General features: G+C 48.4%; 3 protein-coding genes across 6 annotated transcripts; 2 read left to right on the forward strand and 1 right to left on the reverse strand.

Annotated features, from left to right (window-relative positions):
• Window positions 1–23,725: 23,725 nt before the first annotated feature.
• LOC128799145 (protein Aster-B) lies at window positions 23,726–74,318 on the forward strand. 3 transcript variants are annotated; one of them, XM_053963278.1, is made up of 20 exons: window positions 23,726–23,829; window positions 32,385–32,595; window positions 40,137–40,157; window positions 49,181–49,265; window positions 51,322–51,425; window positions 51,794–51,889; window positions 52,235–52,315; window positions 55,127–55,242; window positions 56,564–56,720; window positions 57,298–57,487; window positions 58,360–58,503; window positions 59,097–59,215; window positions 60,521–60,663; window positions 61,244–61,347; window positions 62,144–62,347; window positions 62,851–62,941; window positions 65,484–65,591; window positions 67,240–67,357; window positions 68,240–68,371; window positions 70,077–74,318. In XM_053963278.1, the coding sequence occupies exons 1-19, from the start codon at window positions 23,819–23,821 to the stop codon at window positions 68,327–68,329; spliced, it is 2,193 nt and encodes a 730-aa protein (XP_053819253.1). In that variant the 5' UTR covers window positions 23,726–23,818; the 3' UTR covers window positions 68,330–68,371; window positions 70,077–74,318. The 3 variants fall into 3 exon arrangements, with proteins under 3 accessions (XP_053819253.1, XP_053819252.1, XP_053819254.1); XM_053963277.1 differs by having other exon boundaries at window positions 68,240–74,318; XM_053963279.1 differs by lacking the exons at window positions 23,726–23,829; window positions 32,385–32,595; window positions 40,137–40,157 and adding an exon at window positions 46,700–46,956 and having other exon boundaries at window positions 68,240–74,318.
• A 1-nt stretch (window position 74,319) lies between these two features.
• On the reverse strand, window positions 74,320–82,717 carry SCN3B (sodium voltage-gated channel beta subunit 3). Of its 2 annotated transcripts, XR_008434652.1 has the most exons (7): window positions 82,211–82,717; window positions 80,629–80,792; window positions 79,125–79,350; window positions 78,105–78,243; window positions 77,004–77,100; window positions 75,784–76,586; window positions 74,320–74,740 (listed from the first exon to the last, which is right to left on the reverse strand). XR_008434652.1 is itself a non-coding variant. In XM_053963281.1 (6 exons), the coding sequence occupies exons 1-5, from the start codon at window positions 82,263–82,265 to the stop codon at window positions 77,037–77,039; spliced, it is 648 nt and encodes a 215-aa protein (XP_053819256.1). In that variant the 5' UTR covers window positions 82,266–82,717; the 3' UTR covers window positions 74,320–76,586; window positions 77,004–77,036. The 2 variants fall into 2 exon arrangements, 1 of the variants encoding a protein (XP_053819256.1); XM_053963281.1 differs by having other exon boundaries at window positions 74,320–76,586.
• A 28,847-nt stretch (window positions 82,718–111,564) lies between these two features.
• Window positions 111,565–130,081, forward strand: ATP12A (ATPase H+/K+ transporting non-gastric alpha2 subunit; the record flags this gene model as incomplete). Its single annotated transcript, XM_053963238.1, has 22 exons — window positions 111,565–111,717; window positions 113,084–113,143; window positions 113,929–114,132; window positions 114,740–114,853; window positions 115,375–115,509; window positions 116,023–116,140; window positions 116,657–116,925; window positions 117,653–117,851; window positions 118,269–118,378; window positions 119,091–119,225; window positions 119,480–119,672; window positions 119,874–120,049; window positions 121,076–121,212; window positions 121,838–121,988; window positions 124,062–124,230; window positions 124,877–125,031; window positions 125,854–125,977; window positions 126,274–126,419; window positions 127,023–127,156; window positions 128,665–128,766; window positions 129,312–129,403; window positions 129,615–130,081. Coding segments are annotated over 22 exons (3,105 nt in total), but the record flags the coding sequence as incomplete, so codon positions are not given.
• Window positions 130,082–141,176: the final 11,095 nt, after the last annotated feature.

Raw genomic sequence — 141,176 nt, forward strand, 5'->3', positions numbered from 1 at the left:
AATGCTCCAGCAGTGGCCACGGGCTGTCAGGATGTTCTGTCACAGCTGCTCTCCCCTGTGCCACCCTGCTGCTTCCTTTTCTGCTGAGGCACCTTCCAGGCTGCCTCAAGAGCTGGCATTTCCTGCCATGCCAGAGAATGGTGTGTCCCTCCCTCAAAAAAAAAAAAAAAGGAGAAATGCAATTTTAATCCATTATTCATCCTCATCTCGGGGCTTTCCAGAGCTCTTGGTGGGCTTGGAGAGCTGCTCTGGGGCAGGGACACGGGGCCGTGTCACCTCCAGCTGTGCTTGGCCTGCTGCAAGTGGAACCCCTGCATTGTTCCATCCCTGCTCCTTGCTGAGTGCCAGGGAAAAGCAAATTAAACTCTTGGAGAAGGAGGGGGAAATCAATGTGGAGCTTCTTGAGAAAGCAGGGGCCACTTCCCAGGTGAAATGGAGATTGTAACATCAGTGAGCTCCTTTCCCCCCTGACACGTCTGAAAAGCCCCAAGATGAGGATGAATAATGAATCAAAACTGCATTTTGCCTTTTATTTATTTTTTTTTTTAGGGGGGTGGCATTCTCTGGCATGGCAGGAAATGCCAGCTCTTGAGGCAGCCCCGAAGGTGCCTCAGCAGCACAGGGAGCAGCAGGGTGGCACAGGGGAGAGCAGCTGTGACAGAACATCCTGACAGCCCAGAGAAGTTCTGCTTCACTCACATGGAAATCCTCTGGATTTCAGGATGTTGTGAGAGACATTTCAGCCCATTTACTTGTTCCATCCTGGGGGAAATGTGTCCTCTCCTGGGCTGTAAGGGGGTGCTGAGTGAAGGCAGCCGAGGTGCCTTTGTACAGCATCCCAGAGATTTTTGGAGACGATTTCCTTGGCTGGGATTGCTTGGAGAAGTATCTGCGAGGGGAGAAGGACAAAACAGCTGCGTGTGAATAAAACAGTGCTAAATATTAAACTTTTACTTTCTGTGCTTCCAGCCTCTGTGCTTCCAGCTTCCCCCAGGCCCTGCCTGGGGCGGTGGCAATATCCTGAGCAAAAATTACCCTTTTTTTTCTCCAGCACCAAGCCCCAATGCCTGCCTGTCCCTTTGTGCAGATGTTCCTGCCTCTGCAGAGGCCATGTCCAGCCCTGTTTGATCTGGACAGCACCATCAGTATTTCTTTCATCCAAGTAGGGGGCCAGGGAAAAAAAAAAAAACTCTGGTTTTGTGTATTGCAGACCTAACTTTTAAAATCCTTGGTAGTTTGTACTTACAGGTCAGGAAAACATCCGGTCTTTTTTTTCCAACCCCTTTTTTTTTTTTTTTTTTTTATTTCTGCTTCTCCTGATCTCCCAAGTTTTCCTTCAGTTTGGGAAAGTTCTGCCTGGTTTTGGCTTTGTTGCTGTTTTTAGTGTTTGTGTGTGTGCTGCTGCTGCTTGACTTCCTCCTCCTGACTGGTGCTGGAAGCAGCCAGGAGCCCCAAGGGAGGTTTTATTAGTGGAATTCTTCATCTGGACCAGGAATACTCAAAATGTTACTGGCATGAGGCCAGGATCCAAATTATCTTAATTCTTTTTGAAGTTTATGAGAATTTTTTCCTGGGAGAAAGGACAGGGATGAGGCAGGACAACACAACCACATGAACTTGTCTTATTATTATTTATTGTTTGTGCTGAGCAAATGATACATCTAATTAAAGAATGAGATCCCCACCCCAAAATAATCCAAATGGAATTCTGATAAAATCATTGGATTTACAGCCTTTATGGCTGGAGGGGAAAATGGACCTCTGGTCTAACATCCTGTGTGAAGGGTGAAAATGGTGAAAATACGTATTTATGGCTCTGTGAGGGCACCTGCACATCTTTCAGAGGTGCTGTTCAGCTCAGCTATTATGTTTATTTTCACAAAACATCAAAACAAACTCTAAGGAAACCCAGTGTTTACTCTTTTATGCCTATTTTTAATTTTACGTACGGAAAAATAGTTTTTGCCCAAATACCAATGCCTTGGGAAAGTTCTTTTGAATGCAAAACATGATCATGAAAGATATTTGCCACTTAAATTGACATTTATACAGATGAGGACAATATATCAGTAATGCTTTTTGCAACAATTTTCAGAATTCCAGCCTGCAGTTGCACAGAGCAGTGAGAAGCAGGGATTTATGGGGCTTCCCTTTCCAAAACAGGGGCCAGAAATGGTTTTGGACCATTCCAGCCACAGCTCTGACTGATTTTTTTTTCCATTTTCCCCTTTAGTGGGATGGAGTAGGTAGATAATTAATCTGGAATTCATCTTGCATGTGACTGATAGGTATTCTTAGCTCTGAGGAGGTGGCTGTGCATAGCCCATCCCTCCTGATACCTACAGCTGCTTTTGGCTTGCCTTAATTTGACTTTAATACCTTTTTATTTCCTTTTCCCACTGGAATAGTTAAGTGCAGAGAACTGGGGGGAAAGTGAAGGATTTATCCATGCAGCTGGCACAGCTGGATCAGCCAGAATTTGGGGTTGGGAATACCTGAGTGGGGGTGACCCACAGCCCCTCCAAGGCTCCTGCTGAGAGAGGATTTTTTGGCCAGCACGTTCCAGAGGTGGCCAGCCAGCCAATTAAACAAACACCTTCCCAGCCATCTCTTTCCTTGGGTAATTTCCCCACCCCTCACGTTATTCGGATAAAAAAAAATAAAAAGGAAAAGTGCATGACTGCTTATCTCTTAATACCTTTCTTGCCTGAGCTTTGATTTCCAAACATGTGACTCTGCAGCATTAGTCTGTCCTAGATTTGCCAAGCTTGCAGGTCTCCTGACCCATTTTACAGCATTTGTGATTTGCCTCCCTCCTTGACAACCTGCAGGCCACAGTTGCAAAGCTGCTGGTGGAGAAAAGCCCGGCCCAAAGCCCGGCCCAAGCTGCTGTAGGTGAGACCTAAGAAGGGCTGAGTCTGGGATTATGTGGGGTGAGATTTGAAGGTGTTTTTTCCATGCTGTTTGTCATGGGGAGAGGTCTGTGCCCGACTTTATGGTTAAACGAGTGCTTTTTGTCTAGAAATAAACAAAAAATGCACTGCAAAGTTGTTGTTGGAGCAAATTCCCCAAGCAGGCATTTGGGGTGTCCCCACCTGCCCTGGGGCTCCCTGCAGAGCTCCCCTTTTCAGTGCTACTCCCCCAATTTCTCAGACTTCACCCCAAGATGCTGTTTCATTTCACCTGTCCTGAAATGATCCAAGCCCTCCAAAAGTGACTTTCTGCTGAATTCAGAACTGGAGCTTTGCTGTTCTTCATCTCCTCAGGGTTTGGGAGAACCAGGAAAAAAAAAAAAAAAACTCTCTTTGTTGTTATTGGGCACAGTAGGAGAGCAAAGAGCCACATTTGTCACTTTCCAAAGGGGATGTGGGCAGCAGAATCCCAGTGTTCCCTCAGACAAATGTCACCGAAAGCTTTGCAAGGCAGGGCAGAGCTGTGGAACTGCCCCAAGCACCCCCTGGCCCCTGAGCAGTGAACAGGGCAAGGGTGGTGATTTTACAGACGGAGGTTTTCGTGTCAGTCCACTCATAATCACCTGCAGCCATGGGGATAGGGGTGTGAGTGCAAAAAAAATAACTGACAAAATACCAATTAAAGCCCTTCAAGAGAGCAGAATCTTTATTTGCACACAGCTGCCTGCTCTCTTTCCTCTACCACCCCTAAAACTGCTGAATTCCTGCAGGATTTATTGTCCAGACTGTTCCTATCCCAGGACCAAACCCCTCCAGAGCTGCGTGGAGTAAGAGTGTGGATGTCCATCCCTGGACACTCCCAGCCTTCACTTTTTGATTAACTTTATGGCTAAATAATGAAATTATAAATCATTTGAGATACACTGCCCCACTCCCCACCTCCTGCTGCCTGCAGTGTGCACGGATCCCATGAGATAAATAAGAATTCCAGGGAAAATCAACGTGCATTGCAGGAAATGGGGGTGGTAATGCAAGATTTGGCACTTTTCCCTTCAGGCCAGGCCTTGCCCTGTGGGTGTGGGGTGCAGGGGCTGCTCTGGGGGGCAGAGCTCTGCTTCTGCCCTGATAAGAGATGTGCAGCAACGGCTCTGCTGTTCTGGAGTGCCAGAGCTGCCAGGTAAGATCCCCCCCTTCACTCCACAGCCGGCACTTGGCCCCTGCCTCGCTGAAGATTTTGGTTTCCATTAGGAAATTCAGTTTTCCATTAGGAAGTTCGATTTTCCATTAGGAAGTTTGGTTTTCCACTAGGAAATTCGGTTTTCCAGTAGGAAATTCGGTTTTCCATTAGGAAATTAAGTTTTCCATTAAGAAATTTGGTTTTCCAGTAGGAAATTCAGTTTTCCATTAGTTTTCACGGCTCTCAGGTGAGCCTGGGGCCTGACTCTCTTCCCTTCAGGAAGCTGCAGAGGGGATTTTTGCCAGGAGCTGTGGTGATAGGACCAGGAGAAATGGGTGCCAATTGAAATTCAGGTGACACGTCCCAGCTTCGGGAGCATCACCAGGGATGGAGTTCTCTTTTTTGGCCTGAACAATCAGCTCATCTAGAAATAAACAAAAAATGCACTGCAAAGTTGTTGTTGGAGCAAATTCCCAAAGCAGGGATTTGGGATGTCCCCACCTGCCCTGGGGCTCTCTGCAGAGCTCTGGGACAGTCAGGGAATTGGGGTGGTGCTTTGGCAAATCCGCCCAGAAGCATCAACCACCAAACACTGCGGCGCTGGCAGAGGGAGGAGAGCCCCGGGGCTCGCTCTGCCTCTTCCTCCAGCTCCCCTGCATGGAGGGGACCTTGTGCTGGAAGAGAAATTCAAACAAACCTCTTGCTGCAGAAAAAGGCCGAGGGAACACAGCCCACGTGTGTGAGGGGCCTTCGAAACTCCCATCTGTTCCTGCTGGCCCCAGAAACTGATTTCACAAGTGGGGAAGCATGGCCAGGGCTGAGGGGAGTCCGCAAGGGAGATGGAGAGGGGCTTTTATGAGAGCATGGGGTGACAGGGCAGGGGGGATGGCTTCACAGTGACAGAGAGGAGGGTTAGATTGGATAATCAGAAATAATCTTTACTGTGAGGGGCATGGAGTGACAGGGCAGGGGAGATGGCTTCACAGGGACAGAGAGGAGGGTTAGATTGGATAATCAGAAATATTCTTTACTGTGAGAGGGGTAACAGAGAAGCTGAGGATGCCCCATTCCTGAAGTGTCCAAGGTTGGCCAAAACGCTCTGGCAGGCGCTGTCCCTGCCGTGGCGCGGGGCTGGCACCAGCCGACCCTCGCTGTCCATCCGCACACCCGCAGCAGCCCCAGAGCCGGGAGCAGCCCCAGAGCCGGGAGCAGCCCCAGAGCCGGGGGCAGCCCCAGAGCCGGGAGCAGCCCCAGAGCCGGGGGCAGCCCCAGAATTGGGGGCAGCCCCAGAATTGGGGGCAGCCCCAGAGCCGGGGGCAGCCCCAGAATTGGGGGCAGCCCCAGAGCCGGGGGCAGCCCCAGAGCCGGGAGCAGCCCCAGAGCCGGGGGCAGCCCCAGAGTTGGGGGCAGCCCCAGAGCCGGGGGCAGCCCCAGAATTGGGGGCAGCCCCAGAGCCGGGGGCAGCCCCAGAGCCGGGGGCAGCCCCCAGAATTGGGGGCAGCCCCAGAGCCGGGAGCAGCCCCACAGCCGGGAGCAGCCCCAGAGCCGGGAGCAGCCCCACAGCCGGGAGCAGCCCCGGAGCCAGGAGCAGCCCCAGAGCCGGGGGCAGCCCCACAGCCAGGAGCAGCCCCAGAGCCGGGGGCAGCCCCGCGGGGCCGGGAGGGGCTGCGGGCTCCCGGCGCGGGGCCGGGCGCTGCCGTGGCGAGCGGCGCGGGTGCCATGGCATGCTGCGGTCCCGCCGCTGCTGCACATGCTCAGCAGAGAGCGGGGCGGCTCAGCCCCAGCCCCCGGCGCTGCTGCTGCTGCTGCGGGGAGCCCTGCGCGCCTCGCCGCGGCTCCGGGGGCGCGGGGGGCGGCCGTGCCCCGGCTCGGCGCATGGGGCTCGGCGCTCCCCGCGGGACGCTCGCCGGCCGGGGCTGCTCCAATATGTGCTGGGACCTCTGGAGCTGTCAGTGGGCAGACAAGGACACGGGCAGCGGATTTTCGTGGCTGTACTAATGAAAGGGTTCAAGCTCGCCTGGTAAGCGCGCGGTGGGGAGAAGGGGTTTTGGGGGGGGGGGGGAGATGCTGCGGCTCCCCTCCCTCCCCGAAATGGGGAAAAAGGGATGCGCTCTGCCAAGTTGCCGGCGCGGCCGCTGCGGCATCGCCGGGGGGATCTGGGTGCGGAGAGGGAGGCACCGGGAGAGGCTCCGGCGGTGGATGCGGCGCTGGGCCGCTGCTGTCCGGGCAGCTCCGCATCCGCGCTGCGATGCCCTGAGCGCTCCGGCCGCATCCCCCTCCCCTGTTCCGCTGCCGGGCTCTGCATGAACCGCGGCACCCGCGCTCGGGGCTGCCTGGTCACACGGGAAAATAAGCACGGGCAGTTTTTGCCGAAGAAAGGTGGGGGGATAAAAAAGTGATTTGGATGCTGCGTGCGTGGAATGGCTCCTGCTCGGCTTGTCCTTTAAAGAGCGGCTTTTGGGGATGCTCCTCACTGGCGTGGTGCTGTAAGGACATAGACAGCAGAGTTCCAGGGAACCCAGAGCTGCCAGCAAGGTACCCGAGTGCTCGATAATTCTTTCATCGTTCCTGGGTGTTTTGGGGGGAAACTCACCAGGTTTGGCTAAGTGGGCAGTGAAAGAAAACATTGTGTGGGTGAAAGGCAATTGACAAATCTCTGTGTGTGTGTGTGCGCGCCTGAAATGTTCCCACGTAGATATTTTGTTGGTCAAGTTTGTATTTTACAGGGGTAGTAAATATATATATATGTAATAGAGGATACAATTATAAATCTATATAAAAAATATAATATAAACTTGACCATCCAGGGCTTACATAGAATCCCGAGTATATCAAAACTATTTTAAATTTCCAATATGTCAAAACCACTTAGTTGGAATAAATAGGCTTTGAATTATGATGATGAAATTGATTTAACCAGAACTTTATCAGATGGGAACGGTTCCACAGTTAACAGTGGAATGTGACTTCGTAATTTGGGTTGAATTGGATGACAAGGGCAATGGGAAGGCCTGTATCCTTTCCTTAATCCTTTTTTTTTCTGTAATGAAAAAGGAAGTAATCATAGAAATAACAGCCTTCTTCTCAAGTGCGCTGGTTTGCATCAGGATGAATGTGGTGCTTTGAGATCCTCGCCTGTAAAGTGTGAGAAAACAGCAAAGTTATTTTGCATTTGTTATTTTACTTATTGTCGCTATTTTAATTTTATCTTTTCTTTTTTTTTTTTTTCTGTGTAAAAAAATAAAAGCACTACAGTATAGCACTAGGAAGCATCTTGTACTGGGCCCCAGGGGACAGACCCGAGCCAGGCATGACTCAATAGGTCATCTCTTTTCCTAATTTCTCTAATTCTGTCTTTTATTTAATTACACTGAGAGCCTTTGAATTTTCCCTGTGTGTACATGGCTCTGTGTCACACAGGCTGTACAAATGATACAGATATTAACATTTGAAAATATTACACGATTTTTTTTTTTTTTTAATGAAAAAAAAAAAAAAAAAGCCCCTCTCTCGCAGTGATCCGCTGCCTTCTGTGCTGAGGAGTTGCATAATAGCTCAGTGGAGTACCAGGAGAGCAAAGCATGTGCTGGAAATGCTGGGAACGCTGGGATGGAGCGGCTCTGCAGTGACACGGCCCCCGCTGCATCCCGTCCCTGCCTCCCCGCAAACGCGGCCGGGAGGTCGCTCCGTGGCGGGGCTGGGCAGTTGCGGCGTTCCCCGCTCGTGCCAGCGTTTGTGCCGGCTCACGCTGGAGCATCGCGGTGCTTGCGCGGGCTGGGAGCGAGCGGGGAGGCTGCTGGGGGTGCGCGGGGACATAAGCAGATTACAGCGCTGGAGGAAGTGCTGGCCGGGCTGCAGCAGGTGACGCTCTTCCCTCTCCGTTCCTCGGGCTCCCGGAGGGCCCCGGCGGCTCTGGGCAGTCCTGGGCCCCTTTGTTCTCCATAAAGATCCCGGTCAGTCCCTCCGGCTCTCCTGGAATCATTTGACAGGTGCTGCCCAAGCCCTGCCTCTTCAGCATCCCCCTTCATCCCAGTCCCAAAATCAAATATTCTCATTGCTTCCCTTATTTAATTATACAGCATTCTGGATCTCTGCAGCTGGCACTCTGTTCCCCCTAGGATATTTTGTTTGCATGGTTGTGCTGCAGTATCCAGCACAGGAGGGTGAGTTAGGGATGTTATTTCAGGTCCTGCTTTGCCCAAACCCGTGTGTTTGTCCCTGCTGGATGGATTGGAGGAGCACAGATTTAAGGACAGAACAGATGCAGGGCTCTCTGAACCTGCTTGGGGTATTTAATGTGGGCTGGACAGCCTTGGTACAAAATGGGCTTATGGGGTTAGTGTTTGTATAAAGAAAAAGCATCCAGTGCATGGGCTGCAAACAAATCCTCTGGTCCTTGGTGCAGGACAGCACTGCTGGGGTTAACCCAGATTTCCTCCCAGAGCCATGCTCAGAGAGACACATGATTTCTGTCTGTACCAGGGAGGGACACAAAGCTGTCAGCAGCAGCAGCAGCCTGCTCTGACCCTTAGGAACAGGACTTGCCTTTCCCAGTTTTCAGGCCCCACGTCCATCCCGTGCTGTCTGATGACACCAAATCCCACTGTGTGTGACATCAGGGAACCTCTGGGCCTGTCCTGGCCCAGGCCAGCATGCTGCTCCCTCACACCATGCCCTGCATTTCTTGCAGCACGCCACCCCCGGGGCTCTGCAGCACGGCTGGGGACAGCCAGAGGGGCTGGGTGACATCGCGGTGTGGCAGTGGCACATGCAGGGACCTGCCACGCTGCTCCAGCACAGCGTCCTGGTGGCAGCAGTGATGCTGCAGCCCCCGAGGGTGCTGGTAGGACAGATGACAACAGCGATTTGCCTCATCAGAGCCTGGTGACTTGGCTTAATTGGTCATTTTTGTGTTTTAATGCTGTTTCCGTCTTTATATTGTGACCTGGTGTTGTGAGAGAGAGCCAGGCTGACATCGCTGTTATCTCACAGCTCCTGTAATCAGGGACTGTAATCAGCCAGGCCTCGAGCTTTAAATTTCAGAAAGCCAAAAACCACAGCAGCCTTTCCTTCCCCTTCCATCCAGGCTGTGCTGCTTGCCCTGCTCTTCCTTCTTAGGAGTTTGGGGAACTCATGATCCAGCAGAGATGGAAACTAATTTAGCTCTTTGATGAAAAATGGAAATCTAATGCCAGAAGAGCATTGCAGGGACAAAAACAAGCTGGTAGCTGAACTTGATGTCCCATAAATGGGATACTGAGTAATACTCTGCTCGTCTGATTTTCCTTCTTTTGTGGTTCCTTCTGCATTGCTTGTGCTGCTGTGTTGGTTGGAAGAGTTCTGAGCTGCAGAACCTGTGATCTGGAACCTACAGAGAAAAGAAGGGCCAAAGGCTCCACTAAAAATAAATCTGTAATTCATTTTTCTGCTAGTGCCTGTGGGTGAGGAAAAAAAAACCACAAAAAACTCTCAATGTTCCAACACCCTACTTATGTGAGGGAAGGATCTATTATGTAGTTGTGGGGGTGGGATGGGAACTAGGTAGGGTTACAGAACAGCAGAGCTAAAATTAGAAGTTGTTTGATGTCAGGGAGCAGTGAAGATTGACTTCAGGCAGTTTCAGTTCTGCATTCTGGAGGCTGCGGCTGCAGGGACCCTTTGTACCTCCACCAGGCTGGCCCTGCCCTTCCCCACCTCTGGAAATCGATGTCTCCGGGTGTGGAAGAGGGGAGGGAGGGGTTCCTGAGCTGTCACACCCATCCCACCCAGCTCTGCTCTCCCAGCCTTGCCGCTTCTTTGAGATGTGAGATAACAGGTTGGTGAGACAGGCACAGGAGGGATGGCTCTGCCCTCACTTCCAGGCATCGAGGCCTCGCTGTGACACACAGGGGTGACAAACGTGGGTGTTTGGGATTCGTGGCTCCTTGATTACCCAGGAAATGATGAAGCTGCTTAAATCACTTCTAATTTCATGTTGAAGCTGCAGAGCCTTAGAGAACGTCTGCGTGCAGCGACGATGAACTTCATCCTGTGGCACCGCAAATGATCCCAAATGAAATTGGATTTCCAAATCAATTCTTCCTCAATTTTTGGAGAAGCTTCATAAAATAGTTCTGTTAAAGTTACGTAATTGTGCTGCTGTGCCCACTGTGCTGTTCGACCTTCACATTACAGGTTCAAATGTTGCATTTTCAGTCTTTCCTGTCTTCATTGATTCTTCTGCGCCTACATCTTCCTTTGTGCCTTCTATTCAGGGGGAAGAAATAGGTGCTGATAATCCTCGGCTAAAAACCGCCAGGGCTGACCCACATACATATAAATATGGTATTTGGGAAAGGAGAGGCCTTAGCTCCTTATGAATTCTGCAAATGAAGCTGAGGAATCAGAATGTTCCTCTTGGCTGGCGCTGCGGCAGGAAGAGCAAACCTCATTAACAGGTCGCTCATCTTCGCCTGCATCCAGAACATTCTGACCTGGCCATACGTCCTGAACGTTCTGGCTGTCCATAAAGTAAGGTTTTTATCCTTTTCCAGCAAGAAGATGTCGTGCCAGGTGCCTGGAAGAGCAGCTTGGAGCAGCCTTGGCAGGTTTATTCTGTAGATGGTTCTGTGCACGCAGTCACTGAGGGGTAATGAGCAGGTTTTGCGCTCATTTCTCTGGCCTTGGTGTTGTTTTTTCTTTGCTTTTCCATAGTGGAAAGCCCTCGGAAGCAGTGAGGAGCCTAATCCCAGTGCACTAAAGCCAAGGAAAAGCTTTGCACACAATTCCCTTGGCCAGGCTGTGCTCATGGGCACCAAGAGGGGCAGAAATAGAAGCAGGATCAGCCCAGCACCGGTTTTTGTCCTGGCTGCACAGTGCCACGCTGGATTAATACCTGCACTGGCAACAGGCTGGGAAGTACAACTTTTATTCTAGTAAAAGTATGAAATTACAGCGGAAGGAGACCATTTGAAATAAAACCAAGGCATTTTCAAACCCATGATCTGAGACTGGGTTTGCTGTGTGATAATAGACTGGCAAAAGCATCCCTTTAGTATCTTTGTTTCTTATGTGGTTCATTCTTGGCATCAAGTTTTGATTTAAATTTGGATAAACATCCATAATTTTGCCCTCTAATATGTATGTGCAGATTGAGACCTCTCTGAGGACAGGCAGACAGAGCAGTTCTTTGACTTAGGCCATGAAGAAGCTGCACTTTGCAGAGTTTGCTGCAGCACCCAGAATCTCTCCCCCAGATCTCTCCTTGGGCTGCGGATTATTTTGGCTAATTGAATCCAAATCGTTTGTTTTGCTGGGAAATTGCCTTCCCCTCTTATCAGATAGCAAGATCACCTTGCTCTCAGTCTCCAGTCCTCAGAAATGTCAAGTGAAGGGCAAACTGGAACGGCTCAGGAGTTCTGCAGCCTTTGCTCACTCAGGGCCTGGAGTTGAGGCGAATGAGGCAGCAGTGGGGCTGTTCCAGAGATTCTTTTCCTCACTGAAAGGCCTGAAAACGTGGAAAATTCAGTCAGGAAGAGATAGAACGTGGAGCTGAGGCTGCTGGGTGCTGTTTGAGTGCTCAGTCCCTTCCAAAGGGAAGGAAGGTGCTGCCTGGGGGAGCTGGGGATCACGAGAGGCCCTGATTGTGCCTGGATCTGTCATTGACCATTTTCATCCTGATGTTGCCTCTGCCCCACTTTCCCTGCCTGCAAAATGAGGCAAAGCACTCTCCCCTTCCTTCTCCCCAGTCCTGGAGCAGAGATTTTCATGGGACAAGTGCTGTAAGGAGCTCCTGGACAGAAATCAGTCTCCCTTTCCTTCTCCCCATTCCCGGAGCAGAGATTTTCATTCCCACATCTTGGGAAGAAGCTGTTGGACAGAAATCAGTCTCCCTTTCCTTCTCCCCATCCCTGGGGCAGAGATTTTCATGGGACAAGTGCTGGAAGGAGCTGCTGGACAGTGTCCCATGTTTTGAAGTGTCTGATTCACCCCGTGTGTGTTGATAGTTGTGTTGGACTGAAGCACTCGCATAGCTGGAATTTCTGCTTCAGCAAGTGGGCAGGGGCAAGGCCTGGGAGAGGCAAAAATTGCCATCAAAACCCTTGTGGTGCTCCCTGACAAATCATTGTGTCCTGGTCAAGGCCTCTTCTGCTTTTTGGAGCTGAAATTTCCAGATTTCTCTCTGTTTTAACCAGTTCATGGTGTTCCTTTGGTTGATTGAGCAGCTGCTGTGTTTTTGCTTGAACCTTCCCCAGAACTCCTCTGAGTTCAGGGCCTGGTTAGAAAGTGTATCTTAATGCATTATTATTTTAATTGATGCTTATTATGACAGGTGAGTGCTAATTTCAGCATTTTGAGCCTGTTTGAAGTAAGTCGTAGAAGTTGCAATAATACATCCAATGATAGAATATCCAAGCTCAGGAAATGGAGACACCAAACCCAAAATGCTGCACAGAATTCATTTTCCTTCTGGGTGTCCTTGCAGAGCCACGTGCTGAATACAAGATGCTGGAATGTTCTCTGAGCTTCTCCTTTCCTAAAGCTTTTCTTTTGGCCAGATTTAGGCCTGTGCTGTTGATTATATTTTACATTTTCCAACGGTTTATTCCCCTGTAACCATTTTTCCAGGACAGAACGCTCTCTGTGGTCACAGCCAAGTGATCTGGAGGCAGATGCTCTGCTTTTTTCCCAACTAAAAAAAGATGCAAAATGCTGCCACTCTCCTTTGACAATGTCACAGCCACCCCATGCACGTGGCAGAGGAGCAGAGAAAAAGGAATTTGTGGATTTCTTTTTTGGAGATTCATATATTTGGGATATATATTTTGAATAATCTTCAAACCACTCAGAATACCAGGTTTGGTAGAATGTGGTTTGGACCACAGCTAATTTCAGGCCTTGGAATTGGAAGGAGAAAAATGGAGGAGAAAATGAGGGGAATGAAAAGGACTTTGGGGGAAAATTAGGTGTATTTTGAGGAGTAGCAAAGATTTGGTAACAGAAGAAATGTCCAGATATGCACATAAAATTAGAACAAATTAGCTGGAGGGGTGAACACACAACTTGTTTAGTTCAAGAGCAGCTCCCTCTAATTAGGGTCATTCCCTTAATGAGATGCTGAGCAAATCAGGCTGTGCTTAAGGGACAGAAGGAGGTGGCCAGGCCTGAGCATTGCAGAGCTCAATTTCAAGGTCTCAGCCCTGCTGCAGTGAGGACCACGAGATGCTGTGAGTTAAAAGGTCTGCATGGAGACACAGGAGATTTAGAGAGCTGCTGGAGAGGCAGAGCTGTAATTTTGGTGTATTTCTGACCCCGCAGGACCAGAAATAAAGCAGCTCTGGAGATGTGGAAGAAGTGCCCTTTGCTCATGAGGAGATTGGCTTGTGGCTGTGCAGCCCTCAGAGCTGGAATTTTGGTTTTTTTTTTCAGAGCTGCCAGCTGTTAGAGAAGTGTGATGCACAACCTGATGCACATTTTGGGAATGAGGTTTGGGAGGCAAACCTGTGCTTAGCTGTAGGCCATGAAAGAAGGATGTGTCTGGAGGCCAGGGCTCACAGACCCTGAGCAACATTCAGTGCCTGCCCCAGGGCACTCAAGCTGCAAATACCTGCTGTATTATTTTTCCAGCAGGAAGAACAAGTTCCCCATGGATTCTTTTCTGTTTTAAAAGCAGTTGATAGCACAACTGATCTGGGAAATAGAACTGTTTCTAAAATTGTGTTGTTTTACAGCAAAAGAGGCTCTTGAAAACAGAGATTTGCTGTGCTGGGAGATTTTCATGCTCCACCTCCAGTTTGGAGGAAGAAATTCCATCCCAAATAGTGTCAAGATGGACAAAGGGTAGAAGAAAGGAAGTGGAATTTGTCCTGGTTTGCAGATGAGGCTCACGGAGATTAAAGGTGTTTTTCCTTTTAATTGTTTATGAATAGCTGTGTGTTAATTCTCTACTGGAAGCTTGGCTTAAGAGAGCAAAAAATTGTTATAGCTAAAACAATTCTCTAAAGAGAACAAACTCTACTGAAGCAAGAGCCAGGATGAGAAATGCAAACATCCATCCCTATCCCTGCACTTCTCACAGGAGACTTGTCCAAAGCCTGTGGGGTGAATCCTTATAATTGTCCCAAAACAACCTGAATCCTTGTAACTGTCCCAAAACAGCCTGAATCCTTGTAATTGTCCCAAAACAACCTGAATCCTTGTAATTGTCCCAAAACAGCCTGAATCCTTATAATTGTCCCAAAACAACCTCTGCCTTGCTCGTATTTGGAGATACCACAGTTTTCCCGTGGACATCTGTTCTTCCAAGGATCACAGCCCAGATTAAGAATTTGGGATGATTTGGATGTCACTTTGCAAGATTTCCCACATGGAGCTCCAAATCCCATGGATGTCTGTGTCTGTGCCTTGGAAGTTTTGGGGACAAAAATGCAGCAAGTCAAAACAATCCTTGAAACTGTAACACTCAACCAGCCCTAATTTTGCAATCACAGGTTTGTAATCAATTAGGTTTGCAATCATCCCAAACCTTTGGAGTTCTGCATTGCTGCAAACTGGGCCGCTGCCTCTTTAAAAAAATGGAAATAATGGAAAGCAGAACTGGAGGCTGAAAGAAGTGTGATATTATTGAGGTGTTGTCCCATGCTCCTGCCAATGGAGTGTCCTGTACAGGGCCAGGAGCTGCACTTCAGTAATCCTTGTGGGTTCCTTCCAGCTCAGGATATTCTGTGGTTCTGTGGGTCTGGTTTCTCTTTATTAACAGTTACCTATTGCTGTTTATGAACATGACACGTCAACGAGTTTATCCCACTTCTCTCCTGCTCCTGGCTGTGAGGATTTGACTTCAGCCTTGTTTCTTTCCCACAATTTCATATAATCCCATTGCTCATTGTTCAAAAAGAAAACAGCCCCAAACCTTTTAGTACAGCTTCTCTTTCTCGTCAATATTTACATTCTTCAAATATTTGTTGACCACTCCACTTTGTTTACCCTTCAAGTTTGTTTTCACAAACGAGCCTCATGAGTGCCGTGATGTTTTTGTTGCTCTCCTTTGAAGTCATTGCTCTGTAAGAAAAATCTGTCTGGTTCTTTGCCACCCTTCTAAACGTGTTCCTGGTTGGGATTAACTGATCATACAGAGCAAATATTTCATCATTCCATGAGGGGTGATTGATCAGCTCCAAGTCACATCAGTCCTCCCCTGCTCCTACATCTTTTCACAGGGATGTTTTTCCTTTGCTTTCTGCTCTTCCCCTGTCCATCTGTGCTGCTTTCTTGCTTTCTAAATTCTTTAAATTGCTGGCTGTGGCTTTGTTTCCTCTGTTGCACCTGCCTGGAGTAGGTCCAAAGCCAAGGACAGCAGCAGGGCTGCGTTCCTGCTTTTCCCAGACGGGAATCAGGCACAGCCTCTGTTTATTTTTCCCCAGACAGGTTTTTAAAGTGTGTTTATATACACTTTCAAGATGAGTCACATTGTTACCTTCTGCATTGTAGAACCTCCGTGCAGAAGATGGCCTTTCCCAGAGCTTGTATTTGGAAATGCCCGAGTGTTGAAGGCAAATATTTCTATTTATTCTAAATATTTCCTGTTGCTGCCTGATTTCCCTAGCGGGGAAATCGATGGTTTGTGTTGCCTGAGAAGGTTTAAGAGGGTGTGCAGCCCCTCAGGGTGAAAAGCCCGAGCTTTGTGGGAGCGAGGAAGCGGAATTTCGAGGTAATTGGGATGTTTATGTCCACGCTGACTGCTCTGCTCCTTTGTCGTCACAGAAGTGCTCCCTGGTGGTTTGCACCGCGGGGAGGACGGGGATATTTAATAAAGCTCTGCTCGGGATGCCAGGGCCGTGCGGCAGCAGCGAATATTTAATGAGGCTCTGCTCGGGGTGCCAGGGCTGTGCCAGGGCGGCAGAACCGATGGGTAAGGGCACGAGAAGAGCAGAAATCCTGCAATTCCTCCGCGGTGAGGGCAGCGAGGAGCAGCCAGGGTTAACCGGGTGATGCGGGACATCCTTAAAGCGACAGCGGGAGCTTTTCTCCCCAGTGGGCAGCAGCCAGCTCGGATGCCAGAGCCGGGCAGCGCATTGCAAAGGCGGCTTTGTTCCAGCCATGCCAAGCCGTTATCAGAGCGGAGAATCTTTTTGTCAACTGCTTTGGCGGCCGTGAGATGCCTCGGAGCAGCAGCAGCGAGGTTCCCGGGCGGTTCCATGGTGTCCGCCCCGGCAGGATCGCTGCGGGCTGCGGGGAGCTCGCACAGGAGCGGGGAAGAGCCGCAGGCGCCTCCCGGGAAGGGCGGTGCGCTAACAGGTGGCCGTGGAATCTTTTAAATCCTCGTTTTTCATCTCCCAGGCAGGCGGGGGAATCCTTCTTTTGTGTGTGTGTGTGTGTGCTGGGAGGTCGGGCAGTTCCTCGGGAAAAAGGATGCGGGGCTGGGATGGAGATGCGGCTGGATGGGGGAATGTCAGTCGGGGTGGAAGCAATGTGGGGGGAAAGCTGGGGAAAACTTAAGGTGGAGAATATTCCCAGTGACATCCCAAGAGCTCGTTTGTTTATGTTGGGTTTGAGGTGAAATTTTGGTGCTGTTTGTCCCTTCTGGCTGCCCCTGCAGTGACGCTGGAAGTACGGTGGCAAAACATTTAACTCTGTGCTGAGGGAAGAAAAGAGGGACAAATAATGGAGGCACTGCTGTGATGATTTCACAGGGACCTGGAATTAGGGTGAGCTCCTGTTTCTGGTCTTTTTCTTTGTGGGTAGGGCTGCCTTATTCCCCACCTTATTCTGTGGTCAGGGGGCAGGGGCTGCACTGAACAGCTCTGTAGGGGTTTTGGTCAGTTTTGGGGTGAGCCCAGCAGATTTCAGGGATCTGGAAGAAAGGGCAAGGTGAAGTTAAGGTAGTCAGTGGGAGAGGGGATGAATCCAGTTGGACTGGGGCTGCAAATCAGAGGTGGCACAGGGCAGGTCTGAAGGTGGGGATTGGGGCAGTGCTGGGTAGGAGGCTGCAGGAGGCTGGTATCTGTTTGGATAACCAGATTGGAACAGCTGGGAGGAATGGAGAAGCTGGAATATCCATAACAGAATAACACAGCGCAGAAGCACTCACTGCACCAGCCAGTGCTGGAGAAAGACATTGGACCATGGAGCTTTTTAGGACAATTAGGACAATTTTCCTTCTCTTTACGAATGAGCTGTGAGCTACTCCAGCCCAGTGCAGCAGGGAAGAGAGAGCAGAGGGCTGCTGGGTGGGTGGTGGATGGGGCCTGTCTGTACCAGGAGGCCGCTGCAGCCCAGCCCCTGGCACAGCTCCGTTGATGCTCATTCTGCTCTGTCCAATGGCAGCTATTGAAGCTTTAGCAGATGTCAGGGAACTCTCCCTTTGTGCTGAGCCTGCGCAGGAGCAGCACCACTGGGGGTTGCTGCTCAGTTCCTGGGAGCAGAGAAGGGGTGGCTGTCTCATATTCCCAGTGGCATCCCAAGAACTCGTTTGTTTGTGTTGGGTTTGAGGTGAAATTTTGGTGCTGTTTGTCCCTTCTGGCTGCCCCTGCAGGGACAATGGAAGTACAGTGGCAAAACATTTAACTCTGTGCTGAGGGAAGAAAAGAGGGATAAATAGTGGAGGCACTGCTGTGATGATTTCACAGGGACCTGTAAATTAGGGTTAGCTCCTGTTTCTGGTCTTTTTCCTTGTGTGTAGGGCTGCCTTCTCTGAAAAGCTGTTTTGCTTTTCCCTTCATCCTCCCAAAAGGGGAGCTGATCCTGCTGAGATGCACTCAGGCCCGTGGCTGCCTGATCTCCCCAGCCCTCAGCATGGTGCTATAACCCAAATAAATGCAGGAGCTCCTTTTATCAGTGCTCCATCTCAGAGACATCTACTGGCATTATTGATGTGCCTGTTAATCTTCATTTTCAAGCGCACTGACTGCTGGATCCATTATCTGTCAGTCCAGAGCAAGGGCTTGTGGGGTAAAAGATGACATGAAATAACTCACACGTTCACGCTAGATGCAAAAGAGGGAAAAGAGGAAACTTTATTTCTGACCTTGCAATATATAGAATTCTAAAAGTGACCGCGGATTGGAGGATGGAATTGCCACCTCTCCAACCACACTGGTCAAACCAACAGTTCATCAATTTTCTCTTCCCACAAAGAAGAATGTAAAACAATCATTATTTACATGAACAGTGTGTGAGAAACTCCAGTAGAAATATGTCAACATCAGAAGGTATAGGAAACTTTTAAAAGAACTTCAAAACTTTTAAAAGAACAGGGCGACACCCCAGTGCAGGAGAACAGAACATGCAATGCACAGGAGAAAACAGATGGATTTAGTGCCAAGCAGAGGCTGACAGGGAACTCCAGGTGTGTCAGTGGTACATGGTTAGAAATTCCAGAGAGGGGATTTGTGGGTGGGCAGCTCAGCCAGCCTTTCCCACTGCATCATTCCAAACTGGCGGCTTCCAGGTGGGATCTGCTGCGTGTCCGTGGTGCTGTGTGCTCTCCATTTCTCCTGACATCTATTCTCCAGTGCCTCTCCATGTTGGGATGGGATTCTCTTGGCCTCAGCCGACAGGGAAAAACTGGTTTGCCTTGTGCTACTCTTCCTCCTCATTTTCAGAGATCACACTGATTTAAAGAAGGCCAGAACTGCACTAAACACCCTCATGGGCATCCCTGTTTGTGAACTGAGAGCTCTGCTTTCCTCAGGGATTTGGGGCAGACCATGGCAGTGGCTGATGAGGAAACTGCCTGGACAGATTCTGGCTGTGCTACAAATGCTTGTCCTGGCTGGTGGAGGCTCCAGCATTTGTTGGTGCTGAACCTCCCCACAGCCTTTGCCCTTCCATCCATCCCTGCACCTCTGCTGCTCCTGGCTCTGCACGTGCTGACTGTCTGAGCCTGGTGTTGGGGTCAGCAGGTAGGGCTATGTTTCCTGGGTGAGGTGGGACCTGCTGCTGGTGAATGTCTCTAATTCTGTGTGGTTCCTTTTGTGCAATTAAGGAGAGCTAATTAGCTCCTTTTAGTGCAGTCTCCTTGCAGAGGTAGCTGACCTCTTGTTAATCCTGGATTAAGTTCTTACTAAGAACTGGCTCTTTGTGTGTCCCAGTTAAGATGTTGACACTTTGTTCTCTCTCTCCCCTTGTTCTCCTCCTCCCCCTCTTCCTCCCCATGCCTGTGAGCACATGATTCCCTGCCTCCTCCAGCCCCCACTGCTGAAGGAATCCGTGGACTCCGTGAAAATGCCACTGCCAGCTCAGAAACAGTTTTGCTTGGTCTGGCACCTGTCTGGGAGCCCGTTTTCCCCAAGGGAAAAGGGAGAGTGCTTCTTGTTGCGTGACAGGGTGGGAATCCTGTGGGGTTTGAGGAGTAGCACCCGTGGGCTGAGCAGGAGTTATCAAACAGGACCAACACCCCAGCCAGAGAATCCCCCTGTCCCGTGCTGTGCAGTCAGGAGCCCACCCATTCATTCCTAAAGAGGGTGAATGGCAGAAAAGCAGCTGTGGAACAAGCAAAAAAACAAATTAAACATGTGCAAAATGCTAATTACCACCCAGTTACCCACTAGTGCTAATCCTGCTTGCACATCTTGAAATTGTTGCACTGAGTTTTCCCTCAGTTTCCTTCAATGTTTCTTGACATTTCTGATGTGTCTTTTTCAAAGGCAAGGCTGGAAATACAAAGCAAGTGTGTCCCCCTGGCTCTGTTCTGAACTCAGCTGACAGGCAGAGATGTTGGGGAATAGCTCTCCCAGTGGCTTTAAGTTTTCAAACCAGATCATGTTAAAGGTGGGCAAAGAATTATGGGGGGAAATGAGAAACCCTACATGCAGGTGCTCATTGCTGCCTGACGTTGTGCAGACAGGTTTTAAAGGCTTCTTTTTGTTCTGCACCGCTGGTGTGCCTTACAGGGAGGGTAGGATTGCTCTGGCTGCCTGGAGAGTTGATCCCAGCCCCACCTGATGCTCTGCAGGCCTGGACATCCTCTGTGTCCCACGGATCTGTCACCAGCCCCGGGCTTTAATTACTCGGCCAGTGCCTCATTTCCTCGGGGCTGGGAGATGCAATATGCATGAGAGTGCTTGTGTTACAGCAGCAGAGCAGCCCTGCAGGCACTGCAGTTTGGGCAAGGAGAAGGTGCTGCCTGCCGGGACACTGAAGAACCTGACACAGGTGTGCCTGAAATTGGAGCATCCTCCAAGGAAGGGATCTCCAGATGTGGCTCTGGTCCTCCTGTAGGGCTTGGTAGAGCTGTGGTGTCCAGGCTGAGGGCTGTGACCATGTCATGCTCAGCAGGCAGATGCTCACATTGTCCTTCACACATGAAATAAAGTCCTTGTCTTGGGCCTTGAACAGCAGACTCGTGCAAGCAAACCCAGCTGACATAAAATGCATTCTTGCAGCTCTTGAACAAGACAGGAACTTGCAGAAGAGCTTTATGTCCAGAAGAGCTTCCTTAAAGGCTCCTAAAGGTCCTCTCTCAGTGCAGCTTTATCTAACTTTTATCACCATGAAATGAGCTGTCTTCAGTGCCAGGGATGCTGCTGCAGAAATGTAGAAACTGTTTGTCCTTCCAAGAGTTTTGGGTGAAACTTTGCAGATATGACCAAGTTTGTAAAGCTTTTGAGGTGCTGTGTGGTTTTCCAAGTTCCCCAGAACTTTGCCCCTTGCACGCCATGCCAGAGAAGCCTAAGAAGCTTTTCTCTAAATAAATATTGTATTTTTACTACTGCTCTAACTATGCTTTTGGGAGCAGGACTTTTGTTTGGTTCATCTTATCTCCTGACAGTCTGAAGGGTGGGTTAGACCTAACCTCATGTCTGTCCTGCCACTCCAGGACCTGCTTTGAGCCTTTCTGTGTTCCAGATCTGAGGTAGCCATTATATTGAATTTATCACAGCATTTGGGTCAGTGTAACTCATGTGACTATTGAAAAATAGCATCTGTTCAAACCTTAAAATTCATCCAGACTAAACATATCAAAATTTGTGGAGGCTAAGAATTATGTTTTTAACTATTTTCTCACTTTCTGGAAGAGAAAAAAACACTGAAACATCTATAGGCTGCTAAACAAAATGGGACCATTCAGATATCTCATTCCAAGTGCTGTGGAATGCAAAGTGTGAGGCTTGAATTGATTCTGGTTGGAGGTACAGAACAGTGTTTGGGAGAACACAAACCCTTGCATAATAATGTCTGCCACAGATGGGTAATTGAGCCTTGAATTAGTTACAGTGGTTAGTTTTGTTTGCTTCCCAAAATAGGTTTCTCTTGTCTGGTCAGGATTCATCCAGCTTCAGCTTTCAGCACTTCCAGCTGATACCCAGTGGGAACAAACCTGGATTCCAGGTGAGCATTTAAATCTTGCCATTCCTTGGCCTCCAGGCTGTGCTGAAAGGATTCAGTGCCACTGCCTTTAGTGCTGGTTGCTCTTCTCTTGAGTGTATTCAGGTCTGGATAAACTCACTGAACCTGGCTACAGTCCTGGCCATGGTGTTTCAGTGGGGGTCACACCATCCTTGGCTCTGCCCTGGGCACAGGCAGTGGGAAAATTTGAATTTAAAATGCATTTCCTCGAAATAAATTTCCAATTCTCCAGCTGGCAAACTTTGAGAAGCATTTGGAACAACAAAACTGAGCTCAGGCTGATGGATACAACAAACTTATGAGAAGAGTGGCACATAAACAGTGAATTCACGTGCACCTAGGTGTAATCTCTGAGTAGCATGAAGGTGATGGCAGTGTTGTGGTATCCAGACCAAGGTGTGTATGGTGGTGGAGTTTTCAGTTTAAAATCCTGTGCAGCCTTTGAATCGCTCTGGTCTGAGCCTGCTGGAGCACCTCCTGCTCCCACTGATGTTGATTGCAGTGGAATGATGGAGAATCAGCCTTTTGGGAAGATGCTCTTCTGGGAATTAGCACTCAAAGCTGGGACTGATTGTCAAGAGAAGAGAAAATGCTCAACCCTGGGTGTGGAAGGGGCAAAATGCAACAAGAGCAGCAAAGGGCGGAGTGATCAGCATTTACAGCGTTCAAGGAACAGCTCCTCGTGCTGTCAGTGGGGGTCATTCACAGCACCCCGAGCCCAATAATTCAGTGTAATTCCACACGTGGACACTTGTGCTCCAGTCAGGGGTGTTAGTGCAGTTCCAGCTCAGTTCTACACTATTTCCTTGCACACCCAAGGCCAAATTTCATAGGCTGGGAGGCAAAATGCAAGCTGGGTGATTGTTTTTCTCTCTTATAATCCTTCAGCTTAATTTTTATTGTATAAGAGGGACTTACTGTCCCTTATTTATTGTATTGAGAGGGACTGAAGTTCATCTCCTTGTTCTGGAACAAAGATGTCCCCAAGGAGGTTTGGAGGGATACAGTGTCCTCAAAAGAAACACCACCTACTGATGCTGAAAAAGCTTTAAACTTTGCTTGATAATGTTTCTTTAAAAATCCCAGGCCTGTTTACACATGGATAAGCATGGCAAAAGAAAACAAAACAAAAAAGAAACCAAATTAGCTTCCTAGACAGAGCCGGCTAAATTGAGTTGAGGTCACCTTAACTCTGAATGAGCGTTGTTTAATTCAGCTCAGATAATCCACGCGGCCACTTAATTAGGGTTTAATTTTCCTGCCCGTTCCTGCTTACACGCTTTGAAACTTTCTCCCAGCAGCGCGTGTGCGGCGGGGAGGACAAAACACAATGTTTCCAACCTGTCGGATTTTAACTCCTAGGGTGTGTTGATTGCCTTGAAAAGCATTTAGGGTCGCTTTTTTGGGGGTTCCTCGGGGGAGATGTGAGCAGGGTGTACAGGAGGGAGACAGGGAGGACAAACACATTTCCAACCTGTTGGATTTTAACTCGTAGCGTTTAAATCCTCGAAAAAGTGCTTGGGGGTCTCTTTGGCGGGGGAGATGCAAGCGGGTTGGGCACATTATGTAAAACGGGGAGGTCAAACACAACACTTGCAACCTGTCGGATTTATAACTCAGTAGCCTTTGTCCAAGCCTTTGTAAAACGCTTGGGGGTCTCTTTGGCGGGGGAGATGCGAGCGGGGCGGGCGCATAATGTAAAACGGGAGGACAAACACAACGTTTCCAACCTGTCGGGTTTATAACTCAGTAGCGTTTGTCCAAGCCTTTGTAAAGCCTTTGGGGGTCTCTTTGGTGGGGGAGATGTGAGCGGGGCGGGCAGAGGTGGGCGCATTATGTAAAACCGGGAGGACAAACACAACGTTTCCAACCTGTCGGGTTTATAACTCAGTAGCGTTTGTTCGAGTCTTTGTAAAACGCTTGGGGGTCTCTTTGGCGGGGGAGATGGAGCGCGGTGGGCGCATAATGTAAAACAGGGAGGACAAACACAACGTTTCCAACCTGCCGGGTTTATAACTCGTAGCCTCTTTTCAAGCCTTTGTAAAGCCTTTGGGGGTCTCTTTGGCGGGGGAGACGCGAGCGGGGCGGGCAGGGGTGGGCGCATTATGTAAAGCGCTGCGCACGCGTGTGCGCGGAGCGTGTGCGGCCGCACCGGGCAGCATCAGCGAGGGGACGGGCATGGGCACGGCCGGGGCCGGGGCGGCGTGTCCGGCACTGCCCGCAGCGCCGCGGCGGCCCTGAGAGCCCCGGGGAAGGGCCGTGCCATGCTGCAGGAGGTGAGTACCCTCCCGGCTGGCCGCACAGTGCATGAATGAATGAACTCCCATGAATGCCGAGCGATCCCGAGTGAATTCCGCCTAGCTGCTGCTGCTGCCGCTGCCGCGCCGCTCCACGCTCCCGAATGGCTGCCAGGTTAGTGCTGTCGCTGTCACACATGTGTCACACGCAGGGCTCGGCTCTTGCGGCTCCTCCATCGCACACAGGCGCTCTCCGGGCAGATTAAAGCTGGAGTCCATGTTGGTTGCTGCTGCTGCTCTCCGTTCGGGGGACTGGAAAGCAGGCGGCGTGACATCATGGTGCAGAGATGCTTCGTTTCTCTTCCTTTCCGCGGGCTGATCCCTTTTTTTTTTTTCCATTTTATTTTATTTAATTTTTCCTCTCCTTGTTCTGTCCCCCACGCACGTGCCCTGCCTCTCCTGCAGGGCGGAATTGCTAAAACAGCCTTTTCGATTGTTCCAAACAATGGGCAAATCTGATTGTTTGGCTTCTTTTTTTTCTTTCTTTTTTTTTTTTTTCCTTTTTTTTTCCTCCAGCTTTCATTCCCCTCACCCCTCCTCATTTCCCCTTCACGCCCTGCTGTGTCCCCCATCCCCCATTCCCACTGTCCCCCATCCCCCCATTCCCTCGGGGACAGTTATTCCTGCCATAACATCTGGGTCCAGGGGAAGAGAGAGGCAGGAGGGGGTCGAAGCTGGATGCGTCACGGAGCTGCTGCAGGAATATGGTTGGATTTGTTTGCCCATGTGCTCTCCTGCCTCTACAAGGGCTCGTGGTTCCGCTCTGCCTTCCTCTCCCGGTGTTTGTGTATTTGCACTGATGGGGAGAGGCAGGATTTGGTTTGTGCCGCTTTTTCAGGCTCCGCTCCAGAGTCTATACAGGTGGCTTTTTGGTTTTTTTTAATATTTTTTGGCAAGGGAGAGCAGTAGGAAGTGAGGATTCATTGCACTGTGTGTGTTCACAGACAGGGAGAATCTGCTGAGTGCCCTAAAAAATAGCTTTTTCTTAGATTACTGGTGGCTGGCATTGTCCTGTGCATCATGGAAATGCTGGTTCAGAAAAGAGAATATATTCCTGTTCCCTTGCTCCATGAAATCACATGCATCTGCAGGAGAAGCTGGTAGATTTAGGATGCAGCTTGTGATTTTGACTCAGTAGGATGGAAACTTCAGGTCAAATCTTTGGGATGTATTTTACAGCAGTGCAATAACTTGGAACCACCAACATTCTTCTCCAACATTCTCTTGGAGAAGCCCTCATCTGATAAACAGCTGGATGGAACCCCCATCTGATAAACAGCTGGATGGAACCCCCATCTGATAAACAGCTGGATGAAACCCCCAACTGATAAACAGCTGGATGGAACCCCCAGCTGATAAACAGCTGGATGAAGCCCCCAGCTGATAAACAGCTGGATGAAGCCCCCAGCTGATAAACAGCTGGATGAAGCAGGAGAAACTCTGTTAAAGTGGGGGACAAGGTTGAGGCGGGTCCTCAGGACAAAGGGCATTTGTGGCTCTTGCACTCAGGGGTTCTGACCCTCTCTGGTTCTACCCCGGAGCTGCCCAGTGCTGCTGCAAGGCTGGAGCAGAGCAGGGGGGGGTGCACGGAGGGGATCGATCACAAATTGTTGCGTTGTTATTTTCGGAAAGGTGAAGGGAGGAAACATCAAGGGCTGAACAAAGGGAATTTGTTTGATCCCAGCTTTGAGGATCACAACATCTTCCATTAACTTGTGACGGCTGTGCTGACGAGCCGTGGGAGTGAGTGGGACGATGCAGAGCTCCAGCTTTGTCTCCTGCTCCTGCTGCACAATGTCCCTGTCCGCCCCCGCGGGCTGCGGGGCTGATCCCAGCCTTCCTCGGAGCCTTCCTCAGGCTCCCTTCCATCAGGGCTCTGTGAACCCCTGCCACAAGGCTGGGATGTGCTCAGGGGGACAGTGCTGTGCTGGGCATAAAGTCCGTGAAGCCTTGCTGGAGTTACAGCAGGGAAAAGTGCCTGAGCTCTTCTGGAGGGAAGCTGGGAGTCGTATCACAGCTACATCCCCACCCAAAAGTGGGCCTGGCTGTTTATCACCAGCTTTGTTGCTTTATCTCACTCTCCCTTGAAATGAAGCACATAGGACAGCAGCATTGCATCCCCAAAGCACTGAAAGATTCTGATGTTAGCTTGGAAATGACAAGGATTAAAATAAACGGCTTGGATTTATTTTAATTTTTATTTTTATCCTTTGAGCTGTCAGGTTTTCAGAACTTCCCTCACATCAAAGATGGTTGAACAGTGTCTGTTGTGGTTTTGTTTATTTTTTAAACAAGGCTTGCGAGCTGTGTCCTGCCCCAAGTTCCAGGCTTGGAGATGTTGATGGAAGCATCACACATTGCAGGTCTCGCTGTTAATTACAAGAGCTGTTGACTTTGTGGTGGGGAGGGGAGGAAAACAAAGCCTGGATCTGTTCCTCCTTGGGAAGTGCAGCTGTAGAGTGGGTGCCCTGCAGGTGGCTGTGGTGGGGCTGTGTCTGTCACCTTCAGAGGGATGTGAAATTCTGACTTGCTGCTGTTTCCCCTTCACTGCTTCCCAGATTTCTTTGTATTATCCACCATACTTCGTTTTATGTGGCTTGCCTTCCTTTGGAGCAAATGGAATGATAATAATTTGTGACTGAGGGAGGGGTTTAGGGTGTGATTTATAACCCATGGTGGTTCCCTGCACATTAATGACCCTTTCCAAGTTGTGACTGGTGCGTTGTTTGATTTATTATTAAGATCTCTCTTGTTGCATTTCAGAAACATTTTCCAACTTCTCCTCGGGATTTTTGCAGTCACTCCAAGCAGGAAGGGAGAGGTTGCTTCCAAGCTGGCTGAGGGGGAGTTTCAGTGAGAGATGAGGCCGTTTGTCCATGGGTCTGTCTCCAGTGGTAACCAGGATCGGGTGATCCACAGGGACAATGACATGGTTAATAATGCATCTGCCCATCCTCGCACTGCTGGCTGTGGGCAGAAGGCAAATTCCTTCCTAATGCTTGCAGTGATTTGCTAATCCTCTGAGGCATAATAATTGCATTAATTTTATTTCATGAATATGTAAACATGTGATTGGATGTCATGGGAGGACAGCGTTCTGCGAAATGTCAAAATAGAGTGAATCTTAAACAAAGCTGGACTTTGCTGCTAAAAAACATGCAGAAGGCAGACTATTTATGATTCTTTTCAAAGCACTTGTCATTAAGCACTCCTTGGTTTCTGCACAGCCCTGCAGGTGTCATTGCTTTTTTGACTTATTGCTTTCTCTTTTGTCTCTCTTGCTGGGAGATGTAATAGAAATAGAACATTTTGTTATTGCTTGTAGAGCAATGGCGGGCCCAGGGAATTGCTCCAGGATCTGTGCAGGTTTTCATTCTTGGATTATCAATTTGAAGGGAGTGTAGGTTGGTGATCAAAAGTTGTTACCATCTGCTTGCCGTTTGGGAGACTGCATAATGAGCTTCTGAATCTCCTCTTTTCCACTGATGTCAGACTGGATGGCAGCAAAGTATCTTTGTAGGCGTCTAATTAACCCCTCTAATAGCTGTTTCAGAGGAGAATTAACTCTTTTCAGTGCTAGAGCCAGGCCTGAGGTGCCTTCTTGACCTTTCTGCTCTTTTCCAGACTATCAGCACAAGTTCTGTGTTGTCCTCCAGGATCTCCTCTGGTCTTGTTCAGGAAAGTGTAGGCACAGGCTTGACTTTGCACAGCCCATGGATTTCAGACAGGGAGATTTCAATATGTGCTTCAATATGCACATCTCTGCTGCTCTGGGGACATATTGCTCAGCAGAATTCAGCTCAAACTGCAGAACAAACCCCAGTTCTGGCCTGGAAGAGCTCGTTACCAGCTCGGTGCTGCAGGGAGGAGTGAGTAATTGCAGGATGACTCTTGGAATTCTTTTGAGTGCTGAGAGGAGACTTGGAGGCCTTTAAGCTTTCCAGATCAGGACTTGAATGAGGAAATCCAAGGGGTTGAGAAATGCACTGCAGGGAATGGTGTGGGTGGTGTTTTTCTGCCCCTGAGAAGCTGGTGGTGGTCACAGCTGTGTACCTGAGGCTGCTCCTTGTTTAGCTGAGCTGCTCCAGTTGCAAAATTCTTTGGTCCTTTTCCTACTTCTGGCTGAATCCTTATTCACATCCTGCAAGTGGCAGACCCAAAGGGATTTGCTGTGCTAAGCTGTGTCACAGGTGCTGTGACAATGCCCTTCTGGAGCTGGCTGCTGGCTCTTGGGGCACCTGTGATTTGGGAAAGAGCTGCTTGTGTCAGTCCCAGGGATGGCTGTGGCTTCAGAGCTGGTGGGATGGACAGAATTTTGTGTCACTTCAGGATGCTTGGGTGTCATTCATGCAGAATTCATTTAACAGACTGCACAAAGTCAGGTTTCTTGTGGAGTTCTCCATGAAAACATTGTAAAGAGTTCCTTTATGGTTTTAAGGACACCAAGCTCAACTTGTGGAATATCTTTCCCAGAAGTGACTGCTTGGTGAAGTTCTGTCCATCACCTGGTTCAGACCCTTACAGGGAATATTGTGTTGGAGGAGAAATTTGGCTTTTCTTTGTCTGCCTGGTGTCTCAGGGGCTGGTCCATGCATTGCCAAACATTCCTTTTCATCAGCTGAAGGAAAGCTTGTAGAATCCCAGAATGGTTTGGGTTGGAAAGGCCATTAAATATCATCTGTCCCATGGGAGGGACACCTTCCACTATCCCAGGCTGTTCCAAGCCCCATCCTTGGAATTCCAGGGATGGAGCAGCCACAGCTTCTCTGGGCCCCATCTGCCAGGGCGTCCCCACCCTCATGGGGAAGAACTTCTTCCATTTATCCAACCTAAATTTCCCCTCTTTCAGTCTGAATCTATTACTCCTTGTCCTATCACTACAATTTCTGCTAAAAACCCCTCTCCAGCTCCAAGATACTGGCAGGCTACAGATTCTTTACTACACTGCTGCAGGTATTGATGCTTTTCCTCCACGTCTGAGCAGAGTTTGGCCCCTTCCCATCCACTCCACGCTTGCTGATGGTATTTTGATGAGGTTTTCCCTTTAGGGACAGCAAGGACATAAACCAAGGAGACAAACCCAGCCTTCTGTGCTTTCAAATGCTCCGTGCAGGGGTTTTCACCTCAGAGCAAAGGGGCTGCTGCTTAGGTGGGCTTGTTTGTGTTCTGTCCCTCACTTAGCCTGTCTCATGTGCTGAAGGCTGCTCTGCAGGGAGATGTGAGGCCCTGAATGCACTCTGGGCAATTAGGTCTCTAAGGCGTTATTTATTACAATTATATTTTTTTTTTTTTTTTTCAAAGTGGGTCAAGCCGTTTTGGCATTTCAGGCGTCGATTCCTGGTTCAATTGCGGGCCGTGGTCGCCATGGCAACTGCAGAAAGCGTTCGTCATGGCTGTGCCTTGGGCTGGATTCAAATCCAGGGAAGGAGCAGGAGCAGGGAGAGCTTGGAGGGGCTCGGGGCAGGGGCAGCCCTTTCTGTGCTTTCTGTGCCCATCCTCGCTGTCACGGAGCTCAGTTAACAGATTCCTCGTTTTCTCTGTCTGTGGAGTCCTTCACGCAGAAATATTCAGCTTTTCCCAGTCATCAGAGAGTAGGAGGGGAATTCAGCCCTCCTGGGTTTGAGATTTGTGCCACTGACTTCGGGGAGAGCCAAAGAAGGAGCCCTTGATGTTGTTTTTCCCCCCTTATTTCTGCAAAGGTGAGGATCCACCCATGCCTAACATGATAGATGCGGATGGATTTAATTTTTTAAACTAAAAAATGAGCTTGGAAGACAGAATCTGCCCAAGGTTGTGCTTGGCACAGCTGGCACCAAAAATTGTGGCTCTGGCAGTGTGAGCTGGGCAAAAATAAAATTGCCAGCTGTAAGCAATGATCTAAATGCATCTAAATGATCTAAAACATCTAAGGTGATGCTGCTCCTGTGCAGCTGCAGTGCTAGGGCATGCTGGGCTGTGGCTAAAAACCCACCTCGAGGAGCTCTGTAAGACCATAAAGAGACTAAAATAGCACCAAACTTTCCAGCATTTTTCATCTTGAGTTTCACCTAATGTGATGCCAGCTGTACCCTGGTTTTGAGCTGCTCATTCTGAGCTTTAATTGAGCAGCAGCGAAATCTCACAACTGCAAACAGAAAGCAAACAGAGCCTGGACTGAATTTGGGTTGGTCTTTACAGAGCTGCTCTAAACTCAAGCTCAAAGTGAAACTGTGAACTCACACAAACCGAAAATGAGACGGAGGCTGTGTGTGGTAAACTCAGGTTTTGTAGAGCTGTAGAGGAAAAATTAGTACATATGTTCACACATGTGCTAGTCAGGGACAATGGCTTCAAATTCTTGCCTTGTGGCTTTGGGCACCTCTCACATAAACCAGCTTATGTTGCCTCAAGCACGCTGGGGGCAAGCAGGACCTCAGAATTTAGAGGGTTTAACTAGAAGTCTCCTTTTTCTACAGTCTGTAAAAATGGCAATTCAGAACCATTTCCATCTCTGGGGCTGCTGCTGATGAACTTGGAGTCACCAAGATAGCTCTGCAGGGCTGCTAAAATTGAGTTTAGCAGGAGAAGGAGCTGCAGGAGCACAGACACCCATTTTGACTGGATCAGCTGAAAATCTGTGAAGGAACCTGATGCTTTTTAATACGTCAATAAACTAAGACATCCCTGATAATTTTACTTCATGTTACACCTAAACTGTGGCAGGCACTGCTTCTGGGAGAATGGTCCAGATAATTTTTTTGATTTTCCTTTTGCTTCAATTATTATTTGGGGGGATTCCATGTTGAATATTGCTGCAGTTATTGCTGCACTGGTTTAGCATTCAATATTCCTGTGCCTTGTCCAGGGAAAGGGAGGGCACAGGACAAGAGGATGTGACAATATTTCCCTTGGGGATGTGCCATTGCCCCTTGTGAAGAGCCCCAAGCCAAGGAGGAATCGCTCTGCACTGGAGCTGCCTTGGGGTTTGGGTGACATTTGAACAGGTTTTTATTGCTCTAAATCTTATATTTCTCATCCTACTGGGTAGAAATAGGTGACAGAGCAGAGTTTAACTTAATCCACCTTCCTGCCTAGAGAACATTTTGCACACCCATTTTCCCAAGCCTGTCCATGATCTGGATGAAATCCCACACTTTATAGGGGTGAAGGCATCTTCTCAGGGGCTCCTGGGAAGCTCCACGCTGCTGTTCCTGGTGCCAGCTCCTAGGAAATCTGATTCTGGCCCTGTTTGCATAAGCAGCTTGGCTGTGTGCTTCCTGCAGGCTCTTCAGGGAAAGTTTCATCACTTGTGCATTGACACAAGCAGTGAGCAAATAAAGGAGAATTTACAAGACCAGTTCATCCAAAACCAAACCGCTGCAAACCTGGGAACTGCTGGGGGAGCGTGTTACACTGGCTGCTCGTATCTAACTAATGCTTGCAAAATGGTTTTGGCATCTTCAGAGGTAAGAAGGGATGGATATGGTTTTTATCTGGGAATTAATGAAACCTCAGGCACGTGTTCAGCTCCTCTGGATTTTCAAGGAGGAAATGATCCATTTGGAGTACCTTGCTGTGCATCGTTGTGATTGCTGTGTGCAATTTGGCTGAAATCATAGCCCATAAGAGCCTGATTGTAACAATTTCTGTAATTCAGTCCCTTGCAGTTGTAATTCCTCCATCCTTTCCCTGCTGCCTGTGCTGTCAGATGTGGCCTGTTTGGTGTTGCTCATGAGATAACAGGCTCCTGAAGAAGTTAGCACAGATCCAGTCCTTGCATCAGGCCCCTCTGTGACCAGCTGGAAAAGCCTCGAGGATGTCTGGTCAGAAATAGATTTGACTCCTGAAGGAAATGAGTGACGGAGGGAAAAATGGGTGTAGTGTGTGGTATTTTGAAGAGTCTGGCAGGAAGGAGAGGCATCAAAAGAGAAGGAGCAGTGAGGAAATCTGAGTTTTCCTGTTCTGTATTAGTTTGTACATTACTGGCTTGCTGATCTGGGTGCTGGGGCATTTGCTGAGGAAAGAGAATGAGAAGTTCCATTCCCCTCATAATTTCTGTAAAACTCTGAAAGGCCTTGCTTTTCCCATTGTGAAAAAGGAACTCAATTTTTGATTTTTTTTTTTAATCACGAAGGCTTTTGTGTCACAGCAAACCATTTTCATGCCCAGCTCTAACTGGTGTGGGAAAGGATGGTTCTGTACAGGAAATGCTGCATAGAACGTCACCGTGACTCCCCTCCCAGAGCCCCAGCGTTTGTGATGCTCTTTGCTGGGGTGTTTTCTGAAAGGTGTGACCCCGTTTTCGTGCATCCTGCTGAGAAGAGCTGCATAATAAAGGAGGGGCAGAGCGAGGCTGTGTTGAACACGCTGACACCTCTGTCGTTCTTGAGCTTACATTGATTTTTCTAAGCTCAGATCATCGTTTGAAACTCGGAGAGCCCACGGGAGCCAACGAGTTCCCTCTCGTGGGCATTGCTCTGTGGTCTGAGGGGTTGAGGGGTGGTTGGAGCTGCCGCTGCCAGCAGTTCCTCTGCCTCTGGTAAAAGAGAACTGCCTCAGTGCACGGGGGGCACCGGGCGCGTTTGTTCAGGAAGCAGCTCTGTGCTGTGGGTGCTGCGCAGCTCGGGGTGCAGCTGTTTCACTTCGGAGATGCTCTGACCCCGCTCTCTTTCCCCTTCCTCTGCCCTGCAGTACTGCCAGTAACTCCAACCGCAGCACGCCCGCCTGCTCCCCGATCCTGCGCAAACGCTCGCGCTCGCCCACGCCGCAGGACGCCCCGGGGGACGCCATGGTGGAGAAGGGCTCCGACCACTCCTCGGACAAGTCCCCGTCCACGCCGGAGCAGGGCGTCCAGCGGAGCTGCTCCTCCCAGTCCGGCCGCAGCGGGGCCAAGAACTCCAAGGTGAGGGGCGAGCAGAGGGCTGTGGCCGCCGCCGTGCCGGCTCTGTCCTCTGCCTTCTTCTTCTCTGGCTGATTCCCCTCCCTCCTCCCCCGTCGGATTTCTGAAGGTTCTCCTAACTCGGGGTCCTTCGCCCGGCTCAGATGTCAGCACAGCTCTGAGGCTGCAACTTTCTCTAGTCAAGGTCCTGTTCCTTGGGAGGCTCCGTGGGAGAACCCCTCCACCAGGGGTTTTCAACAGACCTTGAAAATCAGCTGGTTGCAATTACTTTTTATCACCTGGATCATGAAATAAATAAGGTTTCCCCTGTGAAGGGCCCGTGCATTTCCCCAGTGCTATCCAAGCCCTCTGGGATCATTTCAAATTGCAAAGAGTCAGTTTTCCAACCCCCTGCCCATTCCTTCCATGGCTGCAGTGTTATGGCTGGCTTGCCCAGGGTAGCTGATATTTTCCCCAGGAAGGTTTTGTGTCTTTGGACCAGATTAGAAACAGCCTTGTCTTTGCTGTGCAGGGGAAGAGGGTTTCAGGTTTGGCTCTAGGTTTTTGTGTGAGCAGTGGGGCCTGGTAAAAGACACACAGGAGCCTGGGGTACCAAACAAACCTTTGATTATAACCCTGGTATCAGTGATGTGTCAGCTCTCAGGAGCACTTGTGTTTGCCCAGATTTTTGCAGTGGGATGTTTCAGCCTGAGTAATTTCACAGGCAGAACTCTGATGGCTTGTATAAAATGAATTGTTAGATCTTTGCCTGATTTATTGCTGGGTTGTGTCACAGACCAGAAATCTTCATCCCCTCCCCTCCGTGGCCAGCCAGCAGAGGGAACAGGACTCAGTGGCCCACATTCTGATCTCTCACCACTGTGGGGGGAGTCTGTGAGTTCAAAAGAGGGGCAAAAAGGGTTTTTCAAGCTGAATCACTGGCGTTCCAAGGTTGCCCTTGAGGTCAGCCTGGCTTCCTGTGCACACAGTGACCTACAAACCCCGTCCCAGCGCTGGGTGACACCTTCAGCACGGGGTTGCCAGCACCGTGTTCCCAAAAGGGAGCCGTGGCATGGGAGGAGGATCAGGGCACGCTGTGCTCGGAGCCACCCTGGGGGTGCTCACGGGGAAATGGGCTCCTTGGGAAGGGGAACACAGAGAGGAGTTGCATCGTCCTGGCCCTCAAAATTAAGGTCATGGGGGTGAGATTTTTACCAGCACAGTGACTGCTAAAGCTGAACTTTGATTCCTGGTGCTTTCCACAGGGAAGAGGGGGTACAGTGCTCTCTGTTGGGTGTGTGGGTTTTCCTTCTCTTGACCTGCGAGGTAATTTTTCTTCTTTCCCTAATTATTCTCTTTTCATTCCTGCATGCTTTCTCTCCGATTAAGTCACACAAGCGCCTCTCCAAAGTAAGCCTTCTTTTTTCTCTCCTGTCCCCCACTGTAGAGCTGTCTCACCACTCAGGAACCCTCCCTGTGGTGCTGAGTGCTGACCCCAGTCGGGCATTCTCCTGCTGTGGCTGTGAGAATGTCAGCAAGAGCTCAGCCCCGTGCCTGTAGCTGGAAGCTGGGTTCACTTACATCACTGGCATCTCGCTGGTATTTGCTCACACAGCCTGAGAACTGGCCTGTTCATCACAGCCCTGCAGCTGCTTCCAAATCATTTCAGCCTTCAAGTTCTGCTTTCCCCTCTCCCTTGAAGCGAGCTGCTGTCTTTGCCAGGGAGAAATCCTCTGGAGAACCACGATCCCTTTTCTTTCCTTCTTCCTCCACCATTTCAGAAACGAGAGTTGTTCTCCATGACTTCTTCCCTGCTTTTCATGATAAATAGCATTTTTGTGGCCAGTGATCTCAGCTTGCTGCCCTTGCAGGCTCTGCTGTGTGACGTAAATATCAAAGATCAGTGATTTCAAGTGAACCCAGCTTGAACCTGGTAGAACAGACCTGTCCCAAATGAATTGTGAGAATTCATGGGCTCGCTCTGAGAGCTGATAAGCAGAAGATCCCTCTGTGGGTGCTTGAATTGGAGATAAGATCGTTTGGGATTTGATCTCACACCTCTGTGCTGCCCTCAGAAGAGTGGAAAAAATCATAAGTGCAGGTGGGATGTTGTTGGAGAAAGTGCCAGGCTGTTGGCATTTCCACTTTATGAAAGCAGAATGGCTTGGATGGCTTCACAAAAATCCACAAAATCCTTGTCTTGGCCTTTCCCCAGTGGATGCCTCAGGTTTCCTTCTAGGCAAGTTCTCAGAGGGCAATGCTGGCTCACTGTCTTCCCTTGGTCGTGGTCCTTGTGACCAGCCTGACCTTGCATGATTTGCTGGTGTCTGCTGGGAGCTTCTTGACGTCTTTTTTTTTAGACAGCTTGTCTTGTGCTTGGTTTCTGTAGCTGGGATAAGCGAGGGGAGCACTGTGGGACTGAACTCTCAAGGTGAGGTGTGAGAGGAGTGCTGTGGAAGGTCTGGAGTAGCAGGGTCCTGACAGGATTGCTGGTGAGTAGAGGTGCGTGGGCCAGGACAGGCTGTGGAGAGCTGGAGGTGCAGAGGGTTTGAGGAGAGGGATTGGTGGGAAGAAGCCTGGGACAGAGGGATGGCTGTGTAAAATGTGTGTGCAGCGCTGCTCTGAGGTGCCTGCAGCCATCCCCTGCTTCTCTGAGAGGGAAAAACCCAACCACTGAGAGGCAGCTGGAGAAACTGGAGGGAAGTGGAGCCCAGATGAGTTCAGAGGGAAGGGGATCCCAGGCAGGACCCCCAGCAGCCTGTCAGAGCCTCCTGCCCTGCTCACACAGGATATTCTGAGTTGCATCCACGAGGATCATCGAGTGTGCAGCCTGGAGCTCTGTTCCTTGCTCCACAAGCTGCTTCCTCTGGCACAAACACAGAATTTTCAGGCATTAAACCCCCTGCTTCCCCCCACACAGACAATTCTGTTGTCTGCTCATACAGGGAGAGGTCAGGAACAAAAAAACTCGAGGGCAAAGATTCTAAACTCTCCTTTCTCAGCCTCTTCTCCTCTCCCCACCCATCTCCTGCGGGAAGATTGGTTTGCTTTCCCAACCTGTCTGGCTAATGAGGTGGAACAGCTTGAGCCCATGAGTTTGCTGCTGTGTTGGTACAATTGCTGACAGATCTGCTTCAGCTCCCTGCCCTCTTTTGTCCGTGCTGTTCTGTCGTGCTGCAGCGCTGCCGTCAGAGGGAGCGCTCCACCAGGAGTTAGTTTTAAACACTGGAGTGCTCCAGCAGGAGTTTTTAAACACTGGAGTGCTCCAGCAGGAGTTTGTAAACAGTGGAGTGCTCCAGCAGGAGTTTTAAGCACTGGAATTGTCAGAGGCAGTGCTCCACCAGTGGTTTTTAAGCACGGGAATTGTCACAAGGAGTGCTCCACCAGTGGTTTTTAAGCACTGGAGTGCTCAAACAGGGATTTTTAGGCACTTGAGTGCTCCAGCAGGGCTTTTAAGCACTGGAATTGTCACAGGGAGTGCTCCACCAGTGGTTTTTAAGCACTGGAATTGTCAGAGGCAGTGCTCCACCATGAGTTTTTAAGCACTGGAGTGCTCAAACAGGGATTTTTAGGCACTTGAGTGCTCCAGCAGTGGTTTTTAAGCACTGGAATTGTCACAAGGAGTGCTCCACCAGTGTTTTTTTTTGCACTGGAATTGTCAGAGGCAGTGCTCCACCATGAGTTTTTAAGCACTGGAGTGCTCAAACAGGGATTTTTAGGCACTGGAGTGCTCCACCAGGGGTTTTTAAGCACTGGAATTGTCAGAGGCAGTGCTCCACCAGGGGTTTTTAAGCACTGGAATTGTCAGAGGCAGTGCTCCACCAGGGGTTTTTAAGCACTGGAATTGTCAGAGGCAGTGCTCCACCAGGAGTTTTTAAGCACTGGAGTGCTCCAGCAGAGTTTTTTAAGCACTGGAGTTGCATCCCGAGGGATTCTTTCCCAGAGCTCTGTGCCACCTTGACCCCACCACTGTGCCACAGACCAAGGTCTGACTCAGCCTTAGGCTTTTCTGGGACAGCTTTCCAAACTCAGAAAAGCCAATCTTTCTGCTGGTAACCAGCAATGAAATATGTATTTTTTGACTACTTTGCTCTTGCCCAAGGATAAAAGTGGTTTCCTTCAGATCCTTCCCAATGCCTGTAGCTAATGGTGAATGCTGAGAATTAATATTAAGTTAGGGGGAAAATCTGAATTTTGGTGCAGTCCTGGGGGCTGTAGAACAGTTCAGGTCGGGAGGGATCTCGGGAGATCTCTCACCCAAGCCCTGCTCAAAGCAGGGTTAAACCAGCTTGGACCAAACCCTTGTCCAGCCACATTTTGCAGCCCTCCAAGGCTGGAGATCCCCCAGCCTGGCCAGGCCCCTGCTCCAGTGTTTAACCACTCTTGTGAACAGGCTTTTTCCTCCTCTCCAAATAGAATTTCCCCTACTGCAGCTTATGACTGTTGCACCTTGTCCTTCCAGTGTGCCACGATGAGAAGAGTTGGGCTGTGTCTTCTCATCCACCCCTCCCACTGGGTGGGACAAAGCCCCTTCAGGTAGTAGGGAATGAAATTGGGGCTGGGCTGGGGGTTTGGGGGATAAATTCCATCAATTTCCAGGAGTTACGGCCATTTGGAAGCCGGGGGGGCAGCGTAGCTTTTGCAAGTGCACAGATGAGGAGAGAGGGCTCCGGAATGTGTTCTGAGCTCTGGTTCTGTGCCTCTGCTTGCCCAGGTGTGAAAGGGATTTAGGGATGCTCCTCGAGCTCTGAGGTGTGCCATTCACTTGGCAGAAGGGTTCTGTTCCCCCGGGAGCAGCAGGGGTGAGCTGTGATGCTGCTGGCAGTGATGCTGAGAGGTAGAAGCTCTGTTTGGAGCTGTCAGGGTGAGGTTTGGTGTGTGACCTGTGTGCCCTGCAGAGCTGCAGCCTTTCCCAGCAGTGCATGGAGACATCAGGGCACTAAACCGTGACTATTTAGAGGCAACAATTCAAGGCTTAGGGAAAATATTCCATTTTTCACATTCCTCCAAAGCTCTTCCTGGTTACAGCCCCCTTGTAACCACGAACTCTGTGCTCCTGTAGCATCATCTCTGCAAACCTGTCCCATCTTCTCCCTGTCTGTGTGCAACCCCCTCCTTCTGTTACTTATTTATTTTCTCTTTTCAGTTCTAATGCTTACGGTTTCTTTTTCCAGTATGACAGACTTAACCTGCTCAAAGTAAGAATATGTTTTTCCTTTTTCTTTCTTTTTTCCTCCCCCTCTCCATTTTACTGTCTCTTGATTTTCACAGTTTGCATCTCCCTCTCAGTGAGCTTAAAAAAAAAAAAAAGATAAATTACAAGGAGATTTAAGGGCTGAGGTTGTTTGGATTTTGGACAAGTCTGTTGAACTTGGTGGAGGCAAAAGCTGAGGTTTGAGTGTTGGTATAATTAAGGATGTTGGTAAAATGATGGACCTCAATATAATTATGGATGTCAGTATAATTTTTTTGCGTGGAAGAGCTTAAAGAAGAACCTGCAGAGCTCTTTTATAGAGGGCCCTTGATTCAGGGAAATTCACATGTGAGGATGGGAAAAAAAAGTAGTTCCTGCAATGAATGCAGGAGGGGGGACTGAAATCCTGTTGGGCTGTGCTGACACCACGGCACAGGCACTTTGATTTAGAAGGCAGAGTGACAGCAGTGCCTCTGTTGTGTGTGTGCCAATTATGGTTTGATTATGAGCTTTTTTCCCCAGGAATTTCTGAGTTACGCCTTTTGCTCATTAAGGCAGACAGATGGCAAAACAAATCTGCAGGAAAATCACTCCATCTCAGGCCCTGTGCTCCTGAGGACAAGGTGCTGTGTGCATGGCTCAGATTAATTACCCTGGTTCTTTTTTTAGTCTAGTCTGGGTTGCATAAGGCTTTTTTCCACGTCCTACTTGCAGAGAGGGATTGACTTCCACCCAGTCTTTTATGAATGGATCAGGTATGGCCAAGTGTGGAAAAGAGTGGGAAGTAAGAGGAAATTCCTCTGGTTGGAGGAACGAGTATGGGATATGAGCCATGCTCTGTGTCAGTCCCCAGCTGATCTCCTTGCCCCAGGATTTGGGGAAGAAGGGGGTGTTCCTCTTTTTAAAGTCGAATTTTTGTATTTTAACCTGTGTACTGTATTACTGTGGGGCTTTTCACGAGAGACTGGGAGCTCTGCAATGGATCCTTCAGAAATGTTGGCTCCAAGAGTGGGATCCAGTGAGGTTTTGTGGCTGGAGTGGCTCTCAGGGAACTTGGAGCAGGAAGATCCAGGGGTGGGAGCCCCTGTGTCTTCACAGAAATCTGTTCCAATCTGACCTCATTAATTCTCCTTCCCTGTGGCAGCACACCCTTGGTGGGCAGGCAGTGTCTGTGTCCCTGTGAATATTCCAGGGAATTCCCAGTGAAATTCCTGCAGCCTCTGTGGCGAGGCACAGCACAGAATGTTTCCCTTCCTATTCTAAACTGCCTGCAAAGCCTGGAAAATTCTCCAAGGTCAGAAGCAAGATGGCTTCAGAGGAGGAAAGGCAGTGAAATTTTGCTTCTGTCCTTGTGTGTTATCCTCAGCTCCCACGGAAGTGTTTGGGAGAGGGGACAGCACAGCTGGAGCTGCCCACCCTCGGTGGGAAAGGCTCTGGCACCCCCAGGCTTCACTGCCATGAGGGAAATCCCCCCAAAAAAGGGGGATTCCTGTGTGTGCTGGCAGCTCTGGATAGAGGAGCTCAGTGTCCTGCCCTTGGAAAGCCAGCCTGGCTGCAGTGGGAAGCTCATTTCTTCCTCTCCCTGCAGATAAATCTCACCTCCAGCTGAAAATTGCCAAGCATGACTTTCCAAGCTGAGCCAGCTCTTTTGTGTGCTCCAATGTGACGTGTGGCCTGTCCTCTCCAGCCATCTGAAATGCCATGATAAGGATGGGAAAAAAAAAAATCACATGTGCAGATGATGCAAAACACTGTGCGCTGAAATGCTGAAAAAAAAAATCCCAGCCTTTTTTTTTTCCTTGCCTAGCTTCTCTAGCGATTTTCTACAGCACTGTTCCTGGCTCTCTGTGTGTGTCTGTGTCTCCCTTTTAAAATTCAAAATACCCTTGGAACATTTGCCTTTTGTGAGCAAAGCTGTGTCCCTGCTTCGAGGGCTGTTCAGGGCAATGGGGGTGTTACCACCTGGAAGAATGAAGCCCCTAAAGAGGTGGCTGGCAGTGATGATAATGATGATGTGATGATGATGGTGGTGGTGGTGGTGATGATGATGAGCTCCTGTGTTGCTGGCTGGCACTGCTGGTCTGCAGACAAGGTGGCAGCATGTCTGTGTGTGTGTGCATGTGGACATGCACACCTTGGCCTGACCTGTTTCCTGTTCCAGACTCCTGCTGCTGGATTTGCCCCTTGCTCCTGTACCCGGGGATAACTGTGCTAGACCACACTGTGAAACCCATTGAAATCTTCTGTTTAATCCCACTTTCACTTCACTAATGATCCAAACCAGATTGGACCTGCTTTCTCTGTCCCTCTTTCTTTTTGATCCTAAGATCTCTGTGCTAACTAATGCTTCTCTTTTATTTTGTCCTTACAGAAAAGCCAGAGTTGGTATAATGTAAGTACTCCCGTTTCTCTTGTCCCTGGGTGGCTGCGGGCTGGGTGGGGGGAAGGTGCAAAGGGGCTTTGCAGTGGCACTGGGGCACTCTGACCATTTCCAGAAGGAGGAGCTGGAAATGGCTCAGCACTGGCAAAGGAGGGCTGGCATCCTGAGGAAGGGGATGCCAGAGACAGAGAGCAGAAGCTTTGTCCTTTTGGTCACTCTCGTGATGCTCCCCACATCCTGCACCTCTGGTGTCTCAGCACAGGGGCCGGGATGTGGTGACACGTGGTGGGTGACACGTGGTGACAAACAGAGCTGCCACCCTGCAAACCCTTTGTATCTCTCAGGGTGGTGCGGGGACCACAGAGGAATTATTTTCTACCAACCCCAGAGAAACACCAAGCACCCTTTGCTTCTGCCTTGGTGTTTTTTTGTTCTGCCAGCACGAGGGGCCCTGCTCTGGGCACAAAGTCGGTGTCACCTTTGCACAGTCGGGCCCCCACCCTCGAGGCTCTGAAGTAGCCATAGGCAAATGCAGCAGCCATCCATGGTCAGCCACAATTCCTGCCCTCCTGCAGGATGGGGGCAGCAGAATGTGGGATTTTGGCTGAAACAGCGAGGTGAGGTTTGACAGAGGGGAGAGGCAGCGTTAGGAACCTGCTGGGTGTGAGCAGCACGGGCAGGAGGAGACCCCAGAGGCAGAGAGGGACAGAGGCAGTGAATAAAAGAATAAGAATGTTTTCTTTTAAGAATAAAACACAAACCAAGGTGGGCCAAACTGGTGGAGAAGTGGCAGATAAGGACTGTGAGCAGATGCCCCAGTCTGACCTGGCTGCTGCCAAACCCTGGCTGTCACCAGGCTAGAGGTGACTTTGGCTCTTACTGCTTCTGCCTGTAGCTGCTGAGCTCCATTCCCTGCTGCATGATGCTTTGCTGTGCTCTGCTTCTGTGGGTCTCTTGTGTTTTCATGTCCTCTCTATCTTATCTTTCTGTTCTCTTGTTTTTCCTCCATATATTTTCAGCATGAGAGACAGTACATCCGGAGAGTAAGCACTGGCTGCATTTTTTTGTGGTTTTCCCCACTCCACCCCATTATTTTCCTTTGTAAACAAAACAAACCAAACCCATTTTCTAGTTAGCAGAGACATTCTGGCCAGATAAAAGCAGCAGTGTGAAAATATGGATGAGCCACCGACTCCAGGAAGTCAGTCAGTCCTACTTGGCAGTGTTATTTCCAGTAAAAATTTGCTAATGCATCTCCTTGATAGAGTTTCCCTTCTCTGCCAGCTCCTTCCAGGCAGGATTTTTCTGCCATTTGGACCATTCTGGTTCCTCCATTCCTCTCCCCTCTGAGGGCAGCTCTAGAAATGGATCAGTGGAATCTGCCTCTTCATGCAACCTCACCATTTCCTCTGCTCACTTTCCCCTGCTCTCATTTTACACAAACCCCTCCGTGCCCAGAGCAAACACCCTCCACACTGTTCTGTGTGCCAGCTCAGCAGCCCTGGGTGCCAGGCACTGTGCAAACCCAACCCAAAAAATAATCCCTAAAAGAGCACTTGGGCCTCAAAGATCTGCAGGGCATCGCCAGTCTTCTTCATTTTTTTGCTGCTTTTAACTGGTCTTTTTGTCTCTGGAACACTGCATTCCTCTTTGCCAGTTGGAACCCTCCCTTTCCCCTCTCCTGGATTTCCTTTTTCTCTATTTTTTTCTTTTTTTTTTCCTTAAGATGCCACCAACTTCTCCTGCCTTGTGTGTCCTCCTGTCGATCCCACCAGTGCTTTTTTTGGGATTGCCATCCCTGCCCCGTGGAGAAGTGGGAGGAGAGGGGTGAAGTGAGGTCATGGGTTGGTTTGGCAGAGCTGCCCCTCTCTCTGGTTGTGCTTTCTCTGCTTGGCTTTGCAGAGGACAAATGCAAACTGGTGCAGGTGCACGGTGAGATTGAGGAGGGAACCCCAGTTTGGGAATAAAACCCAGAATTTTGGGGTTTGCTTTGACTTCTTGTCCTCGTGGTGGAAGAGCAGAAGGAAAGGAAAAGTCCCTGAGGTGCTTCTCATGCCTTTAGTGAGGAATTGTGTACATGGAGACTTTGGTTTGGAAATATTGTGGTTTGTAGGGGGATAAAATCTGTTGGTCGCTTGTGGTTTAACAATCAGTAGTGTCTGCTTTGGGTTTTGTGTCTGCATGGTGAATTATTGTTAATTCATTTATTATTTTAAAAAGAGTTCATAAAAATAGACCTCAGGCCTTAAAGCTAAGCTTCCTTTGTAGTTTTGTTTGCTGAAACAGAGATGTGCCTTACTCTGCACACCTGAGGTGCTCTGAGAGGTGGGAAATTGGTGTTTTGCTTCCCTGAGGACCCCGAGGAGGAGCTGCTCTGTCTGTGGGGGTGTCAGTAACTCCACACTTGGGAGAAGACACTTGTCACCCAGCAGATGCCATTAAAATGAGAGACAAACTGGAGATATTTTGCTGCCAGGGATAAAATCTCTCTCCTTCTCTCTTTTTTTTCTCTGGGTTTTGGGCAAAGGGCCCCATTCTGACCATGGAGAGCTCTCATTTCTGTGTCCCTGAGCCTGGCAAATCTGCCATGGTTTTCCTGCCCCATTCTGCCTCACTTGGGCTGTGAATCCTTCTACTTCCCTGTTCCCAAATTAGGGCGTGTGTCTCATTATTGTGCAGCATTTCTGCTTCTCTGCAGCAAGGCTTGCTTCTTAAATTCAGCACCAGGCATCAGGAGAATCCAGAGGATGCTCTGGAAAAGAGAATGAGTAAGATGAACTTGAAAAGTTAGAGAAAACACAGTTGGCACCAGGGAAGAGGTGAGATTTAAATCCATGATGTTTTCACTTCAGCATTTACATCCCAAGGTCCGCCTTGCTCTGTATTCCTTTATTTTTATCTATCACACGCCTGAATATTTTTCTTCTTCCTTTAACTGACCTGAGCAGTGAAAAGACACCAATTGTCTCTTTCAGCTGTTCCTAAATATTAGCAAATCAGAAATATTTGCTGTCCCAGTCAGTGTGGGCAGGTCAGTAGGAGCCCAGTCCTTCCCACCTGTGTTTGGGAGAGCAAAGTCTGCACTGAGGATTGCAGGGAGTGGCACAGGAGCCCTGCTCCTGCAGCTCTGCCAACAAATTTGTGCACACAGGGCAGCCCTCAGCCTGGCAGGAGCTCAGAGTCTCAAAAATAAACCCAAAATGCCAGTGGGGAGGCAGGTAAAGGGGAGAGGCCAGAGTTTTCCTCTGGGGAAATGCAGGGGAAGCGTGTGCAGGAGGAGCTGGCTGAGGATCTGTCGTGGATTGTGTTGCTGCAAAGGGCCTTTGTGGGGGACTCTGAGCAGCTCTCGAGCTTCTGAAGAATACCCAGACATCACAAGACTGATGAGAAATCAGCCCTGGCTGGTCTCAGAGTGCTGTGTCTGCTCTTGGATGCCACAGAGGAAAGGAAACTCAGCTGCTGAAAGAGTAAAACGTTCCCTATAAAGGCAGAGGGGAATTGTGCCTCATTTTGGGGAGAGCATCAGGAACACCTTTCCCAGGGGTGGCAGGTGAGCCTCCCTCAGCAGCAGCAATCATGGGAATGAGTTTGATGCAAAAACCCAGGCCTGATGAGTGAGCAAGGTGTTGAAGAGCCCTTTTCTCTGTAAATCAGCACAACCATCTTTTAACTCCCAGTAGCCATTTCATAATGGTTAACTCCTAGTAATAACTTCACCAAATTATTTCTGGAGCGATGTTTAGCTCCCTGCCTTTCAGGTGCTTCTCATCCTGTCACATTTTCCCCTTTTCTCTGTAAATCAGCACAATCGTCTTTTAACTCCCAGTAACCATTTCATCAGATTATTTCTGGAGCAGTGTTTAACTCCCTGCCTTTCAAGTACTTTTCACCCTGTCAGGTTTTCCATGACTTTCAGCGTGTGGATTACCAGTTGCTGGGTTGTAGAGGCACTAAATTAGCAGTAAACATTTAGTGCAAGCCTGTGTGATGATGAACTCAGACCCATTTTCCAGCCCAGATCCCAGTGATTACTTCGAAGCGCCTTCCTCTGCTTTTCATTCACTTTTAAAAGGAGAAAAAGGAAAAAGATGGAAAATCTGAGCAACCAGAGTGGGTTTAGAGGAGGTGCTGTTGGACAGGTGGCCACTTTCTTTGCTGGTTTTTCACACCAGCCCTGCTGTCAGTGGGGTCTAAACCCTCCCACACAAGCAGGAAACGTGCTCTGTTTATTCCAGTAGTTTCCCAGAGGCAGTGTAAATCACAGAAGCCCATCAGTCATGAAAACTGGACGAGCTTTTCCTTCCCCCTCTCCTCTGTGCCTCGTGCCATCTCTGCTCCTTGTTTTCTGTGCTCTCCAAGACTCAGCATTCCTCAGGTTTTGTGTTCTCTGTCCTGTCCCTTCCCCCAGCAGTATTTGCTGGAAGTTTCCCGTGGAGGATTTGTTCGTGTGGAACGGGGATGTCACCACAGGGAGATGTCACCACGGGGAGTGACCCCTGTGTCCCCATTTCCCCAGGGAGCTGCTCCCTCACCTCGGCAGTGCCATCCTGTCCCGTCCCCGTGTTTGCAGTGGAGTTAATGTTTGCTGCCTCCAGCTCCAGGTCAGCTCTTCCCATCACTGCTGGCACCACCTCGGCAAGCACAGGTGCCTGGGTGGTTTTTTTTTTTCAATCCCATTTGGAGTTTCCAGCCAAGAGGGCCATTCAGTAAAGCAGTGCAGGTGGCTGTAATGCCAATTCTTTGTCCATCACAGGCTACAGAATGTTTTTTTTTAGATCAATCCCTCATCTTGGGGTGCAGACTGCTGCAGTGCTGAATGGAGACACCTCTGTGCCCCAGTAATTTTGGGGTGCAGCTGAGCAGACAGAGCTTGTCAATGGGCAAACTGCTGCTCTGGCCTGGAGCAGAGCAGAGCCTCTGCAGGGGCTGGGTTGGCTGCTTGGTGCTTTTTGAGATCTGTGTGCTCAGTTCTGCAAGAGTGAGGGGTTTATTTCAGAGTTTGCTCGCAGCTGAGCAGATCTGGTGCTCTGCTGTGGGCACTTGCCCGGGCACTTCTGCACCTGGGCAGGGAGCAGAGAGGCTGGGACGCAGGGCAGAGGGGCACAGGGAGTGCCAGCACCCCAGGCAATCCCCCGGACCTGCAGGGAGTTCATTCAGCCCTTCATTTGCAAAGTGACCTGACTAATGAATGAATCCTAGAGAATCCTGTTTTTTGGGGGAGAAGAGTGGGCTCAGAGATGCACCCAGGAGTGGTGCAGCCCCTCAGATTTCTGCCTCTGTGGGCCTCCCATGGCTGGTTCCTCCCAGCCACAGCCTTTAATTTTATCTATCACATGCCTGAATATTTTTCTTCTTCCTTTAACTGACCTGAGCAGTGAAAAGACACAGAATCACAAAATGACCAGGTTGGAAGAGACCTCCAGGATCATCGAGTCCAACCCGCCCCAACAGCTCAACTCAACCCTGGCACCCAGTGCCACATCCAGGCTTTGTTAAACACACCCAGGGATGGTGACTGCACCACCTCCCCAGGCAGAACATTCCAGAACTTTATCACCCTTTCTGTAAAAAACCTTTTCCTGATATCCAACCTGTATTTCCCTTGGTGCAGCTTAAGGCTGTATCCTCTGGTTCTGTCAGTTCCTGGAGAAAGAGCCCAGCCCCAGCTGAGCACAGCCACCTTTCAGGGAGTTTAGAGAGTGCTGAGGTCAGCCCTGAGTCTCCTTTTCTCCAGGCTGAGCACCCCCAGCTCCCTCAGCCGTTCCTCACAGGGTTTGTGTTCCCAGCCCCTCACCAGCCAATTGTCTCTTTCAGATGTTCCTAAATACTAGAATATCAGAAATATTTGCTGTCCCAGTCAGCGTGGGCAGATCAATAGGAGCCCACCTGTGTTTGGGAGAGCAAAGTCGGCGCTGGGGATTGCAGGGAGTGGGACAGGAGCCCAAGTCCCAGGCTCCCCTCAGCCTCCCCAGCACACTCTGTGCAGCAACTTTCCATGACAGGAAACATCTGCTGGGAGGCAGGGCTGGGTTACTGCAGGGCATTGGCCGCCAGAGTTCCCCAGCTCCAGTGACTCCAAGCATGTGCGAGTCATTTTGGGATCTTCCCCGCCCGCCCCTTCCATGAGAAACACAGAGACTGAGGCTGCCTTTGAGAGCAGAGGGGGACTGCAGGGGAGAGCCTGAGCAGGCAGAATCGCTGATTTTGTGCTCCCAAAGAGGGGACAGCTGAGCTCGGAGCTGTTTGCCTCCTGCCGGCTCCTGGGAGCCGCGTGTGTCACAGCGGGGCCGGCGGCCGGAGCTGTCTGGGCTCAGATCTGGACATTTGGGAGCTTGTGTTGCCCTGCTCTCACCTGCCAGGGCTCCTGCAGGGGATGCCCACAGCAAGAAGCTGCTGAGGCTGCAGCAGGAGAGCACAGAGGGTGCCCAGCAGCACAGTCACCCCGATGAGCCTCTCTGGGAAAAGTGCTCTGGAGGGCAAATCCTCGCTGAGATCCTCGGGGCTGCCTCGGACGAGCTGGATGTGGGCAGGAAAGCAGGGGAAGGCACCTGAACTCACCCAAACTCCTGCCAAGCTGCACCCCTCTCGCCTTTGGACATAAACAGGGAGCAGTGGGAGCAGGAAGAGCAGTCAGGAGTGGAGCTGGGGAGCTGTGCAGGGCCGAGGGAAGGAGATGGATTCCCTGCTGGAGTGTGGCTCCCTCTGGGATCTTTTCCTGGATCAAGATCTGCCATGGCTGCAGTGGGACCCAGAGGGACTTGTGAACTTCTCTCGAGGAAATGCCAGCCCTGGACCTGATGAAATCCCAGCTGTGAGTGTCTCTAAACTGACCTGTTTGCACCCTGGCAGAGCTGCCGGGGCTGAGCAGAGCCTCTGGTAGGACAGGCTTTAGGGCTGAGCCCAAAGCTCAGCCCTGCAGGGATTGTAATCCCTTTTCCCCACTCCGTCCCCATCCTGTCTGCTTGTTCCTGGAAATCTTGGGCTTGGGCTCTTGCTGGAGCCCATCTCAGACCAAGATCTTTTCCAGATGTTCAGGCTGGGAGTTTGGTAAGTACAATTGATATTTCTGTCATCAGCTGGTTGGCAGGTTTTACTCAGAGTGAGATCCCTTCCTCTGGGCCCAGGGGGCTGGAGCAAGTGTTGGAATATTCTGTTTCTAGTCCACTAAGCTGCTGTGAGGAACAGGGAATGCTTTTGGGGGCGAGGGGTTGTCTGTGATTTGACAACCAACATCAAATCTGCTGTGATCTGACAGCTTTTGGCAGCGCTGTGAGGCTGATTCTAAATAAACTCTGTATTCCTCCCACCCCTGTGGCTCCACCACCATTCTTAAGCAGAAACTGCCTTTTCTAATCTCAGATTTTTGGGGGCCCTTGCTGGAACACTCCCACATTTCTGCCCTAGGAGATCAGTGCCTCTGGATTGTTGGATAAAGAGGGAAAATGTTGTACCCCAGGTGGCTTCTTCTCTGCATTTGTGGGAGAAAGAACATTGCAGATTCTCTGGCAGATGTGGATTTGCAGCTGCCTCTCTTCTGAAGCCTGCAGAAGGAGTTGTGGCTGTGGGGAGCAGCTGGCACAGGGTGTGGAGGTGTGGGGCTGTCACCACAAACCCCAGAGAGGAGCCTGATGTCCCTCCAGCCCCGAGTTCCCTGAGGCCAGGGCACAAAACAAGGGCAGGACACGGTTCAGGCCCTGGGAGAACCTTTCTGGAGGATTTTGAGAACTGAGAAGTCTTTTGAGAAGTGAAGTGGTCTCGCCGGGGAGAGGGGTGGGCACGGGGAATCCTGAGCTCTCGGTGACAGTGGTTGCTGAAGCTCCTCTGGCAGGGCCAAACAACCCATTTTGTGGGGCAAACCCCCCATTTTCTAGGGTGAATCCCCCATTTTCTGACTGAACCACCTGTTTCCTGGGGTAAATCCCCAATTTTCTGTGCTGAATCAGCCATTTTCTAGGGTGAATCCCCCATTTTCTGGGCTGAACCACCTGTTTCCTGGGGTAAATCTATTTTCTGTGCTGAATCCTGTTTTCTGGGGTAAATCCTCTGTTTTCTGGGGCAAACACCTCATTTTCTGTGCTGAATCAGCCATTTTCTGGGGTGAATCACCCATTATCTGGGGCAAATCCCCCATTTTCTGTGCTGAATCCCCCATTTTCTGTGCTGAGTCAGCCATTTTCTGGGGTAAATCACCCCTTTTCTGGGGTAAGTCCCCCATTTTCTGGGGTACATCACCCCTTTTCTGTGCTGAATCCCCCATTTTCTGCACTGAAACATCCGTTTTGTGGGATAAATCCCCCATTTTCTGTGCTGAATCCCCCATTTTCTGTGCTGAATCTCCCATTTCCTGGGGTAAATCCCCCATTTTCTGGGGTACATCACCCCTTTTCTGTGCTGAATCCCCCATTTTCTGTGCTGAATCACTTGTTTTCTGTGCTGAATCCCCCATTTTCTGGGATAAATCCCCCATTTTCTGTGCTGAATCACTTGTTTTCTGTGCTGAATCCCCCATTTTCTGTGCTGAATCCCCCATTTTCGGGGATAAATCCCCCATTTTCTGTGCTGAACCATTTGTTTTCTGTGCTGAATCCCCCATTTTCTGGGGTGAATCCCCCATTTTCTGGGATAAATCCCACATTTTCTGTGCTGAATCACATGTTTTCTGTGTTGAATCCCCCATTTCCTGGGGTGAATCCCCCATTTCCTGGGGTGAATCCCCCATTTCCTGGGGTAGCTGCACGGTGGCTGGCATTAGGCAGGTGCCTGAGCACACGTCCTACCTTGGACAGCGTGCAGGCAGACAGAATTCCTCTCTGCTGCAGCCTTTCCAGCCTGGACTTGCTCTCCCAAGCCAGGTTCTCCTCTTCCTCCCACTCCCTGCCCTAAAGCCCAAACCCTCCCATGGCTGGGCTGGGCTGGGAGCTCCTAAATGCTTTGCCCCCCCTTCTCCTGGTGTCCCCGAGGTGTCCCTGTTTTCCCCACTCGGTGTCCCAGCTGCCCTGGCTGCCCCTCTCCTCACCAGCCCTTTTTGTTTGCAGGTGCTGAGCCCCACGTACAAGCAGCGGAACGAGGATTTCAGGAAGCTCTTCAAGCAGCTCCCGGACACGGAGCGCCTCATCGTAGGTAAGGGCAGCCCTGGTTTTTAAAAGTGTTAAGTTTTCTTTTATAGTTCTTTTGAAAGTTTTAAAGTTCTCATAAAACGTTTTTTAACCTTCTGATAATGTTAACATATCTCAGAGTCAGAGTTCCCACACAATTTCATGTGAATAGTTTACAGATTCACATATTCACATATTTACATATTCTCATATTCATAGAATAGTTTACATATTTCTCTCTCTGTGGGTGGAGAGAAATGATTGATCTTTAGACAAGTGTAGTTAGAGAAGTGGTAATTCCATCCTCCAATCCATGGTCACCTTTAGAATTCTATAAATACCAAATGTTTGAATAAAACTGGGTCTTTTTCTCTTTTAAACTTACCAAACTTCTGTGTGCTCATTTTATGTCCAATAGTGACAGGTAAGGGCAGCCCCCGTGGAGCTTTGGGGAGGAGAGCAGCACATATCCAGCCAGATTTTAGTTCTTGGCAGAGAAATTCATCCCCTAACACCAAAAACGAGACAGAGGAGTCCTGTAACTTTATTCCAATAAAGGCAGAGGCCATGGGGCATTTCCCTTGGGGTCTCTCCAATTTTTAGGGGATGCAGCCTCCTTTTTATCCCAATTTCCCAGGCACATTTCCCTCTCTTTTCCCCACTGGCTGAGGTACTTGAGAGGTTCAGACTTCCCTACTACAAACACCCTTCTAATGTGTACCCCCCCTTTTTTTTTTGTCTTTTCCTTTTGTTAATCAGTGGAATTCCTATGGAATTTATGATTCTTCCCATTGTTTCTTTCATCTCTCAGTGTCCAATTTTATCAGCAGACTCACAGTTTGTTTGGAAAGACAAATCTCTCTCATTCTTTTCATCCATTCATCAATGGGATCCTTCCCTTTGTTTATTTTAGCTCTCAGTGCTGGGTTTATCTCCCAGCAGACCCACAGTTCCTGTGGAAAGAGAAATCCCTCACTCCTTTCATCTCCAGACATTGCCACTGACAAGCCTGGAGCACAGGCAGAGCCCCATTTCCAATGGGTTTTGCATTTTCTGATGGGTTTTCCTCATTTGGTGGGGGATTTTGTGATCTTTTCCTCCCTTTTTCCTCCCCTTTTTCCCAACATCCCTGCTCACACATGACCGCCCTTCCCAAACCTCACCTCGCAGCTCCTGTGCCTTACATGAGTGGTGATCCCCTCCTGTGCCCCACACTGCTGGACCTGGGGGGGAAATGCACAGTGACGCCGGGAGGCAGAAAGGAAGAGACAGATGAAATCTGGAAACAGCACGTGGGATGCTGCAGAGTGAGCAGCTGATAAGGCAGGATCATCAGTCAGGGACAGAGATTGCCTGTGACAAGCCCTGGGAGGAAACAGCCCAGTGGGCAGGCAGCAGCTGGGGCTCAGCTCCTGCTGGCCCTGCCTTTGCCTTGCTGGGTTGATTTCTCTTGATGCTCATCCTCACCTTTAGGCTCTCCTGATGCCTTATTTTGGGCTTGCCTAGAAACAGAGGCCAGACAAAGTTTAAAGCATATATTTATTAAGTGGTTCTATTTAATGAAGGGCCTTGAGGTACATTAAGGGTAGTCAAAGCCTCCCCAGGGGGCTGCACCCAAAATGGTCACGAGTTTTTCAGACAATTATAAGTTTGGTCCATTTGCATATCAGGGGTTAATTGTCCAATTACAGCTTCAGGTAATGAAGTCATATTCCCCCAGTTTTCTTCCCTTCCCAATTCTTTTTTCTTCTGCTGTGCCTCTATTTAATGTCTGCTGCTCCACTAAACCCCAGTTTATACTTTGTAAACTAAACTCACTCCACTTTATAAACTCCACTCCACTTTATAAACTAAACTCCACTTTATACATTTTGAGGCCTGAGGCTGTAGGGTGTCCTTGAGTTTCAGGCCCAGAGGAATTATTTTGTCTGACTAAAACGTGAAGAGCTAACTACACTTTATATGGAGCATAGAGTCATGCACTAATGCAGCACAGGATTTGAAAAACACAAAAATCTTAAGGCATCGGTGGCATCTGTGGCTTTTCTGCCCCTCACTGACCACGTGCTGTCCTCCCACAGATTACTCATGTGCTCTCCAGCGAGACATTCTCCTGCAGGGCCGCCTCTACCTCTCCGAGAACTGGATCTGCTTCTACAGCAACATCTTCCGCTGGGAGACACTGGTGAGGCTCTCCCTGTGCTGCTGGCCCTGGGGCTGTGCTCACAGTGCCTTTGGAAAGGCTCTTCTGCTGCCTTCCTCATCAATTTCTCCCTTTCCTGGTGTTTTTCCCTGCCTGGGAGACACTGGTGAGGCTCTCCCTGTGCTGCTGGCCCTGGGGCTGTGCTCACAGTGCCTTTGGAAAGGCTCTTCTGCTGCCTTCCTCATCAATTTCTCCCTTTCCTGGTGTTTTTCCCTGCCTGGGAGACACTGGTGAGGCTCTCCCTGTGCTGCTGGCCCTGGGGCTGTGCTCACAGTGCCTTAGGAAGGGCTCTTCTGCTGCCTTTCTCATCAATTTCTCCCTTTCCTGGTGTTTTTCCCTGCCTGGTGCAGCTGACAGTTCGCTTGAAGGACATCTGCTCCATGACCAAGGAGAAGACAGCACGGCTCATTCCCAATGCCATCCAAGTTTGCACTGACACTGAAAAGGTACATCCCACACGGCTGAGGCCACCCCTGTGTGGCTGGCAGGGCACTTGGGAGTGTGGGGGATTCTTCCAAAATGGGAAAAGGGCTTGTGCTGAGCTGGGCTGAGGCTGGAGCTCAGATGGGGGGTGTGGGGCCAGGTGAAATACCCAGGTTTTGCAGCAGCACGTCTCTAACAGAGCTGTTTCAGTGCTCACTCCCTGGTGAGAGCCTCTCCATGAGCTTCACTCTGTGCTGTATGCACGGCTCACTCCAGCTGGAGCGTCACCCCAAACAGCCTTGGTGTGTTCTTCTCCTGTTTTTTGGCATTTTCTGAGCTGACTTTTCTCTCCCTCTCTCCCCATCCAGCACTTTTTTACTTCCTTTGGGGCTCGAGACAGGACGTACATGATGATGTTCAGACTCTGGCAGAATGCTCTGCTTGACAAGGTACAGAGAGAAAGCTCAGAGCTGGGCTGGGATGGATGTGGGCAGGAGCATCACTTCTGACTGAACAAACACCTAGGGGCAGCAAACACAGGTGGTTTTGGGCAGCAGGGACATTAAACACAAGTGTTTAGGCAGAGCAAGCTCATGACTGCAGATGCAATTCCCTCTTTTTGCAGGGAATTTTTTTTTCTTCTGGTGTTAATCACCCCTTTTCTGGGATAAATCACCTGTTTTTTGGGGTTAATCACCAATTTTCTGGGGGAAATCACCGATTTCCTGGGGTAAATCACACACAGTAGGTGCCACTCTGCCTCTGCTGAGGAATCAGGGTCTCAGGAGGGAATTTTTTTTTTTTTTTTTGGAAGTCTGTAATTCCACAGTGGAAGAGCCCTCAAGCAAGCAGTTCAAAAAGCAGCAGGAATAACTCACTGTGCAGGCAGAGCTCTCAGTAGTGCTCCAGGAGTGTGGAGGTCCAGACAGGACAGAAAATGAGTGCTCAGGGCATCCCAAATCCAAGGGAGAGCAGCTGTGGGTGCAGGGTGCCCTGGGTGAGGGCTCAGTGGGCTGGATTTTAAAATAAATCTATAAAATTTAGATTTTAAAATAAATCTAATAAATCTGCTCCTGCTGTGCCAGAGGCCCTGTAAATCCTGGATTTGATCCGAGTGTCTGTTCCACAGTGGGGAGGGGATTTCTGGCCTCCTGCAGCACTAACCCTGATGTTACAGTGCTCCCAACATTTCGGGGTGTCCTGGCTGGAATTCAGACCCTGCTGGAGGAATGAGGCACTCGCAATACCCTGTCCCAAAAACTGGGCTAGGGTTTAGGAGGAGAAAGGATCACCTTGCCTTGGGCAGCCTGTGTTTGTAACCTGAGCAGCCAAGGAAATTCAGAGCCCTTGCTCTCAAGGTCAGGGCAAATGGGAGCTGAGACAGAGGGTGATAAACACAGGAAGCACTTCCAGAGCTCTTTTTTCCAAATGTGGGATCCGTGGCTGGCAGGAAAAGGGGAGAAAGAGCTGAGTGCAGTTTTCCTGATAAGACATGGATGTGAGTTGATGTGTGTGGGAAGGAGGTGGAACAGTCAAGATTTCTCTGGATCAAAGTTCCTCATCAGAGGCTTTTTTTCCTCCCATGCTTTTGTTGCTGCTGTGGGGAGCTAGATTAAAAAATTCCTGCCTTATCCCATGCAGTTACTATGGGAAGAAATTCAAGCCAGCAACTCAGAAAAAGTTCACTGGGTTTGTTTCCCCTCATTACCAAGAAATCTTTGTCGTTGGTCATAAGTTTCTTCGGGGTAAAAATCCCCTTTCATCCCTGTACCACATCTTTAAATCACAAGTTTTCCTGCCCCATTTTTCAGAGCCTCATGTCACAGTCATGTGCTGATCACTGACCTGCATCCCTAAAATCTGGGCTTTTTTCAATGCTCTGGATAATTAATTTTCTCTTTTTTACTTTTTTTTTTTTTTTACTTTTCACAGGGGTGTCTGATGACACAAACTCCTTTTGATTCCAAACTGCAGCAGGAAATGTTTTTATTCATTGCTGGTTTAGATCGTTTTCCCTGCAGCTGGGATCCTTCAGGCAGCTTTAATTTAAAAAATTGAAGGGGAGAGGGAAAAAAAAAACTCTTAAATAAATCTTGGGGTTTAGTGGAGCTGCAGACATTAAACAGAGGCACAGCAGAAGAGGTGGGAAGAGCAGCTGTGGAGGGAAATGCAGTTTAGTGCTTCCATATATATGCATATAATGGCATATATTATATATAATTATATTTTAACATATATATGATTATATATTATATATATAGTATATAATATACTTGTATATATTTTGTGTTACATATAATGTGTAAAATTATATACATAATCCATTACATTTAATTTATGTCTTATAACATTTATTATATTTGAGTATCTTTATAATAAAATGATCCATTTTTATAAAATGTATTGAGAATATATTATTTTGAAATGAATATTTAAAACATTAAAATATCACTATAAAACATATAAATTACATATTTATATTAATACAAATACCACTATAAATATATTTATATATAAAATATATAAATATGTATAACATATGACATATAACATATAATATATAACATATAACATATGACATATAATATACAATATACAATATACAATATATAATATATAATATATAATATATAATATATAATATATAATATATAATATATAATATATAATATATAATATATAATATATAATATATAATATATAATATATAATATATAATATATAGTATATAATATATATTATATAATATATAATATATGATATATGATATATAATATATAATATAAAATATATAACATATATATAATATATAATATATAATATATAATATATAATTAATATATCATAATATATAGTAATATATAATATTTATATTTTTATATATAAATATAACATATACATATATAAATATATATATGACATATTTATAATTTTATAAATATGATAGTTATTGTGTTTCTAATATTTTACATATTGCACATATCTACATATACATATATAAATGTAAATATAAAATTATAAAAAAATATAAATATAGAACTATTAAATAAATAAATAAGTGCTAAAATTAAATATTAGTAAAGTCCATAAAATGGAATTTCACAGAGCAGAGCCCAGAGCAGGGCTCTCACCTCAAGTATGAGAATCTCGGTTCTCCTTTCAGGGCAAGGCCTGTGCTCCTGGCAGTGCTAATTGCCGTTTTTCAGTGGGTTTTGGTATCCTTGGCTGCACAGATGTGACCTTCTGTCCCCCCGTTGCAGCCTCTGTGTCCGAAGGAGCTCTGGCACTTTGTCCACCAGTGTTACGGCAACGAGCTGGGGCTGACCAGCGATGATGAAGACTACGTGCCTCCTGACGATGACTTCAACACCATGGGGTGAGTGTGGGGGGCTGAGCCCTCTGCCAGGAGAGCAGGGTGTCACCACAGGCCCCCGGCTGGGTTATAATTAGCATTGACTCCATGATTAGAAGGAATCTAATCTGCTAATCTAATCTAATCTGCTCCAGAGCAGCCTGATAATTGCTTTATAATACCATTTTATATTATATTATTCTATATTTATTAAGAAACTCAGTAGCCCTTACGGCCAGTCCGATCCAGCTTGGACCTAATTGGTCAATCCATCCCAACACCATCCAGTGTCCAATTAAGAAATCACCCTTTGGTAAACAACTCCCCACGACACATTCCACACGTGCACCACAGCAGGTGCAGCAAGTGGAGAGAAGAATTGTTTCTCATTCTTTTCTCTGATCTTCTCACAGCCTTCCCCAGGAAAATGCCTGGGGAAGTCTATGCCTGCTCTCTGTGCCAGAGAGCTGCTGCCACAGCAGGGTGTGCTCATGCCCCAAATGCTGCCTGTCCTGACAGATCTGGGACCTGGCAAAGTCGGGGCTCTGGAGTGTGTGATGCCTAAAAAGCTGGGAGTGGAGCATTTCCTCATGGAAGCTGGTGGTGCCTTGTGCAGGCTGGCCTAGAGCAGAGCTGGGCAGAGCTACAGAATAAAGCAGGGATTTATTCAAAGGATCTCCTCCATGGATCCACCTTGGGCAGCACCAGAGCCCAGCCAGGGCTGCACCCAAATGAACCAAAATGGTCCCAAAATGCACGAGCGCTCCCGGGGGCTCTCACTGGGATCAGCTCTGCTCCATTTGCACCTTGCAGTTCATTGTCCCATTCCAGCTTTAGCCCAGGCACTCCCATCCTGCTTGTTTTTCTCTCTCCAGCCCACGCTGTTTGTGCTCCTGGGCCTGAGGTTTGGATCATTTGTCCTTGGTGCCCAGCTGGAGCAGGAATTGTTTTGTCTCCCTGCTCTGTGCACAGAGCTCACCATCCCATAATGTGAAGCCCAGACCCACACACTAAAACAGAATCTGAAAAATAGAAAAGCTAAAACTTAAGGCACCACTGGGAGGGACTGAAATGCCTGCTGAGCCAGCTGAGCAATTCTAGAAATGCCAAAGCACCCCACTGGCCACAAGGCCAGGCAGTGTTGCATGGCCAGAAAATGCTGATGCCTTACAGTCCCAGTATAAACACCCTAAAAACTGGGGCTCGCTCTCTTCTGCACTGAGCCATTCCTGCTTCTGGACAGCCTGGAAACCTCATAGAAACATTCTCACTTGCTCTGTGTGTGCAGCTGTAGCTGTTGTGAGAGGGGTAACCATAAAAACCTGTGTTCTCTGTGGCGTCCCAGCTACTGCGAAGAAATCCCCGTGGAGGAGAATGAAGTCAACGACAGCTCCTCCAAGAGCAGCATGGAGGCCAAGCCAGAAGCCAGCCCTCAGCTGCCAAAGAAATCTGTCACTGCCAGCACGCTGACCTCCACAGGCAGCAGTGAAGCCCCAGCCTCGGTGAGTTTTCTCCCTCTTCTGGCAGCAGGAATTTTTTTTTCCCCTGAAATCCAGCACCCTGTGGGTCGTATGAGGTTTGTTCATCCTCCAGCTCCTCTTCCACTGCTGCTGATTTCAGTCCTTGCTCAGGGATTTTGTCACTGGGACTCTCAGCAGCAAGAGCGTTTTCCTTTCTATACTTCTGGATGAAAAGTTTTGAATATAAAAGGGTTATAATTTCTTCCCTGCCTTCAGTTATTCCCTGGAAAACACTGTGTACCCTCCTGGTATTATGGCAGAGCAGACCTTGTTTAGATATTGCCTCAGGTTCTTTCAGCTTGTTCAGGAGGAAAACCAGTATTGGACAATATTGTGTTTGTCTAAATAAAAATCCTGGTGGTGTCCAGAGCTTGGACACTGATTTTTTGAAAGGAGGTTTTACAAACAATGCATGGCAAATGTCCTCCTCTCTCTATTTAATTTCCAGATATGTCAAGGCCAGATATTCAGAAATCAGCTCACAGATGTGAGGTATTTTGAAATAAAGGCCATTTGCAGGTGCTGATCTTGCCCTTGTTGTGCCCTGTCCTTGCTGCAGTTCGATGGAGTGCTCCCAGAAGAGGAGGAGGCAGTGGCAGAGAGTCCTGTGGAGAAAGACCTTGGCATTGCCAACATCATGGGAGAGAAGATCGACATCATTGGCCCTGTGAACTCTCCCTCCCTGGACTTCAATGACAATGAAGACATTCCCACAGAGCTCAGTGACTCCTCAGACACCCACGATGAAGGTACGTGGGGAAAGGCCACTCCATCAGGGCTACTTCCAGCCTTGTCCCTTCCTTCCCCATGAGGGAGTGGGGTGGTGACAACTGAAAGCCTTTTCTGGACCCTGCAGATGCAAAGAATTCCCGTTGTGGGCTGCAGAAAGTGAATGTGTTTACATTTCAGGATGTGCCTAAAAATTCTGTGTGTCCCTAAAATAAGCTGTGTAATTAATTATCCCTTCTGATGTCCCAACTTCTTGCCCTGGGGTCAGTGCAGGAAAAGGGTTGTGTTGCCTTGTGCAGGCTGGCCTAGAGCAGAGCTGGGCAGAGCTACAGAATAAAGCAGGGATTTATTCAAAGGATCTCCTCCATGGATCCACCTTGGGCAGCACCAGAGCCCAGCCAGGGCTGCACCCAAGAGGAACCAAAATGGTCCCAAAATGAACCCAAATGAACCAAAATGGTCCCAAAATGCACGAGTGCTCCCGGGGGCTCTCACTGGGATCAGCTCTGCTCCATTTGCACCTTGCAGTTCATTGTCCCATTCCAGCTTTAGCCCAGGCACTCCCATCCTGCTTGTTTTTCTCTCTCCAGCCCACGCTGTTTGTGCTCTTGGGCCTGAGGTTTGGATCATTTGTCCTTGGTGCCCAGCTGGAGCAGGAATTGTTTTGTCTCCCTGCTCTGTGCACAGAGCTCAGCATCCCCTCATGTGAAGCCCAGACCCACACACTGAAGCAGCACAGAATCTGAAAAATAGAAAAGTTCAAACCAGAGGCATCAGTTGAAGTCCTTCCTTTTGGTTCCTTCTGAAATATTGCAGTCCTGGTGCTGTGGAAGCACATTTTTGATCACCCTGGAGGGTCCTGGCTGGACCTTGAGGCTCTCTTTCCCCACAGGGGAAGTCCAAGCCTTTTACGAGGACCTGAACGGCCGCCAGTACGTGAACGAGGTGTTCAACTTCAGCGTGGACAAGCTCTACGACCTGCTCTTCACGGACTCCCAGTTCCAGAGGGACTTCATGGAGCAGCGCCGCTTCTCTGGTGAGCTGCTGCTGCTGCTGGAGCTGCCCAGGCCTGCAGGGGGAAGGGCTCTGCCTTGGAGGTACAATGTCGCCTGCTTGGGTGACATTCTGAGCAGATTTTGGGATAACGTGGCCTGTGCTGGCGGTAGCCAAAAGCAGCAGGACCTGTGTGCCCATTTGTTTTCATCTTCTAACAGCTGGAACAGCTTTTTTTATGGAAAAAGCTGTTTTTCTTATTTTTTATCATCACCTAAGGCCTCATCTTCTGTTCAAGGCTTAACAGAGTGAGGGAAAAGCTCCACACCTGACACGGACAGAGCTGCAGAGAGAATCCCTTGGCATGTCATAGTCCCTTCCCTGTAACTGTAGGCTTGCTAAAGGACGTAAATCCCCAGGCTCTCCCCCTTTCCCTGCACTTGAAAGAGGGGAAAATATTCACTTTTAGGACAGAAGCCCTTTGTTTCACACTCAGCTGAGCTCTAGAGCAGCCAGGCTCCCCAAGGGGAAGGAAATCCCATCCCCAGCTTGGTTATATGGCTATGCCTTTCCCCAGGGGACTGACCAGGGATCCCTCCCCAGTTACTTGACCGCAGTGTTGTTTTGTCCTCTCAGATATTATCTTTCACCCTTGGAAGAAGGAGGAAAATGGCAATCAGACCAGAGTGATCCTGTACACCATCACCCTCACCAACCCTCTGGCCCCCAAAACTGCCACAGTCACTGAGACCCAGGTAGGTGACAGTGGAGCAGGGCTGGGATGCTTGGTAGGAACTTCTCTGAGAGTTATCTTCTTGTCCTAAGCATGTTTTCATTATCCCTGTCCATTTTCCTGTTCACATTTCCTTGATTTAACTTGCTGCCCAGTATCACTGCAGCCGTGAATAGTTAATCTTACAGTGACATTTGGGTTGTAGTGAAAGCAGCACAAATTTCCTCCCAAAAGCAGCTGAGTTTGTGAACAAGGCAGTGTTTTTCTCACCCAAACTGGTGTTTTTTGAGCTGTGCTCAGCCCAGCAGATATTACTCAAGGAAGTCAGATACTGCCTGACCAGTCCTTCTCACAGCCCTGCAGGGTGTTGTGGATTTTTTATTGTGGTGAGGACAGTGAGACGATCTCTTTAAAAAGGTAAAAAAGGGAAAATCTGCAATGCACTGGGAAGAGGCAGGCTGGCTGTATCTAGCAGGGAGGAAAAGCATCTTTCCATGTCCAGAGATGTGTTCAAGTGGCCAAGGGTAAATACTGAGAGTGAGCTTCAGGGATTGCTAAGAGGGAGCCAGGAAAAGGGGTCTGAGCAGCACATTTCAGAGAGGAGGATGCCAGCAGCAAGGTGGGACTTGTGAGGAGAGGTGCTGGAGGGCAGGAAGGGTGAAGGGAACAGAAAGGAAAAGAAAGAGCAATGGGATGAACAAAGGGAACAGCCCACTCTCAGATAAACAAATTTAATTCTGAGTTTGGCTCAAGAACCAAGGCACCCCCTGTGTGTCCCCCACTGCAGAGCTGAGTGGGAATAGTCTGCAGGAAAGCCGTGCTTTGTCCAGGGATCTGTGCTGAACTGTCTGTCTGTCCTCTGGGCGAGCTTTGCTCTGGAGCAAAGGGAAAAGCACATTAGAAGCACTTAAAAGAAGAAAGCAATGTGCTTTTATGGTGTTTAGAATCACAGAATCATGTATGCCAGAAAATGTATTAGCTAGAACTTATGCTAAAACCTCAGGTGGGTCCCTGACAAGGCAGACACCAGAAGAGAGGCTCTACTTGGAGAGGTCCCCACGTGGCACTGTGTGTAACACCTCTGTTACAAAATCCTGGAGGCAGGAGCTGAATGCCCTCTCTAAAATGTGCCCATGAGAAGCACCTGGGTGAAACCCTTGTTTTCCTCTGCCTTCCCCTCGGGGTGAGCTGCTCACAGCAGAGCTGCAGAGGCGGGGCTGGGGCGTGGGGGTGTCTCCTGTTTGCAAAGTGCTGCTGGAGGTGCCAGTCTCTCCCAGCAGCATCCTGACCACACTCAGAGCTGCCTTGCACGCTGTTTTTCCTGCAGACAATGTACAAAGCCAGCCAGGAGAGCGAGTGCTATGTCATAGATGCAGAGGTGCTAACTCACGACGTCCCCTACCACGATTATTTCTACACCATTAACCGCTACACGCTGACTCGTGTCGCCAGAAACAAAAGCCGACTCAGGTACCTCTCCTGGGGAGTGAATGATGGGCAAAAGGCACCTTTGGGAAGGTTTTTTTTTGCTGTTTGGGATGTGTCAGGAGGGGTTGAGGGGGTTATTTCTTTGTCCTGTTGCTGGGACATTCCTGTCACCAAGAGTCGGGGCAGGATTTTCACCTGCTGGGTTGACATCAGTGCAGAGGAGTTACAGCTGCATCAGGGAGAGGATTTACAGGTTTTTCTTGCCTCTCTCTTGGATGCAGGGGTTTGCAGAGCCTGTTATCACTGCAGACTGTGATAAGCACAGGATGAACTTCCTGGGACTAAACAGAGGAATTGGGCACTGGGCAAAGCTATATCTGTGTGACTTCAATAATCCAAATGTCTGCCAAGTGGCCCTGCAGTACTCTTGGGAGAGGCTCTTCCTGCCTTTGGAATGACTTTTCCAGCAGTGCTTCTCCTCTGGAAACGTGAAGGGCTGAGAGCATTCCAGAAATAGCAGTGTACATGATTATTTCCTGGATTTACACTGACAAAGATGGTGAATTGACATCACCCCCAGGAAGCAAAACCAGGGGAATGACTGACCTTTTCCTCCTCACAGGGTTTCCACAGAATTACGCTACAGGAAACAGCCCTGGGGGCTGGTGAAATCCTTCATTGAGAAGAATTTCTGGAGCGGCCTGGAAGATTATTTCCGTCACTTGGGTAAGAGTGGCAATGAGAGTGGGCAATGACAGTGGCACTCGTGTTTCCCTGCGAGTGGGCAGAGTGATCCAGCCTTGGGGTGGCTTACAAAAGGGGCTACCACAGCTGGAATAAATTACCTGCTGGAATTAATCAGGGCATCAAATCCTGCTCCCTGTCCAGCAGTTTGGGGTCAAATTTTGGTAAAAGGGGCAAGGAATGTGGAGCACAAATCTCTCAGACTCTGCCAGCTGATGCCCTTTTTGGGGCTGCCTAAAAACAGAGGCCAGACAAAATCAAGAGAATAAAAAGCAGTTCTATTTATTGAAGGGTCTTCAGGTACATTTAGGGCAGATGAAGCCCCCCAGGGGCTACACCCAAAAATGGACAACTGGTCACAGGTTTCACACTTTTATAAGTTTGGTCCATTTGCATTTTGGGGGTGAATCTGCCAATTACAGCTTCAGCTAATGAAGTCATTTACCCCAAGTTTGCTCCCCCAACTCACTTTTGTTTCCATCTTTCAGGCCTGAGGCAGTGAGGGGTCCTTGATTGCCAGGCCTGGAGAGGAATTGTTGTGTCTGCCCCAAATGGGGAAGCAGCAGCTCACACTGGGTGTGGAGTTTGGAGTTCTACACTAAAGAACTGCAGGGTTACAAATAGATGGAAAATAGAAAATAAATAATAACTAAAACATTAACTAACATAAATAATACCTAAAATATGAAATAAAATAAATTAAGGCATCACAGCAGAGGGCTTAAACCTTTCTCTCTCTGCAAAGCCACACTTCTAATGCTCCCCCTTGGTGCTGCAGAGAGCGAGCTGACCAAAACAGAGAGCACGTACCTGGCTGAGGTGCACAGACAATCCCCCAAAGAGAAGGTGAGCAAGCAATCCACGGTGCGGCGGCGGAAACGCGCCCACGCCCACCTGAGGGTGCCACACCTGGAGGAGGTGCTCAGCCCCGTGACCACCCCCACGGACGAGGAGGTTGCCCATCGAATCAAGCACGTGGCAGGTGAGCAGCTGCAGGGCCTTGGGCATGGGGACAAACAGGGGTGTTGTCACAGAGGGGCAGTGTTGGGGTTGTTTGGGTGAGGTGGAGGGGTGGGTAGAGGAGCAGGGGTTGTGTGGAAATTCTCAGTTCAGTCAGAGAGACAAAGAGAAAGATTTCTGCCAGGCTAAGCCTGGGAAGAAGTCCCAGAGGAATGTAAACAATCTATTATCTTTTATCTATTAACAATCTATAAACAATCAATTATCTTGCTTTCCATTCACATTGTTTTTAGATCTGTTCTACCACACTGACCTAAGTCCAGTGTAACAATCAGGTGAAATGTTTTTACTTTAAGACCAATGGAATGAATGTTCACGATGTTCTCTATAAAAGAGAGAAGTGCTTTTGAATAAAGGCTCATTTTGCCTTCTGAAACCGTGCGAGTCATTTCGCCCGTCCCTGGCTCAACAGCGTCAGGGTTGCCCTTCCCTGTTTCCCATCCCAAATGCATCCCATCTCCTCAGGTTCCACTCAGACACGGCACATCCCTGAGGAGAGCCCCAGTGGCTTCCACCTGCAGAGTGTCTCCAAGCTGCTCCTTGTCATCAGCTTTGTGTAAGTGATGATTTTTTTCTGCTTTCCTTCCCAGCCAGCATTAAACACCTTTGGTTTATCTGTGCTCCTGGAGTTCTGTGCTCCCTTCTCTCCTTTCCCCTCGGTTTTGCCCTTGTTTTAGCCAAGTATGGGTCTGTTCTGGGTGTCCTAAAGGCAGGTCTGGGACCTGTCTGGGACAGTGACAATCAGGACAGAGGCAGCTGTGCAAGAAGAGACGACTCAATACCTACAAGAGAAAAAATCCAACAAGTATAAGCATTTTTTATTTCTTTTACTTCAGGGATGCAGTTTACAGATTTTTAATGACACATAGAAGCTGTGTGTGTGTGGCTAATTTAAAACAAGTGATTTAATTGCTGACACACCAGTGCTGTCATGGACAGTGACTGTGCAAAGCTCTCTGGGAATCACTGGGCTACCCCAACAGGGCTCAGTGTCTGTGAGGATTCTGTCACATCTGGTCAGGCAAAACCTTTCCATGTCTGGTACTGGGCAGTGATTTTGATGAGAGGTACAGCCAGAAAGCAGCTGGACCCTTGAGAGATGAGATTTCTGCACAATAAGTAAAGAAACAGCTGAAGCACGAGGGATTGGAGTGATTTCATCAGCTCAGCAGCAGGATCTGTTTGGTTTGGGTCTTTCCTGCCACACCTTTCAGGACTGGTGGGATGTGCTCTCCAAGTGAGCTGGGAATGGGCCCCTCACGTCCCTGTGGCTCAGTTTAATACCCAAACTCAGTGTTTTTACTGTTCCTCTGCCCTTGGGCTGACAGCAGGCTTCCTTTAGTGCTGCAGTGCTCACTGGGCAGTGCTGTGGAGCAGAGCAGTCTAAAGCAGTAATCCAGGCTTTTCTGACTTGGGCTCAGCTTTTCCTTAAGCTCCACCTGGCTTTCAGAGAGAAAGAGAGGTGGGGAGAAGCTGGGATTTCAGGGCTGAAATGACAGCTCAAGGTGAGCTCCTTTGTGTGTTCCCTGGTCCCAGAGGGGGCACAGATGCTGAGATTTGCAGCAGCACCCAGCCAGTGATGAATGAGGTGGTGTAAGGTTCTGTCATGATGAGAACATAGCACAAAGGTACCAAAGCTTTGTGCCAACGTCTCCTGACAGCTTCACTTGGGTCACAGAACCCTCTGTGATGTTGCCAGAATATTCCTCTGGCCAGTTGCCATCCGCCTGACTGATCTGGTCATAGTGGGCCATTCTTCCAGCAAAATAACTGCACTATTCAGAGCCAGGCACCAGCCTGGCATTTTGGAATCTCTTCCTGGGGAGGAGCAGAAATGCCCCCCTGCGTGGTGGGGGTGAGAGGAGCTGGGCAGGGCCTGGCTGGGGTGTGTTCCCAGTGCTGGGGTGGGAATGGGGCAGGCTGGATGTGAACAGTGTGTGTGTGTGAGTGCCTCACTGGGAGTGGGGAAGGGAGGATGTGAACACTGTGTGTGTGTGTGAGCACTGTGTGTGTGTGTGTGTGTGTGAGCACTGTGTGTGTGTGAGCACTGTGTGTGTGTGTGTGTGTGTGAGCACTGTGTGTGTGTGTGAACACTGTGTGTGTGAACACTGTGTGTGTGTGTGTGAGCTGTGTGTGTGTGTGAGCACTGTGTGTGTGTGTGTGTGAGCACTGTGTGTGTGTGAGCACTGTGTGTGTGTGTGTGTGAGCACTGTGTGTGTGTGTGAGCACTGTGTGTGTGTGTGTGTGTGAGCAGTGTGTGTGTGAGCACTGTGTGTGTGTGTGTGTGAGCACTGTGTGTGTGTGTGAGCACTGTGTGTGTGTGTGAGCACTGTGTGTGTGTGTGAGCACTGTGTGTGTGTGTGAACACTGTGTGTGTGTGTGTATGAGCACTGTGTGTGTGTATGAACACTGTGTGTGTGTGTGAGCACTGTGTGTGTGTATGAACACTGTGTGTGTGTGTGTATGAGCACTGTGTGTGTGTATGAACACTGTGTGTGTATGAGCACTGTGTGTGTGTCAGTGCCTCTCTGGGATGGGGAAGGGAGGATGTGAGCACCGTGTGTGTGTCAGTGCCTGCACAGCCACCTGCTGTCCCCAGGAGCTCAGCTGTGCTGAGGGCACTTCACCAGCAGTGCAGGCTCACGGATCCCTGTCTGTCCTTCCTGCCTCTCTTCCCTCTGCTCCTTTCCCCCCGTACCTCCTGCACTGTCTGAGCCTCCCCCTCCCAGCCCAGTTTGTGTCAGTCCGTTTCTAACCTGCAGCTGCTCCGTCTTTTCTCTTCCCTGCTCCCATTAGGATCTGTTTCAGGTACTGTCTCTCTCTTTTTTTTACCTCTTTACTCTCCCATTTCCCTCCCTTTCTCTGCATTCAGCGCATCCACTCACCCAGCCTGTTCTGTCTGTCTTGTCTGTCCTCCTGGCTCACACATTTCCTCCACGAGGTGAAGTTTTGGGTGCTCACTCAGATTAAATCCCCACTCACAGCATGGACTGGGCCTCAGACACCTTCCTGAAGGCTGGGTGTTGTCCCAGGTGCTCCTGGTGAGCAGTGAGCTGTGGGATGCTCCTGAAGTGGCTGTTTTCTTGCTTTCCTTGCAGTCTGGTGCTGCTGGTCATTCTCAACATGATGCTGTTCTACAAACTCTGGATGTTGGAGTACACCACGCAGACGCTGACGGCGTGGCAGGGCCTGAGGCTGCAGGAGAGGTACAGCCACACCTGCTGGGGCTCTCCTTGGTTTTCCTGGGTGTCAGAGGCTTTCCTGTCACACCAGAGCTCCGGGCTCTCACTTTTGGGTAAAACAGGTGAAGCTGAAGGGCTGTGTGCATCTCCCCTGCAGCTGAAGAGCAGAGTTAAGGCCACAGAGGATGCTCTGTGAATAAATGTTCAGCAATTTTGGGCTGAGGAGGTCACTTCCCCTCCTTTGATGGCCACACTTCCCTCTGTATGGGAAGCAGCAGCTTAGAATGATCCCTTTGTATCAGAGGAGAATTTGGGCCTGGGACACACGGTCTGTCAGGTTTGTGTTTTGGAAGGTGTGGATGCAGATGTCCTGCCTGAATGATCTCTGGTCTATTTTTAGAGGCTGAGAACATCCTGCATCCACTTTTCTGAGGTGTTTTTGTCCCCTTGTGTCCTTTTTTTGGAGTCCCAGTTGCTCCCTTGCTGCACTTCAAGCATTCATAGCCATGTGCTACCACTGTGTTGGAATTTTTTGCCCTATTTGTATCATTTTTTCCTCATTAGGAAAGAGAACTACTATCTTCCCCATACCGGCCCTGCTACTACTCCTCAGATAGATACTTTAAGTGATTATAGATACTTTAGGTGATTTTATCTTTCTGTGGTGCTCTTGGTGATTTTTAGACTACTACCATATTATTTAAGTACAGAACTTACATCCTGATTGCACAGTGCGATGTGCAAGTGCTGGAATTATGTGGGTGGCTCCACGTGGGTAATTTTTGTGTTGCAGCCACGATTGCTGTGGAAGCACCTGAATCCATCCAAGCACCTGGAATGCTTCCATCTGTCCTGATTCCCCTCCCCTCAGTTCTGCTTTGGGGGTTTAAATGGGCCTGAAGGGAAAGGCTTGGAAAACAGAGCCAGAGCAGCAATTGCTCACAATAAAGGCAGAAAGGGACCTGGGGGCACTGACAGCCGGCTGAACGTGAGCCAGCAGTGTGCCCTGCTGGCCAAGAAGGCCAATGGCTCCTGGCCTGGGTCAGGAGTGGTGTGGCCAGCAGGAGCAGGGAGCTCATTCTGCCCCAGTGCTGGGCACTGCTGAGGGCACACCTCGAGTGCCGTGCCCAGCTCTGGCCCCTCAGTTTGGGAAGGACCTTGGGACACTCGAGCACATCCAGAGGAGGCAACGAGGCTGGAGAGGGGCTGGGAGCACAAACCCTGTGAGGAACGGCTGAGGGAGCTGGGGGTGCTCAGCCTGGAGAAAAGGAGACTCAGGGCTGACCTCAGCACTCTCTAAACTCCCTGAAAGGTGGCTGTGCTCAGCTGGGGCTGGGCTCTTTCTCCAGGAACTGACAGAACCAGAGGACACAGCCTTAAGGGAAATACACCAAGGGAACCAAGGGAAATACAGGTTGGGTTTTTTTACAGGTTTTTTACAGAAAGGGTGATAAAGTTCTGGAATGGCTGCCCAGGGAGGTGGTGCAGTCCCCATCCCTGGGTGTGTTTAACAAAGCCTGGATGTGGCACTGGGTGCCAGGGTTTAGTTGAGGTGTTGGGGCTGGGATGGACTTGATGACCTTGAAAGTCTCTTCCAACCTGGGGATTCTGTGCAAGGGAAATCTCTTTACAAACTGTGATTTTATGATCCCTGCCTGTGTTTTTGTGGCAGGTTACCCCAGTCTCAGACAGAGTGGGCCCAGTTGCTGGAGTCCCAGCAGAAGTACCACGACTCAGAGCTGCAGAAATGGCGCGAGATCATCAAATCCTCCGTGATGCTCCTGGACCAGGTGAGACTGCACAGCTGCAGGCAGGGCTGTGACCAGGGTGTCCTCCCAGTCCTGCTCCCCCTCCTTCAGCATCTCCTGCTTCCACCACAAGCCCTCAGGTGTGCCAGCTCCTTTAGATCCATCTCCTGCTGCTGGTGGGTACCACAAGGGCTGTCACAGGGGGCCACGGCTGCTCTCTCCCGTCAGAGGGGTCCATGCACGTCAAGGAGAGAACCCTACAGGGCCAAAAACCTGATACTGGCACATTTGGTATCTAATCTGTCATCCCAGTTTGGAGAGCAAACTGGTTTGAGCTGAACCCTGGATTTACATGCAGCTTTCAGGGAGGAAGGGGGCACGCTCTCGTAGCACAAAGCCAGGAACTTCAAGGTGTGCTCCCTAAAAGCACACAGGGCTGCTGAGAGCACAGGCCAGGAATGAGAGCTGCTCCCTCATAAGTCCAGGAATTTCAGGGTGTGCTCCCTAAAAGCACACAGGGCTGCTGAGAGCACAGGCCAGAAATGAGAGCTGCTCCCTCGTAAGTCCCTAAATGTGAGCTGCTTTCCCCTCAGGAGAGAGAACTTGGGGAATGCTAATCCATGTCCTTATCAGACACTTCCAGCAGGTCACCTGCGTGTAGATAAGGACAAACTTCAGCCTCCTTGGCTCCTCAGCACTGTCCTGCTAGTCACACAGGTGTTTGTTCTTACCCTGTACTCTGCTCACCCCTTCTCCTGCCCCACATTCCCAGTCCCCATTTCTGCATCCCAGCCCTGACTCCCCACGCCCAAAACCACAATTATGGTATCAATATACAGTTATGTATTTATGCAAGGAAAAAGGAAATCCCCAAGTTTTCTCCTCTAGGGTAGCAGCACAGTGGAGAAATCTCTTGTCTTGCAGATGAAGGATTCTCTAATAAATCTCCAGAATGGCATCGGGTCCCGGGACTTCGGGTCAGATCCAGAGGAGAAAAGGAAACGTTTCCATTAACAGGCAGGAATGCAGGAGGCCAGAGGACGGTGTGCAATATGTGTAAATAGGATATATAAATATATATATAAATATATATATATATACAGATATAAATATATATATTATATACAGATTTTAAGAGAAAAAAAAAAAAAAGAAAAAAAGCCTAAAGAGGGGAAGGAGTGACCTCCAACACTGGCTGAACTGGAGGGTCTCTGGGAGTGTGGGGGGGGTGTGTGTGTGGGAGGGCTGTGCTCTCCCAGCACTGAGGTGTGCTCAGGGCCGTGCCCAGCTCTGCTCCCTGGGCTCGTGCACTGCTCCTCTGTAATATTCCTGTCTGTCTGTCTGTCTGGTCTGTTCCTGTTGTCTCAAAGGGAAGCATCAGCGTGAGTGCCCCCCCTGCCCGTCCCCATCCCCTCCCTGCATGGAGGTCCCTGCTTCACTCTACTGATCTCCCAAAGGGGACACTGTCACCTCCCTCACCGTGCTGCCTTCGGGGCACAGAGGTTTGGCAATCGCAGTCAATCCCTTGCAAAACTGCTTTGGAGAGGAGGGGGAGCTGCTGTGGCTCTGTGGAGGGCAGATCCCCCTGGCTGGCCCCTCCTGGGAGCAGGAGTTTGCTGTCAGGGCGGCCAGGCTGGCTCAGAGAGCAAAGCACAGAGGTGACCTGTGACAGAGGTGACAGAGGTGACCGAGCTGCATCCCTTCCACAAAGCCCCGTGGGCTGCCTCCTGCCCTGCATGCTGCAGTGAGAGCCAGGGCAGTGTCTGCCTCCCAGGTGAGTGGGGAGGGGAGAGCCACACCTGTGACAGTGTCCCCTTTACCTGTTCTCTGCTTTCTCTGTGCTTGGGCCCCTGCTGCTGAGCCACCCCTGTGCTGCAGGTCTGCATCGGTGCTGGAATCACCACGGTGGGAGGACCCAAATTTAAACAGAAAACCAAAATTAATATTGATTTGCAAGCACTCCCACTACCCAGCTCAGCAAATCGCTCTCCTGTTTGTTCACCCAGCCCTTGTCTTGTAAAATCTGGGGGGAAACAGGGGGAAAAGCAACAGCTTCCTGTCCTTGCCTGGGATAAATTTGCATAATTGTATCTATGCAGCAACAGCCATCACTGTGGATATTTACATGACTGCATCTGTGGAACAAAAAGGCTTCCAAAAATCCAGGAGAGGTCAGGAAGGGTCACAGGGAGGAAAGGAAAAAGGGCCCCTCCAAGGGTGGCTGGGCAGAGCTGGCTGAGGCACCTGAGGGGTGTCTCCATCAGCTGGCTAGTGCAGCCCTGGGAGGCAGCCAGGTGGTAGAGCTGCACTAAAAAAAAGCCAGTGTGCATTTTCAGTTGTTCTGGGGGATAATTCCAGACTCCATTAGCAGCCAGATGGGGAAGAGGGGCAGCTTGTGCTGTGCAATGCACAAACTCCACGGGCACTGGAGTGGGGAAGCAGGCTGCTTCTTGAAGTGTTTAATAAGGCTTTGGCCTCTTCCCCAGCCAGGTAGGTTAGGGGAATGTGAGTCCCACCTTGTCCAACACTGGGATTTTCCCACCTTCTGACTGGCAGGAGGGAGGCAGCTGCACATTCCCAGTTTGGAAATGGTGCAGCTGTAGCTCCTCCAGGATGAATAATTGGTCTCACACCATTCTGTAGCACAGAATATCCTCAGTGCAGCCTGAGGAGAACCCTCTAAGCTCCCACTTTCCAACCAGGGAAAGGCAATGGATGCAGGAATAACTTGCTGATTTCTCCACATGCCTCACATGTGCAGGAGCATGGATGGAGCCAGGCTATCAAAAGGACATTTCAGACTGTGAAAGCAAAGTCCAGTTGGGGAAAACCAGAGAGTAAAGGCTATTTATGACTATTTATTTAATTTAATGCTGCTGACTACTGTACTGCTCCCTGACTTTCTTCCACGGAGGCTGCTGGAATAGCTGCTGTACCATGAAATTGAGGTGCTAGGGCCTGGGAAGGCCTTCCTGGGGCTCATTTCCCCCACTGTGACTTGCCAGACTGTCCCAGAGTCCCCTTTCCCCTCTTAGTTACTCCCACAATTACTAAGCACATAGAATTCCCCTGCTGCTGGAATTTCCCTCTTCTAGAATTTAATTTCAAGCACCAAGCAGGACGACCCAGAGGAAACCCTGGGATCCACCCTGCCAGGAAAGAGGAGCCTGGGATGTGGGGTCTCCTCCACCTGGAGACTGAGAAATCAGAGAGGGTCACAGATCAATGCTGCTGATCAGTGTTTGCTGCTCACATTCTCTCTGCTAGGGAGGCAAGGAACCCTTTTTCTCACCCTGAATCCTTTCTCCTGTGCAGATTTCCAGCTGCAGCCTCGGGATGTTCCCTCAGGCTGGGCCCCAGAGACAGAACTGCCCAAGCTCTGTTAAATCAGTGTGAGGCCAGGCAGCTGCAGCAATCTCAACACTGAAATTTGTCCTACCTGCACATTAAGGTGGGGTTTTAACCTGTTTGACACATATCCTGGCACTCAGCAATGTGAAATCCCTCAGGAGGAGCACAAGGGCAGAACCTGGTGCTGCAGTGTCCTTCACACTGAGGGAGGTTTCTCTTTGAGGCCTTTGGTTTTTGTTTTTTTTTTTTTTTTTTTTTCCTAGTTATTTCTTTTTCCCACTTGGCAGCCAGTCTGGCTTGGAGTTGGATGGGATTCACAATCTTGTTTTGCCTCTTAATCTCTCACAGTAGTAATAAAAAGGGGAAAAGCAAGGTCTTAAGGCACTAAGGGTTTAAAGAAAACCCTGGAGGGTTAAAAGAAAACCTTGGAGGGTTTTCACTTCCTCTGGAGAGCTGGGATAGGAACCAGCTGCCCCTGAACAGTCCCAGCTGACAGGTTAATTCCTTCTGGAGCCAGAGACAATTTTGGATTACACTTCCTGGAGGGATCAGTAACACTTTCTAGGAATGAGAGGCCTGAATAATGTTACAGAGGGAACAGCACTCACAGCCAAGCCTGGCTTCCACCAGCAGGGTTTTGCTTCTCCCCTTGCTCACTCACCAGATTATTTCCACAGGTGCATTTCCCCTCCCAGTCTGACCCTTCCACCTGCACATCTGCAGGGGTTTGATTTGCAGGATCTCAATAACCACAAAACCAGGAATTTTTAAAATTATTTTTATTTTTTTAAAAGGCATTTCTCCAGCCAAGCATGCAAAAGTAATGCCAACAGCTTGTAGCCTAATTCCTGCCAAGGAAGATGCTTCCTATTGGGAGGAGGGAGAAGGGGGAGCAGGAGGCTCTGATCCACCAGTTTGTGACATCCTCACTGATCTTACCTTGGCACAACCTCACCCCTGATGAATACACACCTTAGCTTAGCTTATCTTAGAGTTCTGGCAGCTGGGATGAGAGGATTTGAGTTCTGGATAACTGCTGTGCAAGCAGGCATTCCCTGAGCAGAGACCAGAGCTTTCCACAGCAGCACCTGCCTGTGAAGTCTCTGAAGGACCAAAAACCAGGTTATTGCAGGTGGTGAGCTGCCCAAGGCAGGGGCACTGCTGGCCCTGCACACTCCAGATGGTAAACAGGGGGAAACAGAGCTAGAGAGGCACTTGCAGTGGGGAGGAGTTAGCTGTGGTTAACAGGATAATGAGCTTTTTGGGTGCTCTGCACTCCAGGCTCTCTTCAGTCACAAAACTGTGCCATGAACTCGTACTAACGTCTGTGTGAACCCTTCCTGCCTCCCTGAGTGCTTTGGGAGAAGAGAAGAGAGGCACATGGCTTTGATGTCCCCTGAGCTGCCTGTGTGACACACAGGCTGTGTTTATACCTGTCCCTGTCTGCTGGCTGACACCTGACCCTGCTTGGATGCTTCTGATCTTAAAAACAGAAACCTTAGGCACAGGAAACGTCTCTAGTGCAGTATGACCCTGGGCTGGGAGAGGAAAGGTTTCAAAGCACAAGGCTTTGCTGGATTTGGAGCCCTGAAGGCACAAAACTGCCTCTGAGATAACAGGGCATGCACTGGGAGATCCCCTCTAGGAATGTTAATCCATGTCCTTGTCAGACAGCTTGAGCAGCTCACCTGGGTGTAGATAAGGACAGACACTTCAGCCTCCTTGGCTCCTCAGCACTGTCCTGGTAGTCACATAGGAGCTTATTCTTACCTTTATGCAAGAAGTTTCTTTTCCAGAGAGTGGCTGGAGACACTTTTGGTCAGGGTACTTGAGACCTTTTGGATCTGCTCTGGCGTGCTGCAGCAGCTGCTCTCCCCAGGAGCAGAGCAACAAACTCCTGATTTACAGCTGGAGCTGTCTGGTTCCACCTTTCACAGAAAATCAGTCTTAAAATCACTGTTTAAAGCAGCAGTGCCTGGCTCGGGGGGGCAGCTCTGTCCTGTCTGCCCTGGCAGCTGCTGCCACCCCCAGCTCTTGACAGATCAGTGCTTTTTGCACTGCCTGCTCAGCTCCGAGGGGCTCTCCCCACGGATCTCTGCCAGGCTGCCACTGGTCCATGGCACAGCCCCCTGGACTCTGGCTTCGTCTTTTCAGTCTCAGCACCACCAAAAAAGCTGGTAGGGCTTGCTTAAAACACAGCTCAGAACAGAGACTCTGGAACCAAAGCCCCTGAGGGAAGTGGCTCACAGAACACCTGTGCCAGGGTGGTTCCTGTGCTGCCTGATCTCTGTGGCTCACAGAACACCTGTGCCAGGGTGGTTCCTGTGCTGATTTTCCAGCCTGTTCCCCACTGGACACGCTCTGATCTCTGTGCTTTTCAGTCTTTTCAGCACGAGGCTCTCTGTGCCATAAAACCTCTCTTTTTCTGGACGTGCACACTGGCCAAATACTCTCGTGTCTTGGGTGACTGTGCTCAAGGCCATTCCCTGGTCTAGGCAGACAGCATGGGCTTCTCTTAGCATGGATCTGTGGCGTGCCACGCCCTCCTCCTCTCCCACACGTTTTGCAGTGCTTGCTATGGCTTTTCCCTGTCCCCTCCCACCTCTGCTGCTGGACAATCATTACCTGTGTCATAGATGGTCTGACCTGGTGCTGTCCCTGCCTGCCTTCCCCTCCTGCAGTCTGTATGCTCTTCAAGTGAATGTGTTTTTATTTTATTTTGTTTTTTTCAGTAGGGAAAAGGACTTCCTTCTGCTGAAGGAATTATATTTGCACATGGCTCGGGGAGGTTCCTCCTCTGGCCGTTTCTGTTACCTCACTCATTTAGGCCAATTCCATTGCTAACGTTAAAGGCCACCTTCCCTGACCCCAACCCCGAGAGTAGGTAGGGAATGAACCCCGATGTTGCAGCTCAGGTCCTGGAGCTGCCCAGTGGAATTAGGATGTGGGAGAGCAGCTCCATCCAGCAGGGAGGTGGAGCCTGCTCCATGCACGTCATCCCTGTCTCCACATTCCCACCTCCTGGGAAATGGCCCTTGGAGAGCAGGGGTGGAAGCACCGACCTGGCTCTGGGCTGGACGCGGAGGGAGGGAAGAGCAGCAGAGCAGCGGCAGCATCACAGCCTCCCACGGGCAGCCTGGCGTGGCCGTGGCACCTCTGGGGCATCACCATTCCAGTGGGATTTCATCTCCCACCACCTGCTCCAGGGCTGGAGAAAGCTGCTAAAACCCTGGGGTGTGTTGTCCCCACCCGGGTCCTGCAATTCCTGTGCACAAGTGATGATGAACGAGGGTCTGCTCTCCTCAGCCCGGCACAGGAGTGGGTCCTACAACCACCAGAGGCACGTGCTTCCCTGCTGGAATCCCCTCCAGAGCCCGGGAAGCAGGGGGCTGATGGCTGAGGTGACTCTGGGGTGGGTGGGGGAAGGATTGTGGGTTTGTTTTAGGAGTTGTCCCGACTGTCAGAAACTTTGCGCTGTGCGCAAAAAAAAAAAAAAAAACCACACAAAAAAAAAACCAACCCACGGTTCAAAACGATACTGGAACGTACGTGCTGGAATGTAGGAATTGTACAGGCTCTGCAGCCAAACTCCGTGTAAGTAGTTAGTACCATGGAAGTACGGTATCAATTAAAAAATCTATCCAACAACCAGCGTGGCTCTTTGTTCTTTTTATTATCCTGCCTGTTCCAGAGTCTTCTCTCTCATTCCAAACACACAGAGTCTTTGCCAGGACCATCTCTTCCAGGTCTTGAAAAATCACCAATTTTTAAATTATTATACTTTTTTCCCTGCGAGATTCTTGAGCAGAACTTTACACCCCGTTTCCTCCTGCATGGAACACCACGTGGCAATGGTCACCTCTGTCTGCAGGAACTGGAAAAATGAAAGGTTTATCCCAAAAAAAAAGAGCATCCAGAAGATGCCTGTGGGATTCAGGGAGGTGCAGGACAAGGGGACGGCCCTTCTTTACCACCTGAGGTAGCTCTCAAGAAGTTCTTGGGTTCACTCCTGTTTCAGTTTCACAGTATGACACCAGAGGGTTGTCTGTGGTTCACAGGGACTGAGGAGCAGAGCTGGAGGGGAGAGAGGTGTCCTAAAATTCACCATGGGCTCAGTGCTGTGGGCAGTGCTGGAAACCCCAGAGTTACAACCCAGTCCCTCCTCTGTTGAGTTCAGGATTCTGCCAGGCAAACTGGCATAGGGAAAAAGATGACATCCAGCTGAATTCAAAGAGGAGCTGCTTGGATATTCGTTTGGAAATCCCTTTTGGACATCATGTTTTTGGGAACTGGTGCCCAGATTCATCTGGAAAACGTGCTCCCCTTGCCAGGCTTGGCTCTGGGTTTGGGAGCAGTCCTACTACCAAGACTGCACTGGAGTCGTTTACTAAAGTTGACACCCGCTCTAAAAAAAGGGTTTTGAACAAGTGCCAGTTGGGAATCTGGCCTGAGCCTGACTTACAATTGGGGTAATTTCCATGATTTTAGCGAACACATAAAAAGCAGCAGAACAAAGCAGAGGGGATTCCGTGGGTGGGAAGCATGCCTGGAGTCACGAGCACCTTGGAACTACTTACAAGTGGGGCAGAATTTGTCAACTCTGGCAAAGCAGCACAGGCTCCATTGCAGCAGGGATGTCACAACTCTGCCATGCAGCAAACCCAACCCTTCCCCAGCTGGTTTTACAGCACAATTCCACCCTGGCCAATGGTTCTGCCTTTCCCCCCTTCCAATCCCAGCTGTTGAGCTCAAGTGATCTGCACTAGGGCAGAAAACAATTTTTATTCTGCTTAACCATCAGAAAAGGTATGTTTGCATAGGAAAGATGGAATTTCCAGGGTGATTCCTTGGCACCAGAAGATCATTTAGGATGAATCCAGACTATTTATACTGGTGATTAATTACCTCAAGAGAGAATTAGGATTAACTGGAAAAAGTGGGTGGTTTCTGTCTATCCCTCTAGATGGTGCTGCTACAGCACCAGAGAACCATCACAGTTACAAAGCTACAACCATTTTACTAAGCTGTGAGGGCTTTGCATCCTATTTATTTCTCCTGCCTACCAGCATGAGGCTGCCTTCCTTTTTGGGGTTTCCCAGGAAAAGGTAGATCCCTACCTTGTCCTGCTGCCTTGCCAGCTTCCTTGCAGGTTCCTCCTCCACTGTGTACTCCAGGAGCAAAGCTGCTGTGCCAGGCAGGTGGAAGGGGATGAGGGGTTTGACACTTGATAAATGAGAGGGATACAGGGGATTCTTATACTTACATCATCCTGCTTCCCAAAGCAGGAATACTTCAGGATCTGTATTCTCAATTCCCTCCAGAAGAAAGTGTGACCATGGCACAGGGACCTGTCCTTCCTACTATACATATCTAATTTTAGTGCATTACAGTCCTCACCCTACTCTGCTTGTGCATGGACAGCCTAAAATTCAGAGTGATTTCATTAATTAAATAAATTCTTCCTGTTTTAACACCAAGAAAACCACTTGGGCCACAGTACGTGGTGGAATAACCCCCTAAGAGATCCTTGTTCACAGTCCTGCAGCTCAGAGCAACGTGCCATACATACCCTTAACCTCTGCAGTGGAGAAGTAGCATATTTAGCAAATAAAGGTGGTGGTGAGAGCAGCTAAAAAGTGACAGGAAACATTTACAAAGCCATTGAGGTGATGGTGGAACTGAAATTCGGGAAGGAGCTGTGCTGCCCACACCCCTGTGCCGTTTGCTCAGCATGCTTCCAACAGAGGAGTCCTTCAGCACCGGGCTGGCAGCTCAGGTGGGGTCACAGGACCAAAGTCAAGGCTGTACAGAGTCCAAGGCCAGTGGAAGAGAATTTACACTTCCCCGTGTTCCTCCCGACGGCGCAGAGCTCCCCCTCAAAGCTGGCTGGCGTGGCGTGGTCCTTCTGTCTTCAGAGCCCCTGCAAGGGAGACAATTCCTCTTGGAGCTCACAGGAGTGAGGATGGCAGCAGAGTTAGCACGGGAACTGACGGGAGGTGAACTGAGATTAAAAGATCTCACAAACTCCTTCCTAGAACGTGTTTCCTCTGGAGATAGAGCCCTTACAGTCCTCATGGCACGGGCACAGCTGCTCTTGTGCAGGGGAGTGAAGATTCCCAATTCCACAGCAATAGGTAAAGGAGGCATAAATACACCGTGTTGGTTTGGGGGTTCAAACAATACCAGTACACCCCACACCTAAAGACACCTGTATGGCTTCTAAGGTTGCTGGGGAAGCTCCAGAGGAGCACAGCCACGCTCCAGGAGTCTCCAGCCCCAGCACAAGGAAGCTGAGGGGTGGACAGACACGAGGAGTGACCACTTCTTCATGACCCACCTTGGTGCCGTTCACTCCGCTGCCTCCTCTCTGCTACTCCTCCACAGGCACAGCACAGTTCTCCTTGTTTTCCGATGGAATTGCAAGATAGTCTGTCCTGTAGTTGGAGGGGAGGAAAGCACACAGTGTAAAGCCCAGTTTGGGTGAACTCACCTTTGCTGAATGCCTGGAAGCATCTCTGAGGTAACAAACGTCACCTGTAGATGCTCACAGAGGGAAACTCCTTGGCATAGGCAGGAGCAAACACTGAGTCTTCCCTGCTCCAAAATCCTACAGAGCCAGCCCAGCCTTCCCATGGACAAAAAGTGCTCTGATCCGAGCCAAGTGTGTGGAAAGATGGGAATGGGGCAGGATGAAACCAGACCTTCCAGGAGAGCATCTCCACATGGTCCAAACCTGGAATACCGTTCACTCCCTACCCGGTGTGTGGTGCAAGCACTCTTGGTGCTCCTAAACACTGCAAGGACTTTGGACAGAGCAAACTGGCAGAACAAGAGGACACAGCCTCAGGCTACGTCAGGGAAGGTACAGGTTGGATATTAGGAAAAAAAAAATTCACCGGAAGAATAATAAAGCACTGGAATTGTCTTCCCAGGGAGGTGTTGAATCACCATCTCTGGATGTGTTTAAAAAAAGACTGGACGTGGCACTTGGTGCTACAGCCTAGCTGAGGTGTCAGGGCACGGGTTGGACTTGACGATCTTAGAGGTCTCTTCCAACCTCATTATTCTGTGATTCTGTGTGAAACACCAACCAGCCCATGCCATCGCAAAGTTCAGTCTTCCTGCAGTCTTCCAGCGTGTTTTAATCACTACTCACTTTTTCAACCTTATTGAGGATTTCTGGCCAGCTACACAGGGTATGTCCCATGTTGTGGACACCCTACAGGCACAGGCTGCTGCTGGTACAGAACCAGTTCCTTGGGGTTCTACAGTATGTGAGGTGAGGCAGAAGGAATTAGTATTACATGATTTATTCAATCATCAGGAAGAAAGAAACACCAGTTTTAGACCTGATTATCCTGTACTAACATGGGTCTATACACATTGGAGAGCTCTGGGACACGTGAGCAGATCTCACCTCCAGGGGTTCCACACTTACGCGTTTTCCTGGGCAGCTTCCTCTGCCTTGGAGACCTTCCTGTAGCAATAGATCATCTCAATCAGCAGCCACAGCGTGAGGAAGACCAGCAGAATATACATCATAATTTCTGAGATGACAGAGGTGAAGTCTTCTCCAGCTGCGAATAAAATGAAATAACCCCTGATCATTTCCATGCAGCTCCATGGACTCTTTCCACCCTTGTGTCATCCTTCCTAACCACCCCCCTGCCAGAATCTCCAGGTGCCTTTAGGCTGTGAGGGAGCAAAAGAGAGGGACCTGCAACAGGCAGGGATCCCAGAGGGATCCAACACGCACAGCCCTGTCTGTGCCTCGCAGCCTGTGCCACCCCCACATGCTCACGATTGCTCGCCTATCTCATCCTCACGCTCTGTTTCCTCCCCGTGTCCCACTCGCTGGTGTTACTCGGCTCTGTTGTGCCGCCAGTGCTTTGTGAAGGATCAAAACCCCGAGGTGCTCGTGGGGGAGAGGGAGGGGAAAGGGCAGACAAAAGGGCTGAAAGCTCCCGGCCCGCTCTGGAGAGAGCAGCAGAATCCCCTGTACTGTCTGGAACTTGCCAGGATTGCAGCACTGAACCCAGCAACACCAAGAACAGAACAGAAGGACTCAGGAGCACCACGAAGGGAAGGAGGAGAAGCAGGAGACGGGTATCAAAATGGAGAATGAGTCGTCGTTCCAGGAGGGAGGGGGCGGCAGCAAGGAAGCGCTGTGGCTCCCTGGGAAAGGCATTGCTGTAACATCCAGAGCCACCACGGGAGGAGCTGGAAACCTCTGCCCAGCTGTACCCAGCTGTGCCCGGCTCACCGGGCCTTCCCACACTCACACACAACCAGGCCGTGCCCAGAAAGAGCCTCCTGCCATCAAAACAAGCCACAGGTTTTTCCTCCTGAGCCGCGTCTGTCACTGCCAAACTCAGAGCCCTCTCCTGGGTCGCAGTGACAAACTCCATCCCCGGGTGACAACACCCACGGCCAGTGACAGCACAAAACGCCCTCCTACCCTCCTCCACCACGGTGAGGTGGATCACCCTGGAGCTCTGGAAGAGGGGCCGGTGGATCTCGAACTCGAACTCGCGGGTGATGTTGCAGGTGTAGATGCCCGAATCGTTCAGGGTCACGTTCAGCACGGTGATGGACACGTCCTGCATGTCTTTGCTCCCGTTCCACTGTATCCGCCCGCTGAAGCGGCTTGGGAATTCATGGTTTGTTTTCCTGTACTCGTAGATCTGTGAGGAAATAAATAGAAATAGATATATAGATCTGTGAGGAAGATAGATAGATAGATAGATAGATAGATAGATAGATAGATAGATCTGTGAGGAAATAGAAAGGGATGTGCTGGTTAATCTCTGCCTCGGACAGCACCACGGCACGAGCCAGGGGCAGCACCCCCCTCCAGCTACACTCAGGGATGTTCTGAGCTCCCTTGGTAACAGCAGCTATTCATGTTCCATCATCCCTTGCCTCAAAGTATCAGGTGACTTTACAAAAGACAGGAAAATGAGTGATCAGGCATCCAGTATCTCCACCAGAGAGGGAGAAAAACTAAGGCACAGCAAAACACAGATGCACGTGGACACAAAAAAATCAGCAATGGAACAGAAAACTGGGATTCTTCATGCCTAGCAATGTGCCTGTCAGTCAGTGCATGTGAGATCACCTGAGGAAAGAATCACAGAATATCCACCGGGAAGACCAACAGCCCTTTTTGGGAAGCCCTGGGGTATTCAGCTGAGATGGAAGTGCTGCAGGGCAAATATGACAGTGTGACATTCTGGCTGACCACAGTCCCCATCATGACCCTGCCCGTCCCAGCTCACTTTGGTTGGTGTTCTTTGGGTTGCCACTGGCAAATGGATGCCCTGGGCCACTGGAAGTGAATTCCCCTCTCATTCCTTAGCCTGGTCCCTTTAGTTCTCAGACAGAAGGAGAATATTTGTCATCCTGCGTGGCCCTGCTCAATCATAGCATTGATTTAATGCTTCAGACTCAGATAAAATAGCTAGAAAGAAATGTGCACTCAGCCTTCATCTAGTTCTCCATTTCACCATTCTCTCTTGAATTCCAGCTGCTCCTCATCTGTCCAATTTCCATTTTGATTCACTCTGAAAATCAATTTTACCTTTTCCTGACAGGGATCCAAAGCAGCTCCCAGAGATCTCCCACAGCGGGGATAACACTGCTTTCTCTGAGGCAAAAAGAAGTAAATCCTGACCTGCAGATTTATTGGAGGCCAATTTCACCTCCAAAAGAACAGGTTTGGGATTCAGAACTGATTCAGACAAGGGTACCAAGTGTCAGTCATATTTGACATCCTCAGATACTGGGCTGGAGGTATTGAGGGAATGGGACTGGAAATTGGCATTGATTAATCTACAATCCAAATGTTTGAATTCAACAACTGATTCCAGCTTTTCCTGCCAGCAGTTTGTGCTGTGCCCAGGTGTGCAAATGGGATAAGCAAGGAAAGAAACAGAAAGGACTCAGATCCCAGTCATACATACAGGCTCATCCTTTCCCCCGTTGGGCCTGTAGAACCATTCCACCACCGTGCTGGCCGTCACCTCTTCCCTCTTCATGCAGGAGATGCAGAGCAGCTTCATGTCCGTCCCTTGGACAGCCTCTGTCTCAGATGGGACTTCCACACACACGGAGGAACAAAATCCCGCTGGGGGAGAGGAGCAGCAGAGAAAGAAGCGTTAAGACAGAATTAGAGAAGCATCAGTTATTCACATCTTGGCATTAATGTCCCTAATGGAAAATGGCTTGATTTACTACTAGCACTGTCTGATAACAGATTAAGTTTCAAATGTCAAATTTTACCAAGCTTCCTTCTCCTGAGATATTAATAATTCATAATAATTAACAGAGGGTGATCACTTCACACAGATTCACCTCTCCAGCATCTGCTCTGCCACAACTTTCATCTTTCCCTGGTAATTAATGCCACTTTAAAGGCATTGTTCATTGCCTCCCATGCGTGCTGGGCATGCTCCTGTTAGAGCAGCAATTACAGTCTGGGATGAGGGGAAGCCCAGAATTCCAGAGTGGAGGAACAGCTCGCTCATTGTGCCAAGTTGGAAGGTCTGGATGCTTTAATTCAGCAAAACTGGGAGGGTCCAGCACCCTTCCTGTCCCTGGGCTCCATGGGCACTACTGGGAACCAAGGGGCTTGGACAGGAGTGAATTTGGCAGCAGGAGGAGTTATTGATTTCCCAGACATTCCTGCTCAAAACGCTTCCAATCAGAGCTGTGCTAAGGTTGGCAACTCTCAAATACTGCTCTTGCAAAGAGGGCAGAAATCGTTGCATGTGAAGCCACACGCTGGAGCAGAAAGGGATCGTTTCAGCACCACATCTCCGACCAAATCCCTGCTGACATTTGTCCCCTGGGCTGAACAATCCCGGGCTCTGTCTGTCCAAGGCTGTCTCCAGAGCCCAGACGCTGACTTTGCTGGCTGCTCCCTCCTCCCCAGCCTCTGAGGCACCATTAACCCACTCTCTCAAGCAACATATTATCCTGGGACTATTCCTGGAAGCAGCCTGGTTCCAATTCTCCCGTACAACCAGCTCCACAGACAGCAGCAGCTTCCAGGGAGGAATAAGAGAAAGCTCCTGGATCCTGCTTTACTCTGAGAAACGAGATCTGTACACACAGACAGGGCTGAAGGCACATGCACATTGAATGTGGCAAAACCACCCAACCTCTTCTCGTGGCTGGAATCAAACTGCAGCTGCAATCGATTGATTAACTCCAGTTTACACAGACTGCACGGGAAACCGGCACTAAAACACCTCTTAATGGGCTGCACACCCTCCCCGAGGCAGCTCGATGTCAAATTACACTGCAAACCCCAGACCAACAGCAAACAGTAAGGGACGGGCACATGCTTTGTGCTCGGCGCTGAGGTGTTTTCACTCCCTCACAGCCACACCAACTCCGCACGAGCGTAATTCCCGTCTCCCGACAACAAAAGCCCCACTCGGAGGGCAGGCGCGAGGGGAGCATCCTCCCTTCTTTCCAGCAGCGCCCTGCCAGCGGCAAGCCCCAGCGGCGCCGGGTGGGAGAGGGAATGGCAGCACCTACCCCAGAGCAGCAGGGCGAGCGCGGCCGCGCAGAGCAGCCGCGGCAGCGCAGCCATTGTTCCGAGGCGGGCCGGCGCTCAGGCTCCTCGGCAGGATGCTCTTCCCCCGCTCGCCGCGCTCCCGGCGCAACAGGATGCCGGGCGGGGAGCGGCCGGGCGGGCGCGGTCCGGGGGCTGCGCTCGGCCGCGGGGGCGGCAGCACCACGGACAGAGCCCGAGCCCGGAGCCCGCACGGAGCCCGAGCCCGGACAGCTCCGCGGCTCCGCGGGCGCGGCCGGCGCTGCGCAGGGCGCGGGCGGAGCGGAGCGGGAGCAGCGCTGGATCAGCAGCGCTGGATCAGCAGCGGTGGATCAGCAGCGGTGGAGCAGCAGCAGCGGTGGAGCAGCAGCAGCAGCAGCAGCAGCAGCAGCAGGTGCCCCGCGCCGGGAGCGGCTCCGCGGGGCGCGGCCGCGGCGCTTTGGTTGCGCGGGCTGCGGGGCGCAGCGCTCGGAGGGGAGGATGCCGAGGAGGATGCCGAGGATGCTGGAGGAGCCCGGGCGGGGGGCACGGCCGGCACATGCGCGGCCGCCTCCCCCGGCCCCGGCCGCGCCGGGCTCCTCCCGGCTCAGCGCAAGCAGCCTGGGGCTCCGGTGGTCCCGCGGGCAGCGCCCAGCCTGGCTGGAGACATCACACAGAGGATATCACATAATCGCGGAGTGTTAAGGCGTTGGAATGGACCTTAAATCTCAGCCAGTCCCACCCCCTGCCATGTGTGGGGACAACTCCCACCAAGCCACATCCAACCTTTGAGAATGTCCAGGGCAGCCACGACCTCCCCAGATGCCCTGTCACTGCCCTCACAGCAAAGAATTTCTTCCCAAAATCTGAATTTCTCCTCTTTCCATTTATACCCCTCGCTCCTCGTCTGGTCTCTACAGATCAGCATCACTGTCCTGCCTCCAAAAAAAGCCAAGGGGCGGGGGGGAAATGGGGGCAGTTATTCCTGCGGGGTCACAGAAAGGCCTGTGCTGCTAATAAGTTTAATACTAACATTTGCACGGCTCTGAAGGTCACAGTGGGAAATACTGGGAAATCCTCTCGCCTCATGTTCCTGCCTGATTCCAGGGAATTTAATGCCAGCAGCAGGCTGGGCTTTCTCTCCTTGGACGGGAGCCACCGTGCCCTGGAGGGTTCCTCCAGCTTTGAAGGTCACAGTGGACAGAGAGGGGGAAATGAAACATTTGTTACATGTGCTCCTTTTAAAGCCCCTGCAGCTGCACACACAGCACAACCTATTGAATTAAACCTGACCAGCCTCACCAGAGAATGACACAGGAGTGACTGGCAGTGCCAAAACTCAGCGTGCAGGTGGCCAGATCCACCCAGAAATGTTTGCAGGCAGCAGAAAAATCAGCTCCAGCTGTATTCGGGCTCTCAGCTGGGCACACACCGCTGGGGGTGGCCACTGCCACAGCCCTGTGGCCTCCTGGGGGTGGACACAGGGGCACACACGTGAGATCAGGTCCCTGCACTGCTGGAGTGAAGCAGGCACAGAACAAAGCCACCACTTTTCCTAGACATCACCTAATTGTGTTTGTGTCAGCAGGCTGCATTCATCAGCTGCCTGCACGTCAGCCTGCCCAGGCTCCAGTGGCTGCTCCAAGCAATTCCCAGCTAAGGACACCCTCCTGGTGCCTCGTTCTGCCTCACTGTGCTGACTGCACAGGTTGCTCTGCCCTGGTCCAGCCCACAGCTGACTGGGATTCCCTAAATCTTTGCAGCCAGAAGTATTCCAGCAGGGACTGGCCAAAGCCACGCGCTGGCTGTCAGGTTGTCCTCACTGTTCCCTCTGCTCTCAGGCTTTTTGTGCACTCTTCCAGCAGCCCACCAGAAGAAAATAAACCCATTTAATGTACCTGCAGGCACCAGGTGTGACCAGGGAGACCAGCAGCTTGCAGGTTGCTGATGCCAGCATTCCATCCCCTGCTTAGAAGTCATCCAGCATGGATATACAAACCTTAAAATCTGATTTCCTCCCTGGGAAGACAGAACAGCAAATGTGATACCCAGAGCTGCATGAAGGACATCGAGCCATTTCTTTTGTCCCATTGCCCCTTGTTATCATCACAACAACACAAAGGGAAGGGCAGGTTAAGCCACAAGGATTTGCTCCTAACCCTTCTGGAACAATCCATCCCATGCACAGCAGACGAGTGCTGGGGTGGGTTTTTTATAGCCCCAGGAGCTGCTGGAAAACGTCCCTGGCTGTCTCCTTTGACAACCACCTGTTCCACAAAGCACCATGGAAATCAGAGCTATTCCCAGGCAGCCAGGTGCCCTGGCAGAACGCAGAGCAGGGATCAGCAGGGCTGCACTGTTTGTGCTGCTGCCACTCTAATTACATCTATTACAGAGAATCCTGCCAGGGATGAGACTCAGGGGCCAAGAGGATTAAGAGGAAGCAGCAGCTCGACCACACAGACTCAGTCAGAGTCACTGACTGACCCCCAGCCCCTTCTGCTCCTGCCTGCTGCTCCTCAGGCAGAAAGAGAAGCCTTTTCTGCTCTAACCCCAGGCACCCCAGAGCCCACCTGCCAAACAATTCAAATTATATTGGCAAACAAACATCCTGAAAAAGTAATGAGTTTTCCCTCAGAATCACTCATGTACCAACCTCAATTACTTCTTTCCAGACCAGCGTTGTAGCTGCTATTTAAAGAAGGGAAATGGGGCCCTGAGGTGCAGAAAACCTCTGGTGAAACTGGCCTTGGATTTGGGTGGATTTCGAGATGAAAAATTACATTTCAGGGAGGTCACACCCTCTTCCCCAGCTCTGGAGAAGTTTATTCTTCACCTCGAGCCTACCACAGACAAGATCCAAGGTGATTTGCAGTAAACACCTCTAGTCCACCCAGATTCCTAACCCACCACAAGCTGTCTTGGGCTTTGTTTTCAAAGCAGACCTCTCTGGGCTCGCTCCGAGAGGCTGAATGAAAGGACAAGATCGTTTCACTCTTGCTACAATCTCGGTTTAGCTGGGAACCACTCCAGTGTCACCCCGTGCCTGCTCAGGACAAGCAGCAAACACCTCCCTGCCCTCTTCAGGGAAACTTGCAAAGAATCGGGATGTCACACTCAAAGCCTGTTTCAGTTTTGAGCCCTGCACAAGGGATGGAGAGCAGAGATCCTCCCAGCCCCATCCCACGCCAGGACGATGCACAGGCTGCTCCTTCCTGCCCTGCCCCAGCCCTGGTGCCTCCCGTGAGCTGGCTGGAGGGCAGGGGTGGCCTTTAGGCACCACAGAGGGCACTGGTACCCCAGGGGACATGGGGAAGGGGGTGCAATGCTGAGAGAGAGAGAAATCTTGACTGCTGAGGGAGAAATCTCTGCAAAAGCAGCCCAACTTATCATGCGGGGGTTGCTATGGCAACCCACCCAGTTAATGCTTCACAGGAGGAGAAAAAAAGAGAAAAAAAGGCTGAAAAGGCTGGCACTTGTGCACAGGCACAACAAGACGAGGAGATAAAAATAATTTCAGCACCCTGCCCCCACTAATCCCTCACTGTCATGGTCCCTGAGGCTGGGACAGGACAGTGGGAACAGAGCCCTGCGTGTCTGGCCACGTCGGCAGCTTCCTCTGCCATCCCCATCACATCAGCCCGGCCCCTCCTGGCTGCCAGGGGACACAGCAGAGCCACCGCCGGCATCAGCTGCTCCCAGAGCGCCGGCCCAGCCCTGCAGCGCTGCCACAGCCAGCCCTGCAACCCCCGAGCCTCCAAACGGAGGGACCCCCTTTGTGCTCCTCACCCTGCTCCCCCCGAGCAGCCTCCAGCCAGGATGGAGCGAGCAGGGCTGTGCCCAGGAGCCCCACAGGGTGATGCACGCCAGTTTAGAGCTGTTGGATTGAATAGATGCAGGCACCCTTCCCACGCACTCCAACACCCGTGCTGCACAAATCCCAGGCGAGGGAGCGCTGCTCTCTCTCTCTCTCTGGTTGCTTTCACAGGGTGCCTGGGGGCTTAGAAAGGCTCATTCAGTTTTCTCTTTTCACACTCGAGGTTTAAAACGAGTTCCCCGCGTACCTGCCAACACCTGGATCCTCTGAACTGGAGGCAGCTCCAGCTTTGCTCTTCACACACCTCTGCACCTCCATTTCCAGCTGATGCACAGATCCCATGCTGAGGACTTCATCTGCCATTTCCAGGTGCACCCAGCCCCTTCCCAGCCAATATTCCAGGGGGTGGATCCTCATTGCTGCCTTTAGATGCAGGTCCCCAGAGTGCCTCTGCTGCCCAGCGAGCTCTCTATCCATACAAAAATCACACCTGCATTTTGTTGCTCTGTTGGAACCCTGGATACTGAGAGTTTTGGGTTAAAAGTGAAAATAATTTAGGTGTCATTTCCTAATTGGACAGTTGGCCTTAAAAGGCTTTGTAGAGAAGGGTAGTGAGCCATTTTGTAGCTTGTTAGTAGAATGCTGCAGAACTCAGGACTGGTAAGATTGTGATAGAGATAAGAAATAATCAACACCTGAGTCTGAACACGAAATACCGTCTTGAGCACTTGCATCCCAACCTTGACAGAGGCAGAAAAAGCCAAAAACCAGCATTGCACCTTTTTTTTTTTTTTTTTTGCCAATCTACCTCCCCATGGAGTGCAACAGAGTGTGAATATCCCCACGATTCCCAAAAACTCTGCTCCATCCTGAGCAAATCCGTGGTTTCTGTCACACACACCCTGCAGGACCTCTCTCTGTTAGATACAGATCGAGCTTGTCCTTGATTTACTGCTCTTCCTGCTTCCCCCCAGGGCCCACAAGTCACAGTTCCTCTGCCATCCTCCTCTCCCAGACACAACCCTGGTGTGTTCAACCTCCTCTCTTTACCCTTGGCTCCGAGGGCTGCTTTTCCATCAGCACTCAGAACCAGAAGGGCTGGATTTCAGCGAGCCCTCCCCTCCGCCAGCAAGAAGTGGCCGCCCCTGCCAGCAGCCTGCCCTGTCTGTGAGCATTCCCAGAGCATTCCCAGAGCATTCCCAGAACACTCCCTGCCTTCCAGAGCCAGGGAAACGCTTTCTGAAATGAGGAGCAGCCTCACGCCAGGCAGAGCTGCGCATGCACAGAGGCCTGGCAGGGTCAGGGATTCCTTGGAACAGCAGCCACGCTCTGAAGGCTGGGCTGACAATTCCCCCCTCCCTGTGCACAAGCATGGAGCACATTCCTGCACGTTGCTAGCACGTTGTGGTCAGCAATTCAATCAACAATTTTTTTTTTTTTTTTTTTTTTTTTTTACCCCCCAGATCTTTAACCCAGGCCATATTTAGAGGTGTGTTAATGTATACATGCTGGAAATTCTAAGTCCTGGTGTTGCTCCAGGTGCTTTTGGGCATTGTTTTCTGGGACTGGATGCCAAGAAAATCAGGCACAGAGGGAAGCCTTTGTGTGCTGGAACTGCAGGGCTGCTTTACCCATCCCAGCCTAATGAGGTGGCACTTTCAGATCTGCTTTTAGGCCTCTCCTCAGCCCTGGATGGAAAGCCATTAGTGTCTCAGGATGCCACACATATTCATTCACATCTGCTCATTTAATTTCGGGACTCTCACTGCTTGTAAAACACACAAGTGCATCAATTATTTCAGCTCCGTGTGAGGATTGTGTTTTTGTGGAGGAAATGTTCAGCAAATGTCGCTGTCTTACCTTGGCTACTGCTTTTCCTTAAATAAAGGAAATAAAGCTGAATCTGCTCCCAGCTGTCAGTCAACATGGACATAAATCATTCCCACATCCCTTAAAAGACAGGAGACTTTGCAAAGGAGATTTTTGGTAGGATGCCCCTTATTGCTTTGCACAATCAAGTTCCCCGTTGTGAAACAGAAACTTTTGGGGATTTTGGCTGTGTTTTGCACCCTCCATCTGGGGGTTCCCAGCTTTGTCCTCCTCGTAGCACATTGTCAGCTTCTTTCACCTAAAATGACAAATACACTTGTAATAAATTAGACACCAGAGAAGAGAAGGAGGAAGGAGAATGAGGAAGGAGGAGGAAAGAGGAGGAAGGAGGTAACAGTTTTCCAGCTTAAATACGACAGAATTGAAAGTTCTTTTGTTTTCTGTCAGTGAAGAACATCTCCCTGGTCATACTTAAAGCTGCTGTGTAAAACAGCAGAAGCTACCCAGAAGTTTGAATCTGTAAAATCTCATTTTCTTTCCCCAAAACACCAATTTTCCAATTTTCCTTGCTGACACTTTGACATCTAAGCAGGCACCTCCTCCTGGCTGGGTGTTCTGCTACAGTCTGTTTATTTTAGTGGTTGTTTTATTAACTTCAAGAAACAATTAGGGGGAAAAAATGGAATTTAGACAATTGTAGATGTCCATCCCGAGCCCAAATACTCTTAGGGAAGAGATTTGAGGGAGAAATGCCAGTGTGGGGGCTCGGGGAAGGGAAGGAGCACACGTGTGTGTGTTTGCACATCCATGCCCGTGTTCCAGGCAGGGGGAAGGTATTCCTGGAGCTATGCTGTGGGAAATGAATTTGTAGAGAACTCTTAAAGTCTGACAGAAGGCTCACATAGTATGTGTTTGTATGCAAACTTTGAGATAAGAAATGCTGCCTTAGAAATGCCACGGAATAGGACAGACATTGCTGACAGAGAAATGGAGCTGGAAACAAGTTTTAAAGGCTGGTTTTATAAATAAGACTGGATACTTTGGAGAAATAGAACTATGAAAGATGCATTGTGGTAGGACCCACAAGGGGTAATTTTAGATTATTGGCTTTCAGGCATTTTCAGCATGGTATAGCCAAAGCTGATAGGCCAAGAAACACTTATAGTGTAATTAAAACACAATATTGTGTATTGGAATTAGGAAATAGTCGGATTGTGATAATGTGAATTATGACATCTGTATTGTCTCACCCTTCTCATGAGACTGAAAATGGAATAAAAGTTTTTCAAATGCCTCTCAGTTGCCCCATATCTGGGTCAGGAAAGGGCTTAATCCAACAAATTGGTGCCCCACTTAAAAAAAAAAAAACCTCAATCCAACAGGCAGGAGCCCCAGTGCCGGCCTGATCCGTGCAGGAGAGGTGAAAATCTCCTCAGGCTGCCCGGAGAGATTCCTGCTGCAGCTCTGAGAGCTGCCAGGGCTGCTGGGGCAGATTGACTTTAAGGCGTTTATAGCATGGGGTGGCAAAAGCTGGTAGACCAAGAAACGCTTATAGAGTAATTAAAACACAATATTGTGTATTGGAATTAGGAAATAGTCGGCTTCTGATTGTGATAATGTGAATTATGACAGTTGTATTGTCTCACTCTCCTCACGAGACTGAAAGTGGAATAAAAGTTTTCCAAACGCCTCTCAGGTGCCGCGCGGGTCAGGAAAGGAGCTGAGCCAGCAGCGGGGATGCCGAGCAGGCCGGCAGCGTTCCCGCATTCCCGGCAGATAGCGCTGTGCCCCCGGGGCCGCCCGCGCTGCGCTCCCCGCCCGGACACGGCCGCAGCCGTCCCTGCCTCCCGCCGGCCTCACTGCGCTCCTCATTCACCCCAGAGAGTCCCCAGCAGCCACAGAAACTTTATAAACCCCGGGCTAAATGCGCGGCGCAGCCTTCCTAAATCCCAGGATTTAGATCCTCAGCGGGAAATCTCTTCTCTAGGAAAACTCTCTTTTATTTATCTGCAAGCAGCTGAGGTGCCTGCATCACACCTTTTGCCCAGCTGCTGTGAGAAGCTACAGAAATACATCAATTCTCTCTCAAAAAAAAAAGACCCAAATTGGGGGTGCAAATCTACATTAAAGCATCACATGGCAACTAATCAGCTGCAGTAATTAATATGTGGTGAGCAAATGCAAATTGTCCCCTTTCGGGTCAAAGATCTGAGCTCTTGCTTTAGCAAAGGCAAGAGATGTCTGCGACAGAACAGCTCTGACACATTCTAAAAGCATCTGGCCATAAAGGACTTGAGTGATGCATCATCATCTCTGAGCAACCTCCAGGATTAGATTTCTATGGCACAATAAAAGCATGAGGGATGCAGAAATCCCTCTCCAGCTGAACCCTGGCATCCAGTACCAACCCTGCCCCGCTCCACGTGCTTGCCTTGCTCCTTGCTCCTCCTCTGCCTCCTGCAGGAATGGTTTTCTCGGGAATAACTCAATTGCCTCCAGCAGAGCATCCCCAGAGCAGAGGCAGCACACAGAGCCACAGAACTCTGCAGGGCACCGAGGCTGCTGCTCCAAGGGCAGCTGGAACCGGGTCAGCAGCTCCAGCCTCTCTTCAGGCCAGGACTAAAAATTGGTGCCAGCTGCCAGCCACGTGTGGGGGATGAATCAAGGGACCCAGGAGTGTTCCTCGCCCCAATGGTGCCATGATTGCCTGCCCTGCACCAAAATTAACAACATTAAAAGCACCTTTTTGGGTGGTACTTTGGAAAAACAAAGTTTTCTTCTGGTGCTGGAGGTGCTCCAGGACAAAGGGACACCATGAGGGTCACACCTGATCACCCTCACACACAGAGAAATGCAGAATATCAGCACCATGCTCTCAGAAGGATTTTATCATGAGCAAAAAATCCTCCTAATGGGGAAAAAATAAGTTTTGTTTTTGCTGTTCTGAGAGAATAGTAAATTTTTATCTGCTTCTTTCCTATTTTCTTTATTCTAACGCATACATTTGAATCTTAAAGGTTCCATCCTAGTGCTCCTTTCATTCTGTGAATTATCAAAATGGAAACCATTTGGGCTCTAATCTCTTTTTCTTCCTTATTTGTTTTATTCAAATTATTTCCCCGTTTCCTTATTTCTTTTATTCAGCACCAACGGATCCTTGTGCAGGTACAATCAGCCAGTGATAACAGCTGAGCCGCGACAGGGAGCCACACTGATGATGCCAGAGCACAATGAAATCTACTCACACTGATAAAAGCTTTTATATAAAAATGGGTAACTTGGGAGCATCCAGAGGGCCACAAAAGCCCAGGAAAGGAGGTGACAGGTCACTGGTGTGACCCACTAAGCACAGCCATTCCCATTCCAATGGCACTACACACACAGCCCAGCAGCGTCGTAGCTGAGATGGAGACAACACAAAGCAACACTCCACTTTCAGAAGGTTTCAAAACTGTTTTTATTACAGCTTGCATGCTTTTTATACATTCTTACAAAACTCTTCAGTTTGCACTTTACTCATTGGTCAGGAGAGACAAACAAAGTGCTCATTGGAACAGGCAGTTGCAGGTTTCTCTTATTTATCTCTTATTTATCCTTCTTTCTTTCTTGGTTTCTATGTCAAGGACCTTGGTAGGAAATTCTTTCAGGGGTAAACGTGGATCCTCTTACCAGACTTCTCTCTGGCTCACAGAAGTGGCTGGAAAACCTCTTCCACACAGCAGGACAGGAGTTATTTATTGAATTCTGGCCATTCCTGCACTCAGGATGCTCACAGCACATCCACAGCACCTAATTCACCTTTCTTCACTCAGTGCAAACAATCCTCGATGACAAAGATGTCTGGAAGAGCAGTTTTCAATGGAAAACCCCATAAAATATAATATTCTGTGTTATCAGGCTTTTCTGCACAGGATCTGCACAGAGAGGCTGAGGCAGAGCTCAGAACCCTCAGGGGTAGTGAGAAAACCATGGAGGGGTGTCCACTCCATGTCACAAATGTGTTTGAGCAAAGCCTTTGGAAGGGAGAGGAAAAAAAACCCCAACATTTTTATAAAATACATAAGCTTTATGCCAGAAATTTCATTCCAAAGAGAGCCAAGCAATGAACCATAAAGAGAGCCCTCACAGACGTGCTCAGCCAGCTGAGCAAAAATTGAGTGTGATCTGTTTGTCTGGCAAGGATCAGGTTGTCATCTCCTGCATGGAACCCTTGTCCAGGTGCTCCACCACAGAGGGCAACTCCCTGCCCCTGGACAAAAGTCCTTCCTCCTCCTCCCTCCCATCCTGATGCAAATCAGACAAGGAATGGACACATCACTTTCCAAGAAATGAGGTGTTCTAAAAAAAGCCTTTTTCTTCTGCACCACCCTTTCCCAGCACCTCAGGGCAACAGCACACAAATAAATATCACCACTGGCTGTTTCTGTGAGAACTCAGGCAATAAAGCACATTAGTGCACGCTCTGAAGGCACAAGGATGAAGCCATTGCTGAGGCAGCAGCAAGAAAGCTTCACACATCCTCAAGAAAAGCTGGAAGCTCATCTCAATTTACAGAGAAATGTGCTTCCTCTAAAAAGCCAGAGAGCTCCTCAGCTGGAATAAAGAGTATTAAGCATTAAGAGTATTAAGGCTGATTTTCTGTCGCACTACCACACGAAATAACTCACACATTCACGCTAGAAGTAAAAGAGGGAAAAGAGAGGAAATTTATTTCTGACCTCGTAATATATAGAATTCTAAAAATGACAGTGGATTGGAGGAAGAAATTGTTACTTCTTCAACCACACTGGTTAACTTAACAGTTTATTCATTTCCTCTTCCCACAAAGAAGAATGTAAAACAATCATTATTTACACAACAGTGCATGAGAAACTCCAGTAGAAATATGTAAACATCAGAAGGTAGAGAAAACTTTTAGAAGAACTTTAAAACTTTTAAAATAACAGGGTGAAAATTTTCCTTTCCCAGCTACTCTGGGGTCTATAAATATTCAATTTGAGCTACAGAAACAATCCACACAAGGAGGATCAATGCTGCACCTCCTTCTGGCTCCTGTGGGCACTGGGTGCACATCCATGCATAAAATAATAAAGTCCTTTACCTCCTGACCCCACAGAGTGTCAAACCCTCCCTCCCAGCAGGAGCAGTGGGAGCAGGGGTAAATCAAGGTGAGGTGATTTGCTCAAGGCCACACATTAAACCTGGGCTTGGGGTGAGGGCCCTGCACTTCCCGTTTCCTGCTGTAATGACCAGTTTATGGCACCTCCACCCCCACAGTGACCCCCATTCCTTCATTGCTGCCCCATGACCACGCCAGGGCTGCTTTAGCAACGTCAGTCTTTCCCCTTCACCATTCATCTTGCTCAGCAAAACCTCCTCACCTCATTTCCCTTTCTAGGCAGAGCTTTATGGGCTCTTCCCCACCTCGTAACACACTCCTGGGGCAGACAGGAGCCAGCACAGAACAGGGAGCACTTTAGTGCTTTAGAGCACTGAAAACTTTTGTCTTTTCAATTTCAGAGAGTCCTTGACCGACTGGGTTCCAGCACTAAAATCAGCTTTCCTCTTGGCAGTATGTTTCATTGTGGTTTTTGTTCTCTTCCCATGCATTTTTCCTTCTTGAGGCATCAAATCACCTGGATTTCATGATTGGCAAATTATTAAATATACAAATAGCCACAATTCTCTATAAGCTGGCTCCATGTCCTGCTAATTCAGTGTTTTCCAGCAAAAAATGCTCATCAGGCAGCTTGAAAGACCTCCTGTGACTCAGACTCAGCACGGAACAGAGCAAGGCTGACCCCAAACCTGGGAATCCATGGCATGATCCCAAACACAGGCTGAGGATTTCAGGGAGATCTGGGAATCCATGGAATGATTCCACAGGCTGAGGATTTTCAGGGAGATCTGGGAATCCATGGAATGATTCCACAGGCTGAGGATTTTCAGGGAGATCTGGGAATCCATGGAATGATTCCACAGGCTGAGGATTTTCAGGGAGATCTGGGAATCCATGGCAAGATTCCAAGCACAGGCTGAGGTTTTTCAGGAAGACCTACTGCAGCCAGGAGCATTTCCAGCAGAATATAGATCCTCCTGTGGGTTATTTTAGTCTCAAAGCCAAAATGCGGCCTCAGGAGGTTCATACAGGACAAAGCTGTGAGGAGGAGCTGCCTCCTTGTCCTGTCCTGGTTTTGCTCCAAGTATTGACATTGCCCCCAAAGGGATCTGCTCACTCTGGCTGTGGCAGCATTTCCTGATCCAAAACTCAGTCCCAGGAAAAAAACAGAGCTCAGCTCACTTGGAAGGGTCCAACCCAAACCCCAGCCCTGCCTGGCCCAGCAGGTCTCAGATTGAACCATGGGAAGTACCTGTCATTAATCAGAGCAGGAAAACTCCCCAGCTGCAGGATAACATTTCTAGTTCATGATTCCTTAGCTCCAGCTGGTTTAGAGCTAATTTAAAACCACTTTCTTAAAATAATAATAATTTATGCTGATCCCCTCAATGTAATTATTAAGAATTTGAAAAACATAATTCAGTTTCGATTCCACCAACTCATATTTCACGGGGTGGCTCTACATGCCTGAAAAATCTCCCTGAACACCAAAATGCAAATTCCTTTCAGCTCCAAACGACAGTGCCAGATTGGATGTGCCAAACTGCATCCAAGAGCTGAGCAGCTGCTGGGAGGAAACTTCAGAAGGGGAAAAAGCAGGAGAGACGTGACTAAAGCAGGCTGTGGGAGAAGACAGAGTTCCTGCTCAGGAGAAGTGCCTGGAGGCGTGCAACAGCAGACCCCAGCACTCACCTCGGCAACAAGAAAGGCTTCTTGGGAAAGGAGGTGTTTGGTTGCCTCTAATGAGGTCAAGCCAGCCTTGGCTTCCACTGGAATTTCCTCCTGCAACCCCAGCAGAGCTCCCCAGCCTTTGCCTGGAGCTGCTCACGTGTGCTGGAGGTTCTTGTTTTGGAGCTGTAGGAAGTGGGGAGGAAGCAGCATTCCCACGATCCCATCACCAGCTGGCTGGGCTGTAGCACCCACCCGCCTCACGTGCCTGGCAATGCTGTCCCTGAGGAGGAGGCTGGCAAACAGCTCTGGAATAGGGCACAGAGAGGAGCAGCAGGGCAGAGAGGGCACAAACCCCACTGCCAGCCAGGGCTGCACACACAGAACATGCTCTGCTCCACTGGGGGTTTCCAACCCTTTCTATCAGTTCCTGCAGGGAAATTGATAATTTGCTTTTTCTTCCAGCAAATTCTCCTGATGCCCCCAAATCCAAGCCACTCTCACACCCCTGCTGAGCTGCTCATTTTTTTCCCATTTTCCCACTTCCTCACTGCTTGCAGGCAGGGTTTTTCCCAGGTCTTGAATTTGCAATCCACACCTTTATCCTTGGGGTTTAACAACCTGCACAGCCCAAGGTTCTGCTCAGAGTCAGCAGGAGACAAATTAGTCTAATGGGAATGATGTCTGTGGGTGTGACAGGATTTATGGCACTGAGACAGTGACCAGACCACGGAGCACATCCCCACAGGGTCACAGGAGATCCTTGCAGGCAGCAGAGTATTCCCAGGGAGGCAAACACCTCAGAACTGAGATGAATTTCCAGGAAGGAGGGAGGGAAGACACAGAGAAGCAAAGGATCAGGCCTGGATTTCAAAAATTAGGAGGCAGCACCGTGGTCTGTGCCATGCTCCAGGTTACAGAAGCCTCTGCTGGAATCAATGCCCAAAAAATGCCCAAATCTCATCTCTCCCCAGGAAACAGGCTCAGAGCAAACTGTGGCACACATTTGAAGCAGCAAGAGAGTCCCAAATGAGGACTGTTCACTGCCCTGAGCCCCAGTGCAGGTGCTGGCAGCCCTGGCAAGCCGTGGGGAAGGGATGATGCCATTCCCAGACATGCACGGACTGGGAGGCCAAGTTTTGCTGTTTATTGACTTATAAGGCAAGAACTGAAAGTAGGTCAGAAGGCAGGACACCCCAAAGGTGGAGAGAACCATCCTCCAGCCCCTCCTTCCAGGAGGGCTCTGCCTGATGGCTCTGGTGGATGGTTCTGCATGAGCAGAGCTGGTTTTTAATGAAAAACCAGAAACTGTTTGAGCCCCAGGCTGCAGTGTTCTCTCCAGGCAGTTCAGCACTCAGGAAAAAAAAAAAGATGTTCACACCCCAATTCCTGGGGGCCCCAGGCAGAGGCATGGAACCAACCCTGCATCAAAACTGAATCAAAAATCAACCCCATGTGCAGCAAAGCAGAGATTATAGCACCAGGCCCAGCCCAGCACTCACAGCTTTAAGCTATTCTTCCTGAGTGTCCTACATAACAAACCCAAACAAATTAAGGAATGAGTAATGAATAGGTAGGAGGTGGCAAGGCTTGTTTTGGTTCAGGAAAGGATTCCCATCCCTTGCTTGGAATCTAAATTAGATTCAATTTAGATTAGAGTGAGGCAAGGCCAAATTCCCCTGATGAATGAGTTGCTGCAGTAAATCACTCAGATTTTGCAGCCATTCTTCAATAAATGTGGTTTTCTTTTTTTTCTTCCTCTCCTTTTGTTTCTGGTCCTGTCAGCCCCATGCCATGGCCCTGTTCCTCTGGGTTAGGATATCCTTTTATATCTCCCTCAGAAAGGGAAGAACTAATTTGTTGTCTGGTAGGGAGAGAAGGTGTTCTTGGCCTGATAAGTGGATTATCTCCCTAAACAAGCTCCGTAATGCAACAAACCCCACACGCTCACAAAACCAAAGGAATCCATCACAACCAGGGATGTGACATCCAAAAGTGAAAGCTCCCTCTCCTGCACAGCACACCCAGTGCCACAGCCAGGCTTTTGCTGGAGCAAAAATCCAGGGAAAATGCACAAAATTAAATCCATATTCAGGCTAGCAGTGGCTGCAAATGTATCTCTGAACTCACAGCAGCATTCGTAGGGTCACAGCACCTGCATGTGATTTCTCTTCCAGCTGAAAAGTGTTAACAGTCCAGTTAAAATGGAACAATTTTAACTCTTTAAAATTGAAAAAGAGAAATGATGTCAGGAGTGCAGCATGAGAACATCCCCCCCAAAAAAAGGTGGGAATTGGGGAAATGGAGTCATTGTCTCCCTGCTCAGCCTTTATCCATTTGCTGTAGCCCAAGCTGGGGATTTGTACCCTGCTGACCCCCTGCACCCCACAGATTATCACTGGAGATGTCAGTGATATCAGCTACGAGATCCAGCCCCTCGCAGGAGGAACCAACAAGGTGTAGCAACTTAAAATAGAAACTGGACTGAAACTCTTCAGCCTCTGACTCACCCTCAGAGGAAGCCAAGCAGGTGTAAATCACCTGCTGATCCAGAACCCTGGACCTGACAGAGCTTCAGGAGCCACCTGCTGCCACAGAAAAGGGACTCCTCAATTTAAGGGATGCCAGGAACTGGTTTCCATCTCATTCTCCCTGGCTAAGGGGTTTGTGTGAACCCAAAAGCTGCTGCTGCCACGTTCTGGAGAGCTGGAAAGCTCCTGGCTCCTAATTTGAACCCACAATCAAGCGCCTGAGGTAGCTGAGATGATTTGGCATAAGCCAGGGACTTCTCCAGGGATAATCTCTCTCTGATGGAACAAAATGAAACTGCTGTATTTCACTGGCCCAGCTTCCTTTGGAACCACCCTCATTTCTGCTTCTTCCTCAGAGAAGCCAATTTCACAAAGGGCAGCAGCAGAAAGATGGAGCTTTCATTTTTAGTGCTTACCTTGTGCTTAAACACGCTCCCTTAGGCAGAACCAGCCCATTCATCATCCTGATGAGCAGAAATACCCAGAATTACTTCTCAGAGTACAACACAATTCCCACAGGATTGGTAATTAATTAAGCCTGATTTTCTTTATGATGCAGTTTTCCTTTTCTGAACTTTGCAAAACTGTTTCACTGCTGTGTTCCAGCCTTTGTTTCCTGCTAGCATTGCATATAATTCCTCCTTTCTGCTGGTTGGTTTCACATGGTGGCAAAATTATGCTCATTTTGTAGTATCACTTCAGTAGCTGAATAAAATCCTTCAGGGTGATACTGCAAGACAGCAATATCTGAATGCAATGCTGATTTTGTGCAATAACCTAATAAAACCAGACATTGTTCCAAGGAGCTGTTCTCTTGAATGGATGCCCAGAAACTTCTGAAATTATTAATTTTAAAATACATTATGGTAAAGAGTAATCTGCTTCCAAATGATGCAGCAGCCTAAACTCCTACATGTTGGGAAGCCAGTGCCAAGCAGTGTAAATTTTCAGGGTTCTGCAACAGCTAAATTGAAAATATTATTCTGTGCACATGAAATATCAAAGTATCTGACTTCCTTTCCAAGGAGGAGAGCACCACCTCATGTATTTTAATTTGCTGTGATTACAGTTTTCATAGGAGAGAGAAATTATAATAATAATAATAATACACATTTTAGATCTTTTTTAGTCATCCCACCGCACTCTCTGTGCTGCTCTGCAATTTCAAACAATCGCAAGGAGCTAAAGATGGAGTTTATTATTGCTGAGAAGAGCATGGCTCATGCCCAATAAATCCCTGGGTCAGTAACTGAGCTGTGCACGTCCCCAGAATTAAATGGATGTCGGCACCAAGGGTGAAAACTCAAACACTGCAACCCTCGTGGCACAAGAGCTCCCACAGAATTAACCACGGGCACGGCTGTTTCCATGGCTTTTAGGGCACTCTGTGCAATCAGGATCCCAGAATGCTGCACCTTCCTCTCCTCAGAGTTTTCTGAGCTCAGCTGCTTTTGAAGGGGATGAGCCCATCCAGACAGACCCCGCTGTCACATATTTGATCCAATCCCGTATTTTCCACTCATCCCAAATGCCTGCCTGCCTCATTAGCAGAGAGGGCAAGCTCCAGAGGCAGGCTGGGAGCCAGCTTATTCATCATTTGCATTTCAGCACTGCTTTCACATTTGCAGAGTGCTGTGCAAACACCAATTACTGCTGGAGGCAGCGGGGCTGATTAACCCCGGCACGGCTGCTGGGACCCTGCTGCTTCCAGATCCCGAAGCAGCTGCAGCTCCATCCCTGCCCTGTGACCCCCCCAGCACCCTCACACTGCCCTGGGAAGGGTCTGCAGGCAGAGACTCTCAGTAATCATCCACATTGGCACCCAAAATTCATCCAGGTTGGACACTTTGCAGCACCCCAGTGCTGCGTGGAGCTCTGCAGGACACAGCAAGGGAAACACAACAAAGCTCATTTGACAGGATAATTCAGTTACCCCCTGCTTTTTCCATATTTTCCCAGGGTTATCAACAACATAAACATCTTTTGCACCTCACAGTCTTTCACCTTATTAAGCTCAGAGCATATCCTGTAATTTGGTTCTCTTTTGACTCCTCTCTTCCACCTCCAGAGCCATGGAGCAGTTTGTCCCAGGGGAGGAACAGCCTCCTGCACACTGGGAACCACTCGGGTCAGACCCACCACCAAAAGGACTCTCTTTGTTTTCCCTCTTGGCAAAAGAGGGCAGGCTTAGGTTGGATATTCAGAAGAAATTCCTCCCTGTGAGGGTGGTGAGGCCACAGAAGCTGTGGCTGCTCCATCCCTGGAAGTGTCCAAGGCCAGGTTGGAGCAGCCTGGGATAGTGGAAGGGGGTGGGATGAGATTATTTTTAAGGTCTCTTCCATCCCAAACCAGCCTGGGATTCTATTTTGGCTGACAGCTCCCAACAGAGTCACTTACTCATCACAAAACTTCGCACACGAGATGGATTTGGTGACACACAGAGAGCTTTTCATTCATCCTTAGCTTTTTCACAAATCATCTCAGCTCAGATGCACTCAAAATATTTGACTCTTGGAGCAAAACTTGATGGGATTTGCCAGATCCTCTTCCAGTAAAAGTCAGCATTAACTGCAAGTATTCCTGCAGCAAAGCAGTGTGACCAGCACAAGCTCAATCCCCAGAAAAATGTGCGCAGGTGTTGGAGCCCAGCACATCCCTCTGGCTGCCCTGGCTGGCTCCAGACCCTGGCAGGGGGCTCGGAGACCTTGGCACGAAGTCAAAAACACCTGTGGCTTTGATTTTAGCCCATGGAAAAAGCTGCCAACTCTGTGTGAGGAATTACAAGCCACAAGGGTTTGAGCAGTGTGGTAGTTGAATTAACATGGGTGGAAAAGTAGAATTTTGGGGTTTTTAGAATGAAGTTCAGGGGGGACAAAATGGAGGGGTTTGGGCATGTCCTGACCTTCTTCTCACCCTCCATGTCCTGCTGTGCTGGTGACACTTTTCTGTTGGTTTCAGGCACAGACACACTGCCCAACATCAATGACAGACATTGGCACGTTATTGTAACCACGGCACACGGAGTTTTGGGTATAAAATGTGAACACTGCCCTGAGGGCAGACAGAATGCCATGGCCGAGCTGCTGGACAGAGCTCAGCAGGGCAGAGAGAGAATGTTCTAGAGAAGGGAAAATGAACAACCTTGAGAAGCCGACCCTGCACATTCAGACTCCTCCTTTGGCTGTGGGGCTGGGATAACAAGGACTTTTACACTCTTGGGGTCATCCCAGCACCCAGAGACACACAGACTGCGAGACCCAGGAAGGCCAAGGAGCAGGCAGGGGCTGGCTCAGACACATCTGAACACAACAACCAAATCAAAGCTCGTTTTAATATTGAAACCATGTCATCTGGACTCATCCCTATGCATTTGTTCCTGAGGACAGGAGTTGTCTGCCTGTCCTAGAGCAGCTCTTTCATCTGCAGCGTTCTCCCCTCATCCAGGCAGAGGACAGGATGCTCCACGGGGTCATTGTCATCTCCTCTCTGCCTGCCCCGCTGAGGAACTGCTGGCTGGAGGTGCTGCTTTCTTCCTCTTGGCTACAAAGGCAACCTGAGTGGTGAGTGCAGAGTCAAATTACATGAGCTGCGTCCCATCCCAGGCAGTCCTGTACCTGTGTTCTGCAGCTCTTTAGCAAATTAAGCTGGAAAAGGACACAGAAATCAGGCAGGGAGGAGAGTCAGGGCTCCTCCTTTCACTGGGACCTTGGCTGAGGGTCACACAGGGAGAGGACACAATTCCCAACCAGATTTCCTGGCTGATCCTGCACAGGTCACTGCCTCTGCAGGACCCCTTTCTCTGTCTGCAGAGTGGAGATGATGCTCCCAACGTCCTCTGCCAATTCCTCTTCACTTTACTGATGAAGAGAACCCAAATCCTTACACAGATGTAACTTCTTGCTCACTAAGGGCATTTTAAAATGCGCTTTTTTGTTAACCATGATAATAAAGACCTGTGACCTTCCCCAGCTGAGCACAGTAAAAACAGATCCCACAGACGAGATGTATAAAACAAGAGCTGCAGGGAGAAAATCTAAACCCAGCTAACCTTTTCTATTTAACATTTCAGGGCTGCCCAACACCAAATGCTTCACTAAAACAAAGCTAGGAAACACTGAGGCACATCCTGCAGCTAAAAATGTTGCATTCTTTGTGGGTAGAAGAGCTTTACAAAACATTATCCACACTATCCCGAGCCATTTCCAAAGCCAGGCAGACTGAAAATCAGGGAATTCATTGCTAGCCAAGCCCCAGGTCTGCAGCTTTATGTGTTTCCTACTGAAGTGACTTTATTTGGGTGGTTGGACTGGTTCTCAGCAGCACTCAATCAATGCCTGGCGTAAAGCACAGTCCAGGCCATTTTCCCAGGAGGAAAGGAGGGCAAAGGTGAGCTTGGATTTTCCTGCAGCACGAGGGGCCTCAGGGTTGAAATTGGGAGGTGCAAACGGCCCAAGGATGGGGCCAGCTCAGATTGGCACTGCCGGGCACAGCTGGAGGCTCTTCCTCTCTTCACAGCCACGGCAAACACCTGCCTGGGGCACCTCTGCCACCTCCCAGGGCGCTGGAGGGAGCTGGCACTCCAAGGGAATGGCATTCCGAGGGAATGGCAGCGTGGATGGCTTCAGCTCTGCCTCTAGGGACCCACAGCACCCAAAACCTCCAGGGAGCTGTTCCATGGTGAAAATGTTTGGCCTTCCAGAGGCAGGGGAGGATTTTCCCTGTGACTTTCTCACTCTCATGGCACCAGCCCTTTCTGCACATCCTCATTTTACCTTCAGCTGCTGATGTCCCACCCCAGAGTGTGGCACCTGAGCGAGGCACTGGCTGGAAGGATGCTGTGGCACCTCTGGGTGCCCTGGCAGCCCCAGCCCCTCCACGGCTTTGGCAAACATGAAACAAGCTTTTCTTGCAGGCCAAGTGCAAGTGCAGGTAGGATTTCACACCGGGCTGTGCAACAAACCCATGTGATCCTCAAATTCCATGGGGAAAGTGCTGTTTGCAAGCTCAGATCACAGCCCAGTTGTGCAACACCTCGAACTATTTCAAGGCCATTATCTTTGACCCCAGGAGCCTTCTCTGAATTTTGCTCAAGAGCAAAACGTGACCATTGCAGTGATAATGCAATTTCTAGAGGACAGAATTTCTAGAGGGCGGGATTTCAGGAGGAAATACAAATGAAAAATAAAATACACATTGTCTGAAATACCTTCTCAGAATGGATGAAGAGAGTGAGAGAATGTTTTCCTCCTTTCCTTGGAAGCAGCCAACAGAATTCCACTGTGATGATAATGCATGGAAATGAGAAAAATAAAATTTTAAAAAAGGAAAATGAAGGAAAAAGGGGAAGCAGCCTTCTCTTGAAATGCTTCCATAGATGCCTTCCACTCTGCCTGCTCCGGGAGCAGCTCCACAGAATCCACAGACATTTCTGGGAATGCAAAACCACAAAAATAGCTTTAAACCCATCATTCCCCAACGTGGCTCACTTCCTTCTCCCACTTCTCAACACCTTTCTCAATTCCTGGCATTTTCACTTTGCTTCCTGCTGCAAACCTGGCAGTGCCAGGGCTGGGGGTGGCAGAGGTGAGGCTGTGCCAGCACTGGCAGCTCCTGAGAGCCACGAGCCACCCCTGGGCCAGTCCCAGCCTCTGCAAGCCGTGACTAAAGCCCTGCCTGGCTCTGCCAGCAGCTGTTGCAAGCTGTGAGCCAGGATTTTGGCATTCCCAGCTGAAACCCTGGGCACCTGTGGCCTGACAAAGTGACAAGTTCAGCGGGGTGACACGGCAGGACATGGAAGGGGACGGGGCTGGGGTGACCCACATCCAACTGAGTCAGGTTTAATCCCTTTCCAGGTCATGCAGCTGGTAAACATCTGGCTGTGGCACCTCAGCCACCTTCCAGCGGGAATTATCCTGCCAGTCTCGTCCTGCTGAAGCAGCTGGAAATTGTTTGTGCAGTCACATTGATACACTGACCTGCTTCCCATCCCAAAAACACCCCCAAAAAGCCACAGAACCGAGATTTTCTAGCAAATCTTTGCCAAATAATGCTTGGTTTGGTGAGATTATTTTGGAAATTGTTTGTGCGGTCATATTGTTGCACTGATTTGCTTTCCATCCTAAAAACACCCCCAAAAAGCCACAGAACTGAGATTTTATAGCAAATCTTTGCCCAACAATGCCTGGTTTGGTTCAATTGTTTTGGCAATTGTGCAGTCACATTGTTGCACTGATTTGCTTTCCATCCCAAAAACACCCCCAAAAAACCACAGAACTGAGATTTTCTAACAAATCTTTGCCAAATAATGCTTGGTTTGGTTCAATTGTTTTGGAAATTTAGTAGTCACATTGCTGCAACAGTTTGCTTTCCATCCCAAAAACACCCCCAAAGAGCCACAGAACTGAGATTTTCTAACAAATCTATGCCAAACAATGCTTGGTTTGCTTAGATTGTTTTGTGATTTGTTTGTGCAGTCACACTGCTGCACTGGTTTGCTTTCCATCCCAAAAACACTCCCAAAATGCGACAGAACCGAGATTTTCTAAGCAAATCTTCGCCAAGTAATACTCGGTTTGGTTCCACATGAAATCAGGAAGCAATTCTTGCCCACTCAAAGTGGTTTTTTGGTGACAAATGGACGTGTCTCTTCCAGAGGCTGGAGATGGAAAATGTGCTGGCTGTTTCTAGCCAGCAGCAGGGGCTGGGAGCAGCCTGGGACAGGGGAGGTGCCCTGCACAGGGCAGGGGGGAATGGGATCAGCTCTAAGGTGCCTTTGGCCCCGAGGAGTGCGGGATTGCGGGAGGCTGTGATGGCTCAGGACACATCACACATACCAGGCCTTTTACAAGCCTGCCCGCTTCCTCCCCTGGATTTGCAGAGGTGCTTTGGGGTCAACACACCCCTGAAAAAAAAACCCCATTTTGTCTTCCTGTGTGTGCAGCTTCAGCTGCACAGCAAACCCACAGCCCTCTTTTAACCACCCCATTTGGCTGATGGCATCCCAAAGAATTCCAGGCTGAGGTGCCTGGCAGGAATGAGGCAGGGTTGGTTCTGGAGCAGCAGATTCTGACTGCAAACCATGAGCTGGCTCTGTGAGTTCCTTATCCTGCACATCAGATGATATTTAAAAGGAAAAAAAAAATATCTATATAATATATAATATATAATATATAATATATAATATAGAATATAGAATATAGAATATAGAATATAATATAGAATATAGAATATAATATATATAATATTGTATATAATGTATTATGTATTATATTATATATTATATATTCTGTGTTATATATTCTATATTCTATATTCTATATTATATTATATATACATTATATTATATCTTTTACATTATACATTATATATTTTACATTATATAATATATATTTATATTATATATTGTATAATAGATAATAGATAATATATTATATGTTACATTATCCATATTACCTATTATATGTATTTTACATATTGTATATATTTTAATAGATAAATATATATTATATATATATAATATATATAATATATATAATATATATATAATATATATAATATATAATATAATATATATATATATAAAAGTCCCATAATGTCAATATTTATTTAATAATTTACATATATATATAATTTAAATACATATATTATAATATATAACATTATATATAATTATGATATATATAATATTATATAAATGTACATATATATTTTTAATCATATATATTTTATAATAAATTTACAAATTCCTATAAATCATGAAATGTTGGGACTATCTCATGTTTAAAGAAAAAAGTTCTGTGGTTTTGCACCAATTTCCAGTCCTGGCTGCTCCGGACAGCTCCAGGTAGTCACAAGGAGGAAAATCAATTTTCTTTACTGTTTTTTAAAGTAATATGAATCCAGTAATGGTTCATATTTAGGAGCATGAGGAAGCAGGAAGAGAAAATATTAAGAGGAGTAAAATAGTCCTGGATGCTGTGACTCGCTTGTGATTTGTTTTTCTTCCTCACAGACAGAAAACATTGACAGAAAATTGATTTTCAGTGATATTCCCTCCAACAACAAATGTGCAAATTCTGATTTTTGCACTCTCTTTGGGCAGGCAGCAGCGAGCTCAGCACGCTCTGATCTAGAAATTAAAGACAGCCCTGACTTTTTGATGGAAATGTTTGAAATGAGCAGCTTTCAACGTCAAAAAGTGGAAATATTGCTGTAGAAACTCAAAAACCCTGAGCAAACAAGGGCTAGAGGTGAGAATCCAGTCACTTTCCCCAGGATTCACCAGCTCTTCTTCAGGGGGTGGGAAGAAATAAAGACATGAAACGCTGAATTCCACCTGTGCCATCTCTTTGTGCGTGTTCAGAACCCAGCTCAGCTTCAAAAGGACGAGGGAAAAGGCAAATCCTTCTGGGAAATCCAAACCTTGCCCCGAAATGACCAAAAGCTGTGGTGGCTGTGCCAGGTCTGCAGGGACACCAAGTCACCATGGCATTTACTGAGAGCTTATAGCATAGTTCAGCATTTAAAATGCCAGCCTGAAAGCTGGGAGTTAAACCCTTTGCTTCTCAGCATTTCCTGCTCATCTTTGATTAACAAGAACGGAGAAATGAGGAGGGGAAAAAAGCAGAGAAATTGAGGTTTTCGTGGGCACCACGTAAAGCAGAATGTGCAATTCCCCCTGTCGGGAGGTGAATGCTCAGACAAGGAGTGGTTTACAGCCAATGCCCAAATTACCACTGTCCAAATACCACTTAAGCTTTGTCTTAATTTGGCTCCTGGGAGGTTTTTATGGGTGCTTGGCTCATTACTTGTGGCCTCTGAGTTACGGTTTAACATCTTTGGTTTAAATTAAGGAGAAAAACAGGGAAGATTTAGCACTTGGCACTTAGAAGAAAGGGGGTTTCTGCTCTCCAGAAAAAGAGGGAACTCTCAGAAATTCTTTCCTGGGTAGTGGATGGACCCAGAATAAATTCTCAGCCCCTTCCACTTGTCTGACTCTGGAGAGTTCAGGGTCAGTTTTACCCTTGGCCTTGAGGGAGGGAAAACAAACAAACAAACCAACCCCAAACAAACCCAACAAATCCTTTCTGTGTAGAATCACAGAACCCCAGGATGGTTTGGGTTGGAAGGAACCTTAAATCCCATCCAGTCCCACCCTGCCATGGCAGGGACACCGTGCCAGGGTGCTCCAAAACCCACCCAACCTTGGACACTTCCAGGGATCCAGGGGCAGCCACGGCTTCTCTGTGTCACCCTCCCAGGGAAGAATTTCTTCCCAATATCCCATCTAAACCTTCTCTGTATCAGTTTGAAGCCACTCCCCCTTGTCCTGTCACTCCAGACCATTGCAGAGATTCTCTCGCTGGCTCACTTCATGCACAGGGAAGGTCACAATGAGGTCACCCCTGCAGGAAAAGGCTGAATAATCTTCAATTTCTCATCATCCTGCAGCCTCCTGTGGCCTCGCTGCCACAGCTCCACGTGCCTGCCGTGCTGGGGCGACACTGCAGGGGAGGTGGCAGGGATGTGCCGGGACACCGAGGCAGATTCGGGCTCATTTCTGGGGAATTTGGGGAATTTTTTCAGGAATTAGCCAGGGAAGCGCTGAGCGCAGAGAGTCGTGCGCCCTCTGCCGGCCTGTTCGGGAAATGCAGTCAGCGCGCACCACCCCCGAGAAAAGCAAATTAAAGCAAATTTAAACAAACTTGAGCGAATTTAAGCAAACTTTAGCAAAATTTGGCATCGATTTACCTCCCTCTCTGCGGCTTCAGGTCCTTCCACCGCTCATGCTCGTCCTGCTTCATCCAAGACGTAAACAACACAGTAAAGCTCATCAGGCAGAGGCTGTGCATTCTCCTTACCCCAAAATGCTTTGCAAGCATTCACACTTTTGCTTCGAAACCCGAAGGAATTTGACAATCTGAGCACTGGGACCAGCCCCTACGAGTTAAGAAATGTGGCCTCACTGTGCTAAATAACATCCAACCATTCTCCTGGCTGTCTTTTTTCACATAGGGTCCAAATAGGTCTTAATTCCAGTGAATAAATATGAGACATAATAATCCAGAAAGGCCACGTTATTTTTTCTAGACTGATCGTTAGGAACCAGCACAACACTCACTCGTTTCCCCCCTGAGCAGGGCCCAGCTGTGACTGTTGTGACACACCAGGAGCACACGTGACAATCCCAGCCCTCAGGTATGTTCCTCTCAGGACATGCCACGTCTTGCAGGGCACGGAGCAGGATTTGGTTTTGGAGCAGCCCTTGCTCAGAAATTCAGCCTGGGTTCACATCTGGGCTCTGTTCTTGGAACCTTTTCAGCACAGCCAAGTGACAAAACACAAATTCTGTCATGACAAGTGACCCCAGCTAACAAGGAAGATTCCAGCTATCCAACCACCTTATGTTGGCTCATGAAAAACAAGAGATTTGTCTTTTTTACAGTGCTCCTCATCCTTGCTTTGTAACTGGCCAAGAAAAAGCCCTACAGCTGACAGACAAAATAGAATTTTGGCCACAGCAGTTCAAATTTGCCCTTTGAACTTGGCAGCTCCACACAGGTGCTTTGCCAGCAGCAAACCCTCTGCAAATCCTGAGCCACAGAAGTGCCCACAGAGACTTTCCCAGCTCAGCTGCTTGGCCTCAGAGCACATCCTTCGGCAGGCAGATGTGTCAGGGTAAGTACCCGTGAGGAGCAGCGTTACCCCGTGCTCTGTTGCCAAACCCTTCTCTCATTTGCATTCCTAACGTTCGCCCCCGGGCAAAAGCCTTCACGGTTTATAGAAGGCAAATGCAAAAACTGCCCAAATGACCCAGATAAATGTCCTGAATCACAAACCATTGCTAAAAAGCACACGGTGGTTGCTTCCCTGGACCTGTGAATTGTAGGATGCACATCCTTGTTTTCCCTCTAGCACTGGGTTAGAGATCTCCGTGCCCAGTTAAAACCTGTAAAAGGGTGAAATGTGCTGGGTTCCACATTTTGCAGCTCACTGCTTTTACCCACAGACGTGATGTCATGTGAGCACTTCCCTGGAAGGCAATTCCCCATCTCCAAGGCCACTTCCCATCTCGGATCCCCCAAATTCCAGCCTGAGCAGTCCAGCTGGATGTCAAATACACTCCCATTTCCTCTCCATCACCCTGCTCTGGCTCTTTCCCAGAACAGAGGGGAGGATCTCAGTGCTGGGTATCACACAACACACATTCCCTGGATACAGCCAATTCATCCCTGCTCTTGCTCACATTGGGAAACCTCCAGCACTCTCAGACCTAGGGAAAGGTTGATATTCCAGGACAAAACCCAGCTCTGAGTACATCAAGCAGCAGAAACTGAACACGAAACCTTTCCAGACCCACTCTTGCACCTTGCGCAAGTTCCAGGCTTAAGGAATTCCGTGGAAAAAGACCAACACAAACACACATCAGTTGTGAAGTGGGAGCAGCTTCAGGAGGTCTGTGAACTCAATTTCCTGTGAACTTCATTTGAGTATAAATTAGTCCTTTGGATTTTCCCCTCCACCTCTATCTGTGATTTGATAAAGTTGGCATTGATTATCTCCATCAACACGTCATATCTCTGACCACAATTTGAGTCATTCACCAGTGGCACCACACAGTATCTCCAGTGGATTTAAAGTTTATGGTTTACATAGAATTAAAGACTATAACAGTGAAGAGTAAAGGTTATAATATTAAAGACCAAATACTGTTGATCAGCACGTTTAGAGGGATGACAGAAACGTTTTCCCCAAATAATGTTAAACTACAGAAGAGCATTCCCCGTGTTTCACTCAGCTTTTCATCAGTTCAGCCTCAGAGATGAAGAAGCAGCTTTACTCCTAAGTGATGAGACCAGGCAGGTTCCAAAAGTGTCCCAAATGTCATTGTCACTCCTACCTGGAAGCTGGTAATTGGTGCAAGACAAACCAAGAACTGTTTGGGTCAGTGCCCTGCTGGACAAGCACCAGGAAGTTCACTTCTCCCAGCTCAGCATGAAGGTGGAAAACACATGAAATACAAGGCAAGGATTCAGAGTGAAGTCCAAGCTATGAAGCTTCAAAGGGCACCACTCCACTAAATCCCTGCCAGCAGCCAAATGAGGAAGAAATTCAACTTAGAGGGGCCTCAGGCAAAGAGAACATCACCTGGGCAGGTGAGACAGAATGTGCAGAGCCCTCCTTTAGCCCAGGATCCTGAGGGGAGCCCGGAGCTGGAAAGTCTCTGGAGGAAACTCTTTGCTTCCAGCAAGATGAATAATACACCTGTTCCCTACTTGTGAGCAAACACTACAAAGGAATAATTAGAACCTATCTGACCTGAAACCCACATGCCCATTACTGTGGTATTTTTCCACCTACTCCAGGTGAAACAGAAGATGGGCTGGACCTGGAAGGGGAGGGGTGGAGTGGCAGCCCAAGATGCTGATTTATAAAGCAGCAGCAAGCAGAGCTCTTTCTCCACAGCCTTGGGACAGGGAGCTGGTCCTGCCTGAAGGATGCCGAGGTGGGAGCAGCATTCCAGCTAACACCTGCTGGCCACAGGAGAGGGACCCACCACCTCGGGGAGCTTCTGCACTCCAGGACTGCTCTGAGCCACCACACTCCCCAGCTGGGCTTGGGCTTTTCATCCAGAGATTTTGGCTTTTGATCCAGAGGCTTTGGCTTGGCTGCTTCCCTCCATCAGGAAAGGAATAAACTCACCAGGATGGTCAAGGTGGGTACAGTGCCCAAGGAACTGCCCCTTGGGTTTCTTCTTAAGTTTTATTTTGTGAATCTATACTTTAAGTACAGGCTAAGTGAGAAATTGAATTAATACCAGACACTCTTGGGCATTAATGGTTTGCATTTTTGGGAAGAATTCTTGGACTGGCTGAGCCGAAAATCCGAGATTTTATGAAACTCTGAAGGTTAAAGGTTAACATAGGTCATGCTTAGAAGTGAGGAATAGATTTTATTAACTTCATCCCTTTTCTTTATTTTTCTCTTCCATCTGCTAAATTCTCCCAGCAGAGAGCTGTTGCCTTTCTCTCCTGGTTTCTGTGCTCTATGGGGATTTGAAAAGCTGAACAGATTTTTTTGGGCTGAGAGTTAAAGAGAGGAGGAGGAGGAGGAGGAAGGTGAAGAGAAAAAAATCCCAATAGATAAAACAGATCGTGAATCTTCAGCATGGCAGAAAAAAATCAGAACTTATAACAGGCATGCCCTGTCTCTGGGATGTGCATCACCAAGCAAAATCAAGTGTTTAGGAACAATATTTCAGTCTTTAAAGTCCTCAAACTGCTCAGCAGCTCTTTGCTTTCCCCTTATCAAGAGACAATGTCAAGATTTAAATACTCCTTTAGTAATGGGACAGCTCAGGATAAGATGCCAGTTTTGAGTTCAGAACAGTGTTAAATAATAAGACACCCCAATTATGATTGTTTTTTCTTGCTGCTTCCATTATTTGAGCTTTCGTTGTGTTATGGAGGGATCTTCCTTCATTGCTGTGAGATCTCTCAGGAAGCCAAGCACTGGCAGAGCCCCTTTGTGCTTTGTCCCATCAGGGAACATCCAGGGGGGCTCTCCTGAACTTCTGGGGTTTAATCCATAAGGAAACCTCTGGAATGGGGTCACCCAATGGCTCTCCCAAGGCCTGGCATGCAGTTTCCAGGATAACCTGGGAGCTGGAACGTTATGATTAATCAGTGGCACGGGAGGGAAGTTTGTCCTGCACACTGCAGAGTTAACCCAGGCTTTGGAAACAGCACAACTCCAGAGTTATCACTGAAAGCAAAACATTCCCTGAGGTGCAGCAGCCTCCCTGGGTCAACAGCTCCCTGTGCCCAATATTCCCTGCCAAAAATAAGTGAATTGTTGGCTAAATCCCTGCCAGGTCTGAGCTCCGTGTGAGCAGAAACAGAGCGGCTCCTCCTTGGCATTCAGTCTGTTGTTTGCCTCCATTCCTCACTTTGATTCAGTGCAAATACATATTTGTAAGTGTTGATTGTAATTAAAATTTGAATTGTGAAGTTATGGATCTGAAAAGCTCCAGGAACAAGCAAGTTCTCAATGGATAATTTTTCCCTCCCCTTTCCTTTCACGAATATTTTGCTTTTCCACTGATCTCTTCTGGAGCTGATAAATGAATTAATAATTTTCACTGCTGAGGTACTGGGCAGTATTTTCCTACACTTGGTTCAGATAATGAACTGCTGGAAGTGTTGCACATCTCTAAAGCAATCCCTGTAATTTGCACCTGATGAAGTCCTGACCACAATCCCAGTAACACAAACGTCATGCATCTCTGGATAAGACAGGAAAAAACACCTTAAGTAGCCAGGAGAAAGTGAGAGTAGAAATTTATAAGTTGTCTAAAAAAGTAGATCTGCAAAATTTTGACTTTTTTGTGGTCTTTTACAGAAAAGGTCTGATGTCTACTCGGTTGAGATCTATGGGACAAAAGATCTGCATAAAACAGAGATCGAAGATGAAGAGGAGAAGCACAAAGACCAAAAAGGCAACAAGAGGAAAAAGAAGGCAGAAGATCTTAAGAAAGAACTGGACCTGGTGAGTGTTGCTGAGCTTCCATTACACATTCCGTGAAAGCCAGGGATTGTCCTGCACTGAAAATCCTGGCACAGGGAAGGATTTGCTTCCTCACACTCCTGGAGTGTGCCAGCAAAGCCCTGTGCAAGATTAATACCTAAAATGAGAGGATGGATCTGGTATAATTAAGCCACCAATGGTACAGAACATTATCTGCCCAAAAAAGGAGCCATTCCCCAGATGGAATCACTGCCATCAGTATTTCCTGACAACTTGCGCAGCCAGCCAGGAGTCAGAGGGAGAGGCAGAACCACGGCATTGTGCTCCAGAGATTCCAGAGCTGAGAGCAAGTCTCAGCCTGAAACACAGAGGGTTTTTACCCAAACCAACTGCTCTGGCCTTCAAGAAATCTGGGTTTTCCTCCTGGCTCTCCACTGACCTGCTGGCTGCTCTTGGAAATGTTGCTTCCTCTCCACGCATTCCAGTTTCCCAATCTGGAACATGAGGGTAATTATGCTGACCTCTTTTTGGGATTGCTGTGAGAGCAGCTCAGAGGAGAGGCTATTTACGGGCTGGATGGCATTTCAAAGCTCAAAGAACACCAAAATAAGATATTGATTCCATGATTCTCTCATCCATTCACCCAGCACGTTTCCAAGATCTGCCCAGCAGCAGGTAAAGGTAAATATTTCTGTCTGTGTTGTCTTTGCCACCGGGGGATGTAACTCCACTCCCGTGTTTCTAAAGAGAAACCAAAGCACAGACAGGAGAATTGACTCACCCAAGTACCCATGAATCACTCTGAGAAAACAATTGGGAGATCTCTCAAATTCTTGGCTTCTAAATCCCAGTTCAGCACAAGATATAATTAGGCCAATGATACCACAGAGGTGTCACTGCAGGCCAAGGAGAAGAGCTTTGAGGTTTCCCTCTCCCACACCCTTTTTAACTGTGCTTAGAACCTGTTGCCTCTTTCCACCAGACTGAGGAGGATAATTCACATTCCCTGCCCTGGCAATCAAGGGCAGAGGTTGTTGTCACACACACTCTGAGCCCTGCAGCATGCAGTCAGAAATGATTTATCCAAAAGAAGCACAGCCCCTCGTGGCAAGCAGCAGAAACATGAACACACCACCCTGTTCTTGTGACAGATTTGCTGGAGGAGGGAGCTATTTACAAAAACACTCTGCAAATCAAAAGGAAAAAAAATCTCATCTTCCAGTGGAAGATATTTTGCTTATCAATATGCAGATTTGTCTGATTAATGAAAGTGAGGTGTCATACAAGCAACCTCATCCATGTTCCCAGATCCAGGCAGTTTGGAACTAAAAATTCCAGCAGTCTGATGCCCTGCTCGCTGTAATTTTCTGTCTCTCTTGGGATGCAGGATGACCACAGGCTCAGCACCTCGGAGCTGGAGATGAAGTACGGTACCAGCATCGACAAAGTAAGTGCATAGGGCTTCCTTAAGGAGCTGCCTCACTCAGTGCCTCTGGCCTCCCCCGAGCTCCCCAGGAGCAGGAATTTCGTTATTAGATGTGTGTGGGTGCCTGCATTGATGCTCCCACTAAAGCCTAAACCAGCAAGCCAACGAGCACTGCCCTGGATTTCAAGTGGAGTTCCTCTTGAGTCTGAAGAAAGCTGCTGCTTTGAAATCAAAAATGGGACCTCAGGGTTTTGCAGCAGGACCTCATTTTTTTTCTAAAGCTGTTATCTTTTGATTTCACCACAATTCACTTTTCAATTTTTTTGCCAAACACTGCATGGATTGAGCTGATTTTGAAGGAGAATCTAGATTTGAAAAATTACACCTTTGACACCTGACATTTGAATATCAAAGCACTGAACGTGGCCAGAGCCCAGACAAGAATTTCAAGAACCTCCTGAGCTACAAACACCTTGTGGAAATGCAGAAACAGCAGCAAAAGAATGTCAGTTTTCCCCTGGCTTTCCAAACAATTAGTCCAGGTATATTTGATTGATAACCAACGGAATGGAAACTCCTGATGGATGTGGCCCCAAATTCAGTGCTCCAGAAGAAAGAAGTAGCTGTTCCTCCATAGCAGATAATTAATAGCAGCTGCTCTGAAATCAGGAGATTTGGAAATCAGAGTTGCAGCTGGTTTGTGACACAAACAACCCTGAAAGAAGCAGCAGCAGGGGCATTTTGTTCCGAGCTGGGGTAAAAATCTGTGTGTGATGTCATTGTAAACGTGTCACCTCCTTCTGCAGGGTCTCTCGAGTGCAAGAGCAGCAGAGATTTTGGCTCGGGACGGCCCCAACGCGCTCACTCCTCCCAAAGCCACCCCCGAAATCGTGAAGTTCCTCAAGCAGATGATCGGGGGCTTCTCCATCCTCCTGTGGATCGGGGCTGGCTTCTCCTGGATCTCCTTCGGCATCCAGCTGGCGCAGGGGGTGGATTCAGCCTTTGACAACGTGAGTGGATGAGTGCCCACCCCGCGAGCGCTGGATCCCGCCGCGCTCGGGCTGATCTAAATGCTGCACAGTTACTCAGTAACTGCAAGGAGCCCTCTTGTTCTCTCCAGACTGTCCCGCTGCCAACCACTTCTGATAAAAACTCAAACACCACGCACACCACTCGCTTAAAGAGTGCCTGGGCAAAGGTTTGATAACCTCTGGGCATAATCACAATTCTTGAGAATTCTGAGAGCAGTAAAAAAGTCTAAAGACTTTAGACTCTGACTTCAGTCAGGGACTAAAGAGTCTCTGACTAATTCCCCTTTGAGTGATACTCTGCTTTTTTTTAGAATTTGTTTCTTACGCTGTAATTTGTTCAGGATTGTGTCAGTTTAGAGAAGGATTTTAGATTATTAAAGCGATTAAAACCTTTCTTTATACACACACACAAAAAAAAAAAGCTTTAATTGAACATTTACAGGCCAACACCTGAAGTACTTTTCTTAACCTGTCTTTTAACCTGGCCAACACCTCATTTTGAAACAACACAGAACTGATTCATTCTAACAGAGGAATTGCTGAAAGCTTGTCTTAAATTAACCCAATTATATCTTTTGTTGATCAGCTCTACCTCGGAGTTGTCCTGGCTCTGGTTGTCATCCTCACTGGCATCTTTGCTTATTATCAAGAAGCCAAAAGCACAAACATCATGGCCAGCTTCAGCAAGATGATCCCACAGGTGAGAACCACCACTGCCTTTCAACTGAGGCAAAAATTAATCCAAATAAAGCGTGAGGGAAGCCCAGCGAGCCCAACTTGAATTTATCTCTCAGCAAATGACCCAGATAAATGTCCTGAATCACAAACCATTGTTAAAAAGCACACGGTGGTTGCTTCCCTGGACCTGTGAATTGTAGGATGCACATCCTTGTTTTCCCTCTAGCACTGGGTTAGAGATCTCCGTGCCCAGTTAAAACCTGTAAAAGGGTGAAATGTGCTGGGTTCCACATTTTGCAGCTCACTGCTTTTACCCACAGACCTGATGTCATGTGAGCACTTCCCTGGAAGGCAATTCCCCATCTCCAAGGCCACTTCCCATCTCGGATCCCCCAAATTCCAGCCTGAGCAGTCCAGCTGGATGTCAAATACGCTCCCATTTCCTCTCCATCACCCTGCTCTGGCTCTTTCCCAGAACAGAGGGGAGGATCTCAGTGTAGAGAGTAGCACAAACCTAATTTTTGTCCCATTTCTCTCTTCCAGCAAGCTGTTGTCCTCAGGGATGCCGAGAAGAAGGAGCTGCCAGCAGACCAGCTGGTGGTTGGGGACATCGTGGAGATCAAGGGTGGGGACAGGATCCCTGCAGACATTCGCCTCATCTTCACTCAGGGTTGCAAGGTAAACAGGGCTTGGAAGAGCAAAGGAAAGAGGGAAAACAGAGTTTGGAGAGGTTTATTACATAGGAAGAATTTCTACACAGCCAATATGGGTTATTAGAGCTTTGATTGGACATAATTAACGAAGTCAGAGAGCAGAAGCCTGAATGTGATGCTGAGCTCCTCTAGGACTGACATCTCCCTCCCTGGACATCCAAGAAGTCCATGCCATGTTCTGCCTCTGCTCTTTGCCAGATGCATCAATACACGACTGAGAGTTTCCACTGGAGGCAGAGCCTCAAAATTGTGGGGTTTTCTCAGGCTGCTGCTGAAAGTCCTGCTGGCAGACACACAGCATTGGCTGGCCTGAATTCCCACAGAAATAGGTTCTGTCACGGACAGCAGCAGCTCAGAGAAGAAGCACTGGGAGATGGTGATGTCACTGATTATGAATGAAGCTGCCATCTCACCTCCTGGGCTGGACACCACTGTGTACTGCTGACTTTAATCTGGGCATGTCTCCGTTTCATTAAAGGTGGACAATTCTTCACTCACAGGGGAGTCAGAGCCGCAGTCCCGCTCCTGTGACTTCACCCACGAGAACCCCCTGGAGACCAGGAACATTGCCTTCTACTCCACCACCTGTGTGGAAGGTGAGCTGGTCCTGAAACTGGGCATGGAAATCCCATTTCATCCTCTTTATCTGTTTCTCCACTGGCTCCAGCCACGTTTATCATCCTGTGTGCACACCTTTACATCCTGTTCTCTTTTTTTCTAGTTAGTCTTTGACCTCTATTCAGCAACTTCAGGTGAACCGAACATTTCTAATTTTTATTATTTATCAGTGTACAGAGAGAAGGGCCCCCAAAAAGGCACCTGCAGAGGTGCTGCTTGGTCCTGCTAACCCATTTGAGCATTCTGCTTTGAGGAACTTCAGAGAGGTTTATTGCCCACATGAATTTTGACCTGAGCAGATTAAAGCGTGACCTTGGAGGTGGTCACACTTAACGTTTGTTCCAACACGCAGCGTGGTTATGGCTGCACCAATCGATGGATTGATTTGGTGGTGGTTTCCTTCCAATTTTTCCATCAATACCTGTTGGAATGTCAGGCTGCAACTGCCTCTGAGTGTTTGTGTGCCCTGGAGGTGACAGTTTTTGTCCCTGCAGGCACTGCCACCGGCATTGTCATCAACACCGGGGACCGCACCATCATCGGCCGCATCGCCTCCCTCGCCTCGGGCGTGGGCAACGAGAAGACGCCCATCGCCATCGAGATCGAGCACTTCGTGTACCTGGTGGCAGGAGTGGCCATCTCCATCGGGGTCCTCTTCTTCATCATCTCCGTTTCCATGCACTACAAGATCCTGGACTCCATCATCTTCCTCATCGGCATCATCGTGGCGAACGTGCCCGAGGGGCTGCTGGCCACGGTGACGGTGAGTCTGTGCTGGGGTTCTCTGCTTGCCTCTCCAGCTCTGGGCTGGGTTGAGTTTGAAGAGGGGTGGGGGTTTTTATTCCAAGGATAAACCCTTCATTGGGAATTCTGGTGTAACTGAGTCATTCATCTTAAACCCAGCTGGGGTTTAAGTTCAAGTGCTGCTCTGCCTCGATGGCTGCCGAGTACAATGACGTGACTCATTTCCCCACCACCCGCTCCCACTTGGTAGTGGGGACATTGTACCCTGAAAGTCACATGAAAACTCCACTTATTACCAGTTGTCCAGCACTAAAATCCCTGCCTGAGGAGCAGCACACCTGATAAGCCCTGCTGGCTCCAAAGCACCCCAGCAGCAAACAATGAAGGGAATCATTGCAGGACTCATGGAGCTGGTGACCAGCAGCTCCCTGCCCATTGCAGGTTCTTCAGTCTCAAATAACCTCTTAACTGATAAGACATCCTTATCTCTAGGGACAGGCAGCAGGTTCCTATCAGCAGCAAATCTACCTGTGCTTGTTACAGCCAAATCTCAGATGCTAAATTTAAAAAGGGAGAAAAAAAAATGCACTGCAGCCAACAAAAACGACAAATTTTTAAATATTCCCTTAAAAACCCCAACCAAACACACAACAAACCCCACAAAAGATCTACCAGGAGAACGCAATCTCGTTACACCTGTGTGTCACCACACCTTGGTGACAGCTGGACCCCTCCCCTCCTGCCAGGTGAGCCTGTCCCTCACGGCCAAGCGCATGGCCAAGAAGAACTGCTTGGTGAAGAACCTGGAGGCCGTGGAAACCCTCGGCTCCACCTCCATCATCTGCTCCGACAAGACAGGCACCCTCACCCAGAACAGGATGACTGTTGCCCACCTCTGGTTTGACAACCAGATCTACTCGGCCGACACCAGTGAAGATCAAACAAGTAAATGGGAAAATGGGGGTGTGGGAAGGGGCAGATACCGGGATCCATCCTAGGATGCTCACTTTTGGTGGCTCAATCAGACATATCTTCCTTCTACACATGGAAATCCCCCCCTAGCCATGTGAAAAGAAGAATTAATATTGAATTCCACTCACAGGAAGTAAACCTGAAGGAGGTTCTACTCCAGAACCTTTTGCCAAGAGTACATTTAGCAGGGAATTAAGCAAACACAAATCATCCAAACCCCTTTGCCAGCACTGCTAGAGGGAAAAGTTATATCATTTTTTTTCCATAAAGGGAGCAGTCAAAAGAAGAATTTTTTTCTGCAAATAAGTCAGTTCTGTTTTTTCACTGTTAAGATTTTACTTGTGTCATGCAACGTGCTAAAGGATGCAATGTGTGCTTTGCTTCTCTCAGCCCAGCCCTTTGATCAAAGTTCCCCCTCATGGACAGCATTATCAAAAATTGTCACCCTCTGCAACCGGGCGGAATTCCGGCCAGGACAGGAAAATCTCCCCATCATGAAGGTACTGCTGACTTCACACCAGCTTCTTTCCCTTCCTCTGAAAAAGCCATTTTCTCTGTTTGGCTTTAGCAATCTCCATTTTACCGTGCCAGCCAAGTTCCTACTGACAGTGGTTTTACTGCTGCACACTCACAAAATTTAACACAGGATAAAAAACCCACACAGCCAAGAGCACAGAAATGCAGATTATCCTGAATTGGAGGAGATCCACAATCCCAGCTCCTGGCCCTGCACAGGACAGCCCCAAGAACTCCTGTGCATTGTCCAAACCCTGTGCCTGCCAGGACAAGGGCAAGACAACTAGCAGGAACAGCAATTACTGCACTGTTAATTTATTATAGCAAAGGTAAACATACCTTAATTGATGCTTTTCCACATGACTGCTTGGAGGTAGTAAATTCTACTGACTGGACTACCAGGACAAACCTGCTGTTTACTCATCAACACCATCTCCAAATTAATTTGGGTTTGTGCCTCAGCTCACCTGTAGTGACCTGAGTGTGACCCCAAACAGCAGCAAATGCTCTTTGCCTGTGTTTGCTGTGGCTCAGCTCTAACTCTAAGAGCAAAGCAGACATCCCCAAATTCTATTTTAATATTTTTCCAGGATCACTTGAACATAAAAATGTAGATTCCTTGTTGCTGAAGTGTGCGGCAAGTCATGGAATTGTGGAAACACAGAAGTAAAATGTTTTCTTCCTTTGTGCCCACAGAGGGTCGTGGCTGGAGATGCCTCTGAGACAGCTCTGCTGAAATTCTCTGAGGTCATTCTGGGGAACGTGATGAGCATTAGAGCACAGAACAAGAAAGTGGCTGAAATCCCTTTCAACTCTACCAACAAATTCCAGGTGTGTTTCATTTTTTTTTTTTTTTTTGGAAATCGTGCCAGATTGTTTCTATCACTGGGCCTGATGCAACAATGGGTGACCTGGAAGCCTTAATGGGGTAACAACAGAGGAAATTCAAGTTATAATAGATACAGTTCATTCCATTTGATGGAAATCATGATTTCTTCATGGAAAAGAACATTAATCCCATGGAAAACTAGAAGCAAATGAGCACAATTTGAGCTCTTCCAACCCATCTCCTGTTTGTGGCACAGCTCTCCATCCACGAGACCGACGACCCCCAGGACAAACGCTTCCTGCTGGTGATGAAAGGTGCCCCGGAGAGGATTTTGGAGAGGTGCAGCACCATCATGATCAACGGCAAGGAAGAGCCTCTGGACAGCGAGAAGGCAGAGGCTTTCCAGACAGCCTACATGGAGCTGGGGGGCATGGGGGAGAGAGTGCTGGGTGAGTGCCTGGGAAAACAGGGTAAAAAATGAAAATGGGGTAAAATCCAGCTTAAAACCTGTGAAATGGGGTTTAAAGTCTTGGCATATCCAGCATGCCTGGAGAAATGGTTAAATCCCGGAGTTCCATGGGCAAGAGCAAAGCCTCTCCTCTTTCTCCCACATTGTCCTGCCCATCACACCAACCTAAAAATCTTTTCAGGTTTCTGCCACTTGTACCTGCCTGAGAAGGAGTTTCCGGAGACCTTCCAGTTTGACACAGATTCCATGAACTTCCCGAGCTCCAACCTGTGCTTTGTGGGGCTCCTGTCCATGATTGACCCACCTCGTTCCACGGTGCCTGACGCTGTCTCCAAGTGCCGCAGTGCTGGCATCAAGGTAAGGATTTTACAGAGGAAAACCACAGTGGGTCCACTACAGAAAGATTCATTATGATTATTTTAGGTATTATTTAAAGTATTTAAAATTTAAGATCTTCTGCCACATCGTCACTAATTATCTTTCTAGCAACAACTACCAAAAATATTAACTTTAGTTAAGACCACCCTATAATTTCAATTTAAAAAGTCCCCAGAGACAAAACATTTTCATTTAAGTGGGAATTGGACTATGGGAACTGCACAAAACCCTCAAACCTGGAAATCCAAATTTGCAAAAGCTCAGAGACTCTCTCATCAGATCCATTTCTAGAATACAGAACCCACACCAGCTGGAATTACTTGCTGGGAAACAGAGTAAGGTGATAGAAACAATTCTAGAGAAGGCATCAGGACACTGCTGTGAACATTTATCCAAAGGAATCACTAATCTCAACATTATTCAAGTGGAACCTGAAGCAGTAATTCCCCTCATTTCACTCCCTGGGGACCCACAAGTAAACTTTCAGCCCTAAGCAGAGGTGAAATCTATCTAAATCAAGGAAAATAATATTTGAAATTACAGATCCCAGATGAGATGAATCCCAAACCCCAACCCTGATGAATTTTTCCATAGCCTGAAGACAGATCTGGCAACTTTTCTTCAAGAAAAGCAAGAAAAGGCTGTGCCTTATCTGTCAGGACACCTCAGTCACAAGGATCCATTTTAAGATGCAATATTCTAACAAACCCTCCCCACTGAACATACCTAATATAGATCCTTATATAAGGGCTCCTTTATTCTGCATTATTCTAATCTGGCTGCCTGTGACGAGTTCTTCCTTCAGAGCCCTGATAAAGCAGCTCAGAAAGAGAGGCAGAGCCCAGATGTTGATACAGAGCTGGGCAATTACCGCCCCTAATCTGCCCTTGCTGTGTACACAGCGCTGCTCTGATCCCAAAGTGCTTCCTGCTCCTCAAAACCGGACATTGCCCCTTACCTCCCTCCACCGTTTGGCCATTTGGCACTCGCTTGTCCCTTGCTCAGGTCATTATGGTCACTGGCGACCATCCCATCACGGCCAAGGCCATCGCCAAGAGCGTGGGCATCATTTCAGCCACCAGCGAGACCGTGGAGGACATTGCCAAGCGCCTCAACATCCCCGTGGAGCAGGTCAACAGGAGGTGAGAGCCAGCAGAGCCTGGCAGCACCCAGGGCTTCATTTCCCTGCTCCCTCCTCAGTGCTTTTATTCTAGATCCCTGCTGCTTTCTGCTTTTTTTGTGACACATTCCCACTCTTGAGTCATCTCCACCTAAATGTGTCCACTCAGTGGTTTTCATCTTTGCTGCCCGTGAAGAAAATCTGGCGAATTATACTGTGCAGATCATGTGGAAGTCACTGTCACTGCCTGTTTGACTAAACACACACACACACAGAGCAAAATTCAGCACCACACGACCCAGTTTGGACCATCAGCCCAAATTCCTGCTTCACCCTTTAAATGGGGAAAAAATAACATCACAAGGGAAGGATAAAAGCTCTTTGCAGAAGTGATGTCTTCCCCTGCTCCTCCCAGTGAGAGGCCTCTTCAAAATCCATTTTCTGAAGCTTTAATGAGACCCCCTCTGTATCCAGAGGCGACTGTGATCCACTCTGGATTTCTGCCTTTCATTCAGCTCCTGCTGATTAACAACAAACGCCTCTGCAATTAACTCAGTGTGCCGCTTTCCTGCCATCCAGCTGCACGCCCATCCATTCTCAACCTTCCAGTCTGAACCCCCACTCTGCCTTGCCCGTGGCTCTTGCAGGGAAGCCACGGCAGCCGTGGTGAACGGGATGGAGCTGAAGGACATGAGCTCGGAGCAGCTGGACGCGATCCTGCGCGAGCACTCCGAGATCGTCTTCGCGCGCACCTCGCCCCAGCAGAAGCTGATCATCGTGGAGGGCTGTCAGAGGCAGGTGAGGCAGGCGTGGCAAAGGTCCCACACAGACACCAGCCCAGGGCTGAGAGGCTGGGAGCCAATTCCCAGTGCTCCCTAAGCTCTGTTTATGCTCTTTTCCCCCGTGCCAGAACATTATCTAACAGATTGCCACAAACGCTGCCTGGACTCAATCCAAGGCACTCAAATTCCTGCTGCAGACACAGCTCCTGGTGACAAAATGAGCTTTCCCTGGGTTTGGAGCTGTAGCCAGAGCATGGATTGTCCCTGTCACTCTGAGAAGCACAAAAAGCCTCCTGTGCCCTGTCTGGGAAGGTGAATTCCCTCAGGAATTCTTTAAACCCAGATAAAAGCAATGCTGCTGCCACATCTTCTCCTCTTATCTCTTGTGGCCACTCAGAGCCATGTCCTCCTGCCCACAGGAATGTTTGGGAGTGGAACAGGTTATTGGCAGTGCTGGCTGAACAGGTGAACTCACAGCTCTTTTCCAGCCTAGATTATTTGTGATTCTGAGGTATGAACTCCACAGAACGCCAGAGCATGATTTATGTACCACCAAGTCTTATCTGTGTTACTTCCCAGGGCTGTAAATCAGGCAGCAGGACTTAAAGAGAGTTTGTCCCATCCATGGGCAATATTATGTAAAGCAGCCTGGACTGCAGCCAGCACAGGAGGAAAAAAAAAAAAATATTACAGAGCTCTATAAAAGATGAAAATTGCCATCAAAAGACTCTCCACTCAAAAAATGACATCTTCCAAGTAGATTTTGTGAATTAAAGCCACACTAGTGCTGTGCCTGGACTTTGTAGAGAAGAAGATGTGTCACAAGATATTATTTTATTTTTGCAGTCGTGCCAGCACTGAGCTTCCCAATCAGCATTATCAGCTCTTTGGGTTTAAGCCTGGAGGGCTCTCCAGAGAGTAAAAAAGAGATAAAACTTTTCAATTTGATGCGTTTTTTTATTTTTTGAATGGTCTCTGTTAGGCACACGGTGGGTAAACGTGTTCTGCACTGCTCAGACTCCCACACTCCTGGCAGATTTGGCTCTTCAGGGATGAAAAGGAACACCCTCCCCCAGCCAGTCTCCAGCTATGTTTAGTACTTAGAGCTTATAAGCCTTTCTGTACATGGCATTATTTATAGGTAGTGACACTGTGCTCAATCCCCCCAGGGACAGGAAATTCAGCATTTTATTCATCAGTTTGCCAGGCTTTGCCCCCACTCTGAACACCCTGCCTTGAACCAAGCCAGAAACTTCTGCATCAGCCAGAGCAGAGCCTGGAGCTGCAGGAGATGTTCAGGAAGATAAGAAAGAAGCTGAGTTGGAAAATCAGAGCTTTCCATCTTTTTGGATTAGTAGAGAAATTCTAGCACAGACTGAGGCTGGCCAGAAGCTGTGGGGATAGGATGAGGACGGGCTCTAACTCAACAGTTACATAATTTGTGAATCAGATGAAGCCTGGCTGTTTCTGTAGCACTTCATTAAAAAAAAAAAAACCAGGACATTTTGTGTTAATCAAACCTCCCCCAGATGTCAGAGGAGAACCTGGCTCTGCTCAGACAGGGATGGAACACGTACATAGAGCAGACATCCAAATCTTAAATCCTCTTTATACCAAACCATCAGATTAATTGCATTTGAAATGCATCTAATTGAGATGTCCACTCTTCAGGACATCCCTGAATTTTCCAGGTCTCTACTGTAAAGGGAAGCACACAAAACTCTGAGGTTTCTCTCCTAGCCCTGCCCACCACCCTCCTGATCCCTGGCTGTGTTTGGCACAGGGAGGATTCACAGCTTCCTATCAGCATTTTCCTGTTAGAAATGTAAGGACTGATGATGGCAGGACTCACCTCTCCTCCCAAACCCACACGTGGATACTTTTGTGTGTTCCAGGGAGCTGTGGTTGCCATGACTGGAGATGGAGTCAATGACTCCCCTGCCCTAAAAAAGCTGATATTGGGATTGCTGATATTGGGATTGCTGATATTGGGATTGCTGATATTTTCCTGTTAGAAATGTAAGGACTGATGATGGCAGGACTCACCTCTCCTCCCAAACCCACACGTGGATGCTTTTGTGTGTTCCAGGGAGCTGTGGTTGCTGTGACTGGAGATGGAGTCAATGACTCCCCTGCCCTAAAAAAAGCAGATATTGGGATTGCTATGGGGATTGCTGGCTCAGATGCAGCCAAAAATGCAGCTGATATGGTCCTGCTGGATGATAACTTTGCTTCCATTGTCACAGGAGTGGAGGAAGGTAAAGATAATGTTGTTTCCCACTTGTTGAGCTGGAAGCTGCTGGCAGGGCTCCCTGATCCTTCCCTCCTCTCTTCTCTTTCTGTATTTGTGGATTTGATATTTGGGAAAACTGGGAATGAATTCTATTTCTACTCGTGACAATCAGAGAATAAGGAAATTATCTCCTTGTCTCACACATAATAAAGATTTGCTGTCTCTATTTGATCAAGCTTCAGATAAAAGCACTTCCTGACTCGTTCCAATGCAGTCTGAAGCCTCACAAAGTTATAAATTATTTTCTCCATATTTTCCCTCTATTATTTTCTCACGCATCACCTTCACTGTTCTCCACCTAAGACAGGAGCACTCATCCCACACTGTGAAGAGCTTGTGGTTTGCATCACAACCACAGCATTTTGGGCAACGGGACTGTTCCCCTCAAACTGCCTCATCAAAAGAAATGTTTTATTACACTTGAGTTTTCAGAAGGCTCTAAGGGAGGGGACCTTGCAAAAACCCAACAAAACCAAATTACAAAATGCATGAGGAAACACACGAGGAAAGTAGAAATAAGCAGTAAATGTTTCCGCCTCATTTAGTTAAATTTGAACTTTTTTTTCCCTGATAAAAATTCCCTTTGACAGAAGAATTTTCTCTTCCCCCAGGCCGCCTGATCTTTGACAACCTGAAGAAAACCATTGCCTACACCCTGACCAAGAACATTGCTGAGCTCTGCCCCTTCCTCATCTACATCATTGCCAGCATCCCAATGCCCATTGGCACCATCACCATCCTCTTCATCGACCTGGGCACGGACATCGTGAGTTGGGAGCTTCAAAGTCATTTCCTGCTGGAATATCCTGCCAGGGAGAGGGGCTGGGCGTGGAGGCACATCCAGGACAAAATCCAGGGGATTTTGTGGCTTTATCCTACAGCTGAGAAAGGCAGCGGAAAAAAGGGATTAAAAGCAGGCAGGCAGAGGGAAAGAAGAGTAGAAAACAAGAACAACCTGCAAGGGGGGAGCAGAAAGCAAAGACATCTGAGGCAGGCTAAAATCAGCAGTGAACAATTATATATAATGTTAGTACAATAATAATAATATAATTATATATAATTATAATAACAATATAATATAAATTACAATACAATATAATACAATATATAACATATATTATAAATACAATATAAATATTATAAATAGAATATAAATAGAATATAAATAGAATATAAATACAATATAAATACAATATAAATACAATATAAATATAGTATCTTGTGTTTTAATCAAGAGATCAGAGGGATTTCTGCAGTTACGCCTCACATTGCATCCAGCCCAGCCCAAGGGACCTGGAACACCCTTTAATTTTATTATTCAATTATTGTTAACCTCCTCCAGCCTTTTGTATTGATCACCAGATCCATGCAAGTTTCAGACTTCCCCCAAACCCTTTACACATTAATAGGAATGAATGAATGAATGAATAGGAATGAATTAATTATTAGGAATCCACACAGATCCTCCTCTCCTTTCCTCCAGTCCTGCCAACATTCAGCAGAACTTGGGAGCTGCAAATTGCTGCTAAAGCCCCGGGAATCAGGGAAATGCTGCCCCCCAGCCCCTGAGGGTTTGTTTCTCTTGCAGATCCCCTCGGTGGCATTGGCTTACGAGAAAGCTGAGAGTGACATCATGAACAGGAGACCTCGGAACAAGAGGAAAGACCGGCTGGTCAACCAGCAGCTGGCTGTGTACTCCTACCTGCAGATTGGTGGGTTGGCCTCCCAAACACTCTCTTGTGTCACCAAAGCAAGACTCGGGCTGATTCATTTAAAAAAAAAAAACTCTAAATTTAGGAGATGAAACTCAACCCCTTCCTCTGCAAACTCACCAGCCCCCTCCTGTTGCTCGTTATTCAGCAATAAAATGAGGTTTTATCTAGAGAGGGCAAGAAATTCACAGCACCAAAACTCTCAAATTACCTTTAGCATGTTTCAGGCATCCAGCACATCCCCCAGTGCTCCTTAATTTTGGTTTTTCCTCATTCCTGCCCCTTTGTTTCTGCAGGAATCATGCAGTCGGTGGGGGCCTTTGTCACCTATTTCACCGTCTATGCTGAGCAAGGGTTCCTCCCCTTCACGCTGCTGGGAGTGAGAGTGAACTGGGAGAGCAATGCCATCAACGACTTTGAGGATTCCTACGGACAGCAATGGGTAAGGCAGCCCTGAAAATTCCCTGCCCACCTGCTTGCTTAAAAATTCCCCCAAAATAAAGGCATAGGGAATGCAAATCAGGCTTAAATGCAAATAGAATTAGTTTTTCATCTCGTGTTCCTGCAGGAGAGACTCTTTAGGGCTTCCTGCCACACAGCTCTTTCATTCAGCCTCTTCTCTTTCATTCATTCTTCCACAATTTGCCACCTTCTCACTCACTCACAGCCTCTGCAGATGCACCTTCCTCTCTGGTTTTGATGGTTAAAAATCAATCCTCACCATCCTCTCCCAGCCCTGCTGGTGAGCAGCACCTCTGCCAGGTCCTGTGCAGCCTCCCCCTCCCTCCCCTGCAGAATCACAAGGCGCAGGAGGCGTTGATAAATCCATACAAACACCCCTCACCCCCAGCTCGTGCTGCAGCCTCGTGACTCAGTCCCGGAATAAAGCCGGGCCCAAATCTGATCATTCTGTCTCTAAATCTGGAGTAACCCCGCACTCACACCTTGGGCACTGAAATGAAGCCTCCCACGGAGGTTTGCAGCAGCCTGGGGGAGGTGGGAGGGTCTGATTTTAAAAGGTTTTGGTGTTTCCTTGGCTCTGCAGACCCATTACCAGCGCATGTACCTGCAGTGGACTGGCTACACAGCCTTCTTTGTCAGCATCACCATCCAGCAGGTGGCTGATCTGATCATCAGGAAAACTCGCAGGAATTCCATTTTCCGCCAGGGCCTCTTCAGGTGGGTTTTGCAGAGGCACAGTCCCAGGATGGTTTGGGTTGGAAGAGCTCGGCTCATCTCATCCCAGCCCTGCCATGGGCAGGGACACCTTCCACCAACCCAGGCTGCTCCAGCCTGGCCTTGGGCACTGCCAGGGATCCAGGGGCAGCCACAGCTTCTCAGGGAACCTGTGCCAGGGCCTCACCTGGGGAGAATTCCCTCTGAGGGAAGGATTTTTTCCTATCTAATCTAAACCTGCAGTTCAAGTTAGCCTCCTGCTCCCTTCAGAAGCAGGTGAGCTCAGTGATTTGGCCCTCTCACTTTCAGTCTTTGCACAAAGATTAAGCCTGGCCTTAAACAATCACAAATCTCAGACAAATATTTTATTACACCTCCCCTCAGCCCCTTTTCTACTTCAGGGTAGGGATTTTCTTTAAAGACATTGTGCTGGTTATTCTGAAAATGCACCAGCTTAAAGCCAACTTTCCATTCATTAAAATGTTTACTGGAAGAAAATGGGAGTTTCTCTTCCAGATTACTTTCTGAACTCCTTATCAAGAGATAGCAAGTCTGGACTTCCCTGAGATAACTTGAGGCTCTGGGAAGGGAGATACCAGCTGGCCAAACTCCCCCAGACAGTGCTGGCCGCCCTCTGCAAACCTCCAGTCCCAGGAGAATTCCAAATATCAGCTGGGACAGAGGCCAGCAGCAGAGCTGGCATTGCCTCCCGGGGTTTCTGATAGCAGAGCAATTTATTTTCCATCCTTTATCTGCAGCCTACACCTATGTGTGCTTCCTCCTTGCATTAACACCTGAGTCACCCTGAGCGCAGTCCCAGAGCAGCGCGAGCCTTGAGGAGCTGCTCTGGGTGTCTCCCACAGCTGGATTTGGGCTGGGAATGCTGCCAGGAGAGGCAGGAGCACTTGGGGTACAGGACAGAGGTGCCCAGCCCAGCCCTGGGCCTGCAGAGCTCACCCGGAGCAGGGATTGCAGGGATCCAGAAGGTTCCTGCAGGCACACAGGGGGTTAACTCTGGGGTTAATTTAACTCTCACAGGGGTTAAGTCAACTCTCCCACAGGGGTTCAGGGGTTTAACTCTGGGGTTAATTCAACTCACTCACAGGGGGTTAACTCTGTCACAGGGGTTTAACTCTGGGGTTAACTCTGTCACAGGAGTTTAACTCTGGGGTTAACTCTCTTACACGGGTTTAATTTATTATTATATAATATTATTTATAATTTAACCCTCTCACAGTGGGTTAACTCTGGGGTTAAATTAAACTCTCACAGGAGTTTAACTCTGAGGTTACTTCAACTCTCTCACAGGGGCTTAACTCCGCTTTGTCACTTTGTCAGAGGGGTTTAACTCTGGGGTTAACTTAACTCTCACAGGGGTTTAACTCTGGGGTTAATTTAACTCTCACAGGGGTTTAACTCTGGGGTTAATTTAGCTCTCACAGGGGTTTAACTCTGGGGTTAACTCAGCTCTCTCACAGGAGTTTAACTCTTCCTCTCTGCTTTTCCTGCAGGAACAAAGTCATCTGGGTGGGGATATTTTCCCAGATAGGAATTGCTTTGATTCTCACCTATGGCCTTGGACACGTTACAGCCCTGAACTTCACTCCACTCAGGTGAGCTCTGGTGCCACTGAGCTCCCCTGCCCTCCCCGTGGGCACAAAATGGGAGCAGGAACCCGTGCAGCACCACTGCAGGATAAATATTTTTAAAAATTCATTATATTCATCACTATTTCTTGGCCAAAAAGGCCATTATTGCCATAATTTCCACATTCTCCTACTGGATTTCCTACTGAGCATCCAAAAACCTACTTGTGTAGGTTTCAACATTTAAATATTTCTTCCAGCATCTCCAAGGTTTTGATGAGCACAGCCAGCATTTAACTTTTCTTTTAAATAGATCAGTCAGGTGATTTATTGCTGTGATAACACCAGGCAAAATTTCCTTCTGAATAGGACCTGGAATTAATTAATCCAGTGACAACTTAAAACTGCGAGGCTTTACACGCTCATCATCAATTTGTGTGATTAATTAGGAAAAAGGAGAGGCCCAAGGGGGCAGATTTGTTTTAGTGGCATGGAACAGCACAGGGACCCCAGAACTGCAGCTGAGATGTTTTCAGGAGTTTCTGAGTGAGACCTTTTGCCCCCACTCCCAGGTTCCAGTACTGGTTTGTGGCTGTTCCTTTTGCCATCCTGATTTGGGTCTACGACGAGGTCCGAAAGCTGCTCATCAGGAGACACCCAGGAAGTGAGTGCACTGTTCTAATTGAATTTTAATGGAATATTTTGATTTCACCTGTCTTTTCCCACCCTTTCACTCCCACCCCCACCTCAGCTGCCCCTCGCAGGTGACTGCTGAAAAATGAACCATTTTTCTCCAATGATCCCTTTTCCTTTTTGAGGAAAAATAACCGATTTGTTTTAAATAAAAAATTATTACCCCCTCCCTTCTCCTGCAGGTTGGTGGGACAAGAACATGTATTACTGAAGAGTCTGACACAGGAGAGCTCCTTCCCCACCTGGCCCAGCCTCTGCTGCTTTCGAGTCCTGTCTGTGCAATATCGAGCATGGATCCATCCCGTGCTGGGGTGAAGAGATTTCATGAATTCTATGAAGAAATAAGGACTTTAGAGGCTGAGAAATTACCTCCCACTGTACTGTAAAGCCTAGAAATTGAAATACTACCTATTTTTGTAACTGCTACGATTTTCCCTCGTTCAAAGATGGAGTTGGAGAGAAGTGTGAGAGGAAAACAACCCAAAGACAGGAATTCCACACAATCCAAGGCATTAATTTGCACTGAAGGAGTTGTTTGTTGATTTTTGTGCTGGTGGAACTGAATTCCAAGGGAGTGCACACCTAGATCTGTTTTACCTTGCCACGGGTAATTGTGCTGTATAGGAATAATTTGATAATAAAACTTTTTTTTTTTTTTTCCAGAAAACTGTTCTCTGCCTTATTTTTTTTTCAGAAAGACTGAGAGAAACCGAGTGGATCACAGAGGAAAGAACCCCCATTAACTCCCATTTTTTACCCCCATTAACAGACCAAACACTTGACCCCATTCTGATAGAGGTGTCTTGAAAATCGAGCCACAACCAGATTTGAACACTTTGAGACCCCAAATTCAATGCTCACTTCCCAAAGGTGGCAATCTCCAGGGCAAAATAGATATTAGAGTTGATTTTAGGATTAGTTAGGTACAGGTAAAGTACTTTTCAAAACGTCACTTCAGCAAGAACCTGTAGGTTCTTGTTTAGACAAACGATTTCCCAATTTTAAAGCAAAAACAAACAAAAAAGTTATGTTGCTTTTTCACTTTTAAATACAAGTTTAGACAAGTTTTACAGAAGAAACGGGGCAGAAGGAAAGCTCCTGTTGCAGCAAAGAGAGAGAAAAACCAAGGGAAGAGCTGAGGGAGGGGAAAATGAGGAATGTTTTCCAATCTAAAGCTGTCCCCATCAATCTAAACTTACATTTACAGCACTTAGAATAAAATCTAAAATTTAATAAATTCAAGCTTAGATAAAATGGAAATTTTAAATTTAAATTTCCAATCTAGAGCTGTTCCCTTCCCTGCTAGGAGCCACTTTGCATTTTGTGACCTTCTTTCCCCCGCATAGCGCCTGGCTGGGCGTTAATTACTCCGAGTATTAATTATCCCGGGGATCAGCGCTTTTCCCAGAGAGACACGAGGAAGAGGAATTGCCAAGGGAGGAGGAAGAGCGGCAGAAAATGAAGCGGTAAACACGGGGCGGGCCCAAATTCCAGATAAATGTGCTTTTATCGCTGGTGATGCAACCCTGGGGCAGCAGCAGCAGCAGGGCACAGGTGCCAGCCTGACTCATTTCACACCTTGGCACCCGCCAGCAGCCAGCACTGATTTATTTTATCTTGTTTGAATGATAGCAGAGATAGGAGAGAAGCTGCGACACCAGCTGATTCCCAGCACTTGTGGCTTGGCCAAAATTCCTGCCCCAACAGAGGCAGGAAGAGGAAAGGAGAAGAGGAAATTCGGTGTGAGGGGAGAATTTGCTGCTCAGAGCCGGGAGAGAATGCAGCTGCTTTTGGTTTATTTTTAAAACCAAATATAATAAATAACAAGAAGAAGAACAAGAAGAAGAAGAACAACAAGAAGAAGAAGAACAAGAAGAAGAAGAACAAGAAGAAGAAGAACAACAACAACAACAAGAACAACAACAACAACAAGAATATATGATAATATATAGTATTTTAAATTTTATTATATATTATTATATTTTATATGTTATTTATTTATATTATTTATTTCTAAAACAAAACAAAAAAAAAACCCCATGTTTCCTTGAAATAACCTGTGGGAAAGGTGCCTGGAGAGGTTTTGTGGAATACCCTTGGAAAGGTTTTGTGGAATATCCAAGATTAAAAGCACAGTGGCTTCTCTGCAAAATCATTTCTAGAGTAAAAATCTGTTTTTTTCCCTGCTGGCTGAAGACCAAATCTACAAAGAATTTGTACAAAAAGGACTTTTAGGTGTAGTGCTCTATCTCCTGGCAGCTACCACCTCATAAACACATCCCTGGGCAAGGACAGGAGGGTTTTGGCTCCTGGTTTATTCCTGCCTCTCCCGTTGTCACCTGGATAAAACCTCAGCACTGCTGGCTGCACCAACAGCCAACAGATTTTGCTGCCAAAACTAAAAAAAAATACCCAAAATATTCAGAAGGTTCTGTCCTCAGGATCTCCCAACACAGCAGGAGAAAACCACAGAGCCACAGGAAAGGGATTTCCCAGGATTTCAGGGCCAAGGGACAGAGCTGCAGCTGTAACTCTGGAAATAATCTGGCTTCATGGTTGTGTTTCCAGGAATATTCTTTTAAATGCCACAAACCATTCAGTCCCTGGGAAATGAAACATCAGAGGGAAGTTTGGCTGCTCTGGGCTTGAAGAAAAATCAAATAAAGAAACAGGAAGAAACAAAGCAATGCAAGCTGGAAAAAAACACAGCAGCAGAAGAGGGGGAAAAAAAAAGGAAATTTTGAGAGGAAAACTTAAAAGCCAGATGGGATCAATCCATTTAAACACCAACATGTGCTCCTGAGAGGAGAGCAAAGGAATTCTGCCTCCTGTCATGGCAACTGGGAGCTGCCAAATGAGGGTGTCCATGTTCCCTCTGTGCAAGGGTGATGGGGAGGAACTCACATTTCCCACACCTGTAACCATTCCAGGGGGGAAAAGCCACTTAGAAGATCAGTAACAGCTAAAAAAAAAAAAAAAAAAAAAAAAAAAAAAGAAAAAAATACAAAAAATAGGAACCAAAGGCAGCTTATTATCTGGAGCAAACACCTCCAACCCAGCAAATGCTCCTGAAATAGTTTGTAGCTTAGGGTCAGTTTTGTTTTTAACAAGGATTGACAACAGATGCTCCTTTGTGTTTCAAACGTTTCTTTGTCACAGCTCTCTTCAAAGGCTGAGAGAGATCTTTGTTCACCCTGAGAGCTCTGAATGCTCCCCGAGAGCTCCAGAGCTCTGTGCCTGTGGCTCAATCACACCCATATCTCCCCGAGATGACAAAATGTTCTTTGCCATCTGTTTTACCCTATCCACACCTGAGCAGAAAGCCCAGATCAGAGGTTTGCAAAGAAATCAGAATATTTACATCATTTTCAACAAGGGCAGAGCCCGTGAACGCCTAAAGACAGATTGGCTGTTTCTAAATCTCAGAGACTTTCCAGAGTTACGAAAGGAGGCTGGACAGAAAGGAACTTCCCAGTTACAGAAGGAAAATGGACAGAAAGGAACTTTCCAGAGTTACAGAGGGAAAATGGACAGAAAGGAACTTCCCAGTTACAGAAGGAAAATGGACGGAAAGGAACTTTCCAGAGTTACAGAGGGAAAATGGACAGAAAGGAACTTTCCAGAGTTACAGAGGGAAAATGGACAGAAAGGAACTTTCCAGAGTTACAAAAGGAAAATGGACAGAAAGGAACTTTCCAGAAGGAAACCAGAGCAGAGGCAGGGGAAGAATGAACCCTGCACTTGCCCATGGGGTTGCTGGAACCAGCAGGGCTGGGAATTACAGCCCAGGACAGGACAGGTCATTGCATGAGAGCACAAACAGGGAGCAGCAGCAGGACCTCCCTGCCCAGTGTTGACACCTGATTAGGGCAGGAGGTTGTGGGACCTGATGCAAGAACCCAATTTTAACCCCATAAACTCAGGGAGCGCTGCAACGTTCAGGTTAAATGAGGAGAAGTGCAGAGATGATAAAATCCAGCTGCAAACTCAAATACAAAGAACAAGGGAGGGTACAAAGGCACCTTCCCCCCAGGAAGGGGATTTTAAGTAGCAGAATCACAAATCAATTCTCACACTTAGTGCTGCATCATTTATTCCCTTTAATCCTCTTTGCCTCCCATTTGTGAGCAGGTTAAAGATGCTCACCGTGGCATCTTCATGTCCTGGTGGCTCCCAGGTCAGAAATCTTAGAGAGGTTTAGTTAAATTCCAAATCTGGGCAGAATAAACACATTATAATCCAAATTCTGAATAATTGAGCTGGCAAGCTCCTTATATGATAGCTGGGAAGGAAGAGAATTTGTTTTCCAGATCAGATTTATGTTTGGCTTTTTCATTCAGCCTCACACAGAACATTCAACCTTAGATGAGTTTTTTTTTTACTACTAGATACATTTTATTCTTATTTTTATTACTATTATTATCATCATAATTTGAAGGATGGGAAAACTTATATGAACACATGAATCATGAGAAATACTTCTGTGCTAAATAACAAACAGGAAATGCAATTCCTCCACTCATCTCTCACTTGTAAATTCCTCAGATCAGTTCTGCAGCCTCAGCAGGAGCAGACATTGCTCTCAGCCAGGTAAAAGCTGAGAGCAATAAATAAATAATTTATTTTTAAGAAGTGCAATGAAGTGCAGCAGATTTTGAACCCTTTAAGCAGAGTGGAGGTTTTTTTTTTTTTTTTTTTTTTTTTTTTTTTCTGCTACAATTGCACTCCAAGCAAACCAAGAGTTAACTCCCTACCTCATAAACTGAGAAATCTCTGCTGAGCACAAAACCCTTTCTTGCTCCAGCCTCAGCCAGACTGGGCAGGTCTGATGTCCCTGCTGATTGCCCTGAGCTTCACAGCTTCCCTTCACCTCCTTTTACTGAACAACATTTTCCTGGCACAGTTTCCTCCAGTCTGAACCAGCTCTCACCCTCTCCCCCTCCCAGCTCCAAAAAAATCCCAGCACTTTCCCCTTTCACCTGGGTGTCACTGACAATCCCTGCAGCCAGGGGAAAAGGGAGAGCTGGCTTAGATAAAAGGGGAAGTGTGGGAGAGGTTTTCCAGCCACTTCTGTGAGCCAGAGAGAAGTTTGAGAAGAGGATCCACGTTTACCCCTGAAAGAATTCTCTACCAAGAATAGAAAGTTGACACAGAAACCAAGAACAAAAGAAGGATAAATAAGAGATAAATAAGAGAAACCTGCAACTGCCTGTTCCAATGAACACTTTGTTTGTCTCTCCTGACCAACGAGTAAAGTGCAAACTGAAGAGTTTTGTAAGGATGTATAAAAAGTGTAAAAAAACCAGGTTTGTAGCCTTCTGAAAATGGAGTGTTGCTTTGTCTCCATCTCAACTACAACAGGGACAGGGAGAATTTGAGGCCAAAGCTTTGTGCAGTGCAGCTATAAAATTCTGTGTAGGGTGGTGAATTGTGCTGGCTGCTCTGTCTCTTGACCCTCAGGAACCCATTGATAGCAAGACTTCATGCTGGAGTTAGTGGGAATTTAGATCCTCCTCCTAACACAGGGATTCTGAACGAGGCAGAGCTGTTTATCCTGAGTGAGGCAAGCTCCAAGAGAGTAATTCCTGTTCTGTCAGAGCTGTGTGAGGGGTGAATTCCTGTGTGTGCCAGGGCTGCATTTCCCCTGTGATCAAACCCCAGGCTGATTTTGGCAGCAGCAGCAGCAGAGCCATGTGAGGTGTCTCAGTGTGGTGTGGAGACTTCCCAGTGGCATCTGCAGAGCACATTCCCTTCCCTGGAAATCATTCTCCTGTGGGACACTGAAAATGCCTGGAAACTGGGAATTCCCTGGGTTGCACTTTTAACCACAGGATAGGATTCAAGAGATGAAGGACTGGGAGAATTTGTGGTGTTGAGACTTCAGCAAGGGCTACAGGAGCACAGCGAGGATTTGTGTTGTGTAAAGTGAGAGTGTCTTCAGCATCATGAACCTGTGGGGAGGAGTTCACCTTTCCAAAGAAAAACTGCAGCCAAATTACACATGGAAAACTCTTATTTTTTCCCTGATGCATCACCTCCAGTGCAAGAAATCTCTTTGGCAGACACCAGGGCACTCCTGGCCCATGTTTATCTCTTCCAGGAGAGGAAGGAAAACACAGAAATTCACATTCTCATGCAAACATTTGCAGACAGCTGTTCTCACTACGGTGTCAACAGCCACTGGAAATAGAACTGGTCATGGGGATGCTGAAAAGTCACACCCAGCTCCCAGCCTGGATTTATTCCTGCAATTCCAGAGGTCACTGGGATGGCCACTCCCGAGGGGCCATGGTGCAGCAAAGTCAACTCACACCAAACTGTGAGGAGAGAGACAATGTTCCACGGAAAAAAACGGGATTATTTTGCCACTCTAGGGCCTTCATGCCTTGTCAGGAATTTCTTTAGCATTACGTCCTGCATTACAGAGACCCCACTGAGCTGCTCCAGCCCTGTCCTCTGACAGCTCCCTCCAAACTGGCTCCACTAATTTCTCCTGATTCCAGAGCCTTTCTCCGAGGGAAAACCCCTCCTCAGTCATGCCCTGTGCTGTGGGAAATAAAGGTAAGCAGATTTTCAGAAAGCTGGGAAAGCAGGCCTTAGAAACAGAAAGAGCAGAGAAATTAGAATCAGCTGCGAAGTCTGAAGGTAGAAAAAGTTACAAAAACCAGCAAGCAAGGATGTGAAGCAACAGCTTGAGTTTTAGGCTTGGTTTTGGTTGAATTACTATAGGAATACTGAATGTAAGAGTTAAAATTACTGCTCTTTGTTATGGTTTACTGAAACATCAGCTGGAAGGACTGAAAATCTCAAAATTCTGTTGCTGTCGTTGTTTATAATTAAGAAGTCCTTTCACCTGCTCAAGCTAGGTCTGTTCATGAACTTTTCCCAAAATATTCTTTTGCAATTAGTGAAAAACTGGCCCAGACCCACCAGCAGGAAGGACCTCCCTGGGAACAGGTATTTTCTGGCAGCTCTGCACACCCCCTAATCACCCAAGCCATCGAATTCCAGGCAGCAGCAAGTTTGCATTTGTAATAACACTCAATTCCTTGCTCACAGCACCACTGAGCTGCCTTCAACTCCTCAACAGAAAAATCTTCTTCCAGCTCGAAAATGAATTTCACTCTGAAGGTGCAAAGTATGAATGAAACCCAAAAGAACACAGAAATTGCAGATATTGACCCCAGCAGATGCCCTGGATGAGCCCCAATCCCCACAGCAGCAGTTTCCTTCTGTAAGCTGAGAGATGCTATCTTCAAGGCTCATTTAAATGCTCACATTTCTCAAATGCTGTTTAGGAAATAGAGCTCAGCTGGAATCAACTTCAGCTGGTTTGGTGCTGCTAAAAACCCTTGGGATGTTTTCCTAGGAATTTCAAGGAGAATGCCCAGGAGAGCAATACAATAAGTTGCACTTAAGGACAAAGATGATTTTTTTTTCTAGAAGACCCATAGAAAAAACCAGTCTAGAACTGTGTCTTTTATTTAACAAGCTACTCTAAAACACCACTGTGGTTTTGAGCTAACACCCTTTTCACTGGAAAATGAATTGCAGCAGGTGATGACTTTTTTTTTTTTTGGCAAAGATTTGGAAGACTGATTTCTTTGGTTTCATGAAAACTCTAAGCAAAAATCTAAAATGAACAAGAAAAACAATTGGTGGGTTTTGGTTGGTTTTTTTTTTTTGGTTTTTTTTTTGTTGTTGTTTTGTTTTGTTTTGTTTTTCCCCTGAAAAAAAAAAAAAAAAAACCAGAAGGATCTTGAAAAACAGCCAGGTATCTATGGGAGGGAGTTTAGGAGCACAACTGCTGCAGGTTTAAGAGGCTGTGCCCAGTTTGAGTGGCCTGTCCTGCCCATCCCAGCCTGGACATGCCTGTGTCTTCCATCCCCTCACTCTGAAAGGCTCCTGTGCCCTCTTTCCCTAAATAAACACCCTTTGGAGCAGATATATTTCAGTATTTTTTCCTCCTAAACCTTCCAGGTTAACTGGGAATTTTATAAAAGACACAAAAACCTCCCCGGAGGAGGGGGCAGGACACCAGAGCCATTCCCAAAGAGCAGCAGGGAGATGGGCAATGAGCAAATTCACCTCTAATTCTCTTTAACTCCCTGCAAGAACACGGCTCCCCGGAGCTGCCTGCAAGGCCAAAATCAGAATTCTTGCACCACCAAGACTCACCAGCCCTAAAGGAGAAGTTTTTCCTGATGCCAAGGGGAATGGAATAAATAGTCTTCAGGACAAGGAATGTGTAGTGAGGTGCAAAATGAGCAGAAAAAATAAAAAATTCTAAAAATGTTACCAGATTCCTCTGCCAAAGGAAGTGGCTTGGGCAGCTGTGAAATCTCTGCCCTGCCAGGCACCAAACCCAGGCGCTGGCACCACACCTGGGGTCAGTCCAGCTGAACTGGGCCTTTTATAGCACCAAAAAAAAAACCAGATTTGGAAATAGCTCTGAGAGGAATAGCAGGGCCTTTCCCTGTAAATTTCACCCCAACAAACCCTGTAACTGCCCTTTTGTACATTATGGTGGAACCCCTCTGGTAGAACAATAAGCCAGTCTCATTCCAGGTTCAGGGGATAAAATAAAAAGTATTTTATCAGTCACCTGCTGCCAGCAGGCAAGAAATGTCCTAACCTCCTTATCTTGACAATAAAAATATTGGAAATGGTTGCATTATTTATTTTTCCAAGCTCTGATTTCTTCAGCCATTCCAACCCTGCATATTCTCCATGCTTCTCCAGCCACCACTCTTGTAAAACTGGAAAAAAAGGACAACTTTTGGGGCTGTGCAACTGAGAAATGACAGGAAAAACCACATTGTTCTGTGCAAGTCTTGCTTCTAAAGCAGAAATTCCTACCCTGGCCAGGCCTGAAGCCCTGTGAGGCTGCTCCCTTCTCCCAGAGCAGGATTTCTGGTGGAGCAGTGAAACTTACCCAGGTGTAAACTCAAAATCTCAATTATTTTCTGAGAGGTTTGTAAATCCTGCTCCCTTCTCCCAGAGCAGGATTTCTGGTGGAGCAGTGAAACTTACCCAGGTGTAAACTCAAAATCTCAATGATTTTCTGAGAGGTTTGTAAATCAGAGTGAGCACTTACGCAGCAACAGTGCTGAAGTGTGAATCCTACATAAAGTCTAAAATTCATTTAGCAGGGTCCTGGCAGATGTAGGGATGGGAGAAAGGGGGACAGAGGGAGGATTCCAGAGGGATGGGAGCAAATGTTTGTGGAGCAGCTCAGCAGAAGTGCTGCACAAATCAAAACCAGAATATTTTGAGGGAGTAACTCAGATCCACAGCAGGGAATTCCCCCAAAGCAGAAAACCCAATGGCCTCCAGGAGCTGCCCTTCCTTCTCCTGCGGGGAAAAAGTGCAGCCAGAGAGGAGGGGAGAGGAGAGTTAAAGCTGAGTTAAACTCCCAGCAGAGCTTTGCAGCTGGGCCTGAGCTGGGTTCTGCTCTGCCTGCAGGGAGGGCTGGCAGCAGCTCTGCTTCTGTGGCAGAACGAGGAACAAAACCACACAGAGAGCTATTTTTGAAGATGCCTGCAGCGCTGGATCCCTGCAGCCTTCTCCTTTGTTGGTTTTTTTTTGTTTTTTTTTGGTTTTTTTTGGGTTTTTTTTTGTTTTTTTTTTTTTTTTACAGAAGAGGCTGCTCCGTGAGAATTTCAGTGTGTGAGATGAGAAATGTGAACACAGCACTGACCAGGGTAAAGCCAAAGCAGGCTGGGCCAGGAGGAGCAGGGCACCAGAACGCAGAGATCACATCAAAACCTTGCAAAAGCAAATTGGAGATGACAAAAGCTTTTGCAGACTCCCCTGGTCACAAGGAGCACGAGAGCCGGGTCATTGCTTTAACCAAAAAACACTAAGCACAAAAATGACAGTGCAGTGGAATCCTTTCAGATTATTCAAGTCTAAAACTGACAATTTCTAAATTTCAGACATTTAGGAGCTTCCCATAGATCTAAATTGATCATTTCCACCATTTTCACTGCCCCTAGCAACCCAAATCTTTCCAGTAAAACCATCTTTTCCCCCATGCAGTGTTTTATTTTTCCCCCACAAATGAAGTCATCCCGAATGAGTGACTTAAGAGCAAAGTACACTTTAAGTGTCATTTCCTATGGGATTGGAACAGGTGATAACTGAATTCCAGACTGGGATTTTATAGCAGGAAAATTGATGTGTGTCTGCCTGATAGATAAAGGAGGTGCCTGTGACCTGAAGGGCTAAAACAGCTTTTTTTTTATGAGTTCCAGTGCTGTCACACAAAGACAGAGTTCACTGGGTGTGCTGGTGATGACTGAGGGATCCACTGCACGGAGCCTTTCATCTGAGCAGCTCCAGCTGCATCCCTGCCCAGTCCAGGCTTGGAGCCACAGTGATGTAATGCTGTAAACCTGGCTCCATTCACCTCAAAACCAGGTGTGAACCTGTGCCAACAGCCCAAGCAACCTCAGCTCCAATTTCCCACCAGCTCCAGATGCTTCCACAGCACGAACATGGACAGCTTTAGCAGCAGAACCAGAGAGAGCAGCTGCCAGGAGCAGCTTCCCTGCCCCCAGGTGCAGGTCCTGCAGTGAGGCTGGTGCCTTAGGATTTCAGCTTTTCTATTTTCCATCTATTTGTAACCTGCAGTTCTTTAGTGTAGAACTCCAAACTCCACACCCAGTGTGAGCTGCTGCTTCCCCATTTGGGGCAGACACAACAATTCCTCTCCAGGCCTGGCAATCAAGGACCCCTCACTGCCTCAGGCCTGAGAGATGGAAACAAAAGTGAGCTGGGGGAGCAAACTTGGGGTAAATGACTTCATTAGCTGAAGCTGTAATTGGCAGATTCACCCCCAAAATGCAAATGGACCAAACTTATAAAAGTGTGAAACCTGTGACCAATTTTTCATTTTTGGGTGGGTTTTGTCTGCCCTAAATGCCCTTGAAGGCCCTTCAATAAATATTTTTTATTCTCCTAATTTTGTCTAGGCTCTGTTTTTAGGCATCACCAATTTTCACCAGTTCCAGAAGCTCCCATAGCACAAACATGGACAGCTCGAGCAGCAGAACCAGGGAGAGCAGCAGCTTGGAGCAGCTTCCCTCTGCTCAGGTGCAGGGGTGAGGTCAGAAGTGCAATGTTGTTAAAATATTATTTAATTTCAGGTGTCCAGCTCAATCATTCCAGGAAAGTTGGGGAGCTCTCTGTGCTTTAAATCTTTGCCAAGCTGGGAGCAGCACAGCCCTGGCCAGAACCAGTCCCTTCATCGTGGCTGAAAGGAATTTTGCACTAAATTCCCAAGGGTCCAAACCAGCTCTTCCAGGTTAGGTTTAAATTACCCCGTGTTTCTGTCAGGTCTGAGCTGCTTTGGAGGAAAGTTCATTCCCCCCTGAGCACACAGAACATTCCCAAGACCAACCTCCCAGTGCCCAGCTGCAACTGGGATTTCTTGTCAGTGCTCTTTCCTTCCCCCCAGCACCACCCAGGGAGGTTGAAGAATAACTCAGAGGGGAAGGAGCTGCTGGGTCCAGCTTGTTCTGAGATTAAATCCCTCCACAAGGTGAATTTCTCCTTGAGTGCAGGATCTCCTCCAGCCAGCCTCAAATTTCCTCCCAGTGCAGAAGGTGAATGTGTCAGGAAGAAAAAAAAAAAAAAAAAAAAGTACAAAAGAATAAAACCCAAGAGAGGATTCCCTGCCCAAACACTTTATTTCTGAGCTTGGCTAAGGGGTTTGAAGCTGCAGTTTGCTAAGAGCAGGT

The sequence above is a fragment of the Vidua chalybeata genome, chromosome 23 (genome assembly GCF_026979565.1).
Source record: "Vidua chalybeata isolate OUT-0048 chromosome 23, bVidCha1 merged haplotype, whole genome shotgun sequence".
Lineage (NCBI taxonomy): Eukaryota > Metazoa > Chordata > Aves > Passeriformes > Viduidae > Vidua > Vidua chalybeata.

Excerpts from the sequence above, each read along its gene's own strand:
- LOC128799145 (XM_053963277.1), top strand. Across the intron at positions 60,664-61,243 it reads AGAAACAAAAGCCGACTCAG|GGTTTCCACAGAATTACGCT; the intron begins GTACCTCTCCTG and ends TCCTCCTCACAG. Across the intron at positions 67,358-68,239 it reads CCGTGATGCTCCTGGACCAG|ATGAAGGATTCTCTAATAAA; the intron begins GTGAGACTGCAC and ends CTTGTCTTGCAG.
- SCN3B (XM_053963281.1), bottom strand. The coding sequence starts at position 82,265 with ATGGCTGCGCTGCCGCGGCTGCTCTGCGCGGCCGCGCTCGCCCTGCTG. Across the intron at positions 80,793-82,210 it reads GCTCGCCCTGCTGCTCTGGG|CGGGATTTTGTTCCTCCGTG; the intron begins GTAGGTGCTGCC and ends CCTCTCCCCCAG. Across the intron at positions 78,244-79,124 it reads CCTCACCGTGGTGGAGGAGG|CTGGAGAAGACTTCACCTCT; the intron begins GTAGGAGGGCGT and ends TTTTATTCGCAG.